Source organism: Gymnoscopelus microlampas, assembly GCF_963454915.1.
Source record: "Gymnoscopelus microlampas genome assembly, chromosome: 21".
NCBI lineage: Eukaryota > Metazoa > Chordata > Actinopteri > Myctophiformes > Myctophidae > Gymnoscopelus > Gymnoscopelus microlampas.
The window spans coordinates 24,504,497-24,648,675 of NC_139958.1; the positions used below are offsets into that span (position 1 = coordinate 24,504,497).

The 144,179-nt window shown below is 40.5% G+C and overlaps 4 protein-coding genes across 5 annotated transcripts; 1 reads left to right on the forward strand and 3 right to left on the reverse strand.

Moving 5' to 3' along the window:
• Nucleotides 1-45,428: 45,428 nt before the first annotated feature.
• nnt (nicotinamide nucleotide transhydrogenase) lies at nucleotides 45,429-101,996 on the reverse strand. The gene is made up of 22 exons (XM_084047694.1): nucleotides 101,938-101,996; nucleotides 99,218-99,438; nucleotides 96,563-96,792; nucleotides 95,821-96,038; nucleotides 93,539-93,626; nucleotides 93,213-93,301; nucleotides 91,367-91,557; nucleotides 90,225-90,358; nucleotides 89,557-89,748; nucleotides 87,112-87,268; nucleotides 85,183-85,344; nucleotides 80,021-80,131; nucleotides 76,531-76,676; nucleotides 75,422-75,617; nucleotides 73,484-73,717; nucleotides 72,227-72,387; nucleotides 66,561-66,740; nucleotides 65,394-65,553; nucleotides 59,213-59,294; nucleotides 54,639-54,757; nucleotides 53,220-53,335; nucleotides 45,429-49,152 (listed from the first exon to the last, which is right to left on the reverse strand). The coding sequence occupies exons 2-22, from the start codon at nucleotides 99,372-99,374 to the stop codon at nucleotides 49,000-49,002; spliced, it is 3,276 nt and encodes a 1,091-aa protein (XP_083903820.1). The 5' UTR covers nucleotides 99,375-99,438; nucleotides 101,938-101,996; the 3' UTR covers nucleotides 45,429-48,999.
• A 1,822-nt stretch (nucleotides 101,997-103,818) lies between these two features.
• fyb1b (FYN binding protein 1 b) lies at nucleotides 103,819-120,528 on the reverse strand. 2 transcript variants are annotated; one of them, XM_084046564.1, is made up of 19 exons: nucleotides 120,397-120,528; nucleotides 116,681-117,704; nucleotides 113,079-113,205; nucleotides 112,486-112,562; nucleotides 112,292-112,314; nucleotides 111,811-111,866; nucleotides 111,183-111,318; nucleotides 110,644-110,803; nucleotides 109,472-109,601; nucleotides 109,225-109,244; nucleotides 108,952-109,027; nucleotides 107,791-107,874; nucleotides 106,804-106,844; nucleotides 106,219-106,297; nucleotides 105,876-105,969; nucleotides 105,586-105,748; nucleotides 104,931-104,964; nucleotides 104,760-104,791; nucleotides 103,819-104,545 (listed from the first exon to the last, which is right to left on the reverse strand). In XM_084046564.1, the coding sequence occupies exons 1-19, from the start codon at nucleotides 120,397-120,399 to the stop codon at nucleotides 104,523-104,525; spliced, it is 2,382 nt and encodes a 793-aa protein (XP_083902690.1). In that variant the 5' UTR covers nucleotides 120,400-120,528; the 3' UTR covers nucleotides 103,819-104,522. The 2 variants fall into 2 exon arrangements, with proteins under 2 accessions (XP_083902690.1, XP_083902691.1); XM_084046565.1 differs by lacking the exon at nucleotides 107,791-107,874.
• A 3,164-nt stretch (nucleotides 120,529-123,692) lies between these two features.
• Nucleotides 123,693-134,199, reverse strand: ccdc80l2 (coiled-coil domain containing 80 like 2). Its single transcript, XM_084046190.1, has 12 exons — nucleotides 133,440-134,199; nucleotides 132,954-133,042; nucleotides 132,195-132,368; nucleotides 131,366-131,517; nucleotides 130,542-130,844; nucleotides 129,415-129,661; nucleotides 128,579-128,735; nucleotides 128,244-128,380; nucleotides 126,828-126,979; nucleotides 126,158-126,261; nucleotides 125,851-125,931; nucleotides 123,693-125,374 (listed from the first exon to the last, which is right to left on the reverse strand). Exons 1-12 carry the CDS (start codon nucleotides 133,744-133,746, stop codon nucleotides 125,055-125,057), a joined length of 2,223 nt encoding a protein of 740 aa, XP_083902316.1. The 5' UTR covers nucleotides 133,747-134,199; the 3' UTR covers nucleotides 123,693-125,054.
• A 3,471-nt stretch (nucleotides 134,200-137,670) lies between these two features.
• Nucleotides 137,671-139,630, forward strand: atp5mea (ATP synthase membrane subunit ea). The gene is made up of 4 exons (XM_084047057.1): nucleotides 137,671-137,763; nucleotides 138,558-138,612; nucleotides 138,937-139,035; nucleotides 139,543-139,630. Exons 1-4 carry the CDS (start codon nucleotides 137,728-137,730, stop codon nucleotides 139,566-139,568), a joined length of 216 nt encoding a protein of 71 aa, XP_083903183.1. The 5' UTR covers nucleotides 137,671-137,727; the 3' UTR covers nucleotides 139,569-139,630.
• Nucleotides 139,631-144,179: the final 4,549 nt, after the last annotated feature.

A 144,179-nucleotide genomic window follows, 5' to 3' on the forward strand; every position in this document is an offset into this window, starting at 1 on the left:
TGACTTGCGTGGAATTTGTCTGAAAGATTATATAAAGGTAAAAGCCCCAGGTAAAAGTTAGAAAGATGTCCTTGCGAGATTTGAACTCAGGACCTTCAGTGTGTAAGGCCTGAATCTTAACCACTGCTCCATCATGGTACATACTTTCTATGGTGTCTTACACGCTGTTCAGTGAAAGATCAGATAAAGGTGCAAGAGTCAGGTATTTGTTGGAGACCTGTCCTGGTTGGATTTGAACCGGTAACCTTCTGGTTGCAGGTCCTGTATCTAAACCACTGCACCACAGAGGTTCTGACTTATTCTGTTAACTTAGCCTTGAAAACTTTGTACCCTTTTCCCTTTAAATATCCATTGCCATTGACAATGCATTAGGCGCTTAAAGTTAAATATTTCAAAAACTACAAATCATTTCAAAGTAAAACATCTCAAGGATGCATGTCCACAGAAGGGGGGATTTTTGAACTGTGAATGGAGTTTCTAGGTGAAAGTGTTTTTTTGAGGTCCCAAAACCTTCCATCCGCCAACATTCAAAAACTCTGAACTTTTAAAGGAGTACAATTCTAAAAATATGCAACATTTCAAAGATTCCTTTTCAGGCAAACATGTCCAGAGTAAGATGAACATTTTAAAGTATGAATGAGGTTACTAGGCGTAAGTATGTAGTTGTAAGCCTGCCTTTAAATGTCCATTGCCGCATCGACAATGAATGAAACCAGGTTTCCTGGTGGAACTTTTAAAGGAGTACAATTCTAAAACTATGCAACATTTCAAAGATTCCTTTTCAGGCAAACATGTCCAGAGTAAGATGAACATTTTAAAGTATGAATGAGGTTACTAGGCGTAAGTATGTACTTGGGGCAACGGATAAATTGACTGATATCCGTAGAATAACTTGTAGGAGTGTCCTGGTTCAAATCCAGTCACCACCTTAGTAACTGAAACCGAATCTGGCCAATTCGGTCTCTTCGGACAGACGCTCTACCAGTTTAGCTATGCTGTTGGCTGAGAGTTACAGGTTTCCTGGTGGAACTTTTAAAGGAGTACAATTCTAAAACTATGCAACATTTCAAAGATTCCTTTTCAGGCAAACATGTCCAGAGTAAGACGAACATTTTAAAGTATGAATGAGGTTACTAGGCGTAAGTATGTAGTTGTAAGCCTGCCTTTAAATGTCCATTGCCGCATCGACAATGAATGGGGCGCTTAAAGTTAAATATCTCCAAAACTACAAATGATTTCAAAAGAAAAAATCTCAAGCATGCATGTCCACAGTAAGGTGGAATTTTTGAACTGTGAATGGAGTTTCTAGGTGAACGTGTTTTTTTGAGGTCCCTATAGCCTAACCCTAACCTTCCATCCGCCTCCATTCTAAATCTCTGAACTTTTAAAGGAGTACAATTCTAAAACTATGCAACATTTCAAAGATTCCTTTTCAGGCAAACATGTCCAGAGTAAGACGAACATTTTAAAGTATGAATGAGGTTACTAGGCGTAAGTATGTAGTTGTAAGCCTGCCTTTAAATGTCCATTGCCGCATCGACAATGAATGGGGCGCTTAAAGTTAAATATCTCCAAAACTACAAATGATTTCAAAAGAAAAAATCTCAAGCATGCATGTCCACAGTAAGGTGGAATTTTTGAACTGTGAATGGAGTTTCTAGGTGAACGTGTTTTTTTGAGGTCCCTATAGCCTAACCCTAACCTTCCATCCGCCTCCATTCTAAATCTCTGAACTTTTAAAGGAGTACAATTCTAAAACTATGCAACATTTCAAAGATTCCTTTTCAGGCAAACATGTCCAGAGTAAGACGAACATTTTAAAGTATGAATGAGGTTACTAGGCGTAAGTATGTAGTTGTAAGCCTGCCTTTAAATGTCCATTGCCGCATCGACAATGAATGGGGCGCTTAAAGTTAAATATCTCCAAAACTACAAATGATTTCAAAAGAAAAAATCTCAAGCATGCATGTCCACAGTAAGGTGGAATTTTTGAACTGTGAATGGAGTTTCTAGGTGAACGTGTTTTTTTGAGGTCCCTATAGCCTAACCCTAACCTTCCATCCGCCTCCATTCTAAATCTCTGAACTTTTAAAGGAGTACAATTCTAAAACTATGCAACATTTCAAAGATTCCTTTTCAGGCAAACATGTCCAGAGTAAGACGAACATTTTAAAGTATGAATGAGGTTACTAGGCGTAAGTATGTAGTTGTAAGCCTGCCTTTAAATGTCCATTGCCGCATCGACAATGAATGGGGCGCTTAAAGTTAAATATCTCCAAAACTACAAATGATTTCAAAAGAAAAAATCTCAAGCATGCATGTCCACAGTAAGGTGGAATTTTAGAACTGTGAATGGAGTTTCTAGGTGAAAGTGTTTTTTTGAGGTCCCTATAGCCTAACCCTAACCTTCCATCCGCCTCCATTCTAAATCTCTGAACTTTTAAAGGAGTACAATTCTAAAACTATGCAACATTTCAAAGATTCCTTTTCAGGCAAACATGTCCAGAGTAAGACGAACATTTTAAAGTATGAATGAGGTTACTAGGCGTAAGTATGTAGTTGTAAGCCTGCCTTTAAATGTCCATTGCCGCATCGACAATGAATGGGGCGCTTAAAGTTAAATATCTCCAAAACTACAAATGATTTCAAAAGAAAAAATCTCAAGCATGCATGTCCACAGTAAGGTGGAATTTTTGAACTGTGAATGGAGTTTCTAGGTGAATGTGTTTTTTTTAGGTCCCAAATTCGTCCATCGACCTCCATTCTAAATCTCTGAACTTTTAAAGGAGTACAATTCTAAAACTATGCAACATTTCAAAGATTCCTTTTCAGGCAAACATGTCCAGAGTAAGACGAACATTTTAAAGTATGAATGAGGTTACTAGGCGTAAGTATGTAGTTGTAAGCCTGCCTTTAAATGTCCATTGCCGCATCGACAATGAATGGGGCGCTTAAAGTTAAATATCTCCAAAACTACAAATGATTTCAAAAGAAAAAATCTCAAGCATGCATGTCCACAGTAAGGTGGAATTTTTGAACTGTGAATGGAGTTTCTAGGTGAACGTGTTTTTTTGAGGTCCCTATAGCCTAACCCTAACCTTCCATCCGCCTCCATTCTAAATCTCTGAACTTTTAAAGGAGTACAATTCTAAAACTATGCAACATTTCAAAGATTCCTTTTCAGGCAAACATGTCCAGAGTAAGACGAACATTTTAAAGTATGAATGAGGTTACTAGGCGTAAGTATGTAGTTGTAAGCCTGCCTTTAAATGTCCATTGCCGCATCGACAATGAATGGGGCGCTTAAAGTTAAATATCTCCAAAACTACAAATGATTTCAAAAGAAAAAATCTCAAGCATGCATGTCCACAGTAAGGTGGAATTTTAGAACTGTGAATGGAGTTTCTAGGTGAAAGTGTTTTTTTGAGGTCCCAAATTTGTCCATCGACCTCCATTCTAAATCTCTGAACTTTTAAAGGAGTACAATTCTAAAACTATTAAACATTTCAAAGATTCCCTTTCAGGCAAACATGTCCACAGTAAGATGAACATTTTAAAGTTTGAATGGGGTTTCTATTCTATATATGACATTTTGAATCATTACAGTCAGTTCACCTTCTTTTGGGTCTTGAGTCGAACCAATTACTCCCGCGGAGACATCAAATTTCTCTTTTGGGCCTTGAGTCTTGGGACTCATGGCCCAAAAGAGAAATTTGATGTCTCCGCGGGAGTAATTGGTTCGACTCAAGACTCTTTTGGGTCTTGAGTCTTGGGAAAGAAAAAAAAGTGTGCCAGTTGGATTTGAACCAGGAATCTTCTGGTTGCAAGTCCTGTATCTAAACCACTGTACCACAGAGGTCCTTACATGTTCTGTTGACTTGCGTGGAATTTGTCTGAAAGATTATATAAAGGTAAAAGTTAGAAAGATGTCCTTGCGAGATTTGAACTCAGGACCTTCAGTGTGTAAGGCCTGAATCTTAACCACTGCTCCATCATGGTACATACTTTCTATGGTGTCTTACACGCTGTTCAGTGAAAGATCAGATAAAGGTGCAAGAGTCAGGTATTTGTTGGAGACCTGTCCTGGTTGGATTTGAACCGGTAACCTTCTGGTTGCAGGTCCTGTATCTAAACCACTGCACCACAGAGGTTCTGACTTATTCTGTTAACTTAGCCTTGAAAACTTTGTACCCTTTTCCCTTTAAATATCCATTGCCATTGACAATGCATTAGGCGCTTAAAGTTAAATATTTCAAAAACTACAAATCATTTCAAAGTAAAACATCTCAAGGATGCATGTCCACAGAAGGGGGGATTTTTGAACTGTGAATGGAGTTTCTAGGTGAAAGTGTTTTTTTGAGGTCCCAAAACCTTCCATCCGCCAACATTCAAAAACTCTGAACTTTTAAAGGAGTACAATTCTAAAAATATGCAACATTTCAAAGATTCCTTTTCAGGCAAACATGTCCAGAGTAAGATGAACATTTTAAAGTATGAATGAGGTTACTAGGCGTAAGTATGTAGTTGTAAGCCTGCCTTTAAATGTCCATTGCCGCATCGACAATGAATGAAACCAGGTTTCCTGGTGGAACTTTTAAAGGAGTACAATTCTAAAACTATGCAACATTTCAAAGATTCCTTTTCAGGCAAACATGTCCAGAGTAAGATGAACATTTTAAAGTATGAATGAGGTTACTAGGCGTAAGTATGTACTTGGGGCAACGGATAAATTGACTGATATCCGTAGAATAACTTGTAGGAGTGTCCTGGTTCAAATCCAGTCACCACCTTAGTAACTGAAACCGAATCTGGCCAATTCGGTCTCTTCGGACAGACGCTCTACCAGTTTAGCTATGCTGTTGGCTGAGAGTTACAGGTTTCCTGGTGGAACTTTTAAAGGAGTACAATTCTAAAACTATGCAACATTTCAAAGATTCCTTTTCAGGCAAACATGTCCAGAGTAAGACGAACATTTTAAAGTATGAATGAGGTTACTAGGCGTAAGTATGTAGTTGTAAGCCTGCCTTTAAATGTCCATTGCCGCATCGACAATGAATGGGGCGCTTAAAGTTAAATATCTCCAAAACTACAAATGATTTCAAAAGAAAAAATCTCAAGCATGCATGTCCACAGTAAGGTGGAATTTTTGAACTGTGAATGGAGTTTCTAGGTGAACGTGTTTTTTTGAGGTCCCTATAGCCTAACCCTAACCTTCCATCCGCCTCCATTCTAAATCTCTGAACTTTTAAAGGAGTACAATTCTAAAACTATGCAACATTTCAAAGATTCCTTTTCAGGCAAACATGTCCAGAGTAAGACGAACATTTTAAAGTATGAATGAGGTTACTAGGCGTAAGTATGTAGTTGTAAGCCTGCCTTTAAATGTCCATTGCCGCATCGACAATGAATGGGGCGCTTAAAGTTAAATATCTCCAAAACTACAAATGATTTCAAAAGAAAAAATCTCAAGCATGCATGTCCACAGTAAGGTGGAATTTTTGAACTGTGAATGGAGTTTCTAGGTGAACGTGTTTTTTTGAGGTCCCTATAGCCTAACCCTAACCTTCCATCCGCCTCCATTCTAAATCTCTGAACTTTTAAAGGAGTACAATTCTAAAACTATGCAACATTTCAAAGATTCCTTTTCAGGCAAACATGTCCAGAGTAAGACGAACATTTTAAAGTATGAATGAGGTTACTAGGCGTAAGTATGTAGTTGTAAGCCTGCCTTTAAATGTCCATTGCCGCATCGACAATGAATGGGGCGCTTAAAGTTAAATATCTCCAAAACTACAAATGATTTCAAAAGAAAAAATCTCAAGCATGCATGTCCACAGTAAGGTGGAATTTTTGAACTGTGAATGGAGTTTCTAGGTGAAAGTGTTTTTTTGAGGTCCCAAATTCGTCCATCGACCTCCATTCTAAATCTCTGAACTTTTAAAGGAGTACAATTCTAAAACTATTAAACATTTCAAAGATTCCCTTTCAGGCAAACATGTCCACAGTAAGATGAACATTTTAAAGTTTGAATGGGGTTTCTATTCTATATATGACATTTTGAATCATTACAGTCAGTTCACCTTCTTTTGGGTCTTGAGTCGAACCAATTACTCCCGCGGAGACATCAAATTTCTCTTTTGGGCCATGAGTCCCAAGACTCAAGGCCCAAAAGAGAAATTTGATGTCTCCGCGGGAGTAATTGGTTCGACTCAAGACTCTTTTGGGTCTTGAGTCTTGGGAAAGAAAAAAAAGTGTGCTAGTTGGATTTGAACCAGGAATCTTCTGGTTGCAAGTCCTGTATCTAAACCACTGCACCACAGAGGTCCTTACATGTTCTGTTGACTTGCGTGGAATTTGTCTGAAAGATTATATAAAGGTAAAAGCCCCAGGTAAAAGTTAGAAAGATGTCCTTGCGAGATTTGAACTCAGGACCTTCAGTGTGTAAGGCCTGAATCTTAACCACTGCTCCATCATGGTACATACTTTCTATGGTGTCTTACACGCTGTTCAGTGAAAGATCAGATAAAGGTGCAAGAGTCAGGTATTTGTTGGAGACCTGTCCTGGTTGGATTTGAACCGGTAACCTTCTGGTTGCAGGTCCTGTATCTAAACCACTGCACCACAGAGGTTCTGACTTATTCTGTTAACTTAGCCTTGAAAACTTTGTACCCTTTTCCCTTTAAATATCCATTGCCATTGACAATGCATTAGGCGCTTAAAGTTAAATATTTCAAAAACTACAAATCATTTCAAAGTAAAACATCTCAAGGATGCATGTCCACAGAAGGGGGGATTTTTGAACTGTGAATGGAGTTTCTAGGTGAAAGTGTTTTTTTGAGGTCCCAAAACCTTCCATCCGCCAACATTCAAAAACTCTGAACTTTTAAAGGAGTACAATTCTAAAAATATGCAACATTTCAAAGATTCCTTTTCAGGCAAACATGTCCAGAGTAAGATGAACATTTTAAAGTATGAATGAGGTTACTAGGCGTAAGTATGTAGTTGTAAGCCTGCCTTTAAATGTCCATTGCCGCATCGACAATGAATGAAACCAGGTTTCCTGGTGGAACTTTTAAAGGAGTACAATTCTAAAACTATGCAACATTTCAAAGATTCCTTTTCAGGCAAACATGTCCAGAGTAAGATGAACATTTTAAAGTATGAATGAGGTTACTAGGCGTAAGTATGTACTTGGGGCAACGGATAAATTGACTGATATCCGTAGAATAACTTGTAGGAGTGTCCTGGTTCAAATCCAGTCACCACCTTAGTAACTGAAACCGAATCTGGCCAATTCGGTCTCTTCGGACAGACGCTCTACCAGTTTAGCTATGCTGTTGGCTGAGAGTTACAGGTTTCCTGGTGGAACTTTTAAAGGAGTACAATTCTAAAACTATGCAACATTTCAAAGATTCCTTTTCAGGCAAACATGTCCAGAGTAAGACGAACATTTTAAAGTATGAATGAGGTTACTAGGCGTAAGTATGTAGTTGTAAGCCTGCCTTTAAATGTCCATTGCCGCATCGACAATGAATGGGGCGCTTAAAGTTAAATATCTCCAAAACTACAAATGATTTCAAAAGAAAAAATCTCAAGCATGCATGTCCACAGTAAGGTGGAATTTTTGAACTGTGAATGGAGTTTCTAGGTGAACGTGTTTTTTTGAGGTCCCTATAGCCTAACCCTAACCTTCCATCCGCCTCCATTCTAAATCTCTGAACTTTTAAAGGAGTACAATTCTAAAACTATGCAACATTTCAAAGATTCCTTTTCAGGCAAACATGTCCAGAGTAAGACGAACATTTTAAAGTATGAATGAGGTTACTAGGCGTAAGTATGTAGTTGTAAGCCTGCCTTTAAATGTCCATTGCCGCATCGACAATGAATGGGGCGCTTAAAGTTAAATATCTCCAAAACTACAAATGATTTCAAAAGAAAAAATCTCAAGCATGCATGTCCACAGTAAGGTGGAATTTTTGAACTGTGAATGGAGTTTCTAGGTGAACGTGTTTTTTTGAGGTCCCTATAGCCTAACCCTAACCTTCCATCCGCCTCCATTCTAAATCTCTGAACTTTTAAAGGAGTACAATTCTAAAACTATGCAACATTTCAAAGATTCCTTTTCAGGCAAACATGTCCAGAGTAAGACGAACATTTTAAAGTATGAATGAGGTTACTAGGCGTAAGTATGTAGTTGTAAGCCTGCCTTTAAATGTCCATTGCCGCATCGACAATGAATGGGGCGCTTAAAGTTAAATATCTCCAAAACTACAAATGATTTCAAAAGAAAAAATCTCAAGCATGCATGTCCACAGTAAGGTGGAATTTTTGAACTGTGAATGGAGTTTCTAGGTGAACGTGTTTTTTTGAGGTCCCTATAGCCTAACCCTAACCTTCCATCCGCCTCCATTCTAAATCTCTGAACTTTTAAAGGAGTACAATTCTAAAACTATGCAACATTTCAAAGATTCCTTTTCAGGCAAACATGTCCAGAGTAAGACGAACATTTTAAAGTATGAATGAGGTTACTAGGCGTAAGTATGTAGTTGTAAGCCTGCCTTTAAATGTCCATTGCCGCATCGACAATGAATGGGGCGCTTAAAGTTAAATATCTCCAAAACAACAAATGATTTCAAAAGAAAAAATCTCAAGCATGCATGTCCACAGTAAGGTGGAATTTTTTAACTGTGAATGGAGTTTCTAGGTGAAAGTGTTTTTTTTAGGTCCCAAATTCGTCCATCGACCTCCATTCTAAATCTCTGAACTTTTAAAGGAGTACAATTCTAAAACTATGCAACATTTCAAAGATTCCTTTTCAGGCAAACATGTCCAGAGTAAGACGAACATTTTAAAGTATGAATGAGGTTACTAGGCGTAAGTATGTAGTTGTAAGCCTGCCTTTAAATGTCCATTGCCGCATCGACAATGAATGGGGCGCTTAAAGTTAAATATCTCCAAAACTACAAATGATTTCAAAAGAAAAAATCTCAAGCATGCATGTCCACAGTAAGGTGGAATTTTTGAACTGTGAATGGAGTTTCTAGGTGAACGTGTTTTTTTGAGGTCCCTATAGCCTAACCCTAACCTTCCATCCGCCTCCATTCTAAATCTCTGAACTTTTAAAGGAGTACAATTCTAAAACTATGCAACATTTCAAAGATTCCTTTTCAGGCAAACATGTCCAGAGTAAGACGAACATTTTAAAGTATGAATGAGGTTACTAGGCGTAAGTATGTAGTTGTAAGCCTGCCTTTAAATGTCCATTGCCGCATCGACAATGAATGGGGCGCTTAAAGTTAAATATCTCCAAAACTACAAATGATTTCAAAAGAAAAAATCTCAAGCATGAATGTCCACAGTAAGGTGGAATTTTTGAACTGTGAATGGAGTTTCTAGGTGAACGTGTTTTTTTGAGGTCCCTATAGCCTAACCCTAACCTTCCATCCGCCTCCATTCTAAATCTCTGAACTTTTAAAGGAGTACAATTCTAAAACTATGCAACATTTCAAAGATTCCTTTTCAGGCAAACATGTCCAGAGTAAGACGAACATTTTAAAGTATGAATGAGGTTACTAGGCGTAAGTATGTAGTTGTAAGCCTGCCTTTAAATGTCCATTGCCGCATCGACAATGAATGGGGCGCTTAAAGTTAAATATCTCCAAAACTACAAATGATTTCAAAAGAAAAAATCTCAAGCATGCATGTCCACAGTAAGGTGGAATTTTTGAACTGTGAATGGAGTTTCTAGGTGAAAGTGTTTTTTTGAGGTCCCAAATTCGTCCATCGACCTCCATTCTAAATCTCTGAACTTTTAAAGGAGTACAATTCTAAAACTATTAAACATTTCAAAGATTCCCTTTCAGGCAAACATGTCCACAGTAAGATGAACATTTTAAAGTTTGAATGGGGTTTCTATTCTATATATGAAATTTTGAATCATTACAGTCAGTTCACCTTCTTTTGGGTCTTGAGTCGAACCAATTACTCCCGCGGAGACATCAAATTTCTCTTTTGGGCCTTGAGTCTTGGGACTCATGGCCCAAAAGAGAAATTTGATGTCTCCGCGGGAGTAATTGGTTCGACTCAAGACTCTTTTGGGTCTTGAGTCTTGGGAAAGAAAAAAAAGTGTGCCAGTTGGATTTGAACCAGGAATCTTCTGGTTGCAAGTCCTGTATCTAAACCACTGTACCACAGAGGTCCTTACATGTTCTGTTGACTTGCGTGGAATTTGTCTGAAAGATTATATAAAGGTAAAAGCCCCAGGTAAAAGTTAGAAAGATGTCCTTGCGAGATTTGAACTCATGACCTTCAGTGTGTAAGGCCTGAATCTTAACCACTGCTCCATCATGGTACATACTTCCTATGGTGTCTTACACGCTGTTCAGTGAAAGATCAGATAAAGGTGCAAGAGTCAGGTATTTGTTGGAGACCTGTCCTGGTTGGATTTGAACCGGTAACCTTCTGGTTGCAGGTCCTGTATCTAAACCACTGCACCACAGAGGTTCTGACTTATTCTGTTAACTTAGCCTTGAAAACTTTGTACCCTTTTCCCTTTAAATATCCATTGCCATTGACAATGCATTAGGCGCTTAAAGTTAAATATTTCAAAAACTACAAATCATTTCAAAGTAAAACATATCAAGGATGCATGTCCACAGAAGGGGGAATTTTTGAACTGTGAATGGAGTTTCTAGGTGAAAGTGTTTTTTTGAGGTCCCAAAACCTTCCATCCGCCAACATTCAAAAACTCTGAACTTTTAAAGGAGTACAATTCTAAAAATATGCAACATTTCAAAGATTCCTTTTCAGGCAAACATGTCCAGAGTAAGATGAACATTTTAAAGTATGAATGAGGTTACTAGGCGTAAGTATGTAGTTGTAAGCCTGCCTTTAAATGTCCATTGCCGCATCGACAATGAATGAAACCAGGTTTCCTGGTGGAACTTTTAAAGGAGTACAATTCTAAAACTATGCAACATTTCAAAGATTCCTTTTCAGGCAAACATGTCCAGAGTAAGATGAACATTTTAAAGTATGAATGAGGTTACTAGGCGTAAGTATGTACTTGGGGCAACGGATAAATTGACTGATATCCGTAGAATAACTTGTAGGAGTGTCCTGGTTCAAATCCAGTCACCACCTTAGTAACTGAAACCGAATCTGGCCAATTCGGTCTCTTCGGACAGACGCTCTACCAGTTTAGCTATGCTGTTGGCTGAGAGTTACAGGTTTCCTGGTGGAACTTTTAAAGGAGTACAATTCTAAAACTATGCAACATTTCAAAGATTCCTTTTCAGGCAAACATGTCCAGAGTAAGACGAACATTTTAAAGTATGAATGAGGTTACTAGGCGTAAGTATGTAGTTGTAAGCCTGCCTTTAAATGTCCATTGCCGCATCGACAATGAATGGGGCGCTTAAAGTTAAATATCTCCAAAACTACAAATGATTTCAAAAGAAAAAATCTCAAGCATGCATGTCCACAGTAAGGTGGAATTTTTGAACTGTGAATGGAGTTTCTAGGTGAACGTGTTTTTTTGAGGTCCCTATAGCCTAACCCTAACCTTCCATCCGCCTCCATTCTAAATCTCTGAACTTTTAAAGGAGTACAATTCTAAAACTATGCAACATTTCAAAGATTCCTTTTCAGGCAAACATGTCCAGAGTAAGACGAACATTTTAAAGTATGAATGAGGTTACTAGGCGTAAGTATGTAGTTGTAAGCCTGCCTTTAAATGTCCATTGCCGCATCGACAATGAATGGGGCGCTTAAAGTTAAATATCTCCAAAACTACAAATGATTTCAAAAGAAAAAATCTCAAGCATGCATGTCCACAGTAAGGTGGAATTTTTGAACTGTGAATGGAGTTTCTAGGTGAACGTGTTTTTTTGAGGTCCCTATAGCCTAACCCTAACCTTCCATCCGCCTCCATTCTAAATCTCTGAACTTTTAAAGGAGTACAATTCTAAAACTATGCAACATTTCAAAGATTCCTTTTCAGGCAAACATGTCCAGAGTAAGACGAACATTTTAAAGTATGAATGAGGTTACTAGGCGTAAGTATGTAGTTGTAAGCCTGCCTTTAAATGTCCATTGCCGCATCGACAATGAATGGGGCGCTTAAAGTTAAATATCTCCAAAACTACAAATGATTTCAAAAGAAAAAATCTCAAGCATGCATGTCCACAGTAAGGTGGAATTTTTGAACTGTGAATGGAGTTTCTAGGTGAACGTGTTTTTTTGAGGTCCCTATAGCCTAACCCTAACCTTCCATCCGCCTCCATTCTAAATCTCTGAACTTTTAAAGGAGTACAATTCTAAAACTATGCAACATTTCAAAGATTCCTTTTCAGGCAAACATGTCCAGAGTAAGACGAACATTTTAAAGTATGAATGAGGTTACTAGGCGTAAGTATGTAGTTGTAAGCCTGCCTTTAAATGTCCATTGCCGCATCGACAATGAATGGGGCGCTTAAAGTTAAATATCTCCAAAACAACAAATGATTTCAAAAGAAAAAATCTCAAGCATGCATGTCCACAGTAAGGTGGAATTTTTTAACTGTGAATGGAGTTTCTAGGTGAAAGTGTTTTTTTTAGGTCCCAAATTCGTCCATCGACCTCCATTCTAAATCTCTGAACTTTTAAAGGAGTACAATTCTAAAACTATGCAACATTTCAAAGATTCCTTTTCAGGCAAACATGTCCAGAGTAAGACGAACATTTTAAAGTATGAATGAGGTTACTAGGCGTAAGTATGTAGTTGTAAGCCTGCCTTTAAATGTCCATTGCCGCATCGACAATGAATGGGGCGCTTAAAGTTAAATATCTCCAAAACTACAAATGATTTCAAAAGAAAAAATCTCAAGCATGCATGTCCACAGTAAGGTGGAATTTTTGAACTGTGAATGGAGTTTCTAGGTGAACGTGTTTTTTTGAGGTCCCTATAGCCTAACCCTAACCTTCCATCCGCCTCCATTCTAAATCTCTGAACTTTTAAAGGAGTACAATTCTAAAACTATGCAACATTTCAAAGATTCCTTTTCAGGCAAACATGTCCAGAGTAAGACGAACATTTTAAAGTATGAATGAGGTTACTAGGCGTAAGTATGTAGTTGTAAGCCTGCCTTTAAATGTCCATTGCCGCATCGACAATGAATGGGGCGCTTAAAGTTAAATATCTCCAAAACTACAAATGATTTCAAAAGAAAAAATCTCAAGCATGAATGTCCACAGTAAGGTGGAATTTTTGAACTGTGAATGGAGTTTCTAGGTGAACGTGTTTTTTTGAGGTCCCTATAGCCTAACCCTAACCTTCCATCCGCCTCCATTCTAAATCTCTGAACTTTTAAAGGAGTACAATTCTAAAACTATGCAACATTTCAAAGATTCCTTTTCAGGCAAACATGTCCAGAGTAAGACGAACATTTTAAAGTATGAATGAGGTTACTAGGCGTAAGTATGTAGTTGTAAGCCTGCCTTTAAATGTCCATTGCCGCATCGACAATGAATGGGGCGCTTAAAGTTAAATATCTCCAAAACTACAAATGATTTCAAAAGAAAAAATCTCAAGCATGCATGTCCACAGTAAGGTGGAATTTTTGAACTGTGAATGGAGTTTCTAGGTGAAAGTGTTTTTTTGAGGTCCCAAATTCGTCCATCGACCTCCATTCTAAATCTCTGAACTTTTAAAGGAGTACAATTCTAAAACTATTAAACATTTCAAAGATTCCCTTTCAGGCAAACATGTCCACAGTAAGATGAACATTTTAAAGTTTGAATGGGGTTTCTATTCTATATATGAAATTTTGAATCATTACAGTCAGTTCACCTTCTTTTGGGTCTTGAGTCGAACCAATTACTCCCGCGGAGACATCAAATTTCTCTTTTGGGCCTTGAGTCTTGGGACTCATGGCCCAAAAGAGAAATTTGATGTCTCCGCGGGAGTAATTGGTTCGACTCAAGACTCTTTTGGGTCTTGAGTCTTGGGAAAGAAAAAAAAGTGTGCCAGTTGGATTTGAACCAGGAATCTTCTGGTTGCAAGTCCTGTATCTAAACCACTGTACCACAGAGGTCCTTACATGTTCTGTTGACTTGCGTGGAATTTGTCTGAAAGATTATATAAAGGTAAAAGCCCCAGGTAAAAGTTAGAAAGATGTCCTTGCGAGATTTGAACTCATGACCTTCAGTGTGTAAGGCCTGAATCTTAACCACTGCTCCATCATGGTACATACTTCCTATGGTGTCTTACACGCTGTTCAGTGAAAGATCAGATAAAGGTGCAAGAGTCAGGTATTTGTTGGAGACCTGTCCTGGTTGGATTTGAACCGGTAACCTTCTGGTTGCAGGTCCTGTATCTAAACCACTGCACCACAGAGGTTCTGACTTATTCTGTTAACTTAGCCTTGAAAACTTTGTACCCTTTTCCCTTTAAATATCCATTGCCATTGACAATGCATTAGGCGCTTAAAGTTAAATATTTCAAAAACTACAAATCATTTCAAAGTAAAACATATCAAGGATGCATGTCCACAGAAGGGGGAATTTTTGAACTGTGAATGGAGTTTCTAGGTGAAAGTGTTTTTTTGAGGTCCCAAAACCTTCCATCCGCCAACATTCAAAAACTCTGAACTTTTAAAGGAGTACAATTCTAAAAATATGCAACATTTCAAAGATTCCTTTTCAGGCAAACATGTCCAGAGTAAGATGAACATTTTAAAGTATGAATGAGGTTACTAGGCGTAAGTATGTAGTTGTAAGCCTGCCTTTAAATGTCCATTGCCGCATCGACAATGAATGAAACCAGGTTTCCTGGTGGAACTTTTAAAGGAGTACAATTCTAAAACTATGCAACATTTCAAAGATTCCTTTTCAGGCAAACATGTCCAGAGTAAGATGAACATTTTAAAGTATGAATGAGGTTACTAGGCGTAAGTATGTACTTGGGGCAACGGATAAATTGACTGATATCCGTAGAATAACTTGTAGGAGTGTCCTGGTTCAAATCCAGTCACCACCTTAGTAACTGAAACCGAATCTGGCCAATTCGGTCTCTTCGGACAGACGCTCTACCAGTTTAGCTATGCTGTTGGCTGAGAGTTACAGGTTTCCTGGTGGAACTTTTAAAGGAGTACAATTCTAAAACTATGCAACATTTCAAAGATTCCTTTTCAGGCAAACATGTCCAGAGTAAGACGAACATTTTAAAGTATGAATGAGGTTACTAGGCGTAAGTATGTAGTTGTAAGCCTGCCTTTAAATGTCCATTGCCGCATCGACAATGAATGGGGCGCTTAAAGTTAAATATCTCCAAAACTACAAATGATTTCAAAAGAAAAAATCTCAAGCATGCATGTCCACAGTAAGGTGGAATTTTTGAACTGTGAATGGAGTTTCTAGGTGAACGTGTTTTTTTGAGGTCCCTATAGCCTAACCCTAACCTTCCATCCGCCTCCATTCTAAATCTCTGAACTTTTAAAGGAGTACAATTCTAAAACTATGCAACATTTCAAAGATTCCTTTTCAGGCAAACATGTCCAGAGTAAGACGAACATTTTAAAGTATGAATGAGGTTACTAGGCGTAAGTATGTAGTTGTAAGCCTGCCTTTAAATGTCCATTGCCGCATCGACAATGAATGGGGCGCTTAAAGTTAAATATCTCCAAAACTACAAATGATTTCAAAAGAAAAAATCTCAAGCATGCATGTCCACAGTAAGGTGGAATTTTTGAACTGTGAATGGAGTTTCTAGGTGAACGTGTTTTTTTGAGGTCCCTATAGCCTAACCCTAACCTTCCATCCGCCTCCATTCTAAATCTCTGAACTTTTAAAGGAGTACAATTCTAAAACTATGCAACATTTCAAAGATTCCTTTTCAGGCAAACATGTCCAGAGTAAGACGAACATTTTAAAGTATGAATGAGGTTACTAGGCGTAAGTATGTAGTTGTAAGCCTGCCTTTAAATGTCCATTGCCGCATCGACAATGAATGGGGCGCTTAAAGTTAAATATCTCCAAAACTACAAATGATTTCAAAAGAAAAAATCTCAAGCATGCATGTCCACAGTAAGGTGGAATTTTTGAACTGTGAATGGAGTTTCTAGGTGAACGTGTTTTTTTGAGGTCCCTATAGCCTAACCCTAACCTTCCATCCGCCTCCATTCTAAATCTCTGAACTTTTAAAGGAGTACAATTCTAAAACTATGCAACATTTCAAAGATTCCTTTTCAGGCAAACATGTCCAGAGTAAGACGAACATTTTAAAGTATGAATGAGGTTACTAGGCGTAAGTATGTAGTTGTAAGCCTGCCTTTAAATGTCCATTGCCGCATCGACAATGAATGGGGCGCTTAAAGTTAAATATCTCCAAAACAACAAATGATTTCAAAAGAAAAAATCTCAAGCATGCATGTCCACAGTAAGGTGGAATTTTTTAACTGTGAATGGAGTTTCTAGGTGAAAGTGTTTTTTTTAGGTCCCAAATTCGTCCATCGACCTCCATTCTAAATCTCTGAACTTTTAAAGGAGTACAATTCTAAAACTATGCAACATTTCAAAGATTCCTTTTCAGGCAAACATGTCCAGAGTAAGACGAACATTTTAAAGTATGAATGAGGTTACTAGGCGTAAGTATGTAGTTGTAAGCCTGCCTTTAAATGTCCATTGCCGCATCGACAATGAATGGGGCGCTTAAAGTTAAATATCTCCAAAACTACAAATGATTTCAAAAGAAAAAATCTCAAGCATGCATGTCCACAGTAAGGTGGAATTTTTGAACTGTGAATGGAGTTTCTAGGTGAACGTGTTTTTTTGAGGTCCCTATAGCCTAACCCTAACCTTCCATCCGCCTCCATTCTAAATCTCTGAACTTTTAAAGGAGTACAATTCTAAAACTATGCAACATTTCAAAGATTCCTTTTCAGGCAAACATGTCCAGAGTAAGACGAACATTTTAAAGTATGAATGAGGTTACTAGGCGTAAGTATGTAGTTGTAAGCCTGCCTTTAAATGTCCATTGCCGCATCGACAATGAATGGGGCGCTTAAAGTTAAATATCTCCAAAACTACAAATGATTTCAAAAGAAAAAATCTCAAGCATGAATGTCCACAGTAAGGTGGAATTTTTGAACTGTGAATGGAGTTTCTAGGTGAACGTGTTTTTTTGAGGTCCCTATAGCCTAACCCTAACCTTCCATCCGCCTCCATTCTAAATCTCTGAACTTTTAAAGGAGTACAATTCTAAAACTATGCAACATTTCAAAGATTCCTTTTCAGGCAAACATGTCCAGAGTAAGACGAACATTTTAAAGTATGAATGAGGTTACTAGGCGTAAGTATGTAGTTGTAAGCCTGCCTTTAAATGTCCATTGCCGCATCGACAATGAATGGGGCGCTTAAAGTTAAATATCTCCAAAACTACAAATGATTTCAAAAGAAAAAATCTCAAGCATGCATGTCCACAGTAAGGTGGAATTTTTGAACTGTGAATGGAGTTTCTAGGTGAAAGTGTTTTTTTGAGGTCCCAAATTCGTCCATCGACCTCCATTCTAAATCTCTGAACTTTTAAAGGAGTACAATTCTAAAACTATTAAACATTTCAAAGATTCCCTTTCAGGCAAACATGTCCACAGTAAGATGAACATTTTAAAGTTTGAATGGGGTTTCTATTCTATATATGAAATTTTGAATCATTACAGTCAGTTCACCTTCTTTTGGGTCTTGAGTCGAACCAATTACTCCCGCGGAGACATCAAATTTCTCTTTTGGGCCTTGAGTCTTGGGACTCATGGCCCAAAAGAGAAATTTGATGTCTCCGCGGGAGTAATTGGTTCGACTCAAGACTCTTTTGGGTCTTGAGTCTTGGGAAAGAAAAAAAAGTGTGCCAGTTGGATTTGAACCAGGAATCTTCTGGTTGCAAGTCCTGTATCTAAACCACTGTACCACAGAGGTCCTTACATGTTCTGTTGACTTGCGTGGAATTTGTCTGAAAGATTATATAAAGGTAAAAGCCCCAGGTAAAAGTTAGAAAGATGTCCTTGCGAGATTTGAACTCATGACCTTCAGTGTGTAAGGCCTGAATCTTAACCACTGCTCCATCATGGTACATACTTCCTATGGTGTCTTACACGCTGTTCAGTGAAAGATCAGATAAAGGTGCAAGAGTCAGGTATTTGTTGGAGACCTGTCCTGGTTGGATTTGAACCGGTAACCTTCTGGTTGCAGGTCCTGTATCTAAACCACTGCACCACAGAGGTTCTGACTTATTCTGTTAACTTAGCCTTGAAAACTTTGTACCCTTTTCCCTTTAAATATCCATTGCCATTGACAATGCATTAGGCGCTTAAAGTTAAATATTTCAAAAACTACAAATCATTTCAAAGTAAAACATATCAAGGATGCATGTCCACAGAAGGGGGAATTTTTGAACTGTGAATGGAGTTTCTAGGTGAAAGTGTTTTTTTGAGGTCCCAAAACCTTCCATCCGCCAACATTCAAAAACTCTGAACTTTTAAAGGAGTACAATTCTAAAAATATGCAACATTTCAAAGATTCCTTTTCAGGCAAACATGTCCAGAGTAAGATGAACATTTTAAAGTATGAATGAGGTTACTAGGCGTAAGTATGTAGTTGTAAGCCTGCCTTTAAATGTCCATTGCCGCATCGACAATGAATGAAACCAGGTTTCCTGGTGGAACTTTTAAAGGAGTACAATTCTAAAACTATGCAACATTTCAAAGATTCCTTTTCAGGCAAACATGTCCAGAGTAAGATGAACATTTTAAAGTATGAATGAGGTTACTAGGCGTAAGTATGTAGTTGTAAGCCTGCCTTTAAATGTCCATTGCCGCATCGACAATGAATGAAACTAGGTTTCCTGGTGGAACTTTTAAAGGAGTACAATTCTAAAACTATGCAACATTTCAAAGATTCCTTTTCAGGCAAACATGTCCAGAGTAAGATGAACATTTTAAAGTATGAATGAGGTTACTAGGCGTAAGTATGTACTTGGGGCAACGGATAAATTGACTGATATCCGTAGAATAACTTGTAGGAGTGTCCTGGTTCAAATCCAGTCACCACCTTAGTAACTGAAACCGAATCTGGCCAATTCGGTCTCTTCGGACAGACGCTCTACCAGTTTAGCTATGCTGTTGGCTGAGAGTTACAGGTTTCCTGGTGGAACTTTTAAAGGAGTACAATTCTAAAACTATGCAACATTTCAAAGATTCCTTTTCAGGCAAACATGTCCAGAGTAAGATGAACATTTTAAAGTATGAATGAGGTTACTAGGCGTAAGTATGTAGTTGTAAGCCTGCCTTTAAATGTCCATTGCCGCATCGACAATGAATGGGGCGCTTAAAGTTAAATATCTCAAAAACTACAAATGATTTCAAAAGAAAAAATCTCAAGCATGCATGTCCACAGTAAGGTGGAATTTTTGAACTGTGAATGGAGTTTCTAGGTGAACGTGTTTTTTTGAGGTCCCTATACCCTAACCCTAACCTTCCATCCGCCTCCATTCTAAATCTCTGAACTTTTAAAGGAGTACAATTCTAAAACTATGCAACATTTCAAAGATTCCTTTTCAGGCAAACATGTCCAGAGTAAGATGAACATTTTAAAGTATGAATGAGGTTACTAGGCGTAAGTATGTAGTTGTAAGCCTGCCTTTAAATGTCCATTGCCGCATCGACAATGAATGAAACCGGGTTTCCTGGTGGAACTTTTAAAGGAGTACAATTCTAAAACTATGCAACATTTCAAAGATTCCTTTTCAGGCAAACATGTCCAGAGTAAGATGAACATTTTAAAGTATGAATGAGGTTACTAGGCGTAAGTATGTACTTGGGGCAACGGATAAATTGACTGATATCCGTAGAATAACTTGTAGGAGTGTCCTGGTTCAAATCCAGTCACCACCTTAGTAACTGAAACCGAATCTGGCCAATTCGGTCTCTTCGGACAGACGCTCTACCAGTTTAGCTATGCTGTTGGCTGAGAGTTACAGGTTTCCTGGTGGAAGTTTTAAAGGAGTACAATTCTAAAACTATGCAACATTTCAAAGATTCCTTTTCAGGCAAACATGTCCAGAGTAAGACGAACATTTTAAAGTATGAATGAGGTTACTAGGCGTAAGTATGTAGCTGTAAGCCTGCCTTTAAATGTCCATTGCCGCATCGACAATGAATGGGGCGCTTAAAGTTAAATATCTCCAAAACTACAAATGATTTCAAAAGAAAAAATCTCAAGCATGCATGTCCACAGTAAGGTGGAATTTTTGATCTGTGAATGGAGTTTCTAGGTGAATGTGTTTTTTTTAGGTCCCAAATTCGTCCATCGACCTCCATTCTAAATCTCTGAACTTTTAAAGGAGTACAATTCTAAAACTATTAAACATTTCAAAGATTCCTTTTCAGGCAAACATGTCCAGAGTAAGATGAACATTTTAAAGTATGAATGAGGTTACTAGGCGTAAGTATGTAGTTGTAAGCCTGCCTTTAAATGTCCATTGCCGCATCGACAATGAATGGGGCGCTTAAAGTTAAATATCTCCAAAACTACAAATGATTTCAAAAGAAAAAATCTCAAGCATGCATGTCCACAGTAAGGTGGAATTTTTGAACTGTGAATGGAGTTTCTAGGTGAACGTGTTTTTTTGAGGTCCCTATACCCTAACCCTAACCTTCCATCCGCCTCCATTCTAAATCTCTGAACTTTTAAAGGAGTACAATTCTAAAACTATGCAACATTTCAAAGATTCCTTTTCAGGCAAACATGTCCAGAGTAAGATGAACATTTTAAAGTATGAATGAGGTTACTAGGCGTAAGTATGTAGTTGTAAGCCTGCCTTTAAATGTCCATTGCCGCATCGACAATGAATGGGGCGCTTAAAGTTAAATATCTCCAAAACTACAAATGATTTCAAAAGAAAAAATCTCAAGCATGCATGTCCACAGTAAGGTGGAATTTTTGAACTGTGAATGGAGTTTCTAGGTGAACGTGTTTTTTTGAGGTCCCTATACCCTAACCCTAACCTTCCTTCCGCCTCCATTCTAAATCTCTGAACTTTTAAAGGAGTACAATTCTACAAATTATGCTACATTTCAAAGATTCCTTTTCAGGCAAACATGTCTAGAGTAAGATGAACATTTTAAAGTATGAATGAGGTTACTAGGCGTAAGTATCTAGTTGTAAGCCTGCCTTTAAATGTCCATTGCCGCATCGACAATGAATGGGGCGCTTAAAGTTAAATATCTCCAAAACTACAAATGATTTCAAAAGAAAAAATCTCAAGCATGCATGTCCACAGTAAGGTGGAATTTTTGAACTGTGAATGGAGTTTCTAGGTGAAAGTGTTTTTTTGAGGTCCCTATACCCTAAACCTAACCTTCCATCCGCCTCCATTCTAAATCTCTGAACTTTTAAAGGAGTACAATTCTAAGACTATGCAACATTTCAAAGATTCCTTTTCAGGCAAACATGTCCAGAGTAAGATGAACATTTTAAAGTATGAATGAGGTTACTAGGCGTAAGTATGTAGTTGTAAGCCTGTCTTTAAATGTCCATTGCCGCATCGACAATGAATTGGGCGCTTAAAGTTAAATATCTCCAAAACTACAAATGATTTCAAAAGAAAAAATCTCAAGCATGCATGTCCACAGTAAGGTGGAATTTTTGAACTGTGAATGGAGTTTCTAGGTGAAAGTGTTTTTTTGAGGTCCCAAATTCGTCCATCGACCTCCATTCTAAATCTCTGAACTTTTAAAGGAGTACAATTCTAAAACTATTAAACATTTCAAAGATTCCCTTTCAGGCAAACATGTCCACAGTAAGATGAACATTTTAAAGTTTGAATGGGGTTTCTATTCTATATATGACATTTTGAATCATTACAGTCAGTTCACCTTCTTTTGGGTCTTGAGTCGAACCAATTACTCCCGCGGAGACATCAAATTTCTCTTTTGGGCCTTGAGTCCCAAGACTCAAGGCCCAAAAGAGAAATTTGATGTCTCCGCGGGAGTAATTGGTTCGACTCAAGACTCTTTTGGGTCTTGAGTCTTGGAAAAGAAAAAAAAGTGTGCTAGTTGGATTTGAACCAGGAATCTTCTGGTTGCAAGTCCTGTATCTAAACCATTGCACCTCAGAGGTCCTTACATGTTCTGTTGACTTGCGTGGAATTTGTCTGAAAGATTATATAAAGGTAAAAGCCCCAGGTAAAAGTTAGAAAGATGTGCTTGTGAGATTTGAACTCGGGACCTTCAGTTTGTAAGGCCTGAATCTTAACCACTGCTCCATCATGGTACATACTTTCTATGGTGTCTTACACGCTGTTCAGTGAAAGATCAGATAAAGGTGCAAGAGTCAGGTATTTGTTGGAAACCTGTCCTGGCTGGATTTGAACCGGTAACCGTCTGGTTGCAGGTCCTGTATCTAAACCACTGCACCACAGAGGTTTTGACTTGTTCTGTTAACTTATAGCCTTCAAAACTTTGTACCCTTTTCCCTTTAAATATCCATTGCCATTCACAATGCATTAGGCGCTTAAAGTTAAATATTTCAAAAACTACAAATCATTTCAAAGTAAAACATCTCAAGGATGCATGTCCACAGTAAGGGGGAATTTTTGAACTGTGAATGGAGTTTCTAGGTGAAAGTATTTTTTTGAGGTCCCAAAACCTTCCATCCGCCTCCATTCTAAATCTTTGAACTTTTAAAGGAGTACAATTCTAAAACTATGCAACATTTCAAAGATTCCTTTTCAGGCAAACATGTCCAGAGTAAGATGAACATTTTAAAGTATGAATGAGGTTACTAGGCGTAAGTATGTAGTTGTAAGCCTGCCTTTAAATGTCCATTGCCGCATCGACAATGAATGGGGCGCTTAAAGTTAAATATCTCCATAACTACAAATGATTTTTAAAAAAAGTTTCTCAAGCATGCATGTCCACAGTAAGGTGGAATTTTTGAACTGTGAATGGAGTTTCTAGGTGAAAGTGTTTTTCAAGGTCCCAAAACCTTCCATCCGCCTCCATTCTAAATCTCTGAACATTTAAAGGAGTACAATTCTAAAACTATGCAACATTTCAAATATTCCTTTTCAGGCAAACATGTCCACAGTAAGATGAACATTTTAAAGTATGAATGAGGTTACTAGGTGTGAGAATGAGCCCTTTTGCGGCTGGAAGCAGTACAGAGGCGTTTGTAAAGTGAAACCAAAAGGTGTGTTTATTCACCGACATCAAACAAGACAATACAGGAGCTCCAATACAGGTGGCAGACATGGTGATGCCTGGCTTTCATTCTACCTCTAACTAAACAGGCTTGTTACTGGAAGCATTTTATACTCAGCTGGAGCAGCTCAGGCAATTAAGACTCCACCATGACAAGGGGTAGATAAACAGATATACAAATACAGAAATATATAAATACAGAAATACATATAACATTAACTCATAAAATATCTTAAAACTCCATGAACTACACCACTAATGATTCTCATACTACAACTTTACACAAGATCCCTCACAATTCCAAATACACATTATAACCCCCCTCTGCCCTTCTCACTTGGTCCAGCCCAATTACACTGGCAAACAGAACAGCCCACTTTGGTACATGTTAAGTTTTCAATCATTACTCAGCATTACCCATATTGCACCTCTCACACATTCCACTTAGTCTCTATTGCACTCATATTACACCAATTGCACTTGCCAGATATCACCAAACATGTTGTCTCCATAGGTGGACTAGTTAGCTGAGTGGCCAGCTCAGCTGGACAGGACACATCTCAAATGTTCAGTTAAATGTAATCAACAATAAAATGACTGCATTCCTTTCTGTGCAAACTACAATGTGCAAATTATGCCGTGCAAATACTAAAGTGACCATATGCTATGCAATTAATCCATCCATAAATAAAGGTTACAATGTACATGTGCAAATGGCAAGTAACAGAGGACCTCTCTGTTACACTAGGCGTAAGTATGTAGTTGTAAGCCTGCCTTTAAATGTCCATTGCCGCATCGACAATACATGGGGCGCTTAAAGTTAAATATCTCCAAAACTACAAATTATTCTTTTTTAAAAATCTCAAGCATGCATGTCCACAGTAAGGTGGAATTTTTGAACTGTGAATGTCCTGAGCTCCAGAGCTCGATGAATGTTAGGGACCAAAAAAAGTGTCACTACAAAGTACTACCAATCAACTCTAAATTGCCTGAAACGTTCTCCTAACAGGTTTTCGGGGGGACGATTTTGGCCTCCACACTTACTGATTTTTTCGGATTTAACTTTCGTTTCGGTTTCGTTTCGGTAGTGACCCAATGGTGAAAAAATAAATGTACTAAGTCCAGAGCTCGATGAATGTTAGGGACCAAAAAAAGTGTCACTACAAAGTACTACCAATCAACTCTAAATTGCCCGAAACGTACTCCTAACAGGTTTTCGGGGGGACGATTTTTAAGCACTTTAAGCACCCCATGCATTGTGGATGCGGCAAAGGGAAACGAGTACAGGCTACTAATCCTACATACTTACTGCTAGTAACCCCATTCATACTTTAAAATGTTCATCTTACTGTGGACATGTTTGCCTGAAAAGGAATCTTTGAAATGTTTAATAGTTTTAGAATTGTACTCCTTTAAAAGTTCAGAGATTTATAATGGAGGTCGATGGAAGAATTTGGGACCTCAAAAAAACATAAAAAAACACTTTCAACTAGAAATTCCATTCACAGTTCAAAAATACCACCTTACTGTGGACATGCATGCTTGAGATTCTTTCTTTGAAATCATTTGTAGTTTGGGAGATATTTAACTTTAGGCGCCCCATGCATTGTGGATGCGGCAAAGGGAAACGAGTACAGGCTACTAATCCTACATACTTACTGCTAGTAACCCCATTCATACTTTAAAATGTTCATCTTACTGTGGACATGTTTGCCTTAAAAGGAATCTTTGAAATGTTTAGTAGTTTTAGAATTGTACTCCTTTAAAAGTTCAGAGATTTATAATGGAGGTCGATGGACGAATTTGGGACCTCAAAAAAACACTTTCAACTAGAAACTCCATTCACAGTTCAAAAATACCACCTTACTGTGGACATGAATGCTTGAGATTTGTTCTTTGAAATCATTTTTAGTTTTGGAGATTTTTAACTTTAAGCGCCCAATGCATTGTCAATGCGGAAACTGACATTTAAAGGGAAACAAGTACAGGCTACTAATCCTACATACTTACTGCTAGTAACCCCATTCATACTTTAAAATGTTCATCTTACTGTGGACATGTTTGCCTGAAAAGGAATCTTTGAAATGTTTAATAGTTTTAGAATTGTACTCCTTTAAAAGTTCAGAGATTTATAATGGAGGTCGATGGAAGAATTTGGGACCTAAAAAAAAACACAAAAAAACACTTTCACCTAGAAACTCCATTCACAGTTCAAAAAATCCACCTTACTGTGGACATGCATGCTTGAGATTTTTTCTTTGAAATCATTTGTAGTTTGGGAGATATTTAACTGTAAGCGCCCCATGCATTGTGGATGCGGCAAAGGGAAACGAGTACAGGCTACTAATCCTACATACTTACTGCTACTAACCCCATTCATACTTTAAAATGTTCATCTTACTGTGGACATGTTTGCCTGAAAAGGAATCTTTGAAATGTTTCATGGTTTTAGAAATATACTCCTTTAAAAGTTCAGAAAATTATAATGGCAGTGGATGGAAGATTTTGACACCTAAAAAAAACACAAAAAATACTTTCACCTAGAGACTCCATTCACACTTTTTTAAATTCAGCTTACTGTGGACACACATGCGTGAACTTTTTACTTTGAAATGTTTTGTCGTTTTTGAGATATTTAACTTTTAAAACTTAAAATCTGAAAACTTTGGCAACTCGCTGTTCCTTCACACTTACACCTATAAACCCGATTCACAATTTAAAAATTCCACCTTACTGTGGACATGCATGGTTGAGATTTTTACTTTGAAATAAGTGTTTTAAATATTTAACTTTAAGCGCCCAATCCAATGTCATTGGCCATTAAAAGGAGGAAAAAAGTTAGTAAACCCATGAGACATGAGAGTCAAATTGCTCTGATGCTGATCTCTCTGTACTGGGAGTCGATCCCATGACCTTGTGGTCTGGAGTCAAGAGCTCTTCCGACTGTGCTAAAGCTGGCTGAGGAGGCAGGTCATTTACCACAGCTTTCGACAACTTTAACATCCCAGATCGATCGAAATATTAATCCACTGTGCCGACTAATACACCATGACATAGGAGTATGTGCTAAAGATGTAATCACAGGCCTATCTGCTTGATATATTATAATAAAAAGTGCATTCAGGTATTATGAATCAATGAATTGAGTGCCAACATTTAATGTAAACATACACAACAGGACAAAGGTGAAACAGTAAGCACAGCGCTGCAGGGAATCGAACCCTGTTCCCAGCAGAAACCAGGTGTACCGACTACCAGCGCTTTTTTGCCATGTTGACACCATATGTCCATACTTGCATGAAAATGTATGAAAAGATATGAATAACCTTGCTTTACCAACACAGCTCTCCTTCGGTGTATATTGACCTGTAATCACACTATACAATAGTGATTCCCCAGACTTTTATTTTGTATTTTTTATATAGCATCAACATCAGCTATAGCCACTATAAACCCTATACATCAGCTATTTGAAAATAGCTGATCTACAAGCTTGTTGATCAGCTATTTTCAACAAATCAGACCCTTAAACAAAGCTAAACACTCTAAGGAGCATGATAGTGATCAGTGAGTATGTTTATGAATCATTTGTCTAACATGCTGTTGTTAGCTTTAAGCCCAAGCTGCAAGTTACAGGGGTGCATTTCTCCTTTCCGACATGTCGCCTTTCCGACGTTGACTAACCCTATACCTAACCCTAACCCTAACCTTAACCGCACGCGGAAGCCACTAGTCGGAGTGGTGAGATGTCGGCAGACAGCTCAGTACACAATTATAAAATCCCAGATCGATCTAAAAACGATTCCACTGTATTCACCAACTCACCAGGTTATTTGAGCATTACATATTTTGCTTTAGCATGTTATAAACTGCCCTACAGAGCCTTTAAACCCTTTTTTAAATAGACGATGCTAATGTGCTAAATTTCGTTAGCATGGTCCTCCCTTGATCAAAGCGTGACCAAAAAATCAGGCAGTTTTAACACACAATGTTACATGTGTTTAGTGGCGTTTCTGTGGAAAATAAAAGGCACTTTTACCTGTATGTTGCTGCTGCTGCTGCTGCTACTGCTGTGTGACCACTGCAGCATACTATGCTGTCACAGTGAGACAGGTCTTAATGTCATCAAAAACATATAAAACATAAAATCAAAATGTTCTTGGGGTCTAACCGGCACCAGGAGACCGTCGTTATTTCATTGCCGTGCCTAGAATTAATTTAGTGGCATATTAGAGTAGCATAGAGTTTCAGCCTTCATGTAAACAACAATGGCTGCCGTTGAGGAGCTTTTCATTGGCTGAGGAAAGGGGTGAGGGTTGGGTTTTCATTGGCTAACAGGTAAATGAGCCGAGGGGAAGATTTCATTGGCTAGAAATGCAAAAGGGAAATAAGGGGAAGATTTCATTGGCTAGAAATGCAGAAGGAAATGAAGGGAAAAGAAGGGTGATTTTTTTGGTTGGCTGGAATAGGAATGAAATTGAAGCCGGGAGCTCTGTGAATGGTCGGATATTTACAGTCCACCAGGGGCTGGGTAGAGCTACCCAAGCAAATCCAGCTTCATACATTGACATTTGATGAACGGGATGGGTCATTCCCCCCAAATAATTAAAGGTATTTGGCTCATGCACTTTAGTAAGTAAGTAAGCACATTCTATTTATAAAGCACCTTTCAAAACAATGTTCTGTAGGCCTACAAGTGGGCTTATTGTCAGCAACAGCCAAGGCCACAGGAGTCTAGCCCTGTTACAACACTAGACCTCAGGAAGCCAGATTACTCACATGCTGATTTGCCATTTCCAGGATTCAATCACATGACTTTGTCGTTCAGAACCAAGAGCTCTACCAACTGAGCTAGACAGACATAAGAAACATTGTACATTGACATTGCATGAACGTGATAGGTCATTCCCCCAAAATAATTAAAGGTACATTGACGTGAACGTGATGGGTCATTCCCCATTTTAAAGGCACTTGCACCTTACTAAAAATAGATATTTTCAAATTTTCGAAGTAAAAAGCATTGAACTAGGAGACCTGAGATTTGAACATGGAATCTCTGTGCTGAGAGCCTGATCCTCAGACCACCAGACCATCTCTCAGTTACTCAATACAAGGATGATGTTTGTTGTATTGTTGAAGCGTTTTTTTTGTTGTATGTTAGCCTTCAGTTAGTAAAGTTAAGTTTAAATACTCTAGCATTGAACTATAGGAGTCATCCATAGTCATGCACACACACAAAATCAATAAGATGAAGAAAGGAGTCTTCGTTTATGGTCGGCGAGTCGACAGATTGGTATTTGTTCTCTTTACGTCATTCCATGACAAAACCTCTCCACAGTTACCTCTTCACAGACACTCCTCCACCCTGCACAACAGCTGAGGAACATCTAACACTGGCACTGTCTCTCTCACACACTCACACACACACACACACACACACACACACACACACACACACACACACACACACACACACACACACACACACACACACACACACACACACACCCTGGCCATGCGTACGCACACAGGAAGGTCATGTCCTCTTAACAACTCCTATTCTGGAGTGTTTTCTTGGCAGACAGAGCTGCACTTCAGTGTGTGGCCTGACTGGGCAAGCATACCACGATTTCTCGAAAACGTATCCAAATTAAGTTTCCAGGGCCATTCCAAAGGGTGAGTCACTGAACCATCGCACTAATGAGGGGTTCCCCTATTTATGCCACTTTTTTGGGGGGCCTCTCTTTGTCTGTTTACTGATGTTTATTTGTGAGTCCCTTCAGGGAATGTTGTCATCTCGTTATCACCATGATCATCATTGTCCTGTTTTGATTCATCCACCTACAGCTGCATTGTGAGCTTGAAGATCTGCTATTTCCCAATTGTGGTAGATGTTTTGATTGTGTAGTACAGTGGTGGCTCGAAGTGGGGTCCAGGGACCCTCAGGGTTCCTTGAGGGGGTTCCAAATGGACCCGTACAGGTCTGTAACTCTGAGAGTGTACAAATGGAACCAAATGGACACTCTCAGAGTTATAGGGAACCATGACATAAAAAACGTTTGAGAACCACTGGAGCTGTATGTAGCAAACTGTTTCTCATGGAGCCAGGACTGAACACAACATAGACCATCAGTGACACGATCAAATTATAGTTTATTATCTTTAGCAATGAGTGTGAGCCATCAGCCAAAGCTCTGAAACTAAAGAGTGGAGCAGAAGCCAGAGAAACAGATAGCAGCACTTTTGTTGAGGTTCCACTTGATTACAGTACATATCAACAAACAGGTCTGTTTGTCTGTCTGTCTGTCTGTCTGTCTGTCTGTCTGTCTGTCTTCTGTCTGTGTGTGTGTGTGTGTGTGTGTGTGTGTGTGTGTGTGTGTGTGTGTGTGTGTGTGTGTGTGTGTGTGTGTGTGTGTGTGTGTGTGTGTGTGTGTGTGTGTGTGTGTGTGCGCGCGCGCGCGTACATGTATTACTGTACTTAGGAAGGCCAAATGTTCCCATAGTAGAATTTGAAAAGTATATATTGTGAGGACCATTTTCCTGGTCCTCATGAGAGGAGGGTGGGGGGGGGGGGGGGGAGATAGCGACTGCATGAGCATTAATCCCCTCTACAGGGAGGGAGGTGGCAGAGCCATTTCTTTTGTTGTGTGTTCCAGAAAGACCTCATCCCCCTCGCACGCTCACGCAAGGACAGGGGAACTCTATACCCTCTTCTCTCTTTTTTTTACCCCCTCTCTGTGCTTCTCTCCCTCTCTCCCCCTGTCCTGCATGTCCTCCACGGCACGGAACACCTATTGTCCATCCCTCTCGCACTGAAATGAAAACAAAATACACATGCATTCAGACCGACACACTAACACACGCACACAAGCTACAAGAGTTCTAAAACCGTAACTAAACTTAAACCCTCTATACTTAGTAAACTCATACTTAGTGGACCGGGATCGGCTCTGTGTTTGGTACGCTCTTTTCTTCCCTCTACACCAAATCTCTTTGCTTAAGATAGACCGATCTACAAGCACACAAGGCGTCACATTAAATGACACATTTTGAGCTTGCAGATCGGCTATTTTCAAACCTCCCCCACCCGAATAGGGATGATAGGACTGAAGTGGTTCAAATGATAAGACTTGTTGTCTGTTGATATGGGCAGCCCAAGAGGCACGGAGTGTTTCCCTGTCACTCCTGCCATCATCATCAGCTGCCTACAAAGGACACTGCAACTTAAAGATATCAAGATAAAACAGTGACGTCACAACCGGTTCAACTTAAAAGAGACACCACACGAAATGAATGCAATGATATTTATTGATGAATACAGATGATGAAGACATGAATGTAGTAGTATTTATTCCTGAATACATATTTGATATGTGGGAGTTGGAACACTTTCCCCATCGCAGGAGAAGAATCAGATCATATCCGTCCTGATCAGATCCTGCCTGCTGAAGGCAGGGGGGTCTTCAGGAGCCCGCCCCCCGCCGTAGATAGGGCCAACCTGATGGTGCCTGCTGCTTGGAACGCTTCTGTTTTCCGAGCAATTTTAGAATTCTTTAGCTATTAAAAAATATCAGATATAGAAGCTCATAGTGCGACACAGAGTGCTGCACTATGAGCTTATAGATCTGCTATTTATGAAATAGGCCGATTCTACAAATGTCTTCTAAATCCTAACAGTTTCTTATTTTATTTAAACTTATGTTGCTATATCAGTGGTTCTCAAACTTTTTCAGGTCAAGAACAACCAAAATGATGTCTTTTTTGTTCCAGGGACCCTCCCAGAAGCAAAGATTTGAGGTGGTGGGTGTCGGGGAGGTGGTGGGTGACCTGAACAGAGAGCATGAGTGAGACAAGGAAGGAGGAGGAGTCATTTTAAAAGGGACTCTGTCAATCAGCTCAGCTGATCTGATTGGAGCAGGACCAATGAGGTGATAGGTGAGGAATGTAATGAATGACAGTTTGCTCAGTCTCTCAGTTGAACCCTCGTATTAAAACTTCCATTTGGATGCATGTGTCGCTCGACAGAGATCTCATTATTTTCAACTGGGGAAAAAACAAGTGTTGGCGAAGTATTACAAATTGCCTAAATGTGAAAACGGTGGCGTTTTGTGGTTCAAGGGCCCCGTCCCTGACGGGGTTCCAGGGGGTGCCCAGCTACAGTAAATGAGGGCTGCTGTAGTTTAATTTGATTATAATTCAATTCCTTTGAGATAATTATGATACAAAACCACATATGAGTGTTCAATATCACCACTATGAATCTATTCATCACGTATAATTATGACAATTTAGACAATTAGATAAAATTTAAACCAAAACATCTTTTTACATCAAGTTACTGTATGACGAAAATATTTGAAATGGGGTTCCAATGGCAATGCATGCCGTTTTCTTACAAGAAACAGGTTGAAATCCTCTGCGGTAGACAATGCTTAAAAAATTACATTTACCCTTGCTAACTCCTTGTGAAATCAGATTTTATGATTCTACAAATCCTCCATCTCTACTCCTGATTCTTCACCATCTTGCGAATCATTATTATCATCAAAGGACACTTTATCTTTAGAAAAAACAGAACAACCAGGTGCTCTCAGGAGATATAAAAAGGTAACACTTTACCTTTATTTAGCTCTAACTTAACCTATAGCTCTATACTTGATTGTATGATGAATAGCGGAAATAAGCTCATATCGCATCACGACGAGAATAGAGCTTGTAGACCTGCTATGTTTTTTTTAGTGTCTGAACATTTTTCCAACATTTTAGAAACGTTTTACAATGTTACAACGTTATCTTTGGTGAGCGACACTGCTGCACAAATTATGCATTCGTACTCCATTGCAGAACATTGTCGCGTGCCGAAAGCAGCAGATATATCATCCATAACTGTTACTTTTAAAAACTTGCAAGAACAGCAGATCGACAAGCTCAAAACGTGCATCTTCGCACCTCTTTTCGAGCTTGTACAGCTGCTATTTTTGATACTTTTGTGTATCAAACGCTGTAGTGTGATCAAGCAGGATATTAATTTACGAAAAAACACAAAAAGTTAAAACATGGAGATAAGAGGCTCTACATGCTTTGTGTGCTTGTAGAGCTGCTATATTTGGCGCACGACACCGTCACACAGCAGCGTATGAATCAAGCTTTTTAGCCATAACACCCAACTTGTTTCATCGGATGCCCACTTCTAACATCTGAGCGAACGGCACGACAGGCACTAATCACTGAATGGGCCACCATACACCTGGAGAGCGTTCAAAGGCTTGCAGGTAGGTCGGGCGGGTGAGGTATGCAGGCTACTGTGGTGGTGACCCTCTCACATTAAGCGCCAAACAGATGTGCTCATACACACACACACACACACACACACACACACACACACACACACACACACACACACACACACACACACACACACACACACACACACACACACACACACACACACACACACACACACACACACACACACACGCTTTCGCAAGTGGCACATTCCTTCACTGACACAACGCTGCCCACATGAGGGTCTCAGGTGTTTTTTCTTCTTCTTTGTACCTTTTCAAGCACAAAAGAAAGCGACAGAAAGTGAGTGAGACAGAGGGAAAGAAAGAAGGAGGCTGGAGATATGATGTTTTCCTTTTTCTGCCTGGGTTTGTGAAACCCCATCCCCCTTTCATTCTCTCTTTCAGTGTCAGTTGTTCTTTTGTGTGCGTTGCTGATGAGGCCCCCTTTGACACTGAAGAGGTTATCCACTTGATACCTGACTCCTATTGAAGTCTCTCCCTCCCTCTCACACACACACACACACACACACACACACACACACACACACACACACACACACACACACACACACACACACACACACACACACACACACACACACACACACACACACACACACACACACACACACACACACACACACCTGAGTTATACTTAGTTGTCACACGGTGAGCTTGTAGATCTGCAATTGTACGTGTGCAACATGGGTGCACAGCCAAGCTATAAATTAGGCATAACTCCAACCCTAACCCCTAAACCTGACTCCAATTGAAGTCTCTCGCTCTCTCTCTCTCTCGCACGCACGCACGCACGCACACGCACACACCTTGTCTTTGTTCGTGGGCCGAACTCAACCTCACTGCCACCCTGGCTAACACAGATACACAGGTGACACCGCAGCAAAGACATCACAGCAGAAACTGTCAGAAAACACTTACATCACTGTCTGGAGGGAGGGTGGGATGGAGGGACAGAGGGAGGGAGGGCAGTAGATAGAGAGTGAGAGAGAGAGTAAAAAGAAAAACATTAGAGCAAATGGAGAGACAGAGGTTGAAGAGAGGGCAAGAACAAGGACAGACAGAGATAAATGCATATCGTCACTGTCGGGTGGAAACCTCGCGATGTCCAAAACCGTTCCTTTTCAGGAAACGGAAAGAACTATTTTCGGAAATTGTGAAAATGGCCCATCTACAGTACAAGCTCATAATGCGTCGCATCGGCTGTTTTCGCTACTTTTTGCTTGACACTCTTGTATGATGAAGTAGGGCATCAGATGACGAAAAAAACAAGTTGAAATATGGAGATACGAGGTTTCCGCCCGACAGCGACGATATCCGAGTTATCACAGCAAATTCCTCTACCATATCCATATTGAACCTTTCATTAACCACTTTCAACCTGTCGTCCAGATTATATACTGCATAATATATATTCAAATTCTATGTACTGTGTACCTGTGGTACTGTTACACTGCATTGCATTTGACTAGTGAGCTTCAAAGGTTACTGCTATTTACACTGAATTTGCATCAAGGTTATAGTTTGAAGAGGTGTGCAGCTTCTATTTTACACATTAAGTAAAAGTGTTCCTCGCCACAAAGAGTAGATCTACAAGCTCAGATAGCTTGTGGATCTGCTATTTGCGTTGAGGAAAGGTGTTGTAGTATGACAGAGTATAAATGAGGTCTAAATAGTTTCAACTTTTACCATCCAAGGACAGCGTATACTGAAATTATTATGAGAACATGAATATGGATAATGATGTTTTTGGTAAAGAAAGACACCTAAAAGCAAGTGTGCGTGTGTGGTACCTGTGTCTGGAGCAAATGTGGTGTTGTGAGCTTGTAGATTGGCTATTTTCACTACTTACATAAATAATGATAAAAAAGGAATGGTTTTGAACATTAGAGCTAAGAGGTTTTCCACCCGACAGCGACGATAGATATAATGTAACACATAGCGTTAGCTCTTGTGGGATATCAGATGTGTTCCAGTGAGCTTCTGTTTCTTTTGGGGGGGATTCTCACGGAAAGCTCCTGATCCCCCCACAGATAAGATGTACCTTCACTGACAGCCTAAAGTGGCCGCCATGTCATGACAAAGAGATAAGGTTGGCTGGTGTGTGTGTGTGTGTGTGTGTGTGTGTGTGTGTGTGTGTGTGTGTGTGTGTGTGTGTGTGTGTGTGTGTGCGCGTGTGCGCTTGTGCGTGCGCGCGTGCGTGTGTGTGTGTGTGTGTGTGTGTGTGGGTGGGTGTGTGTGCGTGTGCGCGTGTATGTGCGCTTGTGCGTGCGTACGCGTGCGTGTGTGTGTGTGTGTGTGCGTGTGTGTGTGCTCTCGTGCGTGCGTGCGGTGTGTGTGTGAGCGTGAGTCTTTGTGTGAAAACCACCACCTCTTGAAATATAGTAACAGCTCCCCAACAAAATATGAGTTGAATTGATGTTTAACCACTTAACCCATTAAGACCTGAGGCCGATTCTACAAATGCCGTCGTTCTCAAACTTTCACGATTTTTCTAAAATGTACAAGCTGTGAGCTTGTATATCTGCTATTTTCTGAAATAAAATCTAAAATGACACAGACGCTTTTTCACTATGTTTGAAACATTTTCAAATACGTTTTAGAATATTTGCCCCAAATAGGGATGTGGTCAAAAGGGAATTAAGGCTGGCAACGCTTGTTTTAATGCTCAATTAAGCTGAACAACGGTTTGATCAGGTTGGTTAGTTAAGTTGAAGACCTGTCTCAAGGTCAGTGCACACAGGCAGTGCTTATTTTGTGCGATTAATTCACACTTAATTTAAACTGCTGACGAGAGAGGAAAAATCAGGTCAAAAAGGCATAACAATCCAGGTCCAGGCACTCAAAGTATACTTTATAAGTAAAAGCCTTTATTGCAGGGGTCTTCAACAGGGAGTCCGGGACTCAGAGTTACTACAGGGAGGCCGCCAAATCTGCGCTGCGAGGGTTTGTGAGCTTATTTTTTAGATTGGCTATTTTTGGCAAAGAGGTTTTGTGTAGAGGGAAAAAAGAGCAGACCAAGTACAGAGTGAAAGGTCAAGTTTACTAAGTATTGACGTTTAAGTGGTTAAATCATGAAAATACACATCAACATGAATCCAACACAACACTAATGATACTGCTATCAAACAAGTCTAAAAAAAAATAAGTTTACATATATGTATATAGTAGGTGTCCCTCCTCCATCTTTCTCTCAGCTAGGGGGTCCTTGGGTTGAAAAACGTTGAAGACCCCTGCTTTATTGTATTTTGGCTAGATACACTGACATACAAGTCAGTGAATACTAAGTGGATACTAAGTCAGTGAATACTAAGTGAACTGTTTGTAACAAATGAATGGCAATATGTGGACAGAACCTAACCACATTAACCTTGGCAACCTCGATTTTAGGTTGAATGTATAGGTGATAGGTCATAGGTGAATGAATCTTATAAAATGATTTAGAGCTTAGACTGTAGCATCACATTCCTGGCATTTACAGTAGAAAGGTAGAATGCTTACTATTCTAACTTTTGTTTCTCACAAAAGTTATTGATATGAATTATTATTATGCAAGTTAATGCAGCAAAATCACTGTATACCATACACATTTTTTAGGTTTAGGCTCCTGGGGAAATAGGCACGTCGACAGAATGGTAGCACGTTTTCATGTTTTATTCTATAAGCTCTTAACGTGATAGGGGTTTTTAACAATTTTCCCACCGTTTCATATTTTACGATCGTGTCATACAAGATCAGACCAGCACTAAAGTGGTACTCAAATTCTTTCACAGTAATTCAAACACTCATATTTAGAAACTCAACACCATCCAAAAATGTTTCATAGAATAATCCCATGGCTTATTTGATAAGACCTGGCTCTTCCCCAATGCTGTCATTTTGTAATGTGAACAAGATTGTAGGAATAGTATGGAGGCTTAACATGCCTGACATGTTTCCTTGAATATACATATATTATGAAATTATTATGAGACACATGAATATGGATAATGATGTTGGTGGTAAAGAAAGACACCTACAATAATGTGTGTGGTGGGTGTCCGGAGCAAATGTGCTGTATCCCCACTGTGAGGGAGTTCCCCTTCACGCTCTACTGAGCCTACTGTAACATAATAATTCAGTCAGACAACTCTTGGATTGAATTCAATAGGCCAGTGGTTCTCAACCTTTTCAGGCCACGACCCCCAAAATAATCACATTTGAACTGAGGACCTCCCACCCTGACAAGCACTTGGAATTGTAGGAGTTGATGCATTACAATTTAGTTTGACTCAGTTCCACAGATACTGTAAATGCTGTGAAAATAGCACATCTACACACTCACAACCATTGCGAGGCGTTGTGAGATCGGCTATTTTCACAGCATTTGCCTCTTATATTTTACAATTTGGCCAATGTCTGACCATTTTTTATTGTATAGTGTGTTGATTACTTTTGACGCAGTAATGGTCTTATTTATTATTATTCATTTAGAGGTATTAGAGGAATATAAAAGTCCTTAAATTGTCACTATAGAAATGTGCAGATACTGGATACACTTATACTGTATGTTGGTGTGTTTACTGTTGAATGAGAAAACAATGTTGCATATTAAGCAAATCATCTGGGGACCCCCCAAAATCATTTGGGGACCCCCCTGGGGGTCTCGACCCATGTGTTGAGAACCCCTGCAATAGGCTATCATTGAGCATAAATGTAAGATATTTGAAAGCATTAGTTTGGCAACAAAGCTGTGTACAATCTACAATGTAGGCATTTAGCAGACACTCTTATCCAGAGTGACTTACAATAAGCAAGGTAAACACATATTGTACACATCAGATGCAGAGAGACAGTATAGTGGCTCAGTAAACTTGAATCGCAGGTAAACCAGGAACCTAACATTAGTCTGAACAATATTTTGTCAACATTTTCTTTAGCAGTTTACTGCAGGGAACATCTAATTTAATCTCCATTGATCCATAACTCAAAACAAAAATAAACTACCAAAATCAACCCAATCGTTGAATAGGCTTTTGTGCCCCTTGCTGCTGGATCAAACGTCTGACCCCATTCATTCTCCATGAAGTCCGCTGGTGCAAGATGTAAAAGCATTCTGTTTATCAAACCTAGATGAAGCCAAGACCTATACTAAAGCTATAGGATTAGACTTAATCCGTGGCAAGAGAAAATGCCCATAAAAGGCATCAGAGTATGCCTCTAAATGAATCTTTTAAGAACTCGCAAGGATCTAGATTGAGGTCATTTGTGGACAAGCGTAGATGGCACTATCCCAGCACACAAAACCTGCTTACTCTGCGATATGTAGCCTCCAGTAGTTAGAATGTAGGCACGTTCCCCCTGTGCCAATGGATGAGCTTTGTATGTGTGTGTGTGTGTGTGTGTGTGTGTGTGTGTGTGTGTGTGTGTGTGTGTGTGTGTGTGTGTGTGTGTGTGTGTGTGTGTGTGTGTGTACGCGCGCGCGCGTGTGCGTGTGTGAGTGTGAGTGTGAGTGTGAGTGTGAGTGTGAGTGTGAGTGTGAGTGTGAGTGTGAGTGTGTGTGTGTGTGTGTGTGTGTGTGTGTGTGTGTGTGTGTGTGTGTGTGTGTGTGCATTCCCATAGCTATGATATGTGGTCATTCTGAGCCCCGGCGTCAGATCACTTAGGATCATTAAACATCCAAACAGACCAATGAGATGGGCCGTGTAACAAACGAACAGAGGGGATTAGCCAGGTTGGCGAAAAGGTTTACACACACACACACACACACACACACACACACACACACACACACACACACACACACACACACACACACACACACACACACACACACACACACACACACACACACACACACACACACACACACACACACACACACACACACACACACACACACACACACACACACACACACACACACACACACCCTAGGAGCTGTTCTAGGTCACAAACTTCCACCTCATAGATGATCCGTTTTACAACCAGTTTGGACCAAACTCAGACAATGGGGGGAGTTGGCAAAGCAAGTGAGGGTTTGAAGCAGACTTCAGACTGAACAAACCAAGACTAGGAACTGACATTTATATTTACTTTAAGTTGTGACCTCCATAAGGTCACACAGTCTGTTAACTGCAGCTCCCACATCTGTCAGCAACCTTAAATGTCAAAAGAGTCATTTTTGACAATATTTTTTACACAAAATCTGTCTGGAGCCACAAACATATATGAGCATTATAATGAAGGCAATAAGTGTATTTTAGCTAATCAAAATGACTAAATACACTACATGTAAACGAGCATTAACTAAATATGATAACATCTTGCAGCAGCATCAAACATACAGGTACTGTAATCCAGCAGCATTGGCAGTGAAAGCAAACGACTCTGTCCACATTCCACAAACTATTCAATTCTCTGTTTTCCTCAGTTATCTTTCTTTTTTTGCATCTGGAATCCATAGCGTAGCAAGGAATCACAAACCGATTTGTGTGCCTCGCAAATAACATTTATTCAACACATTTTTACAATATTGGAGAATGTAAGAATGTACAGTATCAGTAGGTGTCATGTTTGGACTACTACAGCAACCATAAATGACAATTTAAATGTGAAGAAAATATACATTGTTAATTTCCATATTTTTTTGTAAAGCTACAGGGAGCCACTAGGGAGGGGCTAAAGAGCCGCATGTGGCTCCAGAGCCGCGGGTTGCTGACTCCCGACCCACACCTAAACCTAACACACATCTCTCAAACCTAACATCTCTAACCTAATGCCTCGACAGACAGACAGACAGACAGACAGACAGACAGGTACTGTAGGTAAGTGCTTGTTGCCAGATCCTGCTTGCATTATTTGCTTGGATTGAAAGGCTTCCTTCAGACACGATAATGTCTGCCTTAATTCTTTCCCACATCACATACTGCTGTTGACTATACGCACACACACACACGCGCGGTATACTTGTGAGGACATTTTAGGACATACATTTCATAAAAAACATTTTTGGTGCCATTTTTAACCCTAATCCTGAAGCCTGAGTTGTACTTAGTAGTGTGCTGGTGTCGCACACCAAAAATAGCAGATCTACAAGCTCATGACTTGTAGTTGTGAGCTTGTAGATCGGCAACTAAGTATATAAATCAGGCTAACTCTAATCTAACATTTAAATGCTTATAATTCTGACCCTGACCCCAACCTGAATCTTTTCCTAATTGTAAACCTAACTTCCCAAATATTATTTTGAACCATAAAACAAACATTTCTCTTGTGAGGACCAGACAAATAGTCTTCGCAGTGTATTTTTCTCAGATTGTACTGTGGGGACATTTGGCCCTCACAAGTACACGCACGCGCGCGCACACGCATGAACGCACACACACACACACACACACATGCGCGCGCAAACCCTTGTATGTTTTGGGTGGGTTTCCCAACTATTCCGTGTAAAAGTAATTTGTGCTTCCTTTTTGCCCCTACGACTCTCACCCAGCCACAAGACAATAACAAACTGATGTTAAATGGTCTTTTTGGGGGGTGGACAGTGTCTTTGAAGATTTTTCAATAAACATAGTTTTTTTTTCCCCCTCGGCACTCTGTGATGCTTCTTCTGCCGTAATGACACAGACAGACACACACACACACACACACACACACACACACACACACACACACACACACACACACACACACACAAGCGTGCATGCCACTCTAAACCGTTCCTGCCTTACTTCAGAGAAAACCTCGGCTCCCTCTTTTCTCTCCGCTACATTAAGCAGCCCCTCACCTCTGCGTTGCTCCCTCCCATCACAGTCTCATCTCATCCTCCCATTGCTCCCTCTCTCTCCACAATTTACATCCAGAGCTCTAGAAACAGCTGGACAATAAAAGCAGCTTAAAAGGACACACTCCCACCATGTTTATGTTAGCCAGCTCCGAGCTGGAAGGAAATTGAACTGTAAAGAGGCCAGTGATGCTGCTTGCTGGCCAGGTTAGTATGGCTACATTTATCTCTAGCTCACGCAGTCAGAACTACTTTGGGACAGTTTAAGGTGTGTGTGTGCATGCGCGCGTGTGTGTGTGTGTGTGTGTGTGTGTGTGTGTGTGTGTGTGTGTGTGTGTGTGTGTGTGTGTGTGTGTGTGTGTGTGTGTGTGTGTGTGTGTGTGTGTGTGTGTGTGTGTCCATGGAACAATGTATCCAAGAATCCTGGATCTTGGGGCTTTTAAGACCCCCCTCAATAACACAGTTTCTCTAAACAAGCTGTTGGGAAGATCAGATAGTGTCCTTTGGACATGAAGGGAGAGAGCTTGGCTAAGACCCTGGATGAAAGAGATGATTCCTCTTTGTGAGATCTCTAGCACTCTTACTCTAGGTCTACAACCACTTAAACCCCATAGCGTTGTTGAGCGGAGTCCCTCAGGGCTCTCTCTATGCTACATAACTTTTCTGTTTTCGCTCTACATTAAATATCTTCGCTGCAAAATTGCCGATCTGCTATTTTCTGTGAAGGTTTCCCAGACTACGGGTGCTGGGGTTTAAGTGGATAATAATCACTCTACCAGCGGTTAAAACACGCCCAGTGCATTGGTGATGGATAGTGACAGTGGGCAGCTTATTCTACAGTATATCAGTGGATCTCAAACGTTTTTTTATTTTTATGTCTGCAACGTTCGCTGAATGTTCACCCATCATGACATGCCCAGAATAGGGTTCGTGTTGGTTAATTAGTTGCACAACTCATCATGTAAGATCAGACAGGAGGACGATAGGAGGGCAGAGAGATGGGACGTAGGGGCAGGATGAAAAGGTTTCCTTCAAACAAGAGACTCACCATGCTTACTCTAGATCCACAACAGCTAATTATTCAAGTAACAGACAAATTCCAGCAGACTGGTTTAACCACGAGAGATAGGGCTGATGCATCTTTTATTTAACATACGTTAATTTTTTATTTGACTTGGATGTTACATCGGATTACTATGAGTTATTCCTTGGGGCCTATTAAAGAAGTGGCCCAGGGCCATATTTCAGAAGCCACAATCACGTACAAAACCTTTTGAGTCATATGGCCATCTATGGCCATATTCAATGAAATGAGTTGCTAGTGTCATGTTACAGAGCTCATAATATAGAATGAATCAATGAATTAATATAGAAATGATTGATCATAAAACAAAAGTTATTATATGATTTATCATATAACTAGGATCAAATACTTTATATTTGTATTTATAGGTCAGATAGGTTCAAACAACCTACAGTATATGTAGTTAAGATTATAGGAGAATATTGAGGCAATGCAGTTGCAGTTTAGGAAACACTTGTGGCCCCTGCTGTAATCTCCAGTCCATTGTGGTTGCACGCGCGCATGTGTGCATGCACGCACGCACAATTATTCAAATATAGCTTGGTACTTGGCAGAAATGAAAATTTAAATATAGATTTGAAAGTTATTTTAAAAGCAGCTTTCGGGGGGTGTAGTTCCAGACTCTAAATAGCATTCGGAGATTGTGGAATAGTAGCCTGGCCACACGAGACTAACGCATAATACAAATGTAACAAAAAACAATCACAGAACTTCAGTGGTTCTGGAAAGTTTCAGATTCTGGAAGGTTCTGGGTTACGCTTCGTATTCAGAAAGAGCCCTGAGACAGAGACAGGCAAGATTGAATCGACATCAATGCATGATGATACCGACAAGCATAGGCCATTATGTTATTATTCAACAGATCCTGTGAAATGGCCACCAATTAATGATCATTTGTGTGACTGTTTAAAAAAGCAAAGCCAAAATATTGTTTTGGAAAGTATGGAACAGCAATCAGGATTCTAACCAAAGACCACTTTAACAGGTGAATGAGAAATGGCGAGATGCATCTTAAGGAAAGGTTGATTTGTTCGCCATCGACTGGGTCTGTCTATTGTTACTGCTGCAAGTTATTTTCCAAAAAAGAGACGGCTTTTACGTCTGGTAAAAGGGATTGGAAAAAATATATATCTCAAATCGCATGTCAGAGCATGAAGGTTCACCAGAAAACATAAATGCTATCCCTGTTCTGATAACAGAACAGACAGAGAAAGAGAACAGAGCTCAAATAAAAGTGCAAAATAATTTTCCGTCATCGTTTCCTCCGCGCCAGATGTCACTCACACTGACCGGCTCACTTTAATCATTCGCTACTTAGAACAGAAGAGTGGTGAACCAGTGGAGCGTTTTCTGAAATGTATTCCATTACACGCTCAATACATTTGGAGAAAACACTCACATCGGCCCTGAATGAACTTGACATTTACCTGATGGACAGTCGTGGCCAGAGCTACGACAACGCCAGCAAAATGGCTGGCAAATATTCAGGACTGCAGAAACAATCCCTCTTCGTACCATGTTCTGCTCAATTTAGTGGGGTCATACGCAGTCAAACGCTGCATTGAATCTGTGTAAATTATTTTCAGTTTAATGCAGTCTTTATCATTTATTTTGTGCTTCCACAAAATGGTGGATGTCATAAGTGGGAGTGTGTAGTTGCACAGTCAGTAGAAAACAGGGAAAACTCAAAGATGGACAAGCAGGCAAACAAGTTAACAAACACTCAGTAATCAAGTCTTCAGCACTCACACAGTACACACACTAGGGCTTTGACAGGCCGCACTGCCATAACAGCATCTTCCTGTGAAGTCATGCACAAAAGCAAAAAGAAGTCAAACAATTTCCAGTTGTGACAGCATTCGACGTGCACCTTCTATGCGACTGTAAATCTACACGTTATACAAGCATAAACACCACATCATTACCACATGAATATGTACCGCTTAACAACTTAATGAACTCATGGAGAGCGAAGCTAGTCTGTGAGCAGCTGCTATGTGACATGGGGTGATTTCCATGACGCACCTTAAACATTTTGAGCGGGGCCAGAAATTGAAGAAAATCAACACAATTAAAGCATTGCAACAAGTTAACCTAGTCCTGACCATGTCCACGGTTTCTCTCCTGTACAATGCACTGAATGATTGTTTCTGTGAGAGTTACAGGGCAGACAAGCAAAGGCATTGAACGCGAAAAAACTATGTTAGATGAATCTCAAACTACACCTTATGACAGGACGGGAGACATTCCTTTTTTCTTATTTTATTAAGAGTATGAAGACTGAGTTGATAAGTGTTTGTCATTTTGTTTTCCTTGCTCAAAGAATAAAACTTTTTTTTTTAGTTTTCTTTTTTGTTTGGTTGTCTGCACCTCTGGGGGATACTTGAGTCCAATAGATAAATAGAAAGATATTATATAACAACAACAAACAATGCAATGATGCATGCACACAGACAGACAGACAGACAGACACACAGTTTATCAAATATGGAATCTCCATAGCATGCCTCACGCTTAAAAACATTTTTTTTTTTATTATCATCAAACACACTCCATAAATAATTAAAATACCTGCCTCGCAAAATCGCATGCAACGGCAGGCAAAACAAATCACGGGTCTTTTCAGGGAGTCGTTAGAGGAGAGTGCAGCCCAGGAGGGAGGAGGGAGGAGGGAGGGAGGGAGGGAGGGATGGGGGCTGTGATTGTGCCCGGAGAATATGCTGGCTGTCCTTCAGCGTCCCGGATAAATACTGGTGCTGTGACAATAGACCAGCTTCAGCTGAGCAGACTGTCACCTCAGTGCTTATCAGACCCCAGATCCCTGTTCAAGCACACACACGCGCACTTGTGTGCGCGCACCCCGCCCCCACACACACGCACACACGCGTGCGTGCGCGCGCACACGCACACGCACACGCACACACACACACACACACACACACACACACACACACTATACTTTTGAGGACATTAAAATTTGAGGACAGCAATTTTATGAATGGCATTTGTTATGTTTTTTTGCCGTTCTTAACCCTAAAGCCAAAAATAGCAGTTCTACCAGCTCTTGTAGATCTATCTCTTACTAATTGTAAGTCTAAAAATCTTCTTTAACCAAAAAACAACCATTTCCTCTTGTGAGGTCCAAGGAAAATGTTCCTCACAATGTCCATGTGATTAATTCTACCATACTTGTGGGGACATTAGACCTCACAAGGTATAGTAATACAAGTACATACGCACGCACGCAATCAACATCTACTGTACACTTACAATTGACACAAAAAAAATAACAGGTTAAAAAAAAGCACTGCACAGCAACAATGTTTCAGACCTTCCTATATCTGTACATCTCACCTCTCCTGGTAGAGTGACAGTTCTCGTCAGATCTCTTCAAGGCTGGGTGGAGATAAGAGTCCATCTGAGTGCCATTTGTTACAGGATGAAGCCACCCTCATCGCACACGCATGCAATCCCTAAATCATAAATCTATCCACTATCTATCTACTCTATCTAGATAGGTACCACTCCCCCTCTAAGTACCTCCCATTCAGTCCCCAATGATGAAAAGCAATCAAGTCCTGCTTGTAGGTGAAAATGTCATAGGAAGTGATATTTACATTTTGGTCATTATCACAGCCCTCATGGCAAACTCATGCAATCCTGTTTTACAACACTGGAAGTCTCAGAGGTAACAGAGGTGGCCCCCCATTTTCCGGTGCAAGCAATTCTCTCCCAATTATCCCTCATCGAACTCTTGTGATTGCGTTCTGCTATACTGTACCTATAGTATAGTGTACCTAACCCTAATTCATACATAAAGCACATTTTGATTTACCAGCAGGGGTATACTTCCACTAGCTGGGGATAAAAGTACTAGAGAAGTGCTGGTATGTCAAGTGACGCATTTGAAGTGTTAGTTTTTTGGGGGGACCGTCATCTAATGCATGAGCCTGATGTTAATTCACCTACTCAATCTGTCAAGTCAATCTGCATCGGCCATTTTCATAAGGCCAGGTAGTAAATTACCATGCAAGCACAAGCAGTTTCAGGTGTAAATCCATGTTTATTTATGGGATGACAATGTTCCATGATAAACTAGAGAGAGAAAAAAATAAACATTCACAGTACATTTCATTAATCTCCCCAACATGAACCTTAGTGCATTGAAACGTCACACAACTGCAAAGCCCTACTGTAGAAGCATTTGTGTCTCTAGCACATAGAGGGCTGTGTCTATACAAAAATATCCTTATGGGGAAATAAAATCAAAGGGCACAAAATGCAAATCAGGGCAATTATCAAACAAAGATAGTTTTTCCATCTCCCTTAATTTGAACGTGATCTCAGCAAATGGCAACAGCATACAAATATGGCATTTTGAGACATTCAATCCTGTAAGATAAACCTTCATTGATCCCCGGAGAGGGAAATTCAGGAAACGGCAGAGAAAAGGGTCTAGGTGGGCTGTTATTATGTAACAATACGCCTTCATGAGTTTTTAAAACAGTGTGCTGCTCTTAGCTAAGCTAACAAAACAAACACAAGCTAAATAGTTGGAGAACTAAGCAGCCAGCCAAAAAAAACGAGGTCTGATGGTCAAGAACAGAATGGCAACACATGAGGAAATGGAATTGGTCAGGTATTGGTTAACCTTGAAAGTAGAGTTCAAGATTTTACGGAATGAGACTGGTCAGTTTGTGGCATTGGCTGATCCCACAGAAGATGATTGGTCAGGTGAGGGTTCTAAAAGATTCTATTGGTCATTCATATTAAATGCAGAGGTACGGTAGCTGTCATGGTCAATGTATCAGGTCCCAGGTTCAAAACATCTGAATATTGTGTGGGCTTTATCCATAAACATGCCACATCTTAGCCTCTTACGGTGCCCAAACATTTCTATGCCAAGGACCCCCAAATAGCCTCAGACTTTGGCTGTGGCCCTCTATAATAAAAAAAGAAAGCTTCACTAATCTGTGAAATGTTTGAAGAATCTTGACATTAATGACACACGCAACATAGGGACACCAGCTTGAAAGTGGTTAAACTGGCACAATGATACTATGAACTGAATTTGAGTTGAAATTACATTTATATTTACAGTATATATATTCTTTCATTATTATTATTTATAAATTTCATATTTTTTTCCTCTCCTTCTCAATTGCCCCCCCCCCCTGGCGCCCTTTCATTTCACATCACCACATGAAATATGGTTGGGGTAAAAACAAACTATATATATAGTTTATTGTATATATTGTATATTAGTAGGGACTGAATGCAGTGTGCAATCCATAAGGGCCTTAGAACCTATTCAATAAGGTATGAAGTGATGTGGGTTGGCACGAAGAGTATGTGTAGGACAGATGAAGGAACATCTCGGACATTTTCAATTCAGAAATGCTTGGAGAAAATGTAAGTAGAATGTAGAATGGAGTGGAGTGGAGTGGTTGAGGGCAAAGTGATGCCACACAGTTATTCTTCAAGGTTTGTATCACATCTGTAACGCTACCACCAATGTTTCACACATGTTGAATTCACTGGAGGTCAAAAACAGAAAACCTAATCAATCAATGAGCCGTGTCGGGCACAATATCATAGCATTTTCACCACTGTCAGGAGGAAACCTTGTATCTCCATATTTCATCTTTACGTTTTTTTCCTCCCTTTTTTAAAATAAATAAATGTATTTATTTATGCACTTAGTTAGGCGATCTACGAGCTCACAACATGTTACAATGCAAGCTTGTAGATCTGCTATTTGGGGGGGGGGGGGGGGGGGATAGCAAAGAGCTTCTGACAAAATAATTAACTACATTGGATCCATTGGAACACAGGTTGTTTTTTCCATTTCCTGAAAAGTAACGGTTTTGGACATTCAAGGTTTCCCACCAGACAGTGACGATTTGTTGCATGTCTGGTTTTGGCATTGAATTGCACATGGCTCTCGCTTCAATTTATGATCCATGTATGAGATCTAATAGATTAATAAACAAAAAGGCACAGAGGGTGGGGGGTGGGGGGGGTTACAACAGCATAAACAAGAGAGAAGAGCTAAAAGCATGACTGGAAATTGTTGGATGACTGACTGTGGCTTTACCAACAAAACATTGTCACAATACCTGACCACAGCTAATAGGATTATGAATTATTATTAGGCCAAAATATAAAAGATTTCTCATTACAGTATAAAACTGTAAAAAAATATAGGGAATTTCAGTGGCAGAATACAAAAGTGGTTTCTATTGTTTTTTCCGTCCAATTTACTTGAAAAAGAATGTACTGAGTGGAGGAACACACATTTGTGTGACGATAGCCTTCATTATGCAAATATAGATCTCTGAAAGAGGAAACGTATATACTGTAATAACAATAATAGCATACAGTAGAGAGCATCAGGGGAGCAATCTTTACAGTGGATAAAACATTAATCGCTACAGCGAATCTAACAAGTTGCTTGTTGGGCCGTCTTCTTTCCACATTCACTCTAAAAGGCCAAGACATCTTTGTATGGCCATGTCGCTCAGCAAAAATAACTTGAAGGGAATTGTTTCTCCAACGTGTTTTTTCTCCACAAAATTATGACATCACATCATCAGCTGTACAAGCTTCCCTTTGATAACAATTTTCAACTGACAAAACTGTCTGTCTGTCTGTCCGTGTCTATCCGTGTCTAATCTAACAAACCACTGCACCAATCGGCACCAAATGTCTTGTGAACGTTGCCTGTGGGCCATGGAAATAACTTCCTGCATTTTTTTTCACATCTCATCTTTTGTTAAATATTTGTCATTTTAAAACGGAAGTAAATGGCGATCAGATGGGCTGAGAAACCTTGCTATATGTCATAGATGACCGACATCATAGACAACTGATGTCACAGACTGGACACATAATGTCCACGGCACAAATGGGAGCCACAGCGTTATTAGACCCACTCTTGTTCAGTTTAAAATCAGCATATTCTCACCAAGCGACATGGTTGTATCACAAAGTATGAATTAGCTATATGGATTAGTATTTAAAGAAAAGTCAACTTCCGGTTTGTGCTTTTGTTACTTCAATTCCAATCAGCTACAGTACCATCATATTTTGCTATCTTCTATTCACTAAAGATTTCTTGATTGACGTTAAAATTTTAGATCTATTTTCTTCATACACCTAGATTTTTGATTGATTTAAATTACAACACGCGACTGAAATGGAGTTGACACTCAATGCCACTTGCTAAGAGTATAGCCCACCCTGTGGACACACTCTCCCTTTGAATAATGTATAAACAAAAGAAATGGCAAGCATGTCTTATAAAAGACCACTGCAGCAGTGGGGGTGGTAATCAACAGAAAAATATATCTGTGATCCCTGACACCCACTCCAAGAGCACTATATATATATGACAAAATGTATATTTTGTCATGTATGTTTTGTCATGTCATTTCTTTTGCTTATAGATTGTGGGCAGTTTCCCCAAAAGCATTTTTTTCACGTTTCTTCCTTTGCCTTGGATACAATTAGTCGAAGAAGATGCTTTTAACGTTGTCCACCACATTGTCCTTTACCTTCCCCGTCCTGCCCCCCTGCTCTTCAGTGGGGCGCTCGGTTTACAGCATTGTCATCTTAGTTTCCCTCCTGGCCCTCTCGGACCTTGGCCTGCAGGAGATCACACGTCTTCTTGGCATCGCCCAGCAACATGGCGGTGTTGGGCTTGTAGAAGATGGGGTTGTCAACAGCTGCGTAGCCCACGCCCAGGGAGCGCTTCATGACAACCACCTGGAGGGCCAGACAAAACACACACAGTCGGGATCTGTAGACTAAAAATTGCCACCATTGTCTAAAACCAGAGCCTTCGACTGCTCGATTTCATTATGTTTGCTTCCTCCCTGTGTCTATTGGCCTTGTATTGCCCTAGATGCTGAAAGATTGTTGCAACTTTAAGGTCACCCTAACCAAATTAATAGTTTGATGTGAAATATTCGCCATGCATTTTCAGATCTTGTATTCGTCACAGTGTAGTGTATTACCAGTAGAGCAATAGAACCATGGGATCCAATCAAATCATTTGTGATTTATACTAGATTTAGCACAGTGTCGCACACCGACAACAGTCGATATAAAATCTTTAGCTCGTAGATCGGCTGTTTTTGGTGCGACACCAGCGCACAACTAACTGCCTGGAAATGAAATGAGCCAGCATCAAGGCGTTTATTGCGCTTCTGCAGACGAGACATTATAATTCTCTGGAATTTGCGCGAGTGTGCACGCACGCACACACACACAGTTTCTCTCTCTCTAAGGCCTCCTTTGCTCCCCTCTGCTCTCTCGCGTCATGTGCTCTCTCAACCTCTCTGCTCTCCACTTTCTCATCCATAATGCATGGGGCACATGGTTCCATTTGGGACACGGGTGAAATTTAAGGTACAATCTACTAGGCAATCAGCATCACCAGAAGTGGAACAGGTCTAATTCAGGACAGGCAGACAGTCGTATACAAAGTGCATTCCATATGCATTTGGGGTGAATCGATTAATCGAATAATAGAGAAATGGAATGAAAAAATCAAAAACGCAGCGGTAGAAATATCTGCCGGTGTGAATTCGGCATTAAGCCCTACTGCCAAACGTTTAAAGAAATGTTAGAAATGTTTACAATCTAACGATCTACCAGTTAGCAATGCGTCGTAGATCTATTTTTGGGAAAGAAAATTACAAAGAATTTTGAAAGGTTTTGCTTGTAATGGCATGCCCGAAATAGGAATGCCAGGGTTAAAGTGGTTGAACACATTGATTTTATACAACAGCCCTAAATATCCACAGCAAATAACCGTGTAGCATCTGGCTACCCAGTCACATGTTTACAAGAATGGTGTTTACTTGTGACATGTTGATGATGTACTGTATACGGTATACTGACTTTATCTTTTTGTTAATTAAGAATTCTTTACGCACTGTGCACTCCGACACACACTTTGCACATTTGATCAACTTTACACTTCGTCACTTTATTACTTAATGCTGCCAAGGTTTTACTTACTATTTCACCTTGTTCCTTGTATTATAGCTTGTTTTGTTTTCATTATATTGTTAGCACAGTCTGGCAGAGCGTGCCATGCCAACATTTCACACGCACAAGCATGTGTGTACACACACACACACACACACACACACACACACACACACACACACACACACACACACACACACACACACACACACACACACACACACACACACACACACACACTTATATGAGCGTGACAAATACATCTTGAAACTCTTGGAAAGAAAACAAATTGAAATCTCACACACACATATGTCGAAAGCCTACAGCTACAGAAGAAATGTCCTTAGTTTCCCTTTTTGGCAGTGGTGGGTGGAGTAATTTCTGTTCAGAAACTTTAGTTAACTTCCCAGCGTATTCACACCATCAGCTGCAACCCCTACCGTCTGGAAATGGTTATTTAGACATTAATATGTCTAGTTAATAGACATTAATACGTCTAAATAAGGCTTCCCCCTCGGCCAAATCATTCAAATATGTGACATTAATTCCATTGTTGTGCTGAGGACACACACATTCATCTCCCCCCGAGACCGGACCGAATGACCAGTCGTCCATACTTGTCAGCCTAATGAACTGCCTTGAGGACATAAAGTGTTGGATGGCACAACATTCAAACATGTGACATTTCATTCCACTGTCATGCAGATGACACACAGTTTAACCCATTAAAACCGGGAAAGCATCGGTGTCATTTTAGATTTTTTTCCCGTTGGTTATTCAAAAATAGCAGATATACGAGCTTGTAGATCTGCTATTTTTGAACAATTTAGAAAAATCTTGAATAATTTTCAATTACGAATACGTTTGTTAACTACTTATTTAGAAGGCGTTTGTGGAATCGGCCTCAGGTCTTAACGGGTTAATCAACCCCTGAGACCAAATGACCAGTCCAAACCTGTCAGCCTTATGAACTGCCTTGAGGACATCAAGTGATGGACGACGGCACAAAACGTTCCTACAGCTGAACGAGATGCAAGTTTGAAGTGGTCCTCCCTGTCTCGCCTGCAACTGGTCCTAAACGCCGCAGCCAGGCTCTTGACGGGTACTAGGAAGAGGAATTATGGTCCATTTCCTAGTACCTGTCAAGACCCCGGCCCATCCTGTCCTCTCTCCACTGGCTGCCAGTACGTTTTAGAGTCAATTTTAAGATTCTCCTGACTGTTAATGAAGCTCTTAACTGACCTTTTAACCTCTCCTCCTACTTCCGGGTCCCTCAGGTCAGCTGACTTGGGACTACTAGTTGTCTCGAGATCTAAACTTAAGCTCAGGGGTGACCCTGCCTTTGCTGCTTTGCTGGAACAGCATTCCCCTTACTATCACATCTGCCCACTCCATTGAATCTTTCAAATCGAGGCTCGAGACTTGAATCCGACTGGTGTGGCTGATATTTATGAACGTTTCTTTTTATTGTTTTTACAGACAATTGTTTGTGTGTTCTTGTTGTTATTGCTTGGTTTAATTTGTGCTTCTGAGCTGTATGTCATTTCGAATTATTTTATTTATACAGCACTTTGGGCAACAATAGTTGTTTTTTAAAGTGTTTTATAAATAAATGTGACTTGACTAATTACACTGTAATATAGTATGTAAATGTTTTGTGCAAAAACTAAGACGAGATGACGTGACATTTTATGCTGGAAATGTGGGACCACTAACTGTTGAACGGATAATGATCGGTCAAACTGTGAGGTATACAGTATAAAGACAAACTCCCAGTGTGTGCGTGCATGCATGCATTCGAGCGTGGCCGAGTAAAAGCGATGATTACAACTTTTACACCGACTGTCTAGGATGAAAACATTTCCCATGGTGGCGACAGGAGTAAAGGACTGCAAGTAGTTTATTCGAGTGTGCGCACCATGTGTGTGTGTGTGTGTGTGAGCGCACGTGCATGTGTGTGAGCGCACGTGCATGTGTGTGCGTCTGTCTGTCTGTCTGTCTGTCTGTCTGTGTCTGTGTCTGTGTGTGTGTGTGTGTGTGTGTGTGTGTGTGTGTGTGTGTGTGTGTGTGTGTGTGTGTGTGTGTGTAGTTAGGTAGTCAGAGCTCAGTGATTTCCCCAGGGGATGTGTTTGGAAAACTAGAGGGAGCGCTGTATGAATCCCAGATCTCGGAGCGCTGCCAGTGGGATGCTCCAAATGTCATCATTCCACAGTGACAGAGTCACCACTAATGGGAGCAGCATGGGACTGCACCTGGGACCGTAGGAATCTGTGTCTTTGGAGTATAAGCTGTGCATGTCCCTGTGTGTGTGTGTGTGTGTGTGTGTGTGTGTGTGTGTGTGTGTGTGTGTGTGTGTGTGTGTGTGTGTTTTTTTTTCAGGTGTTGTGTATGTGTGGTCCAAGGGTGTGTACTGTATGTGTGGCCCTATAGAGGGTCACACATGGGTGTGTACTATTTAACTCCAGGAGTTATACAGTATCTTGACGTTTGGAGTCTTGGACTAGGGGTGCAACAGTTAATCAAACTAATGGATTCGACTATAAAACAATGTATACGTTTCTTTATAAAATAATTGATTTTCAAAAGCTTCAAGAATAGCAGATCTACTAGTGCAATGTCGCGATGTGATGCGTTGTGAGCTTGTAGGTGTGCCTTTTTCGCTCAGACTAATCTATTTAGTCACTTATCAAAAATGTATTATTAGAATTTCTTTTGGTGTTCATTGGATGGTAGATACAGAGAAAAAAATCGCTTATTAAATGAATTGAAAAGAAAAGGATAATGGATAGTTGCAGGCCTATATTACATGACCAGGTTATTTTACACATGGCTTTTACCTGCTTGGACTTCCACACCTCGAGGACAGGCATTCCAGCAATGATGGAGTTGGGATCTTCCTGAGAGGCTGAGTTCACGGTGTCATTGGCACCGATCACCAGAACCAGGTCAGTCTCTGGTTAGAGAAACATAAGAGACAGCAGAACCAGGTCAGTCTCTGGTCAGAGACACATACTGTACAAGACACCAGAACCAGGTCAGTCTCTGGTTAGAGACACATACAAGACACCAGAACCAGGTCAGTCTCTGGTTAGAGACACATTAATGACGTTTGGTGTTAACAAAACAAGTACCTTAGTCACTAATTCACACTGACCTAGCAAGAGCTACAAAGTCATTGTGACAATATCCCCAATTGTAAAAAGATTCATTGCTCAGAGTGAGGTGTCCTTTATAATTTTGCGTCAGCAGAGAAGTGTTTTTCCAAATGCACGTACGCAGATGTAACCATGATACTAGACAAGTCAGTTTAGAAAATCTGCAGTTCCCAACCTCATCTGGATCAGGGCTCTACAGGGCTCTAAGTGGTAAGCACCAGGCCTACCCAACAGCAATGGTGTTTCAGAAGCTGCTGCTTACATATCTGTCATTACAAAGGCCCAAAGGAGCAGCTAGCTGACGGACTTTATCTTCCTTCTATATTCTAATGACTCCCACGGACAGTGGTATGTCGGTTGTGTAATGCAACAGATACCAATAAAACATGTAATTGCCTCTGATCAAGCAGATGTTCTACAGACCTTTGGAACAATTTGAGATGGTGTTAAAATGAAATATAGCCATGCCATTGTAAGTTATACTTCATAGCAGTTGTCGACTGTTGTAAACAAGCCTTTATATAACTTATTTTCTAACCACATGAACCCTAGAGCTCTTGGCCAAACAATCTGCAAAAATACCAGTTCTACAAGCCGACGTGTTGTGATCTTGGCTATTTCCAGCGAAGAGCTTTGGTGTAGAGGGAAAAAAAGGAGGGGATCTAGTATAGAACCCTGGGGGGAAGTGGTTAAAGTCTAGAATACCTTGGAAATATACAGTAGGTCAGGTTTCCCAAACCTTTTAGCACAAGACACACAAGAGAAATTTGGTGGCTGCCCCGGTTACCAAACTTACAAAAATAAATTATGAATTCAGCACTAAAGCCCTATTTAATATGATATTTTCCCTATTTCTTATGTTTTTTTATTTATAGAACTTTTTTTGATTTTTTCAGATTTTCTTTTTTTTAAGTTTGAAAATGTCATTTTAATTTCTTTAAATTATTATTATTATTTTTCAATCTTTGGAATAATAATTCAAACAAGAAAAAAAAAGAAAAGAAAAAAGGGTCGCGAGTAAATAAGATATTTACTTGTGACCCTCAAAACCAATAGTTTGGGAAGCAGCGGTCCAGAGTACAGAGAAGGGACGGGCATTACCAGGGAAGTCGTCATTGATCTCGTCCATCTCCAGGACGACGTCATAGGGAACACCAGCCTCTGCCAACAGGACGTTGAGCTGGCCAGGCATACGACCTGCCACTGGGTGGATTCCAAACCTGGGGGAACAAAATTCATACAGGTTGAAATGCAGCTGCAACATGTACTGTATGCCCTTCAGGCCAGTCTTTCATTTCACGGACCACCAGTTTGATATGCATTAAGGCCACGGACCCCCGATCATCTGGGACCATAATCTACACTGTAAAATACACAGTGTCCATTTAACTCTGATGGTGTACAGACTACCATCATTTAGTTGGGGACCCCTAGAACCCCCTCAAAGACCCCTGGGGGTCCTCAATTTAGCCTTCAGTTTGTGTATCGCCCCTTGGGGGGCTTCCAGGGGACGCATTGTGAGCTTGTAGATGTGCTATTTTCAAAAACAAATTCAAAACAAATGTTGTCAATTTTAAATTTTAACATTTAAACAACATGAATCTTATATGGGGTTCCCTGGCATATTATATTTTGTGATGGGGTCTGCGGCCAAAAAGATTAATTTGGGGGGGTGGGGTCCTTGACAGTAAATGGGGAGGCCGTTCATAGCCTTGCAGTCAGCAAGTGCTTCTGGAGCAGAAAGGATGAGGGATGCACTTTAATGACCTGGAGACAGGGCTCATAAAAACAGCTTGAAAAGACGGGAAATGACAAGAGGATGAGAAGGAGGAAGGAGAAGGGTGTGTGTGTGTGTGTGTGTGTGTGTGTGTGTGTGTGTGTGTGTGTGTGTGTGTGTGTGTGTGATGATGATGATGATGAAGAGTTGAATAAAAGGCAACAGGAGAGAGGATGATGACAAAAGAGACACGACAATGTCAACGATGGCAGCGGGTGCCAAAAAGAAACAGCCACAGGAGAGATGTTGAAGAAGAGAAAAACAGAGAGGGAGAAGAGATTGGAGGATGCACACTAGACCAGGTTTACGATCACAGAGCGACAGCAAAGATCAGAGCAGTGGTACTCGGCTAACATTGCCTGAGGTGACTCAGCCCTGCCTATGATGTACTGCACCCTTGATCGTCACTCACTCACACACACACACACACACACACACACACACACACACACAGACGTTTGTTTGTATTACTATACTTGTGAGGGCATCAAACCTTTAGGACAGCTTGTAGATCGGCTATTTTGTGTGACATTTTCACACAACTAAGTATAAAATAGGGAAAACTCTAACCTCTCCCCAAAAAACTAACTCTAACCTCGAAATGTCTAATCTAATACCCTTAACCTGAATCTTTTTCTTGTAAACATATATCTCCAAAGAAAACTTTTTTTAATCATAAAACAACTGCGAGGACCAGGAAAACGGTCCTCATAATGTCTTTCTCAAATTGTACTATTCTTCTGGGGACATTTGGTCCTCAAAAGTATAGCAATACAAGAACACACACATACCCACCTACTGTATAGTACCTACAGCGCTCTTTGGCTTGGGATTATCAGTTGCCTGTACATGGCTCACAAATTCAATTAGCCATATCTTACAGCCAGCTAAACACTAGGTCTGTCACAATTATTATATCGTCGGTGTCCAGGACGAACCAGCTAACTCCATTTTAATCTTTTTTATTTTTTTTCATAAATCAACGCTTTAGGTCTGTGTAAAAAAATCAAAACATTTGAACCAATGAAAAGCGACTCTGACGAAAACTCCCAACTCCATTGGATCCTCAAACTGTCCGTCAAAAACAAACAACTCCCCCCTCTCCTCTACAGCGCTGCCTTTTAACAGCATGAGTGAAGCGCGGTGCGCAGTGAACGAGGAGGAGGAATACGTAAACAAACTCCCTGTAGTCTGTTAAAACTATGCAGTGTACCTGTTTATCAAACTTAGCACTGACGGTAATGTTATGAAAACAAGTAATTCTATTTCTAAAATCTATTAAGTGTTTAATGAGGAGAGCAATGTGACAAGAAGAAAGGCGTTCATAGCATTTCTGTCGCGCCAGTTCTGCTACCTCTTTGCAGAAGTTATTGTACTATTTAAAGTCCTGTTTATTATTGTAGGCCTATATAATAAGTGGCATGAAGCATTCAGGGCATTAATTCACACGTTGTGATGCATTGTGAGCTTGGAGATCCATTGTTAGCTTTTGAGAATTTCTACCCTTTTGAAACCTCTCCCTCAGCAGCGAGTGGAGCTATTGTTGTTTGGACACCTACTCCACTTCAGCTTGATTTCTGCTCGTCTGAAACTACTAACTCCACTTGCGCTGGGTAAAGTGTTGATTTACCCGCGATTTGGGTACAGTGTTGATAATATAATGACACATGCAAGTATCTGACAATATATAAAGTCACTATACCAACTTTGATGAGGCAGTATTGCTTTGTTTTAAAAATATAAGGTTTTCTTCATTTCCTGAAAAACGTATATTTTGTTTTTTCGTTTCCTGAACAATGAGCGTTTTGGAGTTAGCAGTTTCGCGCTGGACAGCAGAGATATCATCGTCTAATCGCAATTATTTGAGATAATCGCGATTATTTTAGCAAAATCGTCACAATCGTTTCCATGTGGAAATGTAATGTTTCCAAAATTAGCAGAAATAACAGATCTACAAGCTTACAACACGTCACTTTGTGACGTATTGTAAGCTTGTAGATCAGCTATTAAAATAAATAAATAAAAGAATCTTTGTATATTTAAGTTATTTGTCATATCTGCCCTGGCTGTGCCAATTTGTGATTATGAAGCAAAACATTTTCTTTTTAATGTATTCATATGTTAAATCGTTAATCACAATTATTTGTATGATAATTAATCGTCAACTTAAATTTTACTACTAAACACTGGTGCATTCTGACAGGAATGCACCAGTATGCAGGTTGAATTCATGATTTCTATCGCTGTCCTCCTAACCAGGAACTAGGATCGGCCACTGTGGGCCGACATATGAAAAGTGTTTGCCATTGTACTGTGCACTGTAGTTAATTCCATGTAGCAGGTTGGCAGCGGGAGACCAGCAATGCAGCTGGTATGTATAAGGGGGACACACTGGAGTGTTTTTGTGTTTCGCTGCTAGATAGTATCGATACAGATCACCATTATTCCACTGAGGAGGAAGGGAGGAGAGCAGACGTCTTGCGGTAACGAGTGAACGAGAGAAGGGGAAAGAGAGGGGAAAGCAGCATTTCCCAGAGCCATATAAGGAGAATTGCGTCACCTTCGTTCACTTCATCGGGCCAGTCTTCTACAGAGCCTTCTATTGGCGAACAGAATGCACTGGAGTCTATGAGCGTTTTGTCACTATTTCGAGTTTACATGAACCACGTGACCGGCCCGGCGCTGTTTCTGCCCCCTCATTGACGTAACTCTCCAATAGAAGGCTCTGGCGTTTCACAAACACTGGGTCGGGACCCATTTGTGGTTCGCGGACATATTGCTATGTTGTTGTTTTTTTAATATAAATATATATATATTTAACAAATAATAAAAAATATATATATATTTCAAAAGAAAACAAATAAGGGGGGAAAAAAATCAGAAAAAGAAAATTCAAAATGTGTTCAAAAGAACGTCATAAAAAATCTAACGTATTCCATGAATAAAATAAATTGCACTTTGAATTTTAAGGAGTAGTGAAAATAGCTCACAATGTGACATCGCAACGCGTTGTGAGCTTGTTGTGTCGCGGGGAGACAGCAAATTTCTCTTTTGGGTCTCGAGTTAAAATGTTTGGGAACCACTGACTTAGGAAGGAAAATAAAGATGGAGAATGCAAAGGAGAGAACGCATGATGGTGTGCAAGGAAGATGGGAAGAAGAAATGAGAAAGGAGAGAGAGAGAGAGAGGAGAGAGGGTGAAGGGGGTTCCTCTCTTTTCGTCTGACCACCCACTTCCCTCTAATCAACTACGAATGCTCTAAGTAGCAGCAGCTGCAGTAAGCAGGATCAAACAACCAAGGCAGGACAATTACTGAAGCTTCCGCTCTGCCTTTCCCCTCCTCTCCTCGATGTTATGTCGCCATTTCTTTCTTTCTTTCTTTCATTCATTCATTCATTCATTCATTCATTCATTCATTCATTCATTCTCCTGTCAATATCCATCATAACCACCATGCGTTCAAATTCTGTGCATGTCATAATAGGCGAACATTTGCCGAAAATGGCAGATACAGGCGATTGTCGGCAATTTTCAGTGAAGAAATTTAGTGAAGAAAGAAAGAAGGGACCAAGTATGATACCAATGATACTAACAGTAACATTTGAGACTATGGAGGGAAAATTATAATTCACACATTTTAATTAACTTTTTATATCCTACTCTTTTTGGAGTCCAGAAGAGTGTATTTTGCCGTGTGTGTTCATGGAATCAACAAGGCCCGTCTAACTTGTATTACGGTTCTTTGTTAATATGGCCTATTCCATGTATCTCACAGCACTAAGAGTTTGATGACAAAGCTATTGTGACAAATGTGTTTTTTTATTAATGCTATAATTGTTATTAATTTCTGATTAAGTCAATCCACATTAATTGACTAAACCAATTTCATGGTAGTTACCTGACATTCTTGCCAGCTTCTGTAAGTAGCTTTACCAATTCAGCAATGGGGTACTGGGCCTTGGCAGCACAGAGTCCATAACCTGTGGTAGAATTAGAAAACAAAAACATAGTTGGAGGGGATATTGACAACTACCATAATAACAAGCCAAGCCAGTGCTATATAATGGTATTGGTAGAACTAATAAACTAATCTAGTAGCAAGAAAATAGATAATACAATGGAACACAAAATAAGAACACTTTAAGTTCAGACTAATAGCTATTAACCACTATTGTATAGTTAAAACAGTCGTTCTACAGGCTCAAAACGTTATGAACTTGTATTTTTCTAGATAAACATTTAGAAAATTCTACCCTATGACATGCCCAAAACAGGGACACCAGGGTTAAATTACAAACACACATGCTCTCAGATACAGTAGTATGAAAGTAATATGAACGTTATGTCAAATGGACCGTTTAAAAGTATGTCTGTGTCTGTTGCCATTGGCAGGTCTTTGAGGGAAAACAGCCTGATCAGAGCGGCATGTTTAAATACCAAAATCAACTCCCCTTAATCCCCTAGATTCCTACTGTGACTTGGATATGGATTTATGGGACTCAGGAGTACACATTATGCATGTGGGAATAAAGCAAGGTATGTGTGAGCGTGCCACACATACTTCCACCATTAAACATCAAGCACATGATCCTGGCAGCTTGAAAATAATCCAAATATAAACCAAGTGAGCATTACGGAAATAACTAATAATACACATCTATTGGCTTGGATGCTGGGTGCTCTGCAGTGGTCTCTGCTTTTGCACCAAATCCTTCATCAGGGGTGAGGTCCTGTGACGACTGTATGTGTATATGTGTGTGTGTCTGTGTCTGTATCTCTGTGTGTGTGCGTGCGCGTGTGTGTGTGGTGTGCTTGCGTGCGTGATGTACTGGCTATGTAAGGTGAACTCTGAAGAGCTTCCGTGTGTGCCTCTGCTGCTTTAACCACATGAACCCTAGCATCCTTATTCTGGGCATGTCATAATAGGCTTCGCGGAAAACAGGCTAACATTCCGTGAAAATAGCCGATCTACAATTATATAATATATAATTTCATCCATGACGCTGTGATGTACAACATACAGTACATATAATATCAGCATTATCATTGTAATGTACATATGTGCAAAAGTTTGCACATTGCAAGGGATGCAACGTAAGGCCAATTGGTCCCATCACACACAGTCAACTGTCATTGACCAACAAAGCACTGTACAGACCAGGAGGTAGCTAAATCACAAATACAGAAACTATAGCTATAAACAGATAAACTGATAGTAAGGGGAACGCTGTCCCACAGTCTAGGGTGCTGTGACAGCAAAGGCTTGGTCACCCCTGAGCTTTAAGTTTAGCTCTTGGGACAACTAGTAGCCACAATTCAGCTGACCTGAGGAACTTGGAGGTAGGATGAGAGGTTAAAAGGTCAGCGATGTACAGTAGGAGGGGACGCTTTATATACTATCAGGAGAATCTTAAAATTCTCCTGATAAACCATACTGGCAGCCAGTGGGGAGAGGACAGGTTGGATAGGGGTAATAATGGTCTCTTCCAAGTACCCGTCAGGGGCCTGGCTGCTGTGTTTTGGACCAGTTGCATGCTGGACAGGGACGATTGTCTAATCCCAGTGTACAGGGAATTGCAGTAATCCAAACGGGATGATATGAGGGGCTTGGATGCCTTCCTCAAGGTCTTGGACAGAGAGGAACGGCTTGATTTTGGGCGATGGTACAAAGCCGTAAAAAAAAAAAATGGGAGGACAGGTTGCCAAGACCGTTTCTTTGATGGAGTCAGGGGGGGTCAGTGGGTTAACTTTAAACTTGTGCTCATTCAACTGTAGGACAATTTGTGCCATCCAACCCTTTACTGTACGCATGTTCTCAAGGCATTTCATGAGGTTGAGAGGTTGCATTTGTCATTTGGTTTCAGGGGGAGACAAAGCTGTGTGTCATTGGCATAACAGGAGAATGAGATGTTGTGTCTTTTAATTATTTGTCTGAGGTGAAGCATGTAAATAGAAAAAATAAAGATTGGGAACGGACTGATTTGGGTTTTTGGAGGAGGAACTGAATAACTGCTTGAAGCAGGTTGGATCGGTACCAGTGGCCAGCGAGCTGTTAATAATTGAGAGGATGCTGGGACCGGACCGGGGTTGCTCAGGAGGACCGTGGGGACATTGTCAAGCGGCAAGTTGCAGGTTTCATGGTGAAACCAAGCTTTATGAGGGAGGGTAGTGTGATGGGAGGAAAGCTGTTCATATTGGATGAACAGACCAGTGGGACAGTTGGGTCATAGGTCGGGGAGGGGGTGGGGGTTGTTCTTATGTCCTTGACTTTGGTGATTCACATTTAGCAGAGGACATGTCCAAGTTGCATGGATGACAGAATTTGGGATTATGAGATTTGTTAGAAATAATGTCAGATAAGTATTTTTTGCTCTCGCTACCTTAACTTCTTCCTGATATTTGTGAAGATTGTTGATTTCAAATGTAATCTGGATATTATCACCTTTCCACCTCTGTTCTGAATGATTTTCAGCAATCCCACCTCATTACACAAAAGCTCTTTTACTGCTTGATTACAGAAAATGAATTTCCACAAAATAATATAATTCATCATAATTTAGTCTCATTTAGTGACTTCTTGTTAACAGGTCTTAGATGCATGGTCCGTGTGCACAGCAACATACCTATCACAATCTTCTCATTAAAGAGGATTATCGATTGATTTCTTCATCATGAAAAAACTACTAAAATATGTGTGCGTGTAATTGTTTATGTGGAAGTAACCTTAAAATGAGTGAGTGTAAGGAAAGAGCCACTTGAGACAATTATTTCCAAATAGAGCTACTGATGTTAAAAACATACATATCTGGTGAAATGTAACTACTGTCTCTCACTTTTTATTTAATCTATATTGTAACTAGAAAAGGTGCTCCTCGGAGCAAAGGTCCCCGCCAGGTCAGGTAGGTTATTGTGGGCCAGCAATGTTCGGAATTGGCCAATCAGGATGGAATATGAAAAATCAGACGGATCCATCTTGATCCCTTGACTATAGAGTCCTTGATTGGCTCCATTTACATCGCAATTTCTGGAAATATTTCGCTGTTCAAGCTCTCCCTCTCTCTCCCTGACTCCGTCTCTCTTTGTGTGTCTCTCTCTCTCTCTGATTGAGTTCTGGTCTGATGTCACACACACACACACACACACACACACACACACACACACACACACACACACACACACACACACACACACACACACACACACACACACACACACACACACACACACACACACACACACACACACACACACACACACACACACACACACACACACACACACACACACACCTGAAAGGAAGCCTGATTGAAGAAATAGGGACAAAGTTAACGTTGGCAGATAGTGATTACACTGAACAGCAAATAGGAAAGTACTCTCGATAACACGACACATTTGTATGTACAGTATGTGTGCATGCATGTGTGTAATGTGAGCATGTACCGCAATTTCACTTATTTCCATAACCTCTCTGACACAGCGGGCTAAACCAATACAGTAAAAAGCTTCCCAATGCCCTTGAGAGAGGTGGCATCATAGAAAACACTCAGCAGAATGATAAATCCCAGAGGGTCATTTTGAGAAGCACATCAGGTAGACAACAAAACATACTGCAGACTATAATTCTTCAACAGCGTAGTATTATTTCATTACCACTTTTCTTAAACGTTTCATCCTGTAAGCTTAAAATTGGGGAAATGCTCCTGTAAAGCATTTTTGAGCATCAGTAAATGGCTCATGATGTATATCTCACACACACACACACACACACACACACACACACACACACACACACACACACACACACACACACACACACACACACACACACACACACACACACACACACACACACACACACACACACACACACACACACACACACACATTTATGTTTACTGGCCTTGTCACAACAGCCAATCATATGTTGTGCCTTGTCACAACAACCAATCAGACGACAAGGTTTCAAACTCAGTGGGCAGCAGGGCTGACTGTCTGCAGTCCAGCTCAACAATTTAATGGTTTTCACTTTTCCACGTCCCAATCCTGTGATTCCTTTCTTTTGCTTCCAACCGTTTTCTCTCTGGAGCAAGTGTTTCTCCTCTAAGGAAAACAAGCGGACCCAGACAAAGCAGCGACGGGCCAGACTAGGCCAGGAAAGCGGTTGTGTTTATCAGGCAAAGTCTTAACTGTTTCCACAGATGTCAATCAAGCAAAGTGACTGTGACGGCTCCAATTAGGGAGAATGGTCAAAATGGAAACAAGGGGAGTGATTGAAAGGCTGGGTTTCGTAACAATGCTAACCTACTACTGGCTAGTGCGTCAGAGAACAGATATACCCGGGCTGCCTGGTATGCGTTAGGAATGTGATATTAGGTGCAGGGTTAGGAAAATACCATTTATACAATGTTTTATCATATTTGAACATGGAATTGCACTTGTCATCTGTCTTATGAATATATTCAACACCATGCAGGCTTTCTATTGAAGTGGCATTGAACAGCTGGCAAGTGGTTCAAAATATAAACAGCAACATCCAACATACGTATAAGGTTCCCACTGCTTCTAGGGTTTCAAAATTCAAGTACATTTACTTCGAGTTTTCAAGTATTGCTTCAATACTGTAAGTGAACCAATTTAAAGTGACTTTAGTCTATATACTTTTTTTTTATTTTCCAATAGTTTAACGAGCCATTCCATTCTGCAATTTTGACCAAGGCAGCATCAAACCCACTGTATAAAGCTTAATTTATAGAGAGCCAACATGATCTGCTTTTAGAAGGGCTGATTGATTATGATTATGGTTTAAGTTCAAGGCTTATCCTCGTTATTTTTACAGCACTGTAATCACAATTAGTGGTAATGATGAGTTTTGGTGTAAAACTATATAACCATATAATGGTTCTGCATGTAATGGCCTCTGTGATTTTATTGAACCCGACTGAAGGACAGCGATTGTACAATGTTTTGCTTAATAACTCCTTTGTAATAGTGAGGAGATATAATAATTGTGCAGTGTAAAATCAAGATTTTTGGTTGTTTTCTTTTAATTGTGCAGCCCTGGCTCTTAGGTCCCATAGGACTGAGAGAGCCCGGTCCAACAAAAACACAACACATTTTTTTTAGGAGACGCTTTAATACGTTTTTACCTTCTGCCCATTTCATTTGTCTTTGAATAATTTTCTGTACGATTTTAATACATATCTAGTATTGTTCTCTTGGGATTCTATTTAATTTTTATACTTATTTTACTTTGTTATTATTATAGATCATATAATATATTATTTTATTATTATTTAAGGACTAAATAATATGAAGATGTTCCTTACTTTGTACCCGAACTCTATTGGATCAATCCTAAAATGTTTTACGTTACTTTATGTTTCTATAGTTTCTACACAATAAAACTATGAACATTTCCGATTCTTGTTGATGGATGAAGGCTCCGATCGACTCAGAAAAAGAAAAACCCAATGCCACCCATATATTCAACAAAATAACCCCTTCTTTCTAGTTTTGGCTTGACCTTGCATATATAAGATACTGTAGAATGTCTGCTGGCTGTGGGCTGAGGACCACACAGGTCTGCAGAGCCTCATGTTTGTGTATGACTGCCGCCTCTACACCAGCGCTAGCTAATTAGCCTAGCCAGATGGTGATGTAACAGGGGTCAACCCAAGGTTAAATAAACAGAACACACTTAAGTAACACTGAAAAGATGTGACATTAAGTCAGTGCTTTTCAACTTACATGCAAGACCTCTGGTGCGTGTGTGTGTGTGTGTGTGTGTGTGTGTGTGTGTGTGTGTGTGTGTGTGTGTGTGTGTGTGTGTGTGTGTGTGTGTGTGTGTGTGCGTGCGTGCGTGCGTAGAATGTAGATTAACCTGCCCAGTGCCCTTGGGTAGGTATAACTTTGTTCAAACTGTAGGTGTGCCAGTTGAATCAGAAACACATACGCGCGCGCACACACACACACACACACATACGCACACACACACACACACACACGCAAGCTTGTTCATGTCTGTGTATATATAACAGTGACTCAAGATGTGTGTGTGAGTGACTCAAGACGTGCGTTACCTGGGACGATGATAACACTCTGGGCATCTTTGATCATGTCGACCGTCTGTTCCACGTTGACCTCTGTCACACTGCCAACGATCTCCATGGGTTTACCAGTACCAGTGGAGGTAGTGCCGTAGCCACCCAAGATCACATTGGCCAGTGAGCGATTCATGGCCTGATATGGGGAGAAGCAGAGGCAAAAAAAAAAGTGAACCACTTAAATCCGATTTGAAAGACAAGAAAACTTTTCTTATAACATGTATCCCATGTAGATGACTCAATGCCAATCTAAGAATCTGATTATTGTAGAGGTGTAGAAAATATGCATAAAATAAATGAACTTGTGGTTAAATGTGAACTCTAGGGGGTGGAAATTGCCATCCCCTGGGACCCAAATGATACCCCTGATTGGGGAGAAGGACAGACAGAGGATTCATTGTTGTGATTATGGCTTTTCCTTTTATTTTACTAATCTGTTTCTTGGGAATCCATTAAAAAAAAGTGGCACGCTGACAACGTTAGAAAGGGGGAACTACTACAAATAAAAAGGAAAAGAAAAGAACAAATAAATGCATCAGTGACATGTTTCTCTCTAATTTGGAGTTGCACTGGTATGATGGTACAGTTAGGGTCCCTCCTAGTGGACAGGAGAGGAACTGTAGTTAGAATTCTGGAAAATGGTGCTGAAACTCAACAATGAAACACTGGAGTGAAATACAGTTTACATTTTTTTTTACCAATCATGCATTTCTGTTATGTAAATTAATTTTGAACAGGTGTGGTTTTTACTTGTTCCTGCACTCCACTGTGTTGTCCTGACAAACAAGCTATGTTTGATGTAGAGCAGTGGTTCCCAAACTTTTAGCTTGAGACCCAAAAGACCCAAAAGAAAGTCTCCCTGGGACCCAAACTAGTGAAAATAGCCGATTGCTCCGTAACGCATTCTTCAAAGTTACATTTGTGGAATTTATGGAATGTCTTTTTCTTTATTTTCGAAATTCTTTTGAAATAATATATTTTTTAAATAAACAAAAAAGCGGGACATTTACTCAAAACCCACAAAATGGGTGCCGACCCACTGTTTGGGAAGCACTGATGTCGGGCATACTCAATTATTATTATTCATTTTTATTATAGTAATACTAATACTAATAATTTAAAAAGCAATGCTGCTGGACTCACCACACACATGATGTAGGAGAGGATGGCTCCAGAGGATCCGATCAAAGCGCCCACGACGGTGAGCAGGTTGTTGCTGAGCAGGAAGCCCTCTGCACACAGCGCCCAGCCGGAGTAACTGTTGAGCACTGTGATGACCACCGGCATGTCAGCTCCTCCAATGGCTGCCGTCAGGGTCACTCCCTTTAGGAACACAAGAGGAACAGGGGGGAATCAGTTGACCCAGTAAGATTCTAAAAATGTCCTCTAAATCCTAACCAAAAAAAAAACCAAATGTTGCTATATCAGTGGCGCTGAAACTTTTTCATGTCAAGGCCCCCCAAAATTATATGTATTTTAATGTTTGCGTTAAATAGCAGATATACAAGATCTGCTATTTTTTGAATAGCCACAGGACCCCCGGGGGGTCCCCGGACTCCACTTTGGATGCTTTCCCAGTTTTAATGGGTTAAGACCTGAGGCCGATTCTACAAGTGCCTTCTAAATCAGTAGTTCTCAAACTTTTTCGTGCCAAGGATTTTTTTTGTTGTTTGGGTGAACAATCCCTTTAAAAGGACAGGTGTTAAATACAGTATGACTTAAGAATGGAAAATGTTAAGATGTTCCAATGCCAATATTGGCCCACTGGATTACCCATCTTTAATATATAGTACAATTCCGCACGCACGCACGCACGCACACACACACACACACACACACACACACACACACACACACACACACACACACACACACACACACACACACACACACACACACACACACACACACACACACACACACACACACACACACACACACACACACACACACACACGCATTACTTGCATTTAAAAACCACACTCACACATGTCTGCCCTCTGCTGACCTTCTGAACACGTGCCCTGGTCTTGTATGCCATATCAGATGAATGCATATTAGCCAGTGTTTAGGCATCGTTAGACCTCAATTGTGGATGGACGGATCGAGCTAGGCTCGCGTCCCACTGATTAGACCTCAGTTGACTAGAACACCGTGAAGAAAAGCAGAGGATCGGTGTCATGAGCTCATGGCACTGTTACAGTCCAATGTGCAGCGTGCCGTGCACACAAGTACACATACTCACCCACCCACACACACACACACACACAAAGGGAGTAAGGCTAAGCAGAGCCAGATACTTCCCATTAAGTCATGATACACTTGATCAAACAAACCAAGAAGGACAAGGCTTGAAGAATATCAGGTCTCGCATTAAAATACACCATGGCGACCATCGGCCGACAACAGCAGGGGTCACAGCAGCCAGGCTCTGCAGTTTTACCTTTAAAAAAAAAAAAAAACGTTCCCATATTTCTCAGATAGAGCACTGTATGATGGGTCACCTTGCACAATAACAACCTTAGTATACCAGGTGGAAAATACCAATTTCGATGACCCTAGAAATTGTAGTTTTATGTCCTTGTATGTCTCAATTTCCTTTTAGTCGTGTGAATGTGGGAGCCGTCCCATAACTTCTGCAAAACCAGCCACTCCCGTACAATTAGGCTGCTGGATCGTGCAACAACTTGGGTCATCCATCAAAGAGGGAGTCTGTCACTGGTTTTACAATGGTGAAGGTCTCAGGGGAACTCGCAAAGCATCACCCTTCACCTCTGGCATCAACAGCACAAGTTGTCATAGATTCATTAACTATGTCGGCTTCTGAAACAGCTTTGACTTCCATGTTGAGTTTCACTTCACTCAACTCAAACCCGTTCCTCCATCCAAATTTTGCCTTTTCAAAAAAGTTAGAATTTCCTGGCCTCACTGAAGTTTTCGCTCTTCACCATCTTCCATTATTAAGAAGAAGACAGATCGATGCCTAATTTATGCTCCGTTGTACAACAGCATCACAGACCGAAAATAGCCGATCGATAAGCTCACAACGTTGTGAGCTTATGGATCGGCTAAGTTCGGCACGCGACACCATCGCACAACCATGTATAAACCGGGCTTTAGAGGCTAGTGCAATGCAGCATCTTGTTCGTGCGGCCTGACACACACCACGCACACACACATACTCGGCTTGCACACGTGGGTTGTTACGCAATACTGCACTTCTAAGACTGGTCAGCTATCGAAAACATTCATCTAAACTAAATAACAAATAACCTGAACTAAAATGAAAATGTAATAAAATACCCATGTAATATCCCTGTGCATGTGAGAGGGTCGTTTTGAAAACGGGATAACTGGAACCACACAGTCTCTAACACCAAGCAGCCCAGTCATATTTCACTCATCTTTTTTTTCCCTCCTTTATCTCCCCCATCTCTTCCTCATTCTACCCCTTCTTTCTTTTACCCCCCCTCTTTCCTTTCTCTTTTGTTAACATTTGCTTGTAGGGTAAGCAGTATGCGCCTCCACTTGTGTTTTCCATTGAGAGTAAGGTTTGGGTATTGGCAAACTGCCTGTGAAACAAATCGATTTTAACACTGTATGCGCACACACACACACACACACACACACACACACACACACACACACACACACACACACACACACACACACACAATTATTCTAGTTGATTATTTCTGTGTGCATTATTATTATGGTTGACCAAAATAAAATGCCTTTAGATAGTAGCATTTTCCCAAATGCAGACAATTATACAGTATTTATTGTGCACTATAGTGCAACGAAATGCAAATAAGATGTAAAACACATCTACAGAACAATACACTCAAGCTCTGATGCGCCATGCCTGAGAGACAGAACACTAAAAATGTTTCTTAATTTCCCATCCATAGAATCTGTTGCACAATTGCCATTCATGAAATACTGCTGAACAACACCAGCTATTAAAATGAACAAACCATTTGCCGCACAACGTTACGTTCAAAACTTAGCCTGTATCACAAAGATCAAGATCATTTCTAGTACTGTACCATCTGGACAACGGCATGAAAAACATCCTTTAAAAAAGGTTCAGCACAAGTCATGTCTGTCTCACTCAGGTGTGCGTATGTACTGAGTATGAACCGGGGAGTTTCACTGTGTCTGCCAGACGTTCTTACTGAAACTGAATGACTTCCGGGGCTGCTCTCGCTTCCTGGAAATCCTATTAGTCCATTCTTTTACGTCTGAGTCAGAGTTTTATCAACACTTCACCTTCATTAACTTTTATAGCTGCCTTGCTTCTGTCTCACAATTTTCCCACTCTCTTGCACCAAGTATCGTCCACCTTCTTTCATTTCTCTCTTCTCTTTCCTCCACCTCACTGTTAGTATTAACTCATTGACTGCCAATGACGAGATTTCTCGTCTCGTTTACGATAGTGGGCGCTCTTCCGCAGCCTGTGAATGATTATGATGATGATGAAGAGTACACCCAGAAATCACGTGATCACCACAAAATGAAGATGGTTTAGTTTAGTATCATAGGATTTATAAAAATCTATTTTCTCTGCTTTCTGTTGCTTATTGGCGAAAAACAAGCCACATTCAACTGCCCATAACTTTGGAACGGATTATCGCGTCTGCACGCCTTTTTCCCCCCGATTCTCCAAGAACCCCCTATGTCTTTTGAGGCAATCGCCGGGTGGATCGTTGTGAAGAATAATATTCTATGATTTTTCCAAGGTTAGTAAAAACGCTCAAAATCGCTGGCAAAAACAGCTAAGCTATAGACAATGTTTTAACTCAGGCAGTTAAAGAGTTGACCACTTAAACCCCAGCATCCGTATTGTGGGGAAAGCTTTCGCAGAAAATAGCAGATCAACAAGCTAACAACGCGGCACGCTGCGTTGTGAGCAAAAAACAGAAAAGACACTAGTATAGAGCCCTGAGGGACCTATAGAGTGGTTAAACCCTCTTTAGCATGGGTTTTCAACTGGTGGTCCGTGGACCACTGGTGGTCCGTGAAGGTATTGCATGTGGTCCCTGACCATGCATTTACTAATGTAGGAAAGTGAAGATTTGTATTTTATTTTATTTTATCGTCTACTAGTTGAGAAACAGTGCAGTAAATTACCTGGTGACGTATGATGACGTGTCAATGTTGTCAGTTACTGGGAAGTCAGATGTCAAGAACTTCCACAGAAATTGGAAGATTAGAATCTCAAGGGAAATTCTCAAGAGTCACCATTATTAGGAAATGTTCCTATAATCAATCGCATGTGTCTGCTTGCATTCACAGGCTCAGAGCGCCCACTATCGTAAGCGAGACGAGAAATCTCGTCATTGGCAGTCAATGAGTCAATGTGTCTGCTTGCTAATATATATGTTGCAATGAATCAGTTAACATGAGTTTAATATGGAAGGTTAAGAGAACAGAATAAGGGCAACCATGGGAAAGGAATAGATCAGTGGTTCTCAATATTTTTTTGAGCTCTGGACCACTAGCATATCTCAGTTAAATAATGACTGTTAAGGGCTTGATTTAATTCACCTCAAATTAACAAATTAAATTAAGCCCTTAACAGTCAATATTTAATTTCAAGCTTTTTCCCCTACACCATGCCCATATCCCCCCTTCCAACACCACGCCCATATCCCCCCTCCCAACACAACAATGGTCCCCAGGTTGATTCTCAGTCGTCCCCGTTTCATAATCAGTTGAAAACCCCTGCTCTATAGGACTACTTAGTAAATGAATACTTAGATGACCGGGGATGACTCTGTACATGGTCCCCTCTTTTTTAGGCAAGCTCGCAGCGCTTGTAGATTGGCAATTTTTGACTAATGTGCCCCCCAGAATAGGGATGCTACAGTTCCAACTTCTCTGCACTTTTACCCGTTCTAACCAAGTTCAGTAACAATAGTGTTATACCTTATGCCTTTCAGCACATATAAAAGTTACATCGCTGGGTGTCTTTAAGCCAATGCAAACTTCAGTCGGCGCCAAAGCAGTGAAGGGGAGGAAGAAGGAAAAAGGTCTGAATTAATTCTTTGTAATGATTTCTATTTCCGTACTTCCCAGAAGCACTTTGTGTTGAATTGGTGCTAACAATAAGACTGTTGAACTCTTAACCAGGACCTCAACTGTCCAGCTATCCTCACACACATGCATGCGGCGTGTACGCTCGATCACTCACTCACTCACAGACAAAACACTCACCAACTCCCCAGACAAAACACTCACCAACTCCCTGCAAGTCACATTGAGCCTCACCCCTTGTGCACTTGAACCACGCACACATACACAGACTCATGGATTAAAGCAAAATAAAATCTCACGGCTGAAAATGTTTGCATGACAAAGTCATACTGTGGTGTGATTTGTGAAACAGTATGAAAAGGAGCCCCCCGCACTAGCGCTGATTCCTAAACAATTAACACAAAATATGTAACATTATGATGTTTAAGTAATACTGTTCCTGCTGTTCTACATACTGCCAACCAGGTGAAGAAGTCACAGACTGAGGCTTTAACATTTTATACAAAAGTATGACATATCCAAGACTATTTAGATTTGATGGGAAATGCCTCTGAACATATTGCTAGGTTGACCACAAAAGAAATCTTAAAATAATAACCGAAAAAAGGCCATCTACAAGCTCTCAATGCGTGAGAGCTTGTAGATAGGCTGTTTTCGCTGTGCACCATGCTTCCATAGAAGACATGCTGGCTTCTATGGAATCCAAATGACTGAAATCAGCCGTGGCAAACTTTAATTCATGCGGACACACACACACTCATGTTTTATACCATGACAGCGGAGAGGGCAGAGACTGATCCAAGGCAAGTGATGCCCGTGGTGTAACTGGGATCCAACATGTATGGAATAATCCCTCCAACACTGGCTGCCATCAGACTAGCGTTCAGAACGTGACGTCCAGGCAGGTGCAAGGGAGCGCTGCTCAGAGTGCCTGCAGAAACAAACAACCAAGGAGAGGGCCAAGACAGGAAAATAAGACAAACCGTGAGGATATACAAAAAAAGAGAAACAATGGCAGACAGTCTCTGAATCCTAAACCCGGGATCTGAAAACCCCCAACCATAATAATAACAGGTGTAAAGCCTTTAATGTTTACCCACTGACACTAGCTCAAAACATATCTGAAGTTGTACTTTGAACTGTAACTAACCACTGTAACTGTAGCTCTATACATTTCATCGTATGACAAATAGCGAAAATAAAACAAATTGAAGAAAAAAAAAACTGTGACCAAAATGACATGCCCAAAATTTAAAGTGGTTCAATCGTACTGTAGAATGAAACTGCACATTTTCAAGCGTAGTGTAGAATGAAAAAACTTGTTTATCCGAATTATACGACAAATCTTCTGTTCTCCATTACTGTAATAACGGCCACTACCATTTGCTCCACAATGTGGTTTGCCCTTGTGTTGTAATGAATTGCAGGTGAGGTTTCCTCAAAACCCATGTTCAATTAGAATCAGCCTTGAACACTTTATCACAGTGGTTACTGTGAGCTGAGTACCAATTTCTCCCGTCGGGGTCCAGGGGATTTAACCGGCAACCTTCCGGTCACAAGGTCCCCCTGATAAAAACATCTTCTAAGTTCTCTAGTCCAGTGGTGAACTGGGGACCCCCCACCCTGACAAGCACTTGGAATTGTAGGAGTTGAGGCAAAACATTTTGTTTGACTCGGCTCCACAGATAAATATCGTGAAAATAGCCCAAGCTCACAATGCCTTGCGTTGTGAGCCTCTTTCTTATATTATTTGACAATTTGGCCAATGTTTGACCAGTTTTTATAGTATAGTTTGTTCATTACTTTTGATTTATACATTTTTTAAAGTATTTAAACAGTCTTAAAAGTTCTTAAATTGTCACTTAACCGTCATCTGGGTACCCCCCCCAAAAACAAAACAAAAACAAACATGTGGGGACCCCTCAGGGGGTCCCGACCCACAGGTTGAGAAGCACTGATCTGGTCTACAGCTGCGTGTTTAGCTGTGCATGACTTGTGCGCACAAACACCTTTCCACAGGCACTCACCTTGCAGTTTGCCATACGCCACCAAGGAGCCACTGAACGTGACCCCACCGATGAAAGTGCCAAAGTAAGCAATTATCTTGGTCAGGTTAGCAGCAGGGTCCGTAGCAAAGTGGGGGTACTCTATCATGTATTCCGCCACACAGGTTAGCACGGCAGCCAGTCCAACCAAGCTGTGGAAGGCAGCTACCAACTGAGGAAGATCTGTGATCTGTATCTTCTTAGCAATACCAAGGCCTGGAGAGAGAGTAGGACGGATATAGAATTGTTATAAAAAATATGTGTGAGAGAGAGAGAGACATTTTGAATTATCCTCAGTTTCGGAGCGGGTCCAATTCTTTTTGACCTGTGCTACCCTCTACTGTAGATGTACTCAAATGGCTATATGAAGAAATGTGGTTTGCATTTGTTAACAACTATTTAGAGAGGCATGGTATAAGCACACAAAGAGAACAAACATCTGACTTTTATTTTGGCTCATGTGATACCAATATCCTTTTATTACTTTTGTTTCAGTTTTTTGTAACCTGTCTACTGTGTGGCTATCTCTTACCGACAAGTGACTGTATTAGTAATTGTGTAGTTGGTGTCTTAAAAACACATAATGGATTTTAAGATAACACACAGTGCATTAAGTTATTCACTCACATATTGTATACATCAGAATCAGAAAATATGGAAATAACATAGGGTGGGGGACATGAGATTTTATCACAATGTCATATTTGTTCATATTTTATTAAGACTGGCAAGTAGAAACAAAACAAAATCCTGGAATACGCCGGGAGTAATTTTATGAATTGGAAGAATAAATTAAATTATTCCAAATGTACATAACAATGAACAACAAAACTGAAAGTATCTTTGGCAGAATTATTGGATATTGTCAGTTTTCCCTACATTGGTCAGATGAAACCTAGCAGGGAAAAAAGGTTTGCGTGCACCTGTGTGCACATACAATGACAACCATTCACTCACTCACATGCACACGCATAATGTGGTGCTGGGAAACAGGTCGCTCTACGGAACCAGGTGTTGCCGATGTGGGCTATTTGGGAGAATTCCATGTTTGTGAGTGGGCCTCCAATCTGTGTATATTTGTGTTGTCTGCGTGTGTGTGTGTGTGTGTGTGTGTGTGTGTGTGTGTGTGTGTGTGTGTGTGTGTGTGTGTGTGTGTGTGTGTGTGTGTGTGTGTGTGTGTGTGTGTGTGTGTGTGTCCGCGTGGGAGTATGTGAGTGTGTGGGGGAGAGTCGCTGGGGGCCTTGCAAGGTTAACGCGGGCATCTGGAAATGCACTGTTGGTCTGATTGTAGAGTTTAGTCTGGGTTTAAGCTTTGTTACTGGAACAATTAGCATTCAAATTGAAATGAGAGAGAGAATATGACTCAGACAAGATGCTGACCATTCCCACAGAGCTCCAGCATCTGCCCAGAGGTTAGTCATGTTGTGTTTGATGTAAACATCACAGAAGGGCTCTGAACACAGAACACCTGTGTTGCTCAATATGGCAAAGCTAAGACCAGATAAACACACATCACGCAAAAAAAACCATGTGCACTTAACCACCCTATAGTTTTTTGAAAGATAAATAGCAACAATAGCCGATCTACAAGCTTGCGTGTTATGAGCTTGTAGATTGGATATTGTGGCTATTTTTTCTAATTGAAATAAACTTGAAAAATGTTCACCTATAATGATACGCCCAAAATAGGGACGGCAGGTTAAAAGTGTTTAAGTAGGATACAACAGGCTCAGGCTCTGAGGCTTTGGATATTCGATAACATCAAACATCATAATACCATGATATTTTGGCAATACATTTATATATTGCCCACACACACACACACACACACACACACAAATGAATGTAGGCAAATGAGACAAACAAAGTCACAAACACAGTCACGAGAGTCGACACATACAAAAACACACAAACACTCACCAGCTGTGCCACCCACGGCCATGACGGCACCCATCTGTGCCATGAGCTCAGGACAGGGTTTCAGGGCACCCAGGGTAGCAGCGATGCCCCCTGCCACGCCCATCATACCCAGGGTATTACCCAGACGGGCTGTCTTCTGGTTGGACAGGCCAGCCAGGGCTCCCACACAGCACAGACCTGAACCAAGGTACATCATCTAAAAAGACAGAGGAAGAGTTTAGATGAGTAAAAGAAGAAAAAAATGAGAAGGAGCACAAGGAAAGAAAGACATGTGGTTTGACTGGAAAGGCCAGTATGTATTTATATGTAGAAGGGATGTTTAGAGCAGAGGTTACAACTACCAGCTAGATTTATAATGACACCAGGTCAATGGACCGCATGTAAGCAATTCCCAACATTCATTTATTCATTCATTCATCCAACCTTTATTTATTTTCTCTGAAATACATTCAGGGCAGGACCCTCATTTTCAATGATGCCGAGATTACAAAAAGCATAGCACAGTCATAATATTGAAATAAGAACAGGGTAAAAACAAGGTTGTGTACACCAGGCGAATGGACCGAATGTAAGCGATTCCCACTACAGATGAGCTCGAGAGGAGCACTCGTTTTTGTTCACTCAACGTCCTGTTACAGTATGTGCAAGGTTTTACAACAATTGCATGACTTTTAAAATCAGTTCAAAACAAGGCAGACACGCCGACAGAGAGGTCTTGAGGCTCGAGATGCGTGCCTAAGTGAGCCGCCAGGCAAGCAAAAGCCTGAGTTGGGGAGCCATAGTGGGCGAAAAAAGTCATCATATGAACCAAAGTACATACAGTATACAGGCTATATACTGTATGCTTCCATTTTCAAATGGACAAAACACAAACACTTTTCCGTATCTTTTAAAACTACACTGATAGTATCAGCTATTAAATATTCCTAATTCAAGGCTATCAATATATGGTTATTTTTTTTTATATGATTTATTTCCCCCAAAACAGCAAAACATTTCCCCCTGTAAAATGGCGTCCTGGTATAAAAAACCCTCGACTAGTACAGTATTTTCCTGGTAACAATGCCTAGGTCAGTAAGGCTCCCATTGTAGTAAACCCACTGTCACACCTGTTCAATGTTGTATCCAGCCTGCAGAGCAGCGCCGTAGCCCCCGACAAAGACACCGGTGGGAAGCAAGTAGAGGTAGTTGTACTCAGGAGGATCAGTGGGCCGTTTGAACATGTCCAACATCTTCTGGGTTACCAGGAAACCACCTGGGTCACGGAGGCAGAAATAGGGAGAGAGAAAGTTAAAACGTGTAATTTAGACGTTGCATGTTATTAGACAGATGCACGGTTCATTTGTTGACCTGGCATTCGTCTTGGAATTCTGGATCAATCAGCAGTTGATGAGGCAACGGGAGTCGAGACAATATTCTAGGTGGTGATGGTTATGCTTTAATGTACATGATATCACGGGGAGGAATACAATAACACTCAGGTCAGTGGTACGGTAGTTCTGCCCAGAGGCATCATATTTATACAGTAGCTGCTTCAAGGACGAGCTGAACCATAGATGGGCTGTACCAAAACAATACCTGTCAGGCCTAGTGGAGACAGCTAGGCTCTTACAAGCTGCCACATATCATAATGTATTATATAAACACTATAAGTGATTTAATATATAGTAAAATATAAAGTTTAGATATAAGCAACCATAATAACAATATAGTATAATGAACAATGCTTCTCCACATGCTATAGTGTGTATAGTTTCAATATACAGATTATTACATTTTTTTATCTTGTACCGTTTAGACTGATAGGTTCTCGGTTTATAGAAGATCCTAGATTACTATCTCTATGCATTTGATTTAGTACCTTGTGTTTACCTTGCTTTCTGTAAATCACTCTGGATTAAGAGCGAATGTTAAATGCCTAAATTGTAAATTATGATAGAAATAAAGAGGGCATCTACTTTGCCGTACAACAAATAGCCAATCTACAAGCTCACAAGTGTTGCAATGCGAGCTTGGAGAACTGTTTTGGGAATGTTTGCCCAAAATAAGGACGGCAGGTTGAAAGCGGTTAATCAGTGTACTTCATGTCAGTGTAAATATTTCAACTAGAAAACCCCAAAAGTATCAAACCAGACATATTTCTTTACAAGGGCCGATCAGATTACGGTTTCTCTCACTTCTTTCCCTCACACGCGCACACACGCGGGCGCACACGCACACACGCACACACACACACACACACACACACACACACACACACACAGGTGATCCAGACGCTCCTACCTGTCTCTCTCCAGCTGCTCATCTAAATTTAGACCTCTCAGACCTCCCCCAGTTAAAACACAGCAGTAATAACAGTCTGACTATTATTACTTCAGCACAATCTGAGTCAATATATTAAGGATGGAGGAATGTACAGGCTGGAAATTTGAACAAGAGCAAAAGCCAGGGACCTTTTATCCATTATTTATAAAGCATTTCTCAGGAGCTATATTTAAATCGTTTTCAAGAATAGACGTTCTAAACTAGTTATCACTGGCAGCCTGGATGCCCCAGGGGTCCTTGGGGGGGGGGGGGGGGGGGGTACCAGGGGGTCCCCAGCTAAATCTGTTAATATAGCGTCACAATGATTGTAACCATATGCTATACTTTGGCTCGTCAAAAATAGCAGATACTGTATACAAGCTCATAGCGCATCACTTTGTGCTGTGCTCTGAGCTTGTAGATCTGAAAGATCTTCTGGAGGTCCCTGGCACAACATATTTTTGAGATGGGGGGTCCGCGACCAAAACACATATAACTTTGGGGGTCCTTGACATGAAAAGGTTTGAGAACCAGTGGCCTGGAGAACCAGATGAAGGCGTGAGGTGGTTGACACAGACCACCAGTTACCTTAGGATTGTTTAACCATTAAAATCCTCTATACAGCAGTGATTGTCAAACTTTTTTGTGCCAAGGACCCCCATATTGATATGCATTTGGCCGCAAATGCATAAAAAAAAAAAAAATGTATTTACCATTTACTACAGAGCTGGAGAGACTCCAGTTACTGAACAAACACTCTATAGCAGTGATTACTATCAGAATATAAAGCTTTAACATTTTAACAAACAAAACATTTTTTAAACAAAAAATATCACTTACAGCACCTTTAACTGCTGGCCTACTGTAACTGTCAATAATATACAATATATTCCTAATTAGTTCTCTCGGATATTCCTAATCCGAGAGAACAGAGATCCCAGATTCATGGTCAGATTCAACTGAATTAAAACGGTACTTCAACCATACAGGAGTTTTCCATGCCTTTCTACAGCTGAACACAGCAGAGACACGGGGGGGGGGGGTGGGGGGGGAGACTATACACTTCAGATGCTGGTTTATTGAAACTGAACTTCAGTGTTATGTTTGTGTCAGCGCAGCGGCACAGTAAAAGATCGGAGAGGAGGGGTATGTAGGTGCTTGTTCGGTGAGGGGTTGGTGTGTGTGTGTGTGTGTGTGTGTGTATGGGGGGGGGGACCTCTTCCCAGACCTCACCGTGGAATGTTCGTTATTCTGTTCCCTAAGGGTTTATGGGTAGTGTGGTAGACCGCTTAGAGATGTGCATGTGGAATCGAGCCACCGAGTGAACATTAAAAAAAATGAAATTAAACAAGTGGTGCTTAAAAGAGAGTAGGTATTTCTATAAATGTTGTGGTATTTTTGGCACGCTTTTGTTGAAGGGAAAACTTAAAGGCAGATCTGAGGGACTAATAAGTGGTTTTAACAGTTGTTGCCTCAGTGATGCCATGGGGCCCGCTGCCATAGGAACTGCGGCAGGATTCACAGCCTCGCCGTGACCCTTGACCCTGGCGAGTGTTCTGGATCTCGCGCCGACAAACTCGGAGAACTCTTTGACGTGGCCTAAATGGACCGACACCTTGGAGTCAAGGGGCCTCAGATGTTTCGATGAAATGTCTTGAAGGAATGCAATAACGTGCCTCTTAGCGACCCAAAACGTCTGCTTCAAAGTCTCCTCATTAAGTCTCAATTTATACTGCTGTCGCGCACCGGAAATAGCCTATCTGCAAGCTCACAACTCGTCGCAACCGCGACGCGTTGTGAGCTTGCAGATCGGCCATTTTCAGGACATTCCTATTGTGAACCGAAAACCGGTTCACAGCCCTGCCCTGGAGGTACAGTAGTGTTCCAGAGGACTATTATGAAGTGATGAGTATCATAATGGCTCCAGGAACACTTTGTCATTCTAATGAGAATTATTAAGGGTAATAGCGGGGATGAATGTGTGTGTGTGTGTGTGTGGTCTAAAGCCAAAGCCACTGACTCTGGTTTGAGCAGGTGGGTTAGAAAAAGGGACAGCTGCAGCGTTTGGTTCGAAAGCATGTTATTGTATAATTGATAAAAAACACTTCAATCTTCGGCTACGGTTGAAATTTTATTGGCTGAAAGTTGCTGTAATTGGCAAAGGGTGTCTCTCTGTGTGTGTGTGTGTGTGTGTGTGTGTGTGTGTGTGTGTGTGTGTGTGTGTGTGTGTGTGTGTGTGTGTGTGTGTGTGTGTGTGTGTGTGTGTGTGTGTGTGTGTGTGTGTGTGTGTCTCACCAGCAATGTTGACGGAGGAGATGAAGGCAGCGAGCACAGCCAGTGTCTGGGCAGTGGTCGCCGGGGTATAGGCGCCTCCCATCAGGGACAGACCACCCACAGCCGTCAGCCCTGAAAGGAACACATCATTTATTATCAGTAAATACCAAACTTCATAATGCATCACATATACTGTACATGCAATATATCAAAAGAATGGACGTATATTTTAGGGATACAATATATATATATATATACCTGTATATAAAATACAAATAAAAAATAAAAGTTAAATAATTCCCATAACAAACAAAAAGCTTTCTTCACAGTTTTAATGCAATGCTTTTTTTTCTGGCTGTTCTTCTTCCTAACGCTATGTTTTTTTTCTTTATTTCAATTATATATCCCTGGGACAGATAGATTAGTAATACCATACCTGTATCCATAGATATAAAGAGATGTATGTGTATTTAATATTGATTTTCATTAATCAAAAATGCCCCAAAAAGCTAAATACAGTACAATCTCTTACAATGCATCACATTTATTATGGTATTAATGTTTAAATTCTGTTGGATCTTTGTCATAGTCACTCTGATGAAGAAGATCCAGACTATTTTTGGAATCCATTTTTCAACTATTGTATTCATCCTATGCACCTTCATTGTAAGTAATTTCGGAAGGGAAAATATGTCCATTACTTATAATGTATTTATATTCATTAAATTATAGTTTTCAATGCCTTTCTGCTCTATTGGATTGAAAGGAGCGAGACATAAATGAATATGTATAGAATACGAAAGGTGGCGTTAACACCGATTCAATGTTAAGTCAAGGTAAAAATGTGAAATCAAGAAAAATGTGACTTTTTAGCCCGGAGCGGCACAAACCTGCGCAACTTTCAAGTTTCAACTCAACTCAACTGTGATTCTATATACACTGTAGGAAAATGAAATGAAGGGTTCTACCTATGATATTTCTCAACTTCTAATATAAACTGAGCAACACTTCATTAAAACCATGTCACTTAGAGAAAAATCACCTTCAGATTCATTGACTTTTTCTTTGGCATGGTATTGGCAATCCAACATAAAAGAAAACAGCCTGTAATGACATATTAATGGAAGGCTGATTACACTGACCATTTCAAAAAGCTTAGAGCAGCATTGAACCTTTCAAATGTAGAGAATAAATGAATATTCTCTACAACAGAGAAACAGTCACAGTCTAAAGTACCAGGCATGAAAACACCAGCAGACTTATGCCTATGCTCCAACACGGCCAAAATAGCTGATCTACAAGCTCACAACGTGCCACATAGACGCATCGTGAGCTTGTGTATCTGCTATTTTTTGTGTGCTCCGTCATCGCACAACTAAAAATAAATCAGGCATGGCTCCAACCCCTAACCTATAAATGCCTAATCCTAACCTGAATCTTTTCCCTATTGTAAGCCTAACAGTAAAAATCTTTTTAGGGATGCAAATTATCGATGAATTAATTAATTGATAGTTGACAACCTTATCGATCGATTCATCGATTAGCACTGTTTTTAGGACCAAAAGGTCCTAAATCGAAAATGAGTGCAGAAACATAATTGTCTTGATGTATATAACATTAACCAGCATCAGCTGGACACAGACAGACACCGCTCCCCTCTGCAGTGCTCTATGGAGTGTCTAAACACGCACGCACGCACACACACGCAAAGAAGTGGAATGTTCATCCCAGAGGTTTATGTACATGTCATCTCTATGACAAAGCCCACCTACCAGGACAACAGAAAGACAAGTGGCCATTGGCCAACACTGAATCAGTCCCTCTCAAGTAGATTAAAGCATTTCTATCAGACACAAGATATAGACTTCAATGGATATAAAGCCAGTGGCTAAAGGATTCAAGATAACCCACCTGTGACGATGACTACCAGTTGTAACACTATAATACTCCCCATAGAAAATAAAACTGTCCCCTCACTCAACCCCCAAATTCCAACAGGATTCCCTAATGTCTGTCCGCATGTGTGTGTGTGCATGCACCTGTGTGTCTTTATGATGCCTGGCACAACAACTATAGAATTCCGCTGGTTTCAATCTTTCCGTAACCACAGTCAGTCAGTGGCAAAACCAAAAAGGTATTGGTAATAAGGACATGCCAAGATATGCACGGCAAATGACCTGGGCATGGAGGGGAGGTGAAAGAACAGAGATATCCCATAAACAGAGAGCAGAAACCTCTCAGATTAATCTTTAACCAGCTTTAAATGCCTGCCGTTGCCAGTCTTTTAATGTTCTGTTGTACTTTCTGTTGATGGTCTTACTTTTGAACGTTTTCCACTCCTAACGAATTCTCCCAGACTTGAACCTAATAAACGTCATATAATAATGCCTTTGTTAAGTGAGCCTGTCAAATAAAGTGCCTCGTCAACTTCAATGAATTTGAGGACTTGACAAGGGGGTGCAGACAATGACTGGCAAGAAGACGAGAAGTGGTAATGAAGTGAATGAAGTCGGGACGGAGCCAGAAAGAGGGCAAAGAGAAAAGGGGAAAACACAGTGGTGTAAAAAGCTGACTGTGATGTTAGTTTTTAATTTTTTCCCCCCGCACAATTCCCAACTTTATATCTCAGAATTATATGGGTTTTTTCCTCACAATCTTGAGTTATTCTACTTTGTCTCTCCAGTGGTGAAGTCAGTAAGCCAGCTTCTCTGTGGATACAAAGGTCCCTGGTTGTAGTCCCAGGGTGTCCAATTCAAATTTGCCAAGTACATGGCATGTTTTTGGTGGCTACAGCTCACTGGGTGGAGAGGCCGTCTGGTAATCAGAAGGCCAACAGTTCGCCTCCTGGCCCACCCATGTGTACGTGTCAAAGTGTCCCTGAGCAAGACACTTAACCCCTAACAGGTACCCTCGCTCATCATGACCATCTGAGCAGCCATCAGCTCGGCGAAGCTAAATAGAATATCCCCCTGCGGGATTAACAACGTTCTCCCCTCCTATATCTCAGATTTTTTTCTTTTTTTTCACTTCAATTTTATTCATTTGTCATGAACAAAACAACACACAAAACAAAAGACAAACAATAGACATCACATATGTTTCCAAACATCATCTTACATAATAATACATTAAAAAAAGAAGGCACAAATGTTGTTCTATGTTAATAGAGGATCTCATTTTTCAATAAAGCTTTTCTCTCAAAATTGCTCTCACATTTCAGAGGGGGAAAAAACAAACAAAGCATTCTCAAATACAGAATAAAGTCAGAATCGCGACATGGTCAATTCAGGCCAGAAGGTCATGCAACACACAGGTCTCCAGACGGACTCAAACCGGGGATGTTGCGATTATATATCCACACACTATCCTGATCGCAACCAGCACAGTCCCATATTTCTTTTAAACCGCATTAACCCGGGTGTCGCTATCTTCATAAATTCTCAAATTATTTCAAACATTTTCAGATTATTATCATATATTTTTTTATCTTAACAAAAATAGGCTCACAACTATAAGCTCACACCGCATTGCAGGAGCTTGTAGATTGCATATTTCCGCTATTCATCATACAAAGAAGTATATAGAGCTTAAGTGGTTAAGGGGAAGTGAAAACTCCATGGGACTGTTCTACTACTGGGCAGCGGGCACCACAACAGATTGTTCTGATGTCTAGCTGTGTGCGTGTGCGTGTGTGTGTGGGTGTGAGTGTGTGTGCTTTAGTTAACTAGCAAAGCGCTACCCTAAGTGCCAAAGATCACAGACTGCATGTTACTTCCGACTCCTATGTGCTTTTAAGGGTGATCAAAGCACCGGGAACACACACATACATGCCACACACGCACTTAGGTCTGTAACCCCTTAACCCCTGGGTGTTAATAAGGAGGTAAGAAAGAGGACACGGCCCTCTACGTGTTACAATGACTGACATGTCCAAATACTGCCTGCACGCACAGTGAAATCCTCACTGAACTCCAAAGAGAGTGAATGGTACCAAATGGTCACATAAGGAGTTCACAGTTGACCACATTAACCCTGGTGTCCCCATTTTGGGCAACTTTTCAAAAATGTTCATCTTCTTTAACCCATTACGACCCGATTCCGCCTTTTAATTCAGTGGTTCTCAAACTATTTCTTAATTCAAAGTTATTCAACATTTTTCAAACACTTTCAAGATTTATATATAGCAGATGTACAAGCTCGCAGAGCGGCACAAAGTGGCTTGCTGTGAGCTTGTATATCTGCTATTTTCGAATAGCCAACACTAAAATCTAAAATGACACGGATGCATTTCCCATCTTAATGGGTTAAAATAGCAAAAATAGCAGATGTAGAAGCTCGCAACATGTTGCATCGCATTGTGAGGGTGTAGATCAGCTTATTTTAACCATGTGTTTACTGTGTAGGGAAATATAGCTACTGTATAGACATGCTGTACTGACACCATGTTTGGTTATCTGAACATCGATGTTGATAAGTAACAGATCTAATGTGAATCATGTTGTCAGAGGTTAAATGTATGTATAATGTATAGTGTAATTATCAGGGATGCACGATTAATCGCTCATCATATTGGTATCGGCAATATTGGCTGTAAAAATGCAAAATATCTGTATTGAATCGATTTCAAAATAATATAGCGGTTTTAGCCGATATTTCATTTTATAATATCAATGTTTGAATGTGAAGCTGAAAATGCCTTTTGTGATAATGAAGGCTGCAGATTCAATCAATGTTTTCTGGGGAAGCTTTCAAAAGGGTCAACATGTTGTGAAAAATGTTGAGTAAAAATACTAAATTTGATTTGTTTGACATAAATGAGGTAACAAGACTGCACTTTTTAGAAGTCTACATCCAGAACCACAGTGTAACCACAACAGGTGTAAGTTAAACCCTACTAGAAACTTGTATCCCATTAAGACCTAAGGCGATTCTTAAAAATGTTTTCTAAATCCAGTTTAAGAAAATAAAAAAAAATAAAAAAATCAAGATTTTTCAAAAATAGCAGATATACAAGCTCATAATCGCAATATCCGTAATGGTTGTATTGACCATACAATTAATCGGTTATCGGATGTCGGCCCAAATTTCAATGTTGTGCATCCCTAATCATTATTATTCTGCAAACAAATCAATGAGCTACATCATCAACTTGGCAGTGTCATCAACAGAAACACACGGCTCACCTGAGATGGCGTTGGTGACGGACATGAGGGGCGAGTGCAGAGCGGGGGTCACCCCCCACACGGTGTGGTATCCCACGATGCCCGCCAGGCCAAAGGTGGTGACCATCTGGGTGAATTCAGCGTTGGGTGCCGCTATACCCAGACCCACCAGAGTGGAAAGACCTGGCACACAACATGGAGATAGAAAACAAGATTACCACCACACTCGCATACAGTGGATATTAGGGGTAAAACAGTTAATCGATCATAAGAAAGTTATACATTTTAATCAAATTTAATGTAGTCAATATTATAAAATGTGAGGAAAAAAACAGACGATCCGGGCCCCCTAGGAGTATAGAGGAGGAACAGCCTTTATTTTATTAAAAGGCAACTGCCAACATGCTTCGACCTCGAAAAATGTTGGCAGTTGCCTTTTTAATAAATAAATGGTGTTCACGTTTAATCCGTGAGCACCATGGACACTTTTTACTATAATGACCTTTTTATATCTCCTGTGAGCACCTGGTTGTTCTTGTTTTTTCTGATGATAAAAATCTAAAATACATTTTATTAAAAGCTCCCAATGGGTTGTGGGCTTGTAGATTTGCTATTTTTGCGCGCCCCCGTTGAATGACCAAGTATAAAATAACACTCAAGTGGTTAATCACACTAATTGATTAAGTCGATTATAAACAAATCTATTCAAATGTTCTTGTTTATTTTTTTAAATATAACTTTTCCTTTTAAGTATAAAAAAACGCTCTTTGCTATTCTTCAATTTAATCTAAATCGTAATTGATAGAAAAAACGTCAAGAAGATAATCAATAGTTGCAGCCCTAGCATATGTGCACTGTATGCGTGTGGACAGAGAGAGAGAGAGAGAGACACACACACACACACACACACACACACACACACACACACACACACACACACACACACACACACACACACACACACACACACACACACACACACACACACACACACACACACACACACACACACACACACACACACACAAAGAGAGACAGAGAGAAACACAGAATGTTCTATACTGTACATATGTACATACACATACATACTGTGTACATACTGTATGTACAAGTACTGTGCAATCTAATATGTGATGGATCGTATGGTATGGTGCTTACGGGATAAAATAAATGTTTAGTGTAAAAAGCGTCTGGCTGCAGTAGATACGTGGTGGGTCTAGGTAGTAAACCAGCATCACACCTAAACAATGTGTCCACCACATTAACCACCACATTGTGCCTGTACATTGAGCGGGGTGGGGCATCTTTGGAACCCACCCACTACAGCGCCACTTCAGACACACACGCAGCATGAGACTGTTTACAATGCACACTTCCTGACACTAACAGGGTGTCTGTGTGTGTGCGCCTGTAATCTACCTGTCTCGCTACTTGCCTCCGGTCTACATGCCAGCAGTGGTGAGAGACTTTGACTGGAATAGTTGTTTCTGCCCAACCAAAAGGGAGGGCTGGAACTCTCTGATTTGAGCTAAAACCTTGTTTAGTGACCCGACCTCACCTCATACTCGTCGGTTTGATCTAGGTTTTATCCTTTCTATTTTATTATTTTATCATTACCTACTTCATCTGTGCCCATTCCTTCAAAATTAAACTTCACCCACTTTCAACCTACATGTCATGGTTCTGATATGAAGAGATCAATAATAGTGGGGCAGAAAAAATAATAATACCCTTATCTGTGTAATGTTGATTCACGAAAAAGTCGCAAAACAATGACGGGCATCCCCTAGGGGTCCACGTGGAGTTAGGGGTCTGTAACTACAAGTGAGTTAAAAAATAACACTGACGATTTTATAGTATTGATTGGGGTCCGAGAGATAGTCTCGTAATGGATATCAGACTGGGAGTCCTTGAAAGTAACAACGGCTGAGAATCAGCTTGACAACCGACCTCCAGTGTACATGCCAGCCTGGGTGAATGTAGCCTTGAACGGAGAGATCTGAGCTGCCTTCTCCTTCGCGAGCTCCTGGACACTCTTCGGTTTAGGAGGGGTTGCAAAGTCGGGAAGTTTATTAGGCTTGGGAGCAGGAAACAGATTCTTCCCATCCTGAAAACAGAGGGGAAAACAGAGGAGTGATGAGAACAATAATTAGCGGAAAAGAATTGCAATCGCTGTCATAGGTAGACATGCATACCACTGTGATTAGAAATGTAATGCATCTCTAAATGAACAAATACAGTTAGGGCATCCTATTATAATTCTAGTAAGCTCACGGTGGTGGTTGGTGGTGGTGGTGGTGGTTGGTGGTAGGGTGGACTCTTGATCAAACTGCGCATGCGTCGTTGTGTGCCAGGTTTCGCGAGAGAAACAAGCAGCGAGGTCTATGAAAACGAGGCCAAACCAAACGAACCCTATAACACCAACATTGGCCCTAAAGCGCTTACAATCGGCGGACATGGCAACACCGACTCTACACCATAGACCCCGCCCACTCTCTGCTGTGGAAAGTAAACACTCCAGATTTGTTTCCCCACACACGATGCACATTAGCTCCATAAAGAACGGTTCTATGTCGTTCTCTTCCAGGATCGGGCGAACGTCCGCCAAGGCTCCGCTGTTTACCCTTTTGTATACATCGTATCCCAAAACTAATGGTAGATTCTAAACCGCACGGATGTTTAAGGTTTGGTCGGCTGCATAATATTTTAGGTCGCCAGCGAAACTACCCGTTTAAATCGCTTATTTAGTCAGCCTGTGGCCATGTTTCCCATTGTAGCCAAACCGGGAGCAGTAGTGGCAGCGGACGTAGGGTTTTTTTCCGGGTTCAATGGGAAACATGGCCACAGGTTTCGCGAGAGAAACAAGCAACGAGGTCTATGAAAACGAGGCCAAACCAAACGAACCCCATACCACCAACATGCAACCTGATAATAACGTCCAAAGCATGTCTGTGTATGTTTACATCCATTACTGTGTTGGCGTTAGTTGGGATTAATGTTTATTAGCCAAACCAAGTTACTATGAGCCGTTAGCGTGATGCTAAGCTAACGGACGTTTGGCGCTAGCATGCGGCTAACGCTAATGCTAACGTCGTCATCGTGACTTAATCAACAATGTAAACGTTTCATCAACACACTTTATGAACCTTACTGTGGTTAATATTATCAGTGCTACCCAAGTAGTCCATTGAAAAGTATTATTTTGGTGTATTTTGTGTATTGTAACTTGGACACTGTAACTTAATGGTAGCTGGGGCGACGCGTTGTTGGCTCATGGTTCAGAATGCCTCATGGGTATTGTAGTCATTTTCTGCTATTTCGGTTCTACTGTGATAGACTGTGCTACATTACCTGCTGTTTAATTGTGAATCATATATGCTATGAATATATGGTAATACAATGTTTATTTTCCTGTATTTCCAGGTTTATGACCTGAGTCATCTATGACCTGTGTGTCATCTGTGTGTCCAGTACTTTGTACTGTGTTGGTTAAAAAAGACAAAACACGAGTTGTGACAAAGACGTGTGATTCTCTGATTAATGTTGTTAGTGGAGTAAAATGCCATCAAAAATATACTCAAGCCTGCTGCAGGGCAACAGAAAATAGCAAGCCTATTTTGCTCTTTTATATAGCAAATTTTTATATATATACGAGGGGACGCGCGCCCTTCACCGGGTATGGTGAAGGGCGCCCTTCACCGGGTATGGTCTAGTTTAAATTAAAATAAATAGTGGATGCTGTACATCAGGGTTCCCCAATTATTTTTCCCCAAGGGCCAAATTATGTCTCGGGTACCAAGCCGAGGGCCAGGGGCATTGTGCATCGCCGAATGCGCACGTGCGCAAAGCACGCGTGCGCAGAATTTGTAGTTTTTTTTATTCTTTTTTTTTCTCTAATCGAGCTAATTTGACACTGTGTTATTTTAGGCCTGGGATTCTTAAATCCTGTGCTGAGGGTCACAAGGAAAAAATGCACTCTGGAAACAAAATAAGTATGGTTGAAAAGTAATACAGATTAACAGTAGCCAGTTGTACATACTGAAAATCTAAATAAGTCCAGAATCAACAATTTACTTACAGATGTGTTTGTTAGTCTGCTTGAACAATAATACAGATATAATTTGTATTTATTATTATTATTTTTTATGACAGGAGTCGCCGCAGGCCGGACAGTTGCCTCTTGCGGGCCGCAAATGGCGCGCGGGTAGCCTATTGGGGAACCCTGCTGTACAATTTGTATACTAAATTAACATTTTGTATAAAAAAAAGAACAGATGTGTGAGCTTTGGTGAAGAGATTTATTGTAGAGGGAAAAAATATCCGGTCTACTAAGTAGGATTCAAGTGGTTAAGCTTGTTTTAAGTATACCTGTACTGGTAAAGAGAGGCCTCGTACCTGCATTACAATAGATCCCCTGATGACATGGTCCATGGTTCCGTAGTCAAACTCCTCCTTGACGTTGAAGTGAAAGTTCTCTGTGTCGGGGCTGATGGCCCTAATCAACTTGGTGATGTTGTTGGAGTACAGAGTACTAGACTGTGTGGGCAAACGGCTGGGCAGGTCCGTAAAACCAATATGGGTTACTCCCTACAGCAAATTAAAAAGAAAACTTACTCCATAAAAATGCATTACAGATATGGTCGAAGTTAACTATACTGTACCGTCTCTTGTCTACAAAAAAACAAAGGACAAACATTAGACAATCCTAGGGATTTGTGGGACTACTACTATGAAAGCAATCTCAGTTTGATTCTACCAGGATTCGAGGAGGAGGCTAATTACACAATTTTGCTCCACCAGCACTCACCCTAATGAGGGCTATAGGTCATCATAAGTCTTTTGAAGCTGCACACAGATGGAAATATATGAACAGTTGAGATTGTTTATTTATTCTTTTTTTTTAGCAGGGAACAAAAAACTCCATACAAACATTTTGGCTAAAGACCTTCCTCGGTGTATTCCTGTGTTGCACACATAACATATTGTAAGAGACAGACAGGGCAGCATTAAACAGTCTATACATTTGTATCTTGTGTAAGTGCTGTATGGGGGTGCGTTTATACCTTGTGTACCGTCAGCTCCCCGGGGGTCGTGGTCTCGATGTTACCACCAGCCTCAGCAGCCAGGTCCACCACCACCGAGCCATCTTTCATGCTCTCGATCATCGGCGTGGTGATCAGGATAGGGGCCTTCACACCTAAATTGTTAACGAAGGAACAAACCAGAGTCAACAGGCATTTTGTCACTGTCAAGCGGAAACCTTGCATATGTATTTACTTTGGTAAAACATACCATAGTTAGCATGATGCCAGCTACCATAACAAAAACGTAGAACGAAGGTCAGCAGTGCCACACATGTGTGTTTGTGTGTGCTGCGCAAGAGAGCGTATATTTATAAGCCTAAAATGTTGCGGCAATGTCCTCTACACACAGTGTAGCCTACAACATGTGTGAGATCTTTGCAGGCATTTATTTACACATGCAGCATCCACTGTACTATAACTGTACTGTATGTGTGTACTGTGTCCTGCCTGTTATGTGTCCTATACCAGTATAAGCGCTATATAATTTGTCGTAAACAAAACAAATAGTGGAAATGGCAGATCTGCCCACAATGCGATGCATAAATCACATAAACGTAAATTGTGATATCATCAAACAAGTATCAAACGTCAGACAGTCTACATTTCCCAAAAGGAAATAAACATATTTAATCCATTTAGACCTGGAACGCATCTGTGTCATTTCAGGTTTCTTTGGCTATTAAAAAATAACAGATATACAAGCTCATAGCGCAGCACCGAGTGCCGCACTGAGCTTGTAGATCTGCTATTTTTGAAAAATCTTGGGAAAAAAATGTTTAGATTTTTTTCAAAAAACTGTTAGGATTTGGAAAACATTTTTAAGAATCGCCTCAGGTCTTAATGGGTCAATTCAGTCTGACCAGGGATAAAACGTGTCCCTGCTATAAAAATGAATGACCAGTGGGGGATATCAAAAACAGAGGCATGCCCCCCCGTGTGTGTATGTGTTACCTAGGTTTTAACCCCCAGGTTTTCTTTGCCCCCCTTTGCTTTTTACATTTTCTTTAGATTGTTTTATGCAAATGTTTTTATTCTGTGCTGTAGCACTTTGAGGTTTGTTTCTAATGTAAAGCGCAATATAAATCAAATGTATTATTATTATTATTTGTGTGTGTGCATACCAGGGATAAGAGCAGTGCTGATGAGGATGTCGACATCCAGACACTGTTTGGCGAACAGCTTCATCTCTGCCTCTATGAACTCCTTGGACATGGTTTTGGCGTAGCCTCCGTGACCGTCTCCTGACTCTTTGACGTCCGTCACTTCCAGAGCCTCTGCGCCCAGGGACTTGAACTGTTCCAAAGCTGCAGCTCTGGTAGGTCCGAGAAAAGAGGGCGGGAGGAGGACAAAAAAAGGAAAGGGAAGAGTTTAAAAATGTAATAATTCCTTGATTGGAGGGGCAGCATAATAAGAAGAATGCCACTCAGAAACTCTCGATTTCACCCATTAAGACATGAGGCCGATTCTACAAATGCCTTCTAAATCAAAATTCTCAAAACTTTTCCGTGCCAAGGACCCCGAAATGATATGTATTTGGCCATGCAGACCCCCCATCTGAAAATGTTTTGTGACAGGGACCGCCTAGAAGAGAAGATGTGTGTTGAAAGAATTCAAAATTATTAAAAGTATGAACTCTTTCAAGATTTTTCAAAAACGTGACGTGCTGTGAGCTTGTGTATCTATTTTTTAATAGCCAATGCTAAAATCTAAAATGACACAGATGCTTGTATATCTGTATATCTGTCAGCTTTCCCGTTTTAATTGGTTAAACCATCAGTCTTAATGGCGTTTCATTCAGGTGGCAAGATAGTTCCTCCAAACAGGGAAGTTGACAAAATAATTCTTGTACGGGAAAAGACAAAACAACGGTTTCCAACCTTTTATGGATCAGGGCCCACTTGAAAATCTCAAAAGTGTTTGTGGCCCACCCATGTGACCATTTAAGTGATCAGATGGGTGGGCCGCATGCATTTTCAGAGCTTGTTCATTTCCATGATTAATCAGTATGTTCCAGTTTGGATCAATGGAACTAACGTAGCATACTTTTAAGTTCTTATTTATCGCTATCACAATGAAAACTCACCTTTCCACGTTTAAAAGAAAAAATACCTACATTATTGTTTCGATATTTTGGCTATTTTCGGCTAATGTTCTACCAGTATAGGGATGCTAGGTTTCAAGTGGTAAACATCATTTAGATTTCACCAGGTTAATGAAATGGACAAATATGTACAACACAGAAATATCAGTAGTCAGGGTCCCTGGGCCAGAGCTGAGCGTTCCAGTACATCCAGCACCATAGTACATCATTGCTCGTTGTTGCCATCTAGTGGCTGTTTTCAAAACAAATCCTAATCTAATCCTCAAATACAGGATTAGTCCAACATAGATTTGAATCCTCGTCTCAGTTTGTAACTGTTTGCAGAGTACTTAATCTCATCAAGCCTGTCTGCACTGTAAACAAGAGATGAAGGGTTACATAAGTTTTCTGTTACCGTTTGTGTCAGGATGTGTTGATTGGTGTGTTTTTTCCATACATTTTGTTTTTTAATGCTACTTGTTCCCCATTTCAGTTTTCTGTTGTTTCTACCAGACTAGGACTTTTCAATATTTAAAAATGTAAAATTAAAAATTAAAATAACCACTACGTCACTTACTTTCCTATATACAGTAAGTTACTTTAACCACTTGAACACTAGAGCCCCAAATTCTGGGGGCAAACATTCCTCGAAAATAGCAGATCTACAAGCTCAAAACACATCGCAACGTGACATGTTGCGAGCTTATAGATTTGCTATTTTCAGAGATATTTATTGTAGAGGGAAAAGAGAGGGGCCTATTATAGACCCCTGGGGGACTAACGCTACAGTAGGGTTTAGGTAGTTAACATTTTAACATAACCTAGTAAAAATGACATCATCAAATAACATGAAAAGCTTTTACACGAGGAATTACAAGAAAACAAACCTTGTATCAAAGCCCCTGACAATGGCTCCCATTGCTCTGGCAGTGCCAGCTGCTGCCAAACCAGCCACACCGCCTCCAATGATCAGAACCTATAAACGCACGTGTGACGCACATGTGACACACACACACACACACACACACACACACACACACACACACACACACACACACACACACACACACACACACACACACACACACACACACACACACACACACACACACACACACACACACACACACAGTGAGATAAACACCATATGTTAAAAATAAATACTGGCACATGCACCTCACATGCACACACAACACAAATATGTCATACACACCTTTGCAGGTGGTACTTTCCCAGCTGCAGTAATCTGCCCAGTGAAAAACCGACCGAAGCTGTTTGCTGCCAGCACCACTGATTTGTACCTGAAAAGACAGAAAACATAAGATATATTTGTCATCGTATGGACATGATGTACTTCCATACACGCAGAGCCTGTGATCAATACCATTTTCGGGTTTCTGGTCGGAGTGGAAAAAACTTTATGTCATCAGGCGGCCGGAACACACAACCGGAATCTCCGATGCAGTGCACCTCCAAAATGATTCCCCCAGTTTAAAATGTGTTTAGTTTGGTATAATCATTGTGTTTCTTTTGGTATAATACTCGTTTGGTATGTCCATCTTTTATTCTAACTCGTGGTGCGACTAGCGAGACTAAACAAATTGATTTGCATTATTTGGGGAACAAAAGCAATGTGACGCCAACCGGAACACGATCCTTTCTTTCTAAACCGGACGCACGGGCTAGTTTGGAACGAATACCAGGCTTTCCTCTGCGGATACTAGGGCTGCAACTATCGTTTTTTTTTGGAGCACTTATTCTAGTCTTGTTTATTCATCTATAAGGAAATCTTTTATTTGGACAAAGTTCCATCTGATCTTCATGAGGTTCCTAAGACCTTAAGTGCAGTAGTTTATTTTTTCCAATGTGAACAGTATGTTTTTATCCCCTACACACCTGTCACTTATTCATAGGTGTGCAGAAGCTTCTTCATCTTTAACAACTTTTTAATGCCGCTGATAGTGAACATGTACAGTAGGATGAATTTGACCTCAAAGCTCTGTGCGATGACATCATTGCTAAATGTCATCCGTCAATTTTGATTGATTGATTGAATACTTTAACAGTTTGCAAAGACAAGCACAGGAAAGTACAGTTCAGATCTCCAAGCTCACAGCGCTTCCCAATGTGGCACGTTGTGAGCTTGTACATCTGATATTTTCGCTGAACGTTCTCCCCAGAATAGGGATGCTAGGCTTCATATGGTTATGGCTTGACGGTTTAAGAGGATTAATGACATGGTAAGACCTCCAGCCCGGACAGAGTTTATCATCTATAATCTCGTGTGGTACTCTGGATGCAGGCAATACAATTTCCTACACAAATTCAGCCAGCTGCATGACAGAAACAATGAGCAACAGTGAGACACAAAACGTGCCAATGCATTGTCGAGATACAGTTCAGATCATTCATGTGTGAACAAGAGAAGTGGTCATCAAAGATGCTGAACAGTGTTCATGGCGCTACACCATGTTGGATCTAGGCCTGTCACAATTAATAATTGCAATTATTTGAGATAATAACCTAAATTATTTTGCATAATCGTCATAATCATTTCTTTGTTGAAAAATGTTCATAGATTTTCAACAAGAAAATGATTATATAGAATATTGCTATTACTCAAATAAAGAGGTGGGTAAACGACTGTCACAATTTAATCAGGACATCTGACCGCCCTACCCGGGCTAGAAAGAGTTTTTAAAATATGAGCTGTGTTTATACTATCTGTGCCAAGTAGACCAGTCACACAGCCAAGACACATGCCTACGCGTTCAGAAAATACCCTTGACACATAATATAGATCAACAGCTAAACGGCTGGCAGGAACTTCATAGGCATTATCATTTGTCATCACCACTACTATCATAAGGATGCACTGAAGGTATGGTTAGTGCGTGTCTGTCTGTGTGTGTGCAAATCTATGCTTTCATGTTTATGAATATCCCCTCTCAATGACGTTAAGAATAAGTGTGTGTTAGAGCCTGACCGAAGCTTGATTTTTGAGTCAAATGCCGAACCCAAATTGGAGAATTTGGTGAGTCCTAGACTACTGATTGCCCCAGTTGTGACTGATATTTGACTGATAGTGAAGTTTTTTGAAATACTTAGATTTGACTGAAGCTTCCATTTGAGAACATTTAACTTACAAGCAAACAAATACAAATAAAACACAAATAACATTATGATACATACAAAAATGTTATCAAGTATAGAAGTATAAAGATTTGGGAAAATATAAACATTTTCACCAATACTGTAATTACATGCCCAAAATACGGACATGAGATTGAAAGTGGTTAAAATCAGGACACATCAACAGCTGAATAACTGCCGATACCTATGTTGTCAAAAAAGTCAAATAATGGCCCATATATCGGCCACACCGATATACAGGTCAGGCTTTAGTGTGTGTGTGTGTGTGTGTGTGTGTGTGTGTGTGTGTGTGTGTGTGTGTGTGTGTGTGTGTGTGTGTGTGTGTGTGTGTACACTGCTTACCCTGCGATGTTGGCCATGGAGCTGAGTGCATCGAAGCCCTGGGCGATGGTGACCCTGGGCACCTGGTCCATGGCCAACACAGTGGCTTTCTTCTGAGACAGCAAGTCCATCAGCTCAGGGTTCTGGGCTGGGTAGATGAAACTAACCAGGGTCGCTGCCTCTTTCATGTGTTCAATCTCATGTGTTCCCAGCTCAGGGTTGAACATGGGAGCACGCACCTATGGAGAAACGAGTGGGTTGGATAAAAAGAGAAATATGGAAGAGTGGTCAGAGGAAAAGAATGAGAAATATAATCTAAGGGCATAACCCCACAGATTAACTAGAATGCTCCATAATCTGGAATGATTTCATAAAAAATTGCCCTATATCATTTTGAGGCAAATACACAACACCAAAAGCTCATCAGAAGAGTACTGTGGTTGGGATGTATACTAAATTTGTGCAGGAGCGCCTTGAGGGACGTTCATGGCGTTTTGCACAAATGTCCACATGGACTCATGGATGAACTGATTAGAAGTAGGTGCTCAAATGTACAGGTCCCTGCGACATCTCACTAAACACTTTCATTGAATTCCTTCAAAGTCTTTGTTCACAAGATATACCATATGAATCTCTATAGACAGATGTAAACGGCAACTGGTTGGGGGAGGCATACAACTGCAATGTGTTTTTTTCTAGTTACAATATGCAGTAGTTCCTCTTGAGGAAGCAACATTCACCTGTTCTCCCCATAGTCCCTTACCTTAACAAGCACATCAGATCCCAGCACGTCTTTGACATCCTGGATGGTTGCTCCAGCCTGGGCATACATTTCATCTGGGAACTTGGCAGACTCTCCAGCTCCTGACTGGACGACAACGTTGAAACCCTGTTTGACCAGTGCCTGGACGCCGGCTGGAGATATCGCCACACGTTTTTCATCCTGAAAAATCTCCTTGGGAACACCGACCGTGATTTGTTTGTATGGAATACCTGAAAAGACAATGAGACAATATGCAGTTTGTTTTAATAAGAGTTCCTTTCACCCGACTGCTTTACACTTCAGCTACAAAAGGTGGCCCATTATATTAGCAACAATTCATACAGATACTTTCTTCTCCAAAACAAAACCTAAATCTTGGAGGAGTGCTTGATAAAGGACATGCAATCAATTCAACCATAGCCTAATTACACACCATATCTATCAGAGACCTTTGAGACGTGTGTGTGTGTGTGTGTGTGTGTGTGTGTGTGTGTGTGTGTGTGTGTGTGTGTGTGTGTGTGTGTGTGTGTGTGTGTGTGTGTGTGTGTGTGTGTGTGTGTGTGTGTGTGTGTGTGTGTGTGTGTGTATCTGTCTTGATCATTCAGTCTGTAGACTAGACTAGACACCATGTCCATGCCCTTTCATACAGCAAGCAAGGGTGTTTGAAGGAGAACTGTGAATGGAGTGGAAATCTTGTTTACCATAAATACACCTCCAGGCATTTCTAAGCTGACCATCTAGGTCAATGTCCTATATAATAAAGGCATCGTCTTTCCCACTGCCAAGCTGTTACTAAGACTAAAGCCAAGTGTTTGTCGATAGTGTCCACAGAGAGAAATTAATTCTCGAAACAAAAGGACAGACGGAAAATCACTTTGAAAGTTCACAAGGGCCAACATAACATAAAACAGTGATGAGGAGTCTATCTGTGTAGCGTTAGTTATGGGTAACAACAAATATCACAAGCCAAACGTGCCAACTTGCTACAGTATACAGTATGTCCGTGGTTTTGTGATAAACACCCTCATCACTGCAGCTAGCCATCCGTTATCAGTTAGCTAACCATCCGTTACCTTATATCAGTCAACACATTGAAAACAATGTGGTTGTTTAGTATCAATTACATAAACATGGTTGCACGTTAATGCATCTGCGAATATACAGTATTTAGTGTAGAGGGAAAACAGGAGGGGCCTAGAGGCTTTGGGGACTCTGGTCAACTGAGTATAGGGTTTAAGTGGTTACGACGAGTACAATCAGGATTTTGTATAAGGTCTGTATAAGGTCTTTCTGCTTTATGTGGACTATCAGCCAACCAGTTGATACTGTGCCAAGAATAGACACTACCAGCTGCCACCAGAGCAAGCTGAGCTGTAGGAATGTCAGCCATCGGACAGTGAGCCAGGTTACTATGACCCTTCATTGACTTGCACACAGACGCATGCAAAGGGACGTCAGCATTACACAATACTATACTGGCACAAAACAAGCATGCCTGTATCTGTTTGATCAAGGCAGACGTAAGCTAAAAGCGGTACACATGGGCATAAAGCACCTGCAACCGGCTCACACTGGTGTTCACTAAGCAACCACACACACGTTCTGCTTGTGTACAGTTATGACTGGGTTAAACTGAAGCCGTGGGAAATGGGAGTAGTACAGGCCAGGCGGTACAGTATATGCGACCTTGGCCATGGATTGCAACATACAGTACAAATACTGTAGAGTGGGGTGGGAGAATGTATGTGGAAATAGTGCAAATAGCTGATCTACAAGCACAAAACTCTTTCACCAAACCATTGTGTAGCAGCAAAATATAAAATAATGCTGAAGTGCTTAATCAATTAATCAAAGAAGTAATCGATAGTATGTAAATAACCAATAGTTGCAGCCCTACTGTACAGAAAGAAACAACAATGTCAGATTACAAAATGGCTGAGATGAATGAAAAAACTGACATCATGATATCTAGTCACCTTTACTGCAGAATTATGAAAACAATTAGCAATAAGAGCTGTCCCAGTTTACTCTAGATTATATTCAATTAGAGTGAGAGAGTAAGTAGTGTAGTAAATTATGTTATCAGTTGCTGCTGTAGTTGTGTTAACAACAATGCTGCTAGAAATAGCACGAGGGCAGCAATCTGTATGAAAATGCACACATAAACCAGGTTATATGCTGTTGTCATATTGCTACAGTATCACTAAAACGCCATCACTTTAGAAAGCAAGCTTGATGAGAATGTAGTTGTATTAAGTATCAAGTTGGATTCAGTATTGTAGTACTGGAGTCTAGACTCAAGCCTGTACTGTACTATAGTCACAAATAAGCCCTTACTTTACTTGATCTCGACTATTTGTCGAGTGGTAGATGTTTGATTTCCCATGCTGCAAAGTAAACCCTGGTGTGAATCCATAGGCTTACAATATGAACAGACTACAACATCCTTTCCCATGATAACTAGTATTAGTATAATTACTGTTATGTCTCCACAGTACTAGCGCAGTTCTATGATTGTGCAGGAAAAAAAATCAAAAACAAAAACTACATTGTGTAAGGTGTTTTCAGAGTTTTGAAGAGTGCAGAGTTATGCATGTAACTCGCAGACAGCCCAAGTTAAACAGAGTAACAGACACAGTCTTAGTTGAGTCTTACCTGCAGGACTTGCGCATCGTCCAAGAGCTTGATGGGTCTTGAAGAAGCGCATGCATGGTGTTTTGACAGCACGGGCACTCTGCAGCTTAACACATGACAACCCACTGAACAGAGGGGCTGAGCAGCTGGTAGCCACAACACGTAGCAGGCTCGCCATGGTGCACACTCCCCACTCTCATACAGCAGGGGGAGCTTAACTAGACAGACTGCACTCTTGCTACCTAGAGGCAGACAGAGACGGGAAGTAGAGGGAGAGGGGAAGGAACAAGACAGACAGGGGTCATAGGATTGAGTGGAGCGAGGAAAGAGGGAGGGAGAGGCAGACAGACAGAGAACACAAGGACAAACAAGACAGTGGGAAGGTGAGAGATGTGAGAAAAAGACAGTTTTTTTATAGTATACCCATATGGAATTCCATTTTATAAACTCTCAAACACAGACATATTCATACATGCATACATACAGTACATACATAAATGTAAACATTCTGGGAAAAAAACTGTTTAAATTGTGAATAATCCCGTAAGGGTCAGGGATGGGCTGTGAAAGGCAGCCGGACACGAAAATAAAGCATTCATTCATTCATTCATACATACATACATACATACATATACAGTACATACTGTATGCTATGTTTAGGCAACAGCAACAGGTCAAATCCACTGCAAATGCTTTACTACTGAAACTTTGCCCCAGAATAGCTTCCCTGACAACCTGTCCTATGTGACCTACAGTACAAAGCGCATGACTCACATCTTGGTCATACAGTTATTCTGTTCTGCAGTGCAGTAGGTTCATTCAATTCCAAGAGAGAGCCTGCCATATGCATTTGTCTTAATAATGTCTTCTTCTACCACACAGATATGACTAGGACAACAGAAAAACTCAGAAAATGAAAACACAAGAAAAGTGTTTGCAAATAAATGAATTCCTCAGTAGTTACATTATAACATTACACACTCACAGTACACGTAACAAATAGTAGGGGTGCAACAGCTAATTAAATTAACAGATTATTACAAAAAAAAATCTATTTGAATACAAATTATCAATTTGGGGGGGATATTTTGGAGATTTGTTTTCCATTCAATTAAGTAGTGTAAATAGCAGAACTACAATGGTTATTTTTGATATATACAAAATAAAAAAACTATTAAAATTAACTATTAATTGAAAAAGTAATCAATACTCATAATCGTCAACAAAATAATCGATAGTTGCAGCCCTATAGTACACTTTAACCACACAACCCTGGAACAGTCAAGGGCACAGTGGATGGAAAAAATAAATAACTGTGACATGCAGTGGTTTCTAGAGGGGAGGTAATATTACTGGAATACTCTGGACGAGCCTGCCTGGCATAACATTAGTAACATAACATTATTGATTAATGGCTAATCATTAAACAACACACTACTATAACACTGATAGGCTGGGGAGCAAATTAGGTCACATATACTGCATTCACAAGTCTCTATTAGACTTTTTCCATGCAGCTCAAAAACACAATGACAAATCCACTGTGATTCAAAGTCACACACAATAACCATTATGTCTGAGCTTGAGGACAGCCTGTATATGGACCATAAACCGTAGCTGAATAATATACCGGTACACCAAAAAAGCCAGTCAATCCATTGGGAAAAATACATGACATATGCATGCATGCTTATATGCATGCTATATGCATTCTATTACAGCTTTCTATTACAGTCTCCTGTCACAAGACATGCTGCGCTGTGACAGTGACTTTAAATTTAGTAGGGCCTACTGTATGGACTGTATAGGGGCAGCCTATATATATGGACCATAAACTGTAGCTTAATAATATACAGGTGGTACACCCAAAAAAAAGCCAGTCAATCCATTGGAAAAACTACATGACATATTGTATGCATATGGATGCATGCATAAGCAACAGCTTTCTGACATTCTACTGTCACTCACAAGACATGCTGCTGCTGTGACAGTGACTTTTAATTTAGGCTTCTGCATCTAAAGAAAATGGGACTATACCACGTCATCAAGCCCTGTAGCGGTCCCTTTTTCTTTATTTCTTATATATTTTTTTCCAGTATCGTAACTGCATTTTATCCTGTTATTTGTAATTGCAATGTTGATATTTAACAAATAAACAAGCTCTATGTTATTATTATGGCAGACGTGACACCGGTTGAACACTATATATTTTCACTTGATCCCGCACATGGAAACTACACGTGTACATGTTTATAACATACAGACCAGGATAGAACACAATAACTTTTGATTTTATTGACATAAAAATAAATCAAAGTGTTTGTTTATTTGATATAATATCCTTCAAACAAGGCGTCCTGCCTCCTGCTGTGTCAGGGTTTATTTATAGCAGCTGCAGCCAACCAACCACTTTTGTTTTTTTAACTCCATTGAACAAAAGCCCGATTATACGTCGTCGTACGGCGGCGTCGCGAGCCTGAAACAGCCGATCTACAAGATCGCCACGCGTTGCGAAGGCTAAGCGTGGTGAGCTTGTACATCTGCTATTTTCCTGAAGAGAGGAAAAAAGCTCGCTAACTCGAACAAAGCTAGCTGGGCTAACAAACAACCACGGCTCTTAACGCGCACGAAACCCATTATATACAGTTAAAACACTGTGCACAAATGCAGAAACACACATTAAAAAGAGGAATGCATGGTCAAAAAGAGAGCTTTGGTCCCATAGATAACACTGTACTGACCTTAGCAGACAGCTCTGTGACTCTGTGCCGGCCGTAGGACAGTGCACCATAAGCGGTCGGGTTTTGGAGGGGGGCTGGTCTGTCTGCTGTCGACCCGGAAGATCTCACATGAGGGATGTGGCTTGGTGACGGGAAAACTCGCCCCTAAACACGCTCACCCCTGGATATGTTTTACTGAGGAATCAGGTTAGAAATAAATCTAGGGGTTAGTTAGGCATAGTTTTACTCACCTGACTACTTTTTTTTTTTTTTTTTTTTTACTAACCTGAGTCAGGTTAAGTTTAGGAATAAGGTTAGGTTTTGGGTCGGCACCGTTTTACTGAGGTTACGTTTGGGAATAATGGTTTGGTTTAGCGTTTTAGGCATTAATTACTGAGGTAACGTTTAGGAATACCAGGTGGCGACGTTCCCGGATTTGCCCCGGCGTGACTGTGTTTTGGGGCGAGCGTTTTGGTATTCTGTGGCTTCACTGGCTTAAATCATGTTTGAGGCATCATAAATGATGTTTGATTGATATGATATGATGATGGACGCGGTGCCAAAAGTCATAAACAATTATAACTCACTGATCATTAACTTACACCCGAAAGCAAACCTCTTCGTATTCTAAAAACCGATCATACGTTTTCGTGTTCATTTATATTATTATCATGTAATATCACAGCCATTCTAGGACTAAATTACGAGAAGATGTTTTAATATTTCAAATAGCGTTGATGCATGTAAAATCATCAAGATCATATAGATTGATCAATAATAGTAGGCCTACAATACTTGAATAAATAGGTCTATAAAGATAAATGGATGAATGAATGAATAAACATGAACACGTAGCTGGCCTGGTATAGACCCCTTAACAGACGACGTCATACTGGCTGCGTGCAGCCAGTATGCGCGCAACGAAACCCATTATATCAGGTCTCGTTAGGACGCGTCTCACTAGCCAACACACACAAGAGGGGGTTGGGGTGTGCTGAAACCAGTGCACCCCGAAACAGGTTGGGAATTGATTGCGTGAAACAATCACCTGTGCGTCCAGGCTCAATGTTAGTAAACAAATAATTGGTCTATGCTATTTAGCATGACGGACTTTATTAGGCTGCATCGTATTAGAAATGTGTAATGACAATGAAGATCCACTGAGGTGCACTGCTGTACTCTGCTGCTATGAAGCTTTCATCCATGACTGTTGCTGTAGGTATAACACTGTCTGTCTGTCTGTCTGTCTGTCTGTCTGTCTGTCTGTCTGCCTGCCTGCCTGCCTGCCTGCCTGCCTGCCTGTCTGTCTGTCTGTCTGCCTGCCTGCCTGCCTGCCTGTCTGTCTGTCTGTCTGTCTGTCTGTCTGTCTGTCCGCCTGCCTGCCTGCCTGCACACACACATTTTGTTTTATTTATGGTTTCATTCTAGCAGACATACCACTTACTTTTTAGTGCATTCTGCTGGAGGCTGTGCTGTGGGTGTGCTGCTCAATGTGCATGGGCTAACCAAGAGGTGTTGGCCTGCATGGCGGTTATTTATGCTCATCTGCTGAGCCATCAGGACCATAAGCAGAACATCAAACAGGTGGTGATGCTCAAGAAAGGAAACCTAAGCATTTTTGTCCAACCTTAGGTTAAACCTAAGTTCTATACAAAAAGAGTCTAAGGGCAAATTTGAATAGTCTTTCTTACATTCTCTCATTAGGTTAACTTATAGTTAAATCATTTTGCTGGGGGCACCCTGGATTCAGAATAATTTCCTTAATGGAAGAGTTTGTTAAATAACAGGCATAACAAGTTAAATAAGAACCAAAAAAAGCATTTGAACTTGCATAGGCACCAGCAGCGCATGAAGAAGTAAAAACAAACCTGCATAGAAATAGAAACATAAAACATCAAAGCAAAAAGTGCATAGTTCTTTTATGTTTGAACAACACTTTAAGCCCTGGACAATGTTCCAAAATTGGCTACAGAAGTTTTGACCCTGGTACCACTCAAGACAAAAAAAAGGAAAAATAAAACAAAGAAACAAAGAAATACAAAGGGAGACATTTAAAATGAGAAATTAAATACTGCTGCTTTATGTAATGTTTTCCAATTTTGTCTTTTGACATTGTTGCTTTGTACACTGTAGCTAACCCATTGCAATCCACAAGATGTTATATTATTAAATATGTTTTATGCTGCAACAACTGTAAAAACTTTTAAAAATCTGCTTTTAACAAATAAAATAATGTATAAAAGACTGTATTGTTCTCATGACTGATGATAAATGCTAATATCAAGGAGAAGAAGGTAAAAACATCCGCACACTGGTTTTAAGCTCCCAAAATGTATTTTCTTCAATGGCGCAACGTTTCGACCTTATAGGTCTTCATCAGGCATCATATTTGCCTGATGAAGATCTTCTTCTCCTTGATATTTGCCTTGATGTCCAGCACCTGGCCTAAATACAGGTACAAGATGTGCACATAATCTCCTCTGATAAATGCTAATATCACAACACAATAAATAATGTAAAGAAAACACATAAAACAAAAGAATCAGGCCTAACAAAGAACATTAGTAATAAAGTCATTGCAATACAGTGATTAGAGGGGTCTTTTTTCAGTCGTTGTCATAGATGCAATCTGTGAAGAAATCATATATCAACTATGAACATTTGCCATGAAATAGAACATTAAAATAATCAAAATAATAGGAAAACCTCTAGTATGAGTGTTTTCATCTTAGTATTTTAGATGTATTAAATATGCTTTTTGTAAAGTATGTGTTCATTATAAAATGACTGCTTTGCTGTCATCATCTCTCATTATAAAAGGATCCCTAACCATTAAAACATACCATCTCCAATGTCATCATAGATATCAGCATCCCTAGGAACAGAAAAAGAAAACAAAGAATAAATGAATACGAATAAAGAATAACATAATATTTAAATTAAGCTGTGTGTGCGTGCATGTGCGTGCGTGGAAGCAAGCATGTGTGTTTTGTCTTTGAATGTGTCATACTTACTCCATGTCAATGTGGCTTGTCGAAACATAACCAACTGTAAACGGAAGTGTGATAGATCATTATTATTCATCTCAGGCAGAGAGACATACTATACTGTACTACATGGATATACTCGATTATATTCACAGTAAAATGAAAACAAAAATGATCACATTCCCTGTCATCCTGTAAACCAAAATAATCAATAATAATACTACAAAAAAATAATGTCTTAGTATTCTTATATGAAAATCCAATCATGTTTTCTTCCTGTAGAACAAAATATATGTGCTTACACGAATGCTTGAACCAACCAATTTCAACCAGAAATTATGACATCCACCCAACAGTCAATGTTCAATTGTAATTCTCCATGTTGTTTTGACACAGCCCTTTTTTTCAACATTTAACTCAAATTCCTCCCAACATTATGTCCCGCCATGCCTATCACAAAGAAATATGTCCAGATGCTGTTTCATCTGGACCTTAATTAAACTCTGAGAGTGTGAAAATGGACCCAAATGGACCCGTAAGTGTTACTATTAACATCAACATTTTGGTCAATTTGTAAACTTAGTTAAATCAGCATTTAGGTAAATGTTAACACATTTCTTTAGTAGAATTAACACTGAGGATTTTTATGTATAGACAGATAGGAAGGCAGGTAGGTACTCACACTTGCCCTCTTCGTTCCTACAGATCAGCTTGTTGTCCATGGCTTTAACAATGACATCAACAGTTTCCCTCGATTTGATTGGCAGATCTTTGCCACTCCACTTTTTATTAGATAACGTGGGGATGATGGTCACCTGATACAGCACCTGGATCTCTCCTTCATACTATAATAAAGTGGATATGAAAACTAGTCATGTCTTGCAGTGTTTGAAAATCATTGCGAAGAACTAAGAATCACATGAGTCCTCTCACAGGGTGAGATAAAGCAATGATGAAAGCACAATCACATGCCTTAAACTTTTTCCGGAAGTCCCTTTCCTCTTTCTCAAACTTTTTCTGCTTCTTTGGATCCATCTCTTCCAGCTTGTGTTTCAAAGCTGTGAGGCTAGAGAGAAAATATATATATTATTTATAGTAGTGGTCAAATTAAGAGATAGAGATCTTTATAGTGATAAACACTATAGAAATCTTAGTGATACATATGATATTAAGAGGTCTTAGTGAAAATGAGAAAGCTAACGGAATCTACGTCACAGCATAAACTTCACCCATGGAGATGATATACGTTGTTTAGTGTGTTACGTGGTATAGTAGCAATGTTTTATAACATGTTTTGGCTCTTTAGTGATTTTACCTGCTGATTAGGGGAGGAGGAGGACGGACAATTTGAGAGTCAACATCATCATAAATTTCTTCATCAACTGCTGATTGGTCTAAGGAAACACAAACCGGAAGTCAGTGAACTTGTGAACTCTTAATTGTTAAGTAAGATGGTAGAGAACATTTTCCCAGGGGGTTGCACTTCACTAGAACTGAGAGCTGCCCAGTATTTCCTGGGACCTATACAAATTAGCTACTGTATATAGCTAACTCTGGGCCCAACAATTCTATTGCGCATACTAAATAATAATTAATAAGAAACTATTACACACACACACACACACACACACACACACACACACACACACACACACACACACACACACACACACACACACATACACACACACACACACACACACACACACACACACACACCACTAATTTACTGCAGTCACTCGCCACTAGTCTGCGGTTTCAAAGTAGTACAGTTATGAGCTGAGATAAAGGCAGGCACAAACTATTGTATTAAATAATAGTTCATGGATCACAAACGCAAAGCGAAATTTGTAACAAAAATGTAACTACAGTATAATAGCATTATAAAAAAGATAGATACCTGAATTCCCCTCGGCAGAAAACTGGCTTGGTGGAGGTACTCTGACATGAATAAAAGTATTACCATTAACATATTATACAACATTCAATATCATTGTATAAGTATGGGTTAATATTGGATTAAATAAATTAGAGTCAGTTGTAAAATGTTCTAATCATGCAATGATAAGTCATTAGTGATTAGTTAATTGCACGTAATCTCTTTGCTTTCTCCATGTTGGGAGGTAATTGCTGACTGAAACAACGATTAAACCACATAAAAAGATTACTTTTAATAAAGTGACCAGAAATCTGAAACACTGATTCTAATTAATCAACACATCATTCAGCTGAATGTCACTTTAATTGATTGCCCTGTCAGTAATGAAACTGCCAATTATTATGACTAATCAAGATTGTTAATGAAAAGGGTGTCAATGCTGTTCTAGAGTTAGTTGTTACCCATAAGGTGAAGAAAATGGTGTGGGGAAACGTCACTTACAATCGGCAAACATGCAGTGGTGGAAAAGTACTCAATGTATTTTTACTTAAGTCAAAGTATCAATACTGCAATGTAGAAACACTCTGTTACAAGTCCGGTAATCAAAGTTTACTTGAGTAACAGTAAAAAAGTAATGGCATCAAACTATACTTAAAGTACCTCTTAAAGTTTTCAAATAATTGTAGTGGAGTAAAAGTACAATATTTGCCCTTGAGATTTAGTGGAGTAGAAGTAAAAGTATTGAAAACTGGAAATACTCCAGTAAAGTAAAAATACCTCAACATTTTGCTTAAGTACAGTACTCGAGTAAATGTACTTAGTTACTTTTCACCACTGCAAACAAGGGCAATTTCACCCCAAAGTGATTATCTCCCCGTGGGAGAGGGGAGGGTTGAAAGTTCAGGGATTAGCATCATTGGGCATGCAGATTTGTGATCAGTCGTGCTTAATTTATACTCCGTCGTAGGACAAAGTGTAATCAAGGCTTCACAACGGAGAGTGTTTTACTCATTAGTGGTAGTAGCAGGTTTCCTCCACTCAAACATCCTCAGGAAGCCACGAGACTTAGGAGATGACTTGTGTTCCAGTGGACTAGAGGGCATGGCCAACCAAAAGTGAAAAGTAAGTACCATTTGTTTCTCTTTTAATTTTCTGTTTCACTTTCTCTTCTCACTTGTGAACACACATGCATACCGTATGTTGACTTTATGGTATTCTTTATCTGCATAATAGGCTCTATGCACAGCAGCTATATTGGAAAGAAATTGGTCTTCTTCTTACTTCCTTCACAGGTGTTACCAAAGATACTAACGAAGGCTCTGTTCCATTCTGGTCAGGGTGCTGATATAGTGCATGTTGGCTCACTGGAAACACTCCATTTTGGTTCCCAAATGGCCCCTTATGGTGGGTGTGTAACTCTGAGAGTGTACAAATGGGGTCCATTTGGTTCCATTTGTACACTCTCAGAGTTATTGTAATAATTATTGTAATAACCAAGAGTTATTGGTAACAACAGTGAAGGAAGTAAGGAAGCCCAATTCATTCCCAATATGGCTGCTGTGCATAGAGCCTACTCAGTGCATACATTATCTCGTGTTGAATACACATGTTGATGGAAATGCGTCATGTCATTCATGTTGTTTGTATTTATTCTCTAGTAATACCATCTTTGTTAGATTACATTTGAATACTTCTTTTTGCTTTTGATTTGCTGCATCAGAAAAAAAGAGTGGATTTGGCATCATGTATTGAGTACTCCAAACAATACATTTACGGAGCTATGGTTAAATAACAGCATATTAGATGCATCTACATTAACATGTTGCGGCTCTGAAACATGGCCTACTTCCTAATATCTTGTAACGCTGGTGATACAGAAATGTAACATTAACCATTGTAAGTTGTTAATAAAAGTATCAGCTGAATATAAAAAGATTAAAAGTTTAATATTGGATTTCTTATAAACCCTTATTTTCTTCTGTAGGCCTATGGGTCAATTCATTCATTTGTATATAGTATTGTATGTCTTTACATGTCTTGATCAATTGAATACACAGGACCACAATGGAAACAAGCCCTCAGGGCTTGTTGTGGTATCCTTTTTGCATTATTATATGCAAACTGTTGATAAAATATTCAATCAATCAATCATTCAAAATGCATTCTGACCTGATATTCAGACTTGGATCAACCACATCATCATAGATCTCTCCATCATCCTCCTCAGGTGGAGGGGGCAGAAACACTAAAGGACAAAAAACGCAAACACTAAACGCCATACAACATACAGTAGCAACACCAAAAAGGAAAAATAAGAACTAAGACACAAGTTAAGAAAGATTTACCTTTACTTACAACCATGAGAGCATGTCTTCAGATTTATATAAAAACAGTTTGGTTAAAAGTGAAATTAAAGTGAAACTATACATTTTTGGAGCATACCTCCCAGTCCTTTGATGTCACTGTAGAGAGAAGAAATGTTCACATAGATGTTAAGGATAAATGGTTGAAAAGCTATTCACTTCACACACGCTCACGCTCACGCACACTCACACACACACGCACACACACAAACACACACACACACACACACACACGCACACGCACACGCACACGCACCACGCACACGCACACGCACACGCACACACTAATATTTATAGGGAGAATTATCATTTCATATTCACTGTACCTGTTGTCAGGAGCAAAATCTATGTCATCATAAACCTCAGGGTCATAGTCCTGCTGGGTCATAACAGAACTCCCCTGGTGCTTCAGAGAGTCAAAGTCAATTTCCACAGAAGCAGTCTTCACATAGCCAACTATAATATACACAAAGATACACAGACATACGTATCATGTTTATGCGCAAGCATTATGCAGGCACGCACGCACTCACGCGCACACACACACGCGCGTGCGCGCACGCACACACACACACGCGCACGCACACAAGCAGTGTTTTTGATACATTTGGAATATTCTTTAAACATTTTAACAACAGAAATCTTGTATGGGGGTCCCTGACATACAATATTTTTAGATGGGTGTCCGTGGCAAAATACAATAGAGCCACTGATATAAGCTTTCATTTTCTAATCATCTAACAAAAGGACATTTCTAATTAAAGTCACGTTGAACATTGTTAGAACTGAATGGCTACCTGGTCAGGATATAAGTCGGAGTTGGTCTTTGAAACTAACAGCATGTGACAACTGGATTGGTTTAGGGTTTTCTATCTATGCACAGTACAGTAAAATAGTGCTCATCTATCCATTTGTAACTCAGAGTACAAACCATTTAGTTTTGTCCATTTAGTACAAAACTAACTACAAAACTAAACCCATTTGCACATACACTCTCAGAGTTAAATGAATGAGGATTCTGTCTACTGTAGCATGTATACAAGTAAACAGTACTTTCTCCCTCTCTCTAGGGGTCTGGCGGGCAGAATCACAGGAACCATGTGACTGCATGGGGCCAGCAGGATGTGGCTGATGCCTTGGAGTGGTTTGCACATGCAAGTACTGCATGCATATTGCAGTGTGTGTGTGTGTGTGTGTGTGTGTGTGTGTGTGTGTGTGTGTGTGTGTGTGTGTGTGTGTGTGTGTGTGTGTGTGTGTGTGTGTGTGTGTGTGTGTGTGTGTGTGTGTGTGTGTGTGTGTGTGTGCATACATGCACACACACACTCAGACACACACGCGCGCGCGCGACCAAAAGCCGTCGCTATGCGACTAATATTGACAAGCTGTCAGATTCAAACCAGACTTGCCACATCCTGAACACAATGTGTAGTTATTGGTCACACACAGCTGTGATGACAAACAGCATAAGAAGAAAACACATTGTTGCCAAAAAACGTACTGGACCCGTCTTCTGTCCGTCCCAGCCATTTGCCCTCTGGGTTGCCCTGGACGCGGATGATATGCACCTCATCTCCTTTCCTCAGGGACAGGTCTGTTTTACTGCCTCGACTGTCCACACGAGCTGTCCCTTTGTGGATTACCAGCAGTGGGCCAGACAACTATAACACGCTCGCACGCACGCACACGCACACACACACACACACACACACACACACACACACACACACACACACACACACACACACACACACACACAGGGTTATAACAGGGAGGGAGCGTCTGTTAATTTGAGACAGGTTGGTCAAAGTGTCCCAATGTAGTCCCAGCATAATATCATCGCTGTTGGGTAGAAACCTTGTATCTCCATATTTAAGTTAAGGCCTTACTTCGTCATACTACAGTGTCACACAAAAGTACAAAAAATAATTGCATAGCAGATCTACAAGCTCACAACAGGTTGCACTGTGACATGATGTGAGCTTGTAGATCTGCTATTTTTGCTATTTGTGAAAACAAATTATATAGTAGGATAGTCACTTTGAATTTCTTCCTGGCATCTTGTTCTTTCTTTTCACGCTCTTTCTGTTCTTTCTTCTCCAATTCCAGGCGCCTTTTCTCTTCCTTCTCGTCTTTGTCTCTCTTCTTCTCTTGTTCCTTTTGGTCGGTGGCATCCCTGTTGATGGATAGAAAGAGAGACAGTGATGGACATACAGCAAGCTACAGCAAGTAGGAGGAGTTCTCTCTCTTGATTGGATAAAATTGGTATCCCATCCTGAAAATGTTGTTTTCTGTTTTCTAAAGAGCTGTAGAGATGGGGAGATGCCTGTTATTGGAAAACCAAAACCCTTCTTCTGAAAGTAGAGCTTTAACTTTAGATCAAAACTTTTTTCTAACAAAAACATATCACTTACACCCCGTTTAAGTATGCATGCACGCTGGGAAACCACCTGAGATAACCTTGTGAACAATAATAATTATACATTTTATTTGTATAGCACTTTTCATTCACAGGGAATCCCAGAGTGCTACATGGTAACAACACATAATCAATCATAGAAGGTTAAAAGCAGGGTTTAGCAGAACAATTCTGTGACCATGGGTGCTACAATTGAGCAGAGGGTGTCTTGTGGTGCCCTTTGTGGGGAAAAAACCTAGTCGTCCTTACCATCGCTCATCAAGATCCTCATACATCTCCTCATCACTTTCATCCTCTTGTTGGCTCTGTGCAAAAAAAAAGAAGAAGAAAAAAATCAATAACCAGGGAAATTAATATAATGTATGTCTTGACAAACTAAAGAAGAGTTGGCACATGCTGTCTATGCAATAAAACCAGTGATTCTCAACCTTTTTAATTTCAAGGACTTAATATTAGGCCACAGACCAACATTTGATATGATTTTGATCTCTGGGGCCCCAATCTCTCCGATACACTGTAAAATACTCAGTGTTAATATAACTTGAATCCCAACTATCAATCATTTAGCTGGGGACCCCCTATAACTCCTTCAAGGATCTTTGAGAACCAATGCTATAAACATTATAGTAGTGTTCAACAATGTGTGTATAAACACAAATACGTACCCATGTGTCTGTGCTTGTGCTATGTGCATGAGCAATTCTAAAAAATAAAATAAAAATACACTCACCTTTGGCCTCTGACTTGGGTGAGCTAGAGAACAGGGATGTTGAATCATCATTACAAGTGAATAACATTTATGAACTATTATCGTAGTGCAGAGAAGAATTCTGCTGCTTACTTTAACACATTATGTCAGAGCTACAGTAGGCCATACACTAAAATGATGCTATCTATGGTATGAATGATATGAAGCTCTATTACCTGCGGAGGGTGGTGGTGGAGGTGGAGAGGTCATCAAGCCAACATCATCATAGTTCTCATCTTGATCTGGTTGGATTCTGGAGGCACAGTTAGATACTAGTAGTAGTCTCTCAAGCCAGACAACTCTTACACAATCTTCGAATCCTACAGAAAGTCTCTAATTCCACCTCATAAACGTTCCGCACAAGAAGCTGTCATGTCGTCATTTCCGTTCGTTAAAATATATTTTTCTATTTCAATTTCTGCAGCAAGCTGGACAGTCTTCGACTAATTTGATTTATAGTAGAACTTATTTGCGCGGCTGCAAAGGTGAAACAGAAGTGGGGGGAGGCGGGACGCATGCACTTAATTTTCCAGTATTTTTAGAGCTTTCAGTGCATTTGAAAAATATTATTATTATTAAGCAGTCTACCGAGAGAGCCTATACAACCTGAAGAAATTTGTAATCAAAGTGTTTAATTTGAATGTTGAGGTGTGTGTGTGTGTGTGTGTGTGTGTGTGTGTGTGTGTGTGTGTGTGTGCGTGCGTGCGTGCGTGCGTGCGTGCGTGCGTGCGTGCGTGCGTGCGTGCGTGCGTGCGTTTGTGTTACTTACATGGCTCCTGGGTGTCGTGGGGGTAAAGATGGGGCTGAATATTGAGAGGTCAGCGATGGGGTCACATGGTTACTAGGATGAGAGGCTGGGGGAAAGGGAAAGGAGGCCTTCCTTGAAGTTCCAGGACCTTCATCACAACAAATACATGACATAAGCAAGGATAAAGATGTCTGATGCATCTTCTGGTGTGTGTTGCAATACCTTTCTCTGCACTGAATTGTAAAATTATGATTTACAATTTAGGCATTTCAATGGCATGAACGTAAAGTCAACAAATGACTTAAATCATCATGTCATGCAAGTAGAGTGCAAAGAAAAACTATTTAGTGCTTCAAAGAAAGTTCAAAGTACTCTTTAAAATATATTTTCCCCTTCCTCGTTTACTTTCCTGTAACACCGCAGCTCACTCAGTCTCGTTTGACGTTCAAAGGTGTGAAAACCACACACTGCAACAAAGGCCTCATGCCTCATCGAGTACAGGGTTAAAAACAAAGTCACATGCCTTAAGCGAGAAACAAATCTTCACTGGCATACGTAAATAAAACATTATGATGTGATTTATATGTCCAACAGAAATCCATTTATTACAACCTGTACAGAAAAGAGATGCATCAATCACAGTGAAATGTCAGTGTATATAATAACATAATAAATAACATAACATCAACGTTAAAAAGGAATGTAAAAGAATAAACTGCGGTAAAAGTGGCTAAATACATTTGGAACATAACATAAAATCATATAATCATATGAGCTGTTTATTTCTTGTGAAGATAAAGTTGAACATGGAATAGAGGAAGACACCTTGCTAAGACTAATGTGATTCATATCTACTAAATACTGTACAGAACTGTGATTTGCTGAGTCTACAGTATAGTCTACCGGGGCCCCGATCCCTCTCTGTCAGCTAGGTGTAGTCCCCACAGTCAAATTAGTAAGGACCGGCGTGCAACAGACCTGCCAATCGGGCTCAGCCCTATTGGCATGACTGGTAACACGTCGGACTGGCGAGTGGGAGCCTCGTGTTCAATCCCAGCTCACTGCGTTCCACTACAATCTGGCGTAGTCAGCAGGACGAGGAGCGTAAATATCCTCATGAGGGACGTCGTGTACGGTGGTCCGCGGCGTGAAGTGTGAAGCACGAGGACGTGCTCCAAAGATCGGGGGGGTGATTGTAGCCCCCACAGTCAAATTAGCAAGGACCGGCGTGCACAGACCTGCCAATCGGGCTCAGCCCTATTGGCATGACTGGTAACACGTCAGACAAGTGGGAACCTCGGGTAAAATCCCAGCTCACTGCGTTCCACTACATAGGCATTGAAATGTCTTGTGGTTGGTGTTTTTCCCACAATATTTTATCTTACGTTAAAGGGATAGTTCACCCAAATGTCCGCTGGTAATTTGATGACCAGCGGACCGGTAGGCAGCAGTTCGGTAGGAGACACAAAGGAGACTCTTTCTGTCTCCTACCGGAACCGCTGCCGGTCATCAAATGATTTGCTTAGGAAAGCGACATAAACAAAAAACTATCCATGAATTCAAGTCTCCATGGGGTGACTAATCGATAGAAAAAAAGTCATTTTGGGGATGAACTATCCCTTTAAGTCTGGCTGCAATACTCTGTTATTGTGCTACCTGATGCCTGACTGTTATATTGGAGGGTCAGGGAGTTGTTTTTACTGGAACTTACTTCCCCATGCAAAGAGACAGGATCAGCTGTGCAGACTCAGAGGAGAGAGGAGGTGACAGGGGGAAGCAGGGCCGGGGACAAACTGAAAAGGGAACTTGATTGCATAGAGGAACCAAGTATTTGTGTGACTGGAGAGAGAGAGTGCACCTGATCAAAACAGTATCAACTCAGGCTTAAAGGTGCTGCAAGTCAGATTTATTTTTTGCAATAATAGGTGTTAAATAGCTCCTCTACATTCCCATAGTAATCTTTGCTAAAGAGTATTTGTTCAGTAACAGCGGTCTCTCCATCATTCCATCTCTTTAGTGAACAGAAAATACATTCTCTGTTCAGGATAACAAGTTCATCCAATCAGGAGAGAGAACTCATACATAATACTCATACAGAATACTGTATGTACTGTGATCATTGATTAATTAGATGAACTTGTGTCCCACCTGAAAATGTATCTTCTTTTTACTAAAGACTTGCTACATATAACTCTATAGCAATTAGCAATGATTACTATCAGAATAAAGAGCTTTTTCACATTTTGTTTTGCTTTCACCCAAAATATCACTTAAAAGCACCTGTAATTTATACTACATCATACGTTGGTGTTACTCGCTGAAAATTGCACATCTATGAGCTGTATAGGACTGTTCCAGGAGCGAGGTGCCACCACTCAGTCTGTGTCTGAAGGTCATGTACTGTATATCTTTGGACATTCAGCCTCAGCCGACAATGGAGAGCTGTACCTTCAGTTGCCTTAAGTTTGGGCCTAACCTTGAATGATCTGTGGAAATTCAAACCACAGACCTTTTCTTGGAAGGATGTTGGGAAGGTGTTCAAGGATCTTAGTGTGTTGCTTAGTAGGAGTCTGAGAGATTGTATTATCGTCTTTGGAAGATGCATACATAATCATATACGTATCAGATCGTTCCCCTGTACATCTTAGACTTACACCCTAGTCTGAAGACCCTATGCAAGCTAGTTATTCAGTATACGGTATGGAGAGGCCCCATCAGGTGTAAAGTGTCCAGTATCCAGTCTATGACATCGGGACATCTGTCTTCTGACTATGACGTATCTATGACATATGACTCCATATTTGGGCATGTTTTCAGCCCAACCCAACAACCATTGACTTAATTTGTTTTAAATAAATAAATATTAAAAAATATATAAAACTTAAATGATGTGAAAGGAATCGCATGGAGTCACTTCCTTGTGTGTGCACAAGTCATTTGGAGCTGATCAGTCCAGTGGTTTACGAGATAGCCTTGTTATCAGCTCATTAAGAGAGTGACTGTAGTGTTGATATGATTTATCATTAGCCAAGTAGCTTGCTGCTATCATCTCCCAGATACACAAGGAGCTGGACAAACACAGGACACTCACTTACTTTTCCCTGTTCATAGATTCCCATTAGTTTCAGATCACCAGTAGGCTAATCTATGTATGAACATTTATTTTGTGACTAGATGAAGACTTAGTAGATTTTGGATAGCTTTTGGAGATAAAAATGTAATTGGAAACATGAATGGTGAGTTTCAGCAACTGCAGCCCCTGCATCTCAATATAGAGAGTGATAATGACATTCTATACACAGTTTTATGTGACTGGTTGTATTTATTTGACATTTATGCTAGCATAAATGCAGTGTTCATGCCATTCATAAATAATAATGTTTCTTCTCAGTTTTATTGCCAAAACCATACAAATAAATTGCACATCCCAAATGTGTTACATCTAGGCTACATATTCAAAAGGCTTTGAGCTGGTTCTCATTGAGAAGGAGGACATTTGCAATAACATTCAGGAGAAACTAAGGTTATGGAAACTAAGGTTGAACCCATAAAATACAAATGTTAATGTTTAGATGATAATTCTGATGATAATTCTGTTTGTATTTGGTCAAAAACCAACTCACCCTCATTGGAGACATCAGTGCCTCCTCTCAAGCCGTCTAGGTTGACTCTTGGAGGTCTGTTGGGCTTGGCTGGGGCAGGGCCCAGGGCTAAACTGTTGGGTAAGGGGTTTCGTTTAGGGGTCAAAGAGGCATCCTCACTAATGTTGTTGGTCTCAGTGGATGAGGCAGCCATCTTTCTTATAAAACTAGGTTTCTTCGAAGGTGGAGGCCTGTCAGGTGGGGTGGAGTTGCTACCACTAAGGGGCAGTTTGTTGACCGCACCACCTTTCAAGTCATCATCTGATGGGTCCGCCGGCTTCTCTCTCTCCTTGTTGAAAATACTCTGGGTAGTCCTGAAGTTGGAGATGTTAGGAGTAGAGTCTGGCGTATGGAACGTTTTGTTTGTGGAGTCCATATTAACTCCTCCCACATTTTCATTTTTTAGACATAACTTTGACACTGAGCTGGTTGGTTTAAGTTGGAATGGTGGTACCTTTGGCGGGGTGGGGCTGGAAGTGGACAATGAACCCCCACTGTCCTCTTTCACCCAGGGGGGCTTGAAATTGGAGGGTGACCCCGGAGGTGGCTTGGGAAAGGCAGGCTTGGACCCAGGCAGGGTGGAGCTCAAGGAGGGCTTGTGGAGCGGAGGCTTGGGCATTGGAACTTTAACCTCAGCATCCTGCGAGAGAGGTGGCTTGAAGGGAAACGCTTTATTCGCAAACAAAGGTTTAATGTTGCTGTTGGAGTCCTCTTGGGTGTTTGCAAACATGCTAGCCAGGGCTTTGGTCTTGGGAGTCTCTCGTACCCCTGGAGCACTTTTTGTGGATTGATTGGTGCTTTTAAGAAAAGTTGGTTTAGGAGGAATTGTACTGCTTGAGAGGCTCTCTAAGACAGGTTTCTTGGGTTGTGGTGGTGGGCCAGAGGACACAGTAGGATGCAGGGCTGTTTTTAAGCGTCCTGGAGATGGGGAAGGCGTCTCGTCAGTGCTGTTAGCACCACCAGTCTGAAAGCGAGCCATCATGGCCTTTACATCTGATTTGTTTTCCTGGAGGGAAGAGAAACAACCAGAATTCAGAATTCATTTAATTCAGAATCTGATTAAATATATTGTTGCTCCCGGGTGGAAACCTTGTACAGTATATACTGCGCATAAACATGTTGCCATACATAGTTCTGTTATTGATACAATATCTGATATCTCAGATCATTAGCCTAGTATGTGCTTACCTGGCTGAATTAAAGAGTTCCTGTTGTGCAAAGCCTCATAACTGCACTAAACAGGAAGTCGGGACAATGGGCAACTCTCCTATGAATGAATGTATGAAAACTGATATTTTGAATGCCACATAAAGCCTTATGCGAAGTTAAGAAATAACTTAAATGAGTGTAGCCTCCTATAGCTGTCAGAAACTATACAACCAATGAGCCAAGCCTGCACCAGCCTAGACATGCCTGGTCTGCTCAAACAGCATTTGGTGAAGCTTATTTGTTAGAGGGATATTTGACTTTCAAACATGTTTGGGATAATTTTAACATCTACTCTGGCTTTAGTGAGGACTGTCAACTGTATCCATGTATCTTTGTTGCAGGCAAATCTTGCATGCATTTTGTTCTCATGCAAATTCCCCAGCCTACAATCATTCAACACAAGGTGTTTTTGTCTAGTTGTTATTAGTAGGAGGGGGACATAGGTGAGAGTGGATCACTGCATGTACTGTAGTGGACAAAGCATGCCTTTTTTTAAATAAGATAATGAACAAAACAAAACATTGATATCCCCTTAATTGGGCTTAATTGGTTCATTCATAATGTACCGTTTCCCTTCCTATAAATGTAGTGAGTCAAAAGTACAATATTTGTCTTTGAAATGGAGTGAAATAATCCAAAATACAAGTAAAGTGCTGATACTAAATGTTTTTTACGTAAGTACAGTACTCAAGTAAATGTATTTTGTTACTGTCCACCCCCGCTACTGTAGCAGAGTCTTCATCCTGAGATGAAGTATTCTACTGTATTCCATACAGTAGACAGGCTAGGTACGAGAGCTGCCACACCCGTTTAATGAGGCTGGTTTGAATGAAGTCAGACACACGTAACAATCCCACAGGAGGAAGTAGAGATAACAGGAAAAGAAAAGTACACCTGGCCTGTGCCATTGCTGCAATTACAACAAAGCACAATACTGGAAAAGAAAAATGTACTTCAACAAGGGAAGCCGCCACAGCGGAAAAACAACACGCTTCGTCACTCAGGAATATGTCCGCCCAACACTTTTACAGTGAAAGTTAGGCCTATATTAGGCCTACCTACATGATCCTAAAATATATTATATTTTTAATTAGCATCCAGTATCTATCTACATTATTATGACCGTGAACTTCTTTTTCAATCAACATTTGAGTGTGTCTGTTCGTCTTTCCCCAATTTAGTTGTTGCCAATGGCCCCATGTGTTTAGTCCCTGTCACTGCCAACCCTCACTTGTTAGTCAATGGGAAGGAAAAAGATGAAAGCTTATTTGATAAACATCTTCCTCAACTGATGTAACCTCAAATGACCCAAGGCAAGCCGAAAGAAAGACTAAAGAACTGATATCCTACAGTACAATGTAAAAACCAGTGGCTAAAAATGTACCAATAAGGGTTCATTTAAACTCACTTGAGTTCGGCTTCTTGAAATCATTTTTGAATAGTTCTACTTTCAAACATACAACAAAATAATGGGAAAACAGTGATCATTGGGTATGACTATTTGTAGATACCGGTAGTTCTCTAAATGTAACACATTAGCTTTGATCAGCTCACCTAAGAGGAAAGGTAGGCCTACACATATTTAGGCTAACAGCTTGCCAGCCAAGAATAATCCTTATAGATTATTATTAGTTATTTAAGCTGACATGCATATAGTTTACAGAGAAACTTAGTTTCTTTGTCCCACAGTGAAAGCAGATAACATTGTCTTGTACTGGTGGTGGCCTTTGAGCAGTTTGAAGATTCCTATCCTGTTTAGTAACACAGTAGTGTCCATAACAGTGTATTAAGATTGCCATATATTAAGATTGCAATGTGCTATCCAGACCAAATTACAATGACTCCGCATAATCAAGGCAGGCCTGGTATGGAGAAGCACCTCTTCTGGTTTGACGTTTGGGGCAATACCAAAGAGGAACCTTGATTTGTATATTTCCAATGTGATGAAAAAGTGGATGCGGCAGATAACTATTGCACAATGTAGCTGACACAACAACTACAGTAAACAGCCACTGCTGTTACTTCTCTAATCTCTAATAATGGAATCTTATACAAGATTGTATGTATCTAAAATCAGATGTAACATTAGTGACAAATGATCTGTTCCAAATTAGCTTGCAAGTCAGTAGCCTGAATATACTGTAATTATTAACACAATACAAATACTGCATAAAAGATTACAAGGATTATGAAATAGCCCATCTTTTCTATATTATTACCATATAAAAAATGACTTCCCCAAACATGTGTAAACAGTACAAACAGTACAAAAACAATTACAATATTAAAATAATTACAGGTTATTTATTTTGCAACTACATATAAAATATATCCTGATCAGATCTTCTATTGGAATCTGATTTTGAGTGGTGAACACTAAAATCATAACATGCTTCACCATATTCCACTATATGAGCTTTCATCCCCTACAGTTATAACTTATTACAGTTATAATTGTAGCTGCCTATACCATAATGTAGGCTACTCACCATTATTGAAGGTTGATGGCTCTATGAGAAGATAGCAGATGTTTTGTCAGTGAGCTGCTCTCATATAGAGAAGCTGTGAATGAGAATGTGACAAAAAGGAACGTGACAAAGCAAACGATTTGTATGTGTTCTGCACAGCCACTGTGTCCTGTCATTTTGTAACCAACTACTTCCCTTCTCAGTGCTGTGTACATTTGTGTGCATGTGGTGTGCATGTGGTGTGTGTGTGTGTGTGTGTGTGTGTGTGTGTGTGTGTGTGCGTGTGTGTGTGTGTGTGTGTGTGTGTGTGTGTGTGTGTGTGTGTGTGTGTGTGTGTGTGTGTGTGTGTGTGTGTGTGTGTGTGTGTGTGTGTGTGTGTGTGTGTGTGTGCGTGCGTGCGTGCGTGTGTGTGTGTGTGTGTTTGCTATCCATGGCTTATTTTATCTCTAGGTTACCATCTCATTGATTTGCATATTCCCAGCAAACTCCCTGCAATTTCCAGACCGTGATGTAGGCACACACACACACACACACACACACACACACACACACACACACACACACACACACACACACACACACACACACACACACACACACACACACACACACACACACACACACACACACACACACACACACACACAACCCATACAATTAAAGCAGTGAGTAAAGACAATAAGAAACTACAATAATATATGTTTATACTTTGTGTTGTGAGCTTAGATTGGGCATTTTTGGCATGTGTATAGAGTAGCAATGAATTAAGCATTAGTTCTGAAGGCATCACAAAAAAACTGCTTGAAATAAACAAAATAAATAGTCCAGGCCTAGAGTAGTGTGACCTGCACGGACAGGAGCACAGACAATAGTCAGCGATTTGAAGAAGAGAAAAGAAACTGAAAGAATAAGAGAGGGGTTTCCATTAATGGACATGTTATTTTTATTAAAATAGAACTCTTCTCTTTCACTTCCGTGTGCTGCACATATCTGCCAAGCAGAGTTCACAGACTGCAAACACATGTTCTTAAAAAAGCCTGGTCATTTGGAGCCTCTGGCTCTTCCTCATGCAGCTGTGTAGTCAAGAGCCAATTTAACTTTTGAAAAAAATAGACCTTTACCGCACATATTTGCAGTAATCAGGTAAAACATCCTCCATTGCATTACTAACAGCCAGTTCTGCCCATAAGAATGTAGAACTAGCTATAAAGTGAGAGATTTGTGGCATCACAAACCTTTGAATAATACATATTGTAGTGTAGTAGATCATGTTTTATGTTCAGATAAAGTATATTAAGTTAAACAATATGAATTTGATTCTTCAGACAACAAACTAAATAATCTACAGCTTGTCACATACTTTGTACGTATTTTCATTCATTCATTTACATACTGTTGATAGAATATATATATATATATATATATATATATATATATATATATATATATATATATATATATATATATATATACATATATATATATATACACATTCATTCATTCATTCATTCACATACTATTGATAGATTGTACATATATTAATTCATTCATTCACACACTGTTGATAGATATATAGTCATTCATTCATTCAATTATTCATTCATTGTCTCCGCCAGACAGAAGGCGTGGCCGAGACTATGTTTTCGCCCCTGTCCGTCCGTGTGTCAGTCCGTGTGTCCATCCGACAGTCCGTCTTTGATTAGCTAATCTCCTGCACCGTTGGACCAATCGGCATTTGGGGCATACTCCTTGGAGGCCAAGTAAAAACGTATGCCCCAAATTTCTCACAACGGCCTGTTGGAGCGCCACCAGGAAGCCAATCTTTGCAAACCAATTTTTTTATATTATTCCTACAGATTTTGTACAAACATCACGTAAATTGGCACACATTACTTCTATAGTCAAGTGATCAAGCCGGACCAGATTTTTCATATTCCATCCTGATTGGCTAAGATTGGCTTCTAAAGTTTGCAGGAGTGGCCCGTTTTGAACGTAATGCCTCAAATCATGAACTCAGCGTCCGATTGCCGTGAAACTTTGCACACACATTTCCACACTTTAGTTTTCAACCTCATGGTGGTGCTGTAACAGGCAGATTTCTGTGAGCAGCTAATTTCCAGTTGGATTGATCGACATGAAACATAGCACGCACACTCCTTGGAGGTCAAGTAAAAACTCTGCCCCAAATTTCTCACCAGTTATAGCGCCACCATGAGACAATTTTTTGCACGTTTTTTTTGTTACTCCTACATATTTTGTTCAAACCTCAAGTAAATCGGTATACATTATCTCTGTAGTCGAGTGATCAAGACGTATCTGCCACATTTCACATAATATGTGAAATATGGCAGATACGTCTTGATCACACGACTACAGACTATTATTCCATTCTGATTGGCTAAGATTGGATTCCAAAGTTTGTGGGGGTGGCTGTTTTTCACAAAATGCTAGTCATCATGAATGCAGCGCACGATTGCTGGGAAACTTTGCACTCTTTTTCCCTGGATTCTTTGGATCATGATGCAACGTATAGGCCCTGTTTGTGTCCGATTAGATTTTCTACCATAGTGCGTCTTCTTCAAAACAGTTTTTGCTACTACTTGTACAGATTTTGTCCAAAACTCGAATCGGTACACATTATCTCTGGGGTCATAAGATCAAGATCCCATTCCAAGTGGCTATGACCCAAATTTCGGGCTCTGGGTAGGCAACCCATGTGTTCCGAGGAGCACACTTTTCCAAGTTCATTCATCCATTCATTCATAGCCTACAGTTGATAGATTGTATATATTTATTCAATCATTCACTCATTGTTGATAGGTTAAATAGATCATGCATACAGTATGGGCTACTTGTTGACTGTGCATGCTGTATATTAAAATACTCATTGTTGATACTGTACATAATCCATCCATATTCATTGGCGATACACTGTATCTGTTTAATTCATATTTTCATTGTTGATATATTAATTCATACAGTATATATTCACTGTTCATAGAGTGCACAGATATACTGCACAGTATACATTCATTCAGAGACCCATTGCAGATTATTAGCTGCAGAACCTAAGATTAATTATCTAAGCGTAGCTATTCTATTTTTTACTCTTAACTGTATAGGCCTACAGAACCTCTCTTGTGTTTCATTATTATTGCTGTTGCTATGACAGCAGAATTTCCCTCCGGGGATTAATACAGCTTTAGATTATTTTATACATGTACTGTATGTGTCCACTAGAGGGGGTAAAAACTCACAGCCAACTTTGGCTTTAAACACTAAGGTGACAAGCCACATGACTCAATTCTATGCAGTTCTTTTTTCTTTGCATTTGTGTGATTTATTTTAGACAGGTCAGTGTGAGGGAGGAAACCAAGGGCAGAGAGGAGAGACGGGGGTCGGATTTGAACCCTGGTCCCTGCGCTCACGTGGAGCATTACGGTATATCTGGCTGAGCCACCGGGCACCCCAACTATGTACTCTTCTAGGTTGCCTTGTTGACTTTGATAATGACGATTATGGGGATTTAGTATTCATTTTGACCAGCTGAAAAGGTTTGCAGATGTTAAGTACTGCTGTTTAAAGTAAATGCCATGAAGCATGTCCTGAGGCAAGTGTCATAAACTCTTTGTTTTACTGCCGTATACGTGTATAATGTCACGGCAGACCAGGCAGACGGCAAGCCTTTAAAAACAGATGTTCACTTCATAGCTAAACAAAATACAATTTATTGTAAAACAAAACAAAAAACTGAAGTACAAGCAGTTTCATTTTCATGATTGAAATATTTCAACAAAGTGATTTTCCATTTGTGTTTCTCACGCAGCAAAGTTGTTTGGATTAAAGGGTTTGAACAGAAGTCTTGCCAAAAAGCACAACCTATTTGGAAGAATATTCTTCCTGTTCCATTGTTGTTGCAATCAACAAACATAAACATCTCATGCTTTTCTGCGTGATGTTCCGCGTGACACGAAAACATGTTTCTCATCAAAAAAACATGAATATTTGATTTATACCTCGTTGTATGATGGTGTCATGCACCAAAAATAACGAGCGATAAGCTCACAACACGTTGTTGCAATGAGATGCGTTGTGAGCTTGTAGATCTACTATTTTTAGTATGCGAAACCATCATACAACAGAATATAAAAACAGCTCATGCCATTCAATTACATTTAGCTCCACTTTAGTTCATTTACAAACTGAAGTGACACACTTTACCCAGTATATTTTATATAATACCATGATGATCATCACCATGTTCCCCATCCTCTCTATAAGGCAGCCAAAGCACCAATGCAGTCTGCCATATTGTAACATGATGACTGCCTTACCCTATTGGTAATTGGCAAATTACCAATTAAGCCTTATTGAATACTTAAGCTGTTCGAAAATAGCCGATCTACAAGCTCACAACGTGTCAAATCGCAACGCATTGTGAGCTTGCACATCTGCTGTTTTCGAAAGACTTTTGAAAGATTTGGACAAAATTTTAACACTTCTGAAATGGGACATTCTGCATAATAAGTACTTTTACTTTTGGTAGTTTAAGTATATTTTGATGCCAATCAATGTTGTACTTTCACTTAAGTAGAATTTGAACACCACATTGTGGTATTGTGACTTTAAGCAAAAAAAAAGAATCAGAGCACTTCCCCCACCACTGCTCATTCTCCTCCTCAGTCCTGCGTCCGGTGATACAGATAGCTGTCCTCTGCTCCTTCCTCCTCGTACCCTCCCCCGGCTCCTCCTCTTCTCTCCTCGGGGCAGTGGATGCCCAGGCTCCTCTGGAGCTTCTCCTCCTGGACACGGAGCTCCATGGAATCCACCAGGTCGTAGATGTTCTCCAGAGACCACATGGGCGACGGGAACCAGGCCTTGACGTCGCCGTCCTTCCCCACCACCAGCATGCTGAAGTAATCCTTGCTGATCTTCAGCTGTTCCCTGAGGTTGTTGACCACGTCGCGGGACAGGGGCTCCAGCTGCGTCTGGCTACGCCCTGCATGCAGAGCGGAGGAGAGTTTGGGGGGAAAAGATTAGAAAGGACTCATGCCATAACAAATAGTTTTAAATAGTGGAACGAAATTCTAATCATTCAAATAATTAAATAATAACTTGATGCCAGGGGTGAACATGCAAATTCCACACAGAGTAGGCCCTTTCGCCAAACCCACCTCAGGTATGGGCGCTGATGGTTTTTGTCGCATTCCTAAGCCAATAATTTGATGACCGGCAGTGGTTCCGGTAGGAGACACAAAGAGTCTCCGTTGTGTCTTCTACCGGAACCGCTGCCTGCCGGTCGGTCCGCTGGTCATTATTATCAAATTATTGGCTTAGGAATGCGTCAAAAACAAAAACACATCCATGAATTCAAGTCTCCATAGGATGACTAATCGATAGAAAGAAAGTCATGTTTTGGGTGAACTATCTATCCCTTTAATATTCGGGTTGTATAGTGTATCCAATGCAACTCACCATTGAGGGGAAACAACTCCACAGTTCCTGAGGATCCTGCTGCCGATCCAACTAGCTTTAACAAGGCAAAGTGCCGTATACCTGTAGACAGACCAATTTATTAGATCAAAAGTTGTCCTCTCCTCTGTATCCACACATACATGTCTAACTATGATCCATAAGATCAGATGCACACAATAGTAATCTAATTAGGTCTATAGGATTAATGACCTGTCTTTAGTTCCAGTGAGTAGACACTGACTGGAACTAAGGTTATATTAAAGGAATATTACAATAAAGTGCACTGTAGGTATGGTATATAACTGACCCATTGGACACTCCTGTCCACTGAGAGCAGAAAGCTGCTGCTGGTAGGAGTAATCATCTTCAGAAGGAGTGGAGATTAGCAGCAGTCTCCTCTTAGACACGAACCTATAGACACAAACATCTGTGTAACAATCAACCACATTTTGAAGACTTCTATGAACTATTAACAAGACTGGGTCCATTAACGGCGTGGCTTCATGGGGAACTCTGATGCCAGTCATCTATGACGTATCTTACGGTATGACATAATGATTCCATATTTGGGCAAGGTGTTTCAGCACGTTTCGACCACCGTTCACTTCCTTATAGACGGCTTCGCTCTGAGAGTCTAGCCAATAACATCATCCACGCCAAAGATGTGGGCAATGCGAGCCCCTTACTTCCATTAAAAAAGAAAAGTTACATTTTATATTTCAAAAAGTATACAGTAGAGATATGTAAACAAAGATTTGTGGGATTCTATGATAACTTAGTAGTGGTGTGCAAAAGACATTTTTTCTATGATAACTTAGTAGTGGTGTGCAAAAGACCACATGAACGCTAGCGTTCATGTGGTTAAAGTTAGACAATTATAACTAAGGGGAACTCCTGGAAATTGGCAGCACCATTATACCGGCTATCATTGTTAACAGCAGCATACAATGAGGTGTGATATATACTGTAATATATACCTAAGCAGTGAATTCTCAGCACCAGGCTGTTGCTCGGTTTTGGAGCAGGATGGAGGAGTCATCTTCTCTTTCTCCTTTTCTGGCCGCCGTGATTGAAAGTTGTCAATGTATTCCAACAGAGCGATGGGTGATGGGGGCGCCTCAAACACTCTCTGGAGGACGGAGACAGTTAACGGTTTACAATTCAGACATCTAGCAGATCCAGAGTGATCAAGATCGGAGTAAATAGCATAAACCCTACGCCAGTTTAGGTAAAAGGGTACACACAAAACGCCACAAACACCAGAGGTAGGCCTAGTGCAGCGCAAACAGTTTACTGAAGGACCAGCAGAGTTATACAAGAAGCACTTGCACCTGGACATCCAGGTGAAACCCATATGGGTAACCAGAGTCCCCCCAGGGCTCAATACTAGTGTCTTTTCTGTTTTGTGTTATCGCGGGGAAAGCTTTCGCTGAAAAATAGCCGATCTCTAAGCTCACAACGCGTCGCGAGCTTGTCGATCTCCTATTTTCTGTGAATGCCTTACCCACATTAAGGATGCTGGGGTTGAAGTGGTTTAAGTAAAGACACACATGTTACCATGACAACCACATCCCCAATCACATTCCTGGCGCTATATCAAATGAACGAGTATCATCCATGAAACCATTTACTTTGCTCTGATCAATGTAACTATAGCATATCAGGTAAACATGCCATTTAAATAACATACATACTGTAGCATGTGTGCACATGCACAAGTAACCATCTGCATACTGTGCATAGTATAATCTATCAAAATAGGCAACAAGGAATGAGCAGTGCTAGGGGGTGAGGTACTAGAGCCTGAATTTGAGTTTTCAGACTGCAGCACAACATGGGGAGTGAGTCTGTGGTCCTGACTGAGGGGGGAGTTCATTCCACAGTTTGGGAGCCAGGAGGGAGAAGAGTCTAGACAGGTTTGCCAGGGTGTTTGGGAAGCTGACCTATGGTAAGTGTGCGGGAAGGGGTGCTCACTGCTCACGCCCTGAGGTTAAGGGGTGTCATGCCCTTGATCGCCTTGAACTTCAGGTCATCACCTGTTTTGAACAGGATGCGGTGAAGGGAATGCACAAGGGGGGTGACATGAAACTGCAGGGAAGTTGAAGACCAGGTGTGCTGCAACATTCTGGAGCAGTTGTAGGGGTTTGAGTGAGCATGATTCTGGTTAATAGACACTACAGTATGTTGGATCTAGAACTAGAAGGTAATTTATATGAATTGTCTGTATATCTGTCTGGAATTTTACTGTGTAACAGTGTTGCTATTTATTTCTTCTCATCATCCCAACATCTATTATTTATGGTGGTGAATAATCTATTTCCCCCCTTTCTGTTAGTAAGGAGAAAATGGCATCAAAACTAGTCAGACAACCCGCCAATCAGAGGCCTCCTTACATTGGGTTTGATGTCATAGTCTGTGACAGTCATGGAGAAGAGGTCAGACGAGGACAGTCCAAGCTCTGATCTCAACAGGGAGATCAGGTCTGCATCAGTAGGCAGTTTTGGAAGGCCACTTAGAGGTGGTTCAGAGTCTGGAACACACAGTCACATCCACACACACGTTTTAATGGGTACACACCAAAAACCTGAGCCATAATGTAACATTGAGAGTGTAAAAATATCCCCTTATAGGGCCTTGAAATCAATTTTATGCTTATCATTCAGAAATCTATTTGTTTGAGAACCGCTGACTTACAAACATACAAATGAAAACACACACACTTTCATACCATGCTGGTAGTGCTGCAGGGTGAGGGTTGCACCATGGCCTCCACCCACAATGGTTGCCATGGTGATCTTCCTGGTGGCAAAGTCACAATGTCGCTTCTCATTCTCCTCTTTCTGCTGAATGTACAGGGTTGCATGAGTGCTGGGCGTTGAGATCACCTGTTAAGGGTTACAGCAAACTCAGTGGAATCAGCAATGATGACAAACACAGACACACATCCATAAACACATGCACAAACTTAACCCATTCAATCCGGGAACGCATCTCTGTCCTTTTAGATTTCTTTGGCTATTCAAAAATAGCAAATTTACAAGCTCAATGCGCGGCACCACTATGAGTTTGTAGATCAGCATTTTGTTTTTTAAATCTTGAACATTTGTGAAAATCTTTTAATATATATATTTTTAAAGCGGACATTTGTAATCTCAAATCTTTGCTTTTGGGGGTCCCTCCATGGAACTAAATATTTTGAGATGGGGGTCCGCGGCCAAACACATGTAATTTTGGGGGTCCTTGACATGAAAAAGTCTGAGAACCACTGATATAGCAACATACGTTTGTAGTATATATATTCAAAAATATGCACAAATTTTCATGGTTTTTCCAAAATAGCAGATCTACAAGTTCTTGGCGCGGCACTCGGTGCCGCTCTATGAGCTTGTATATCTGCTATTTTTGAATAGCCAAAGAAATCTAAAATGACAGAGATACGCTCCCGGATCATGTAGAAATGGTAATCACACACTTCTAATATTTATACATGCTATCATGGACCGAGAGGAGGTTGTACTGGTACAAACGCACATATTCAAAATACAAGCTCTAGTCTGTGTTTACCATCAGTCTCCTCGTCCCCATCAAACTCCGCACAAACTCCTTGAAAGCGGCTCTATCCTTCTCAGCGGCCTCTCTGTTGGACTTCTTTCCTCGTCCTTTCCCCTTCTTCCCTTTCTTTCCTTTCCCCTTTTTCTTAGAGCCGCTTTTCTCCGGCGAGTCGTCCTTCTTTTTGTCGCGCTCCTCTGTTCTACGGTCGCCGCTTTTCACACCATCTTGTCTCTGTCCTCCTTCCACATGGGAGTCGTATCTGCAGAAAAGGTGTCATATATAAAGTGGCATACTGTATATACTGTACATCACTGGTTCTCAAAGTGGGGTCCAGGGACTCCCAGGGGTCCTAGGTTCCAGGGGGTCCCCTGCTAAATTATTGATATTTCCATTCACTTCCATCTATTATAAAATTAAAGTTAAATATGAAATAAATGAGAAAACAAATTCCTTGAGGTTCTTTCTTGGCCTACTGGCAGTTCACACAATAAATGTGCTGCTGATCGAGCCCCCCCCCCCACACACACACACACACACACACACACACACACACACACACACACACACACACACACACACACACACACACACACACACACACACACACACACACACACACACAGACATCTCCTACAGAGCCATGCCATAAAAATGTTATCAAATGAGGGTCCATGGTCTAGTCACTAGTGCATATCGAACTGGGGTTCCTTGAAATTAAAAAATCACACCCTGTGTGAAGGAAGCGGTGCCTTTGATGAGTTTATTTAATTGGGTTATATATGAACTAAAGAAACAATGTTATATCCCTGTAAATGTATTCCAAAAATGTGTTTTACTAAACTCTGCGTCCTGGTGGCTGCACACTGCGCGTGCCGTGCTCAAACATACGGGGTCATGCTGAGGTCGTGCTCAAACATACACACAGACAAAGTCAAATGTAGAGCGGTTGGCACCGCTAAAAAGATCGAGAACCAGTGCTGTACGGAGTTGACATGGGATCAGAGGGCATGATGTACAATTAGAAAAACAGAGGTACAGTAGATTATGGACATGAAGTGAAAGTGTTGCAGAACTTCCCCAGTTTATCTAAATAATATATTTCAACAAAACGCGCGGTTAAAAATATGAAAACCCAGCACCTGTTGGTCTTCACTTCCTCATTCCTCCTGGTGACGCCCTCCGGAGATCTGTGTGACGTTTCCTTTTGGACGCTGCTTAAGGCCTTCCCCTCTGTGGTCCCTACAGTAGGCGGCTTACGGATGACAAACCTCGAGCGTCCACGCAAAATGTCCTGGACCTTGTTCTTCAGAACCACTTTTTTGTCCACAAGCGGTCTCCTGTGCAACACAGAAGTCACGTTCCCTTGCCTCTGAGAGCTAAGTCCCGTTTTCTTCTTCACGGTTCTCTTTTTCACCACAATCCTCTTCTTGGCAACCTTACACCTGATGAAATGAAACGTCAGTAGACAGTTAGACACTTCTTAAGAGCAGCGGTGTAAAAAGTACTCAATTGTTTTTTTACAGTACAAAAGTATTGCTATCAAAATTAACTTAAAGTATTATGTAGAATGTCCCTTTTCACAAGTTTTCAAATGTATAAACTGTATAAAACTCTTTTGAAAATAGCAGATCTACAAGTTCACAATGCGTCGCATCGCAACGCATTGTGAGCTTGTAGATCGGCTATTTTCAGATGGCCGAAATGTATTTAGGGCTGAAGTGGATAATGTATCTTTTGTAATAATAATCAAGTAACTAGTAACTACAAATTTTCAAATAATTGTAGTGGAGTAAAAGTATAATATTTGCCTCTGAGATGTAGTGGAGTAAAAGTGCTGCAAATTGGAAATACTCCAGTAGAGTAAACATACCTCAAAATTGTACTTAAGTAAAGTAATGTACTTACACCACTGCTTAAGAGTAAAGTATGTAGATAAAATTACAAAATAATGTGTTGACAATACTTTAAAGGGGAGCCTTTTCGTGTCAACTTCTCCAGCTTCCTCATGGGGAACAGGTCAATGACTTCCAGAACCGCTTCGACCCGGACTGGGTAAGGGAACCGCTCACTGATCCGCAGGTTCTTCTTCAGAACCAACATGGAAAATGCCTGCTCCTGGTTGGATTGAAGAAAAAGAGCCAAAAGACAATGAACATAACACGGAACACACACACGCACACGCACACACACACACACACACACACACACACACACACACACACACACACACACACACACACACACACACACACACACACACACACAAGCATCCAGACTATTTTGACACAGACAGTCTCATTCTAATCATCAATTTTTTAAACTCTAGGTCTGGACACCAAGCGGGGTCGCGGGAAGGTGATGGTGGGTTTGCAAATAGCCTGTGAATGCATTTTCTTTAGGTTTTTGGCAACAGATATAGGCTATACTGTATGCTTCCATTTACAAATGTGTACAGAAACACTTTTCCATAGCTTTTAAACTATGTGAAAGTATTTTTTTTGGGGGGGGGGGGGTTCTGTCTTTATTGATAGGAACAGTAGACTGACAGGAAATGGGGAGAGAGATGGGGGGGGGGGGGGGGGTGACACGCAGCAAAGGTCGTCGGGATCGGGAGTTGAACCTGCAACACGCTCTCAGGCCTAGGTGCCCAGACAGTTATGCCTTTAAACTATGTTAATAAGATAAAATATCAGCAGGAATCGCAGCGTTGTAAAAATCATTTCGAAAACATTTTTGTTTTCAAGGCTACCAATATATGCTTTAGTTTTTAAATATGCTTCATTTGAACTTACCTGGTTGGTGAGCTCAAGGTAGTGAAGTAGTTTGCTAACAGTGTCAGGGTCTAGACTCTCTACTATGGCTTCCCCTTCAAAAGTGGTCTTCTGGATCCGGCCTTCCATCATGGCGTTCTGAATGATGGTGACGATGTAGGTGTCTCTCTCTGCCAGACGGCAGTTCAGGCCCTCCTATTGTATGGAGGGGTGGATAGAAAGAGAAGTGGAAAAAAGAGGAAAAGGAAAAGGAAAGAACAGAGAGAAACAAGGGGGAGAGTTAATCGAACAAGAATAAAAATCTAATCAGTCGGTGACTGACGATAATGTTGTTAAACCATTATGCATCTCTATCATGGTTCATAAATCAGTGTACAACACCTGAACTGTATCTGTTCCAACTCCATGGTTGACAAATCTTAATATCCCATACCCAGCCTTTATTTACCCTAGGTAAAGGGAGTTCTAAAAAGGACTGAGTGGGTGATGACTTTTATCAGCCCTATAGGGCTGATATAGCAGTAGTTGGCCAATCAGCCCAAGCTAAAAAGCCACCACACATTTACCTCTCACTGTGAGTGGCCTCACTGCTGAAGGAACTGAACAATATCAAACATGTCAAAACAGTTGCTGGTGATCAAATGCTATTTTCTTGTCTTTGTTACTAAATAAGGCTATGGGTATAAAAACAAATGAGTACCCCGGGCATTTGTTGCAGCCCTTGGTAACCAATGTCGGACAATAATGAATGCCCCAGGTGATAATCCATATATACACTACCTGTTCCATGTCTTCCAGCTGCTTCTCCATCATACGGAGGTAGTTGTCACTATGGGATGGAGCTGTGATCACCCACAATCGTTTCTTACCTGAGGAGTACAGGGTGGTAATTATTCCATAATTCTTTATCTTAGATAGCTGTATACAGTACATATACATACATGTATACAATACATACATACATACATGTATACATACATACATACATGTATACATACATACGTACATACATACATACATACATACATACATACATACATACATACATACATACATACATACATACATACATACATACATACATACATACATACATACATACATACATACATACATACATACATACATACATACATACATACATACATACTCTATGCACACAGTAAAATCATCAGTGTTGTAATTTAACTTTAACTAACAATTGTCCCAAATGTGGACAATGAAAAAACCTTTTAAAAAAATAAATCATTATGGATAGTTAATTACCAGCGAAGTTAGCCAGGAAATCAAGCTCTGGCGCCAGGTTTGATGATGGGTCCTCTCTCCCCCTGTTTTCTTCTGGTTCCCTGTTTTCCTCTGGTTCCCTATCCTCATCCAGCCCTAGCCCCCGACCCAGCCCCTCCAGGTCCGAATAGTCTCCCCAGTCCCTTACATTGGGGTCGAAATGATCCTTGGGCTCAATGGGCTGGCTTTGTCTTTTCCCTGTCCGCGCTGCAAGCAAGGTTGAGAAGTTGCAGCCCCACAGAAGGACAAGCAGCAGCAGCAACCATTTGGAATGATACAAAATAGACATTGTCTTCAACCTGCTAGTTTTGTTGATTAGCCGGTTCGATCAGCTAGAATCAAGTCACAAATAATCCTTTAGCTGTACACATTTGTGTACTTCTATATCACCATCAATAAAAAGATAGGATCTTGTTCTTAGTAGGTCATAGGTTTTGGTATTGCATCTGAGGCAGTGTTGTCCTGGCTTCTAAAACTTTTAACCTACTTTCCCAATCCTTATTGTAGACTCAAAAAGGGACAGAGAAAAAGTTCTAGGACCTGATATTCCTCCTTTGCTGCCAGAACTCCCAGATGAAAACAAAAAATAAACTAAACAAAAAACAGTACAGTTTCAAGTCAAAAGTGTCTTGACATCTGGAGAATTTAAAATCCTTAAAAAACAGCTCAAATGCTGGAGTGCATTCCACAGGGAAGAGAAGGGAGCACCAAACACAGCTGGGCTGTAGCACTGCTGCCTGTTCTCTCTACCAGAGAGACTGAGACTTGAAGGAGACTTTGCAAAGTCCTCTGTTGCACACGAGCATGCACACACACACACACACACACACACACACACACACACACACACACACACACACACACACACACACACACACACACACACACACACACACACACACACACACACACACACACACACACACACACACACACACACACACACACACACACACACACACACACACACACCCCTGGTTCACATTATAGCCAAGCGTTGTTAACAGGAAACTCCTGGAATTTTCTTTAACTTCAAAGCATTTTCTTTCTGAAGAATCTCCCTCTCACTCACTCTCTCACTCTCTCTGTGTGGCGCTGCTAATACACACACACACACACACACACACACACACACACACACACACACACGTGCGCGCACACGCATGCATGCACACACACGCACTTATGTACGCACACACTGCAGATTCACATGTCTCATAGCTGACACATACAGTAGCATACAAGTCTCTAAAACGCACATGCATGCACACAACCACACGCGAAAGCAAACACACATTGAACTTGATAGCTTCATTTGACCGCTTTAATGTCAACATCAGTTGACTCGAGGTTTTACTTCTGCTGCAGGTCAACACAATAATATTCATTGTGGGGGCCTTGCACAAAAGACCCCAATATGTGGAATCAAGTTTGACAGTTCAATTAAAACATGATGTGGCTCAGAGTTATGCAATGCACCCTAATAACCTTTTACAACAGCTGGTCTAGTTTACTCAAGGGGATAACATGTAATAAGATCCAGCAAGAGACAAATGTTTTTCTTTGCTTCCCTTCAGATTTCTGCAAGTGATATTATTGGCTGAAATCAGAAAATGCCTTAGTTAAGCTTGATTTATACACGTCATAATTGATTTGTACTTCGGCGGTGCGCCAGTGTCATGCACTGAAAATAGCTTCTCTACAAGTTCAAACGCGTTGCAGGCTTCTTTTGTGTAAACATTTGGAGGCTGCTTCTCTGGGTAAACTGATTCTGTAACATGTACTGTAGACCTGAGAAAATCCATAAACGTTTGCTTACAGTCTTTACATCCCCTCTGATTAAGGGTACCGTTAATTAGGTTACCCCACATTAAACCTATTTTGGGCATGTTGTTATAAGCCAAACAAATAGCCGATCTACGAGCTCACAGCGTGCGGCAGTACAACTCGCTGTGAACTTGTAGATCGTGTAGCTCTAGACCTCTGCAGATGCGATACAATGCTCGGTCATCCTCTTGCATCCTCGAACAGCTCTTATCTGTTTGTTGATGACACTGTCGATGTTTATTACTCCTTTTCTGATGCACGTACTGGACAGAACATAACTAAACACTAACAGTGCACGCGGTGCAGCATGCAACCTCTTGTCAGCTCGTCAAACACAATATAACAACGGTGAAACCATGTATCAATAAAGGCATATTAATAACGCCGGTATTACAGTACGTAATATCGGACCAAAAGTACAGAGATGGCAAATAACCAATGAGCCTGAATGAGGTGTGCCAATTTCTTTTTAACTCCAAAAATAGCAAACAACATATGCACAGAAATATGTGTTAATATATATTTTTCAATGGTTTAGGGTTTCATTCCCCTTTAAATCTAAATAATTCACTGATCTGACCGTAACAGCAGTTTTATTTCTCAATGAAACCTTCACACAGCAGATATTGTTTTCAGGCCTTGTTGTGACTATCAAAAACATTGCACAATGCAGCATTAACTTGATGATCTTAATAACAAATACTGTCTACGTACAGTATTGAACAGAACCACTGACTGTTGGTCATGCTCATTTCATGACTAGAAATGTATTTTATATAAAGATGCACTCTCGAATGTTTCATGTCCTACCCAGGATTCAAACCCAAGTCCACTGCACAAGTGCTGAAATTGTTACCACTGAGCTAATAGACCTTCAACTTCTTACTCATGGGATAAATTATATTTTGTACAGAAGATTAAGAATCTGCACACCAGTATTGCTGCTCCCAAATGCAATTTTACTTGGTAACGTTTCGAGTCACCATGGCTCTTCCACTTCCTCAGACCTTCACACAAAGTGAAGACAGTCATTTTTAAACAGTGTCACATCTTAATCACCAATCACCACACCTGTGAGGCTGTGACCAACCACAATAAAAAAGAGAAAGAAAAGCCAAGAAAAATAAAACAAAGTGTCTTTAGGGTAAAAAGCTGAAATGAGTTAGGCGTAGCAACAAAACATTCCTCTGTCAGACTCAGAGGCTGATAAGTAGAAACAGATGAACCAACATCAACACTGTCTGTCTGTCTGTCTGTCTGTGTGTGTACACACACACACACACACACACACACACACACACACACACACACACACACACACACACACACACACACACACACACACACACACACACACACACACACACACACACACAGAGAGAGAGAGAGAGAGAGAGAGAGAGAGAGAGAGTGCGTGCGTGCGTGCGTGTGCAAATACAGTGGATGACAGATAATAATAGGATAAACAACATAGGCTAATGATGACAACAAAGCCCCTCTGCGTCTGTAGGTCAGGTGAAACACTTGCATATCATGACCACGAGGAGGCAGTAAAGGCATTGATCACTGTTCGTATTTTTAGACTTTGCTGCCACCTGCAGACAGAATCTGATGTTTCATAAATTGAAGGTAATGCATGTAAGATCAGTCAGAGTAGGCTTAGGCTACATCAGTGGTTCTCAAACTTTTCAGGCCGCGACCCCCCAAAAATCATATTTAAACTGCGGACCCCCCCCCACCCTGACAAGCACTTGGAATTGTAGGAATTGAGGCATTATGGTACATTTTGTTAGGCTCGTTCCACTGATAAATATTGTGAAAATAGCTGATCTACAAGCTCACAATCAGCTATTTTGAAAATGGTTGCCTCTGTCTTATATCATTTGTCAATTTGGCCAATGTTTGACCAGTTTTTATTGTATAGTTTGTTGACTATTTTTGATGTTGATAGTCTTTTCTATCTTGAGGTACCACTGGGCTACATGACAGTGTTGTGTTAAGATGCATTTGCTTGGGAAGTCACTCACCTTAAATTTTCCTAATTCATGACAGTGTAGATGTGCATTTTCTTGGGAAGTTCTCCTCAGCTTTTGAAAAAAAGTATGGGATGTATTGTCTACTGACAGACCAAACGCTTCTTCTACGAATGGAAGCGTTTGAAAATTCTAAGTCAACAAACAGTCTGTCTCGAGAGACTAATATGAACGTCTACACAACCATTGGGTGCCACTTGCATATCCGGTCTACAGAGGATGCGGAAACAAAATAATGACAGGATATTGCAATATAGGCGGGCCCATGGGCGGGCCAGATAGCATTGACTGCGGAAAGACTGGTGACGCCAGGTGCCACTCACACTCTGACGCCTTTATGACGTCACACTTTACCACGCCCCACCCGGAAATTCACTTCGTTTTGACAGAAGCAGCAGCAACAGAGCACCATGGTTCCTCCAGTCGCAGTGTCGCCTCTTATCAAGGTAAAACAGCAACAACATGCGTTATATGACGGCATTAAGTCTCCTTTAATTCCTTATTTGCTGTAAACTGTAAGAGACTTGACCTTTTACATCGTGCATTTGCTTTGCAAATCAGCTGGCAACCTGCTAGCAGTCATGCTAACGGTTGTTAGCATAGTCTGCATGGATGACATTGACAGTTCGAACAGAGGAATCGCTCCCAGTAGTTCATCTATCAAAGTATTTACATTTCAACATGTCGTCTTTTAACATGATGCATCGGAATGTTGTCATTGTGATTATAGACTCATAGAACCATGTTACCGAACACCTGGTTACTTATACACAAGGTCACTGCAGTTAGAGAGTTGGAATTTTGCCAATAAGCTCACAGTGCATCACGATGAGACCTGTTGTTCTGAGCTTGTAGATCTGCTATTTTTCGGCGAGGGATGGATAAGCATAAATCAGTGAATATCTGTGCTCATGACAGTTTATAGAAGGTCAAGATGTTTCAATTGATCATTTTAGCAAATATGGAGTAGATCGAGCCCAATGTACTGTCCACTTTTCCTTAGTGCCCACTCTTCTTATAACCATTTTAAATAGCCCTGTTCAGATTCCAATTAGTCTACCCCCCACTCACCTTGATCTAAACACTTCTGCCTTGTTTTGAGCTACTGTATAATGTCAAGCTTGTCACTTTTATGAGAGATAAATTAAAAAGCTCAGAAAATATATGTTCTAGACTTACAGTAGCTATCATGATGTGTTATTGTTAACACTGGCTAATCAGGCTGAATCTTTTATTTCAGACGGCCAGATGGTCGGCCTTGTTCCTTGGCATGTTGTATGGCAAACAGAGGTTTGGTAAGTATGTGTTAAATGCATGAATCGGCGTGTCTGTTAGGGATGGGAGATATTGACACAATAACATTTCTCAATTTTGGTCCAAATACTACTACTCATAAATAATTAATGTGCTGAGTTTTGGAGGATGACTGTTCAGGAGATATTGACACCAGAAAATGATGTGAAATTATCATTAGCAATGTGCATCCTTTCCTAGTATGGACATGATTCAGAACAGCAGGTGCGCCTAAAAACAATTCTGCAGTTGGTGTTGTACATGCAGTGTAATCATGCACATTGAATTCAAGCGTGTGTTTAACACTTCAAATGACTGTCGTGCAGAGTACCTGAAGCCCATTGCTGCAGAGGAGAGGGAGATTGAAGAGGCAGAGAAGAAGGCCCGAGAGGAGCAGGAGCGAATCTACAAACAGCTGTCTGAAGGTAACACCCCCCCCCCCCCTATCTTTCTCTATTACATATTATTTAATTGCTTATATTAGTGCAGTGGTTTTCAACCTGTGGGTCGGGACCCCTAGGAAGGTCCCTGTGGGGGTCCCCAGATGACAGTGAAGTGACAATTTAAGGACTACCTTTAAAAAAAAAAAAAAGACCATTACTGCATCAAAAGTAATCGACAAACTATAGGCTACTATAAAAACCTGTCAAACATTGGTCAAATAACAGGGGCAAAAAGATCTACAAGCTCACAATGTCTCACAACGCAAGGTGTTGTGAGCTTGTAGATCTGCTATTTTCACAATATTTATCTGTGGAACAGAGTCAAACTAAATGTAATGCCTCAACTTCTACAGTTTTAGTGCTTGTCAGGGTGAGGGGTCTCCAGTTCAAATTTGATTATTTTGGGGAGTCGCAGCCTGAAAAGGTTGAGAAACACTGTATTAGTGGGCAACACACTGACAGAATTGTATCTCTTTCTCTCCTCTGCAGCAAATTCCGACACCATCCTGAAGTAAATGCCTATGGACCTGGTATAATAATGTTCTGTCAATAAAATGACCAAGTTATTTTTCATTTATTGGAGTCTCCTCTTTTCTTTATTTGATTCTCAATCTCAGGGGATGGGAAGTTGCAGTAATGTAATACTTAAGTGTTCGTTTATTGGTGTGTGCCAATGTGAGTGTGTAAATGTGAGTATACTGTATTTTGGGTCTAGCACTCTGAGAAAACCCCTCTTTTTCTTATTTAGTAATACTTTACAGTTTACACCCTAGACCCTGTTGATCAACAGCACGCCCCTAATTCTGTAGTGGCTCCTTCTCTCCTAAAGACTTAAGCATATACTGTAGATCTTCTGTTTTCCGTGCACAGCGGCACGCAACTAAGTATAACTAAGGCTTTAATCTCTGCAAAGGAGGGAATATCTTGGGAAATATTTAGCTATTTACTGGCAGACATTATGTGTTTGTGTGTTTTTACATGTCCAGTGTAAGATGAGCCCAGAGGAAAAGCGTGGTGGTAATCCTGCCCTATTTTAGCAGCAGCAATCCCAGGATTGAGGTCAGGGCCCAGTGGCAGAAAGTGCAGTGTGGACAATACTGTATGTGTATTGTACAATACACCCGTCAATTTGATCACTACTCTGTCTTAAGTGGTTGTTTTATCAATTTGCTGTTGTGTTTTTTTTTTGTGTGTTTTTTTTAAATATGTGTGTATATTAGAGGTGTTACAGTTAATCAAATTGATCTATTGAACAATTATACAAAATATTTTAATGTAATACATTTTTTTAAATGGCCAAAAATAACAGATCTACAAACTCATGTGTCAAATTCACAATGCAAAGCATAGTGAGCTTTTGGATCTGTTATTTTGGCAATTTTCAAAATCAATTTGATTTTCTTTACACGTTGATTCGTTTATATAAAAATATGCCCAAAACGTGCTTATCGATTATGTAATTAATCGAAAAGCATTAAGCAGCCCTACTTGCATATCACTATCTTTTTCTTGTCAATGCATGCTTGATAGAAAAAGGAATACATAGATTATACTATACAGGTCAAGTATTTCATTTGGTTCTACAGAAAGCAAATATATTGACATTTTTACAAAAGATGTATGTTTGGGGAAATCTTTAGTTTTCTGCCCCCACCATTTAGATATATGTATGTATGTATATGGGTAGACTGAATACTGTAAATCTATGACACTTAATAACCTTGGTGCTGAGATATGGCTATTGTATAAGCCGCTTTGCTCACAGGTGAGTCACCAGCGACCTAGGCAAGTTCAACAGGCATGTCCAGTGAGGCCACAGACAACAATGCATTCGTATTAAACAATGGCCCTTTGACTCGTTAAGGCTAAGGAACTGAACAGGAAACCTAACTCTTAAGATTATCATTAACAATAGGGGTGCATGTATGTAAGGGGGGAAAAAAGATTCATCACAATTTAAACTAAAGTATACAGTCAATGAGATCTTAGTTCAGAAAGTATCATAAAAATACATTTGCTTTATTGGGTAATAATTATACAGAGGACATAGAGGTGAGCTTTATGATACAGTATATTATGTGCCTTTACAATAATCAGCAGCATAAAGGGTAAGATGTATTCCCCAATACATTGTATCAATACAACTGAATGGTTGAGAGCCCATCCATGAAAATTGGAATTAAGAACATTTTCTGACAAATACATGTTTCTTAGTATGGGCTTATGTTTCATCTACGACAACAAAAACAATTCAAGACTTATCACACTGAGTTAAATTATCTATTTGTAATCTAGAAAGATATTTTTGATATATTTACAGTGACATTTCGACAGTAGGGAATAGGGATTAATTCAGCTGTTCCTCAAAAGTCTGTGGTGGCCAGCGAAAATCTCTATTTGTCTTCAATGTTGTCATGTTTTGTGAGAGAAATAAGCAACCAGGTCTAGGAAAACAAGACCAAAAGAAGCAACTATAGGCCACATGAGCACTTCAAGCTATTTGAAAATAGACGATCTACAAGGGGGTCCGGGGACCCCCGCGGTCTGGGACCCCCAGTCCCAGCACCTGTGTGTTGGAGCGCCTCAGCGCGGCCGCAGAGTTCATGTGCAACCTCTTCCAGAGAGAGATAGACACTAGAAACTCTGCTGGAGACACAAAACGTAAATGTACTTGAGTACTGTACTTAAGTACAGATTCTGAGGATGTGTACTTTACTTGAGTATTTTTTTTAATACTTTGATACTTATTACTCTTTCTTGAGTACATTTCCAAGACAAATATTTCACTTTCCCTCAAGTACATTTCTAGGAAGGCTGTAAAGTACTGACTACTTTTAGGTTGGCTGTTTTTTTTCCTTCCCTACAATTGTACTTTTACTCCACTACAATTCTTGGAACACTTTAGTTACTAGTTACTTTGATCTACTTCAAGCTCACAATGTCACAATGGGTTGCGATGCGACGCATTGTGAGCTTGTAGATCTGCTATTTTCAAAAGATTTTTATAGAAAAAAAATATACAGCTTTTTAAATTGTTGATGTGGAAGGACCTGCCATTATACTGTTCAAATAACTATATGTGAAATCATAAGAATACACAAGTAGTCCCAGGTAGAGCGTGTTCATGCTTAAAATGGGACATTATAACAGATATACATAATAGGTGTTTCTGTTGTAATTCATATTGCCTGGAATAGGGTTAAATATCTGTTGGCAAATGCCTATGGTGAGATATACGGTATGTATAAAAGTTCTGGGTCATAATAGTTGGTGGCAGCCTGGTGCAGTTACAAACATGACCTACTAGAATACACGCACAAAAGCATCTCCGCCCTGTCTGCTACTTGTGGCTTATGGACATGGTTATGGTCCTCAGGTAATGTTCCGAGGCATGGAGGCTCCTGTCTCCTGTTCTTGGTTCAGTTGGCCCTCATGGGTGAAGTCCCTCAAGGACCAACTATTGTCTTGTTTGGTGTTTGTAGGAAATGAACAAATGAATATCCGGGGTGCTCCCTCAGTTCATCACCATGATGATGACATGCATATTCAGCTTTCATTACAATTTAACAGCATTTGCTATCTTGCCTTGGAGGTGAGACTAACTGGTTGGCCGTGGTGGTCGTTACATTCTGAGGTTAGTCCATCACCTGCCTAGTGCACAGCTTAGTTTTTGGTCTTCTAGCACACTGTGCATGTCGAGGAGCCTCCACCCGGACCGGCTATTTAGAGACAAAGAATACATCAAGTCAATGCAGTTGTATTTCATAGACCATTTTGTAATGCAGAGTAATTGGTTAGTTCACAATGTCTACTTGAATGCTTTTCTGAAAGCATACTCCAAGGATAACCCTATTGCCAGGCTAAAATGATTCCGTTGAACGATTATTATAATGCAGGAATTATCTGACTGAATATCCCTCGAGGTGTTGTGTCACCACAAGCAGCAAACAGTGGTGGAATCACGACAAGCAAATGACAACCCTCAAATATATTACCATAGTGCAAAAGATACGATTTGTTAAAATCCTGACATCATTTCCCATGATAATCCACAACCCTGGCTGTGAGCTCAGTGAGTTGAGAACTACTTTTTACCGATTATTGGGTATTTGGAGGCATATTCTCCCGTTCTAGCGGTCCACTGCTTCCTGTTATTCAGAAGACCATCATACATGGGTTGGATTTGTGGATGGAAGCGAGCAAACTCCTAAACAAAAGAGTGAAGGATGACATTTAGATTGTGTACAGTATTGTCATGTCTTTACACAAACCTAAAGCGGCTGCCAAAATCAGTTTGAATGAGAGCTCGTGGATGCCTTTTTGTTTCAGTGAAAATGATTTTAAGCTTATATCTTTAGCTTGAAAGAAAACCTGTGGGTTGTATTTTCAGTTGAAATTAGATAAAGAATGCACCCACAAGGTGCAGGTCACCGGTTTGTAAGACTAGAACAAATAATGTCAAGACTGCAGACTCCTCTGTAACTGATCATTGGTCATCAACATGTTTTGGCCTGTTTCAAAGAAACCCTCCTAAAATCTGTTTCATGAAAAATTGTTGTGCAGTTCATCCAAAATAAAATAAAAACATACAGCCCCTTATTATTTACCCAGAGTGGTATGTATATTATCCATCGAGAAACTAGAAGTCGTCTCTTTCCAGAAATCCTGACATCATTTCCCATGATAATCCACAACCCTGGCTGTGAGCTCAGTGAATTGAGAACTATTTTCTACCAAAGAATGCCCATCAGCTGTTTCATCTATGTACAGAAGGAAGCATGGCAGTACTCATGGAAGAGATATGTTAGCCCATCAACTGACCGGTCTTAAAAAAAACTGAGTTTAATTAATAACTGAGATCTTTACCTTGTAGACAAATGTGCAGACAAAGTCAATGAAACCACACTGCAGCTTGGGAAAATTTCCCAATTGCCCCCTGTCCAACATGGGCTGGGGGTAAAAGAAAGAAACAGATTTTTAGAATAAACATGCTTTCTCGCTGTCCTGGACCTCACTTTGAGAATCATTGCTCTAGGGGCTAGTGGACTTTGATGGTCATATCAAAAACACTGGATGTTCTATAACTCAACATCCAGGAATCATTTGTTTGCTTCAATCTATCTCAC

Bases quoted from the DNA above. Each gene is read 5' to 3' on its own strand.
- ccdc80l2 (XM_084046190.1), bottom strand. From the start codon at position 133,746: ATGTCTATTTTGTATCATTCCAAATGGTTGCTGCTGCTGCTTGTCCTT. The intron at 133,043-133,439 runs GTAATTAACTAT...TGTACTCCTCAG, and splicing joins TTTCCTGGCTAACTTCGCTG to GTAAGAAACGATTGTGGGTG. The intron at 126,262-126,827 runs GTATATATTACA...TTGTGTCTATAG, and splicing joins GCTGAGAATTCACTGCTTAG to GTTCGTGTCTAAGAGGAGAC.
- atp5mea (XM_084047057.1), top strand. From the start codon at position 137,728: ATGGTTCCTCCAGTCGCAGTGTCGCCTCTTATCAAG. The intron at 137,764-138,557 runs GTAAAACAGCAA...CTTTTATTTCAG, and splicing joins CAGTGTCGCCTCTTATCAAG to ACGGCCAGATGGTCGGCCTT. The intron at 139,036-139,542 runs GTAACACCCCCC...TCTCCTCTGCAG, and splicing joins CTACAAACAGCTGTCTGAAG to CAAATTCCGACACCATCCTG.
- fyb1b (XM_084046564.1), bottom strand. The intron at 110,804-111,182 runs GTGACTATCCTA...AGCGTGTTATAG, and splicing joins ATGCCAGGAAGAAATTCAAA to TTGTCTGGCCCACTGCTGGT. The intron at 109,602-110,643 runs GTACGTTTTTTG...TGTATATTATAG, and splicing joins ACGGACAGAAGACGGGTCCA to TTGGCTATGTGAAGACTGCT.
- nnt (XM_084047694.1), bottom strand. From the start codon at position 99,374: ATGGCGAGCCTGCTACGTGTTGTGGCTACCAGCTGCTCAGCCCCTCTG. The intron at 89,749-90,224 runs GTATAAACGCAC...AATTTGCTGTAG, and splicing joins GGGAGCTGACGGTACACAAG to GGAGTAACCCATATTGGTTT. The intron at 76,677-80,020 runs GTGAGACACACA...TCCGTGACCCAG, and splicing joins CTCCTCCGTCAACATTGCTG to GTGGTTTCCTGGTAACCCAG.